The sequence below is a fragment of the Rousettus aegyptiacus genome, unplaced genomic scaffold (assembly GCF_014176215.1).
Source record: "Rousettus aegyptiacus isolate mRouAeg1 unplaced genomic scaffold, mRouAeg1.p scaffold_m13_p_11, whole genome shotgun sequence".
Classification (NCBI taxonomy): Eukaryota; Metazoa; Chordata; class Mammalia; order Chiroptera; family Pteropodidae; genus Rousettus; species Rousettus aegyptiacus.
Genome location: NW_023416286.1, coordinates 69,969,805 through 70,113,983, shown reverse-complemented (window position 1 = coordinate 70,113,983; position 144,179 = coordinate 69,969,805). Strand labels below are relative to the sequence as shown.

General features: G+C 33.1%; 1 long non-coding RNA gene and 1 pseudogene across 5 annotated transcripts; both read left to right on the top strand.

The window, feature by feature from the left end:
- The first annotated feature begins 39,415 nt into the window (after nucleotides 1-39,415).
- Nucleotides 39,416-129,277, top strand: LOC107517876. 5 transcript variants are annotated; one of them, XR_001598680.2, is made up of 7 exons: nucleotides 87,016-87,134; nucleotides 96,712-96,883; nucleotides 103,842-103,957; nucleotides 104,623-104,730; nucleotides 115,615-115,741; nucleotides 117,137-117,431; nucleotides 129,011-129,277. It is a non-coding gene; the product is annotated as an uncharacterized LOC107517876 (long non-coding RNA). The 5 variants fall into 5 exon arrangements; XR_004953393.1 differs by lacking the exon at nucleotides 115,615-115,741 and having other exon boundaries at nucleotides 129,039-129,277; XR_004953392.1 differs by lacking the exon at nucleotides 115,615-115,741.
- Nucleotides 70,918-71,032, top strand: LOC118609756 (annotated as a pseudogene).
- Nucleotides 129,278-144,179: the final 14,902 nt, after the last annotated feature.

The following is a 144,179-nucleotide window of genomic DNA, read 5'->3' as shown; positions in this document are numbered from 1 at the left end:
ATAGAACTATGAAATAAAGAAAAGGGCAGATCATTGAAGGCCTCGGATGTGAAGGTGATTGTGGCGAGGATGAGAAGCTGCAGGTCTGTATTAGGAGAATTTGAAGGTGCGTTAACATCATTACAATATGTGCTCCTCTTAGATGACTGAGGTGTGCCTTTATAGAGAAGGTAGAACTCCAAAGCTGAGGAGAAATTATTTAATTTTTGAGGCAAGGGACTAGATGTTTTGTTTGAGAAAAAGCATGGTAAGTGTTGTGACATAGAGGAAAAAGTGTGTTTTTTTAAAATACCAGGCCCTCCCTGGAAAACATTAGGGGATATGTTAACTACATATATTAAGTGGTTCTAGTGCAAGATTATAATTCTGAAAACATCATCAATTCATTCACTTCAGTTTTTAAGAATTGGAGAACAGGTGTCTTATTTGATATTCCCTTCTCATCACACATACATATCTGACTGAGTCTTGTCTTTTTTTTTTCTTGATTAAGATCCCTCAAATGTATCATCATTCCACCTGCACTGTAATACTTCTTGCTTGAAATATTTAAATATTTTTATCCTTTATGATAAAATTAGTTTTTATTAATTACATTCTAAAAAATAGGTTTTGCTTTGTAAAATCTAGCCACCCATAGAATATACAATATCTGATTTCTTGTAAAGAGCAAAATTTTTTAAATATGTGTCAAAATTATGTTTTATGTAGATGAAAGAAAAAAATCATGATTCCTACCACAAGTAATAAAGCTATAATATGAATTTATTTGTGTGTGAAATAATTAGATTATGAATTCAAATTTGATTTATTAAGTGATTGGATTTTGACTTATAAACTTGAATGAGAAATCATGGATTATACTTTACATACATTATATTTAAATGTTATTCATAGTCTAACTTGAATTTATTAATAGAAATATAGAATAGTTGGGCCTACCAGACTCTTTGGGGTAGCTCATCTCATGGTTCCCCTTGATCATGATTTGATTTCTCTTATCAAATATATTACCCTTTCTAGAAAAATTCGCATTCATCAATGTCTCTCTGAAAGAACAGTCCCCAGAATGAGCATGTATTTCAAGAATTATCTAAGCAGAGTAGAGAGAGAGTCTCAGATTCCTTATTTCAGAAGTCATATTCTATGGATAAAGCTCAAGATTATATTAGCTTCTGCAGAAACAACTATTTGATTTGGTTAAAACAAAATGCTCAAGTCTTTATAAAATCTACTTACATTACCTCAGGGACAAGAAGCAAATTGGATTCCTCTTCAAATCAGTTCAGTTGAAAATGTAATGAAATCCTTTTGAATCTGTTAAAGATTTGCTATAATTATATCCAAACGTGCATTTCCAGAATTTGAGGTGATGTGCAAAGAAACAATAAGGGAGAGGATAGCCTTGCAAACTATTTTTAGGATTTAAAAATACATAAGGAACATTTGGTGTTTGTTGGTAACAAGAGTGGAAAAACTAAAATGTTAAATCAAATGTTTTTACTTTTAGCTGAAATATTATATCAACTCAATCTTATAATGCTGCTCGTTTTATGCAGTTCTGAGGTTGTATTTGGATACAGACATATATATGTGTATCTGAAATATATATATTTGCTTAATAAACACAGGAAAATACATAAATTACTCTTGAATAAATGCAATGTATTTGCTGTATAAAATGTTGGAAACATTTTGGAACTAGTGTCTTCAAAAGCCAGAGAATCTGAATATATTTAAGGACATTTAGTAAAGCTCCCAGTTGTAGATTAAAACCCTGGTTTATAAACTTCAATAGATGTTTCTCATCCATGTGGCTGGCAGAATAGGGGCTGAAAGAACCATCTATACAACTTATTGCTTTTGTGGCTATTTTGTTATGAGTGTGGTCAAGTTTTCCTTTGAGATACTCATTTAGATCAAATCTCTTCTGTATGTATCATCTGTTACAGCCCCTCGGAAGCTCTCTCCCTGGGTTTCTCATGTTCATGCTCATTTATTATAGTCAATGCTATGAAAGAAAAACAATTATCTTTCAGTCATCTTAAAAAATGATTTGCTCTTTTCTCTGAAATCTAGTCAGAAAGACCCCAAATTCTGTAATACCCCATTTAAATCTTAGGTAAAGCAAATAGAGAAAATTCTGAGTTTTCAATTTGGAAGGTTTGTTTTGCCTCCCCTGGCAGTCAGAGTTCTCATCAAGCTTTAGTGTCTCTTGGTTTCAGGATGTGTGTTCAGCGATTCTGGCCACCAGAGAGTTCCCTTGCTAAGAGGTCCAGCCTCTTCTGGTTAGAAGCCACAACATCTGCAGTTCTGTTTTTCTATCGAGCTGGGATGCAGTCATTATTCTTTTTCCTTTTGTATGAGCATGATATACTGAAAAAAAAATGACCCAGTTATTATTCATTTTGTGTACATGCCATTATGCATGCAGAAATCATTTATTGCCACTGGGAATAGAATGAATATTTGAAGAAAATTTTTTTCTGTTATTTATTGATTTTCTACATATGGGCTTTTCGTTGTGTATTTGCGAATATATTTCTGCAATATCGAGCAATGGGTATACTGTTAAAAGCATTAAGAGGTAACTAAAGGAAATCTTATTTTAACAAGTTAGAGTTCTTTTCTAACCCCCCCAAAATTGAGTATGTTAGAGAATATAGCCTCAGAAGTTTTCATCTTGTGACTTATATGTGCCTTCAAGCTACTCCTTTGACAGCAGAGTTTGGCAAAATTTCCTTTTGTTGAGAAGGAGGCACAATACTCAACCATTTCAAGTTGTGGCAGGTGAAGGGACAAGTTAATGACAAAAATCAAGGGCAGGTACACAAAGTGATAACTGCAGAAGTCCATAAGATACCTCAAGATCTGAGTCAGCACTGTGAAGATTTAATCCACTGCCTGCCCCAAATGAAGAACTGAATTGAATCAATTGATTAAAAAATGAACCCTATCTTTTGGGATTTTACACTAAAGCATACTAAAACATGTTTATTAAACAAAGGTATTGCGATTATATTTCAAGACTCTTAAGTCACCTCCAAATACTGGATTCTATTTAAAATATCTGCAAGGTTGTGACATTTGGTATTTATGCCTATCTATGTAATAACGTAGACTGCCAGCATAGTACTTGGCACATGTTAAGGAATTTAGGCTGTTTGTTATGAGAGCAGAGGGGCAAATTGAAAAATATGTGCCACTCATATAAATAATGATTTATTTTTTTATATGAAGAAAGTCAGTTTGTTGATTTTGGATAGATTGAGTTGATCAATGCAGACACAGATTTTACTAACACTTCTAATTCTAATTCTTCTGCATGCTTTGGTTTTAATTTAATTGTTAAAGAAAGAATCTATATTATTAATCTATGTTTTTTATCCCACTTACCTATTGTCCCAGAAATGTTCTTTATTTCTTGTTATAAGACATATCTGATGTCTCTGCATTCAAATGCAGTTTTTGGTGTAGTTAGAGTTAGGGCTTAGCATCAGTCCATCTCTGATATAGCTATGTTAACTTTAAGCTAAAGATATGTTGGAATTTGTAGAGCTTTTAAAGAAAATTCAAAATGCATCATATATAGAGTACTACATTTTGTTCCTTTTTTCCTTTTGGAGAGTTACTATGAATTTTGGTTCTTTGGAGACATTTTTCTTTCCTGTCCTTTGATACTCGAGCTATTTTATACAAATTTAGAGACAATCACACTGGCTGTCTTCATTTCGTTTCTTTGGACCTGATTTCCTCTTGATTGTAAATCTGTCACTGGGGAATCCTTTTCTTCCTTTAGGCCAAACAGCTGTTTTTTATTTTATTTTTCTGCATCTTTTTTTCTTTATTTCCCCACTAAGTAGGTCAAGGTCCTTTGGGGGAAAAACTTCAATTCATTACTTATTGTTTTTGTTTTTGTTTTTTAATATATCAATATGTACAACAAAAAACACAAATTGCTTTTGGGCTGAGAGTTGCCGTAGTAGATTTAGTATTATTCATTTATATACATTTGTATTTTCAAATGGTAGTACCACTTCTAACCTTCAGTTAATGCCCAGTTAGCAGCTTATTATAGATAATTTACTTTCATTTGTAAAATGAAAAATGCATTCTTAGCCATGAATTAGTGGGTTGTTGAAAAGAGTGACATTTGTTTAGCTTTTGTTCCTGTTTTGCTGTGCTTTCACATTTCATTTATGAATACCTAGGACTGCTTAACACAAATCATTAATCAAAAGCCTAATTCAGATGCTGCCAGTGTTTTTGGCACTACGTGTTCCATCTATATAGACTCCAATATCTTTGAATTAAATAACTCATTACATCTCTGGTGTTGAGAACCAATTGGACTCTGTTACTATGAAATTATACAATCAGAATATTGACTGACAAAACAGATACTGTTCGACGCAGAGAACTGTTCATGAAATTAGTCAAATCAATATTAATTTATATTTAACTTGACAAAATAATAATACATAAAATTATAAAATGTATAGAAGATTGTTATATATTTTTTGAAAGTCATAATATCACCCAGGCCCAAATGATCTTACTTTGCTTCTCTTCATGAAAGAACATAGGTCAAATATAATATTCACTAACAATAGGACAATCTATTTACTATTTCTTCTCTCCCTCCCAAGGATTTGATATATGTAGATAAATTTAACTGAGCATATATTATAGAAACACAAATAGTTCAGTTGCACATTGAGTAGGAAAGCACAATTTTGCTTTCTTTATATATAACCTGTTACTTTCTTTAGTGCTTGGGTCATTGAAGTTCAAGACTTTCTCCAAGATGGCAAAGGGGAATATTTCAGCTCCAGTCATCATATATCATCTGCATGATTCCATAAAACAGGAACATCAATCAGTATTGTTGTCATTTCAGTGAAGCACTTGAAATAGTTTCTGCCATTTCCCCTGCCCCTCCACACTCTTCCTCATTAAAAGAAAGCCACAAAAACAGATAAGAGCCTGGCGCCCTTGTGTCCTCCTCTACTGGGTGATAATATACGGAAGGTCATTGCTCACCTGTGATCATGTATCCTGCTGCCTTTTCTCTCTTATAGGTACTTGCCCATAAAAGTGAAATTTGTTCTCTCTGTTTGCTTGGTAACCTAATCAAGGCAGGCCCTGCCCCTCTGGGGGATGGTCTGGTGTCTCTAGCTATTCATCTATAACCAACTGGTTGGATTCATTTTGAGAAGATATAAAATACCAAATGTGAGACTAAGCTGCTATCTCCAATTAAGAAATAACTCGATGTTATATTTCAATGCCCTTTTGGCTCTTGCATCTATTTCAATTAAGTTAAACCAAGGGTGGGCAGAGAGATAGATGACTAATAATACTCTACAAACCCCCCACAAGGACAAATCTTCGTTTTCATCTATTTTTATTAGTTTTGTTTTTCTGGTTCTTAGTGAACTATTTTGTTTTGCAGACATAAAATTTTAGTTGACATTTTTAACAGGCATTTGAGAGAAAGGTGTTGTAAATATGGGTAATTACAGATAAAAAAATATATGTCTTTATTAGCTTAATTTCTCTTTTGTTTTTTATGTGTGTATTTGTTTGTTTAATTTGTGAAGTATTTTGTCAGCTTCTGAACTCTGCACCATCCGTTTTTTTCCTGGTGCAATAATAACACTGTCACATCTAAGATGGGATTTACCTTGTGACGATTTACTGGAACCACTTTCTTGACTATTTCTTTAAAATAGATAGTCTTTTTCTTAAAATAGACATGGGTTATTTTCTATTACAAAACTCAGATCGATAATTTTTTGGGTAGCTACTTGTCAACTTCATAAAATATCCCTCCTGAGATGTAGCATCTAATTAGCATGTTGGCCTCAAGTGCCTTTTTTAAGCCTGATCTTGTATACTCTGAATCTGGCTGAAATTCTTAAAGTGATTGTCAGTTTGATTACTTGCATGAGTTTAATCATAAATGAAAGTTCTCTTTTATTTTATACTTCAGAAGAGAGAAAGAGATGATAAACCACACAAGTTTCCTTACACTCCCATTTTTCCTGACAATTCTTGAATTACAAACTTTGAAAATAGTAAATGTCTAGATCTCTTGAACATTAGAAAAAGAAGCAAAATTAAATAGAAAAAAAAGCAAGGTTTTTTTTACATAGCAAACACACCCATAAGTTTCTCTGCTCATATTTAGATTTGGAGAAATGATTATAATCTTTCTTGCCTGAAAGCAACAAAAACAGGTATTTTTAGATAGAGAAAAGCTCAGGTAGTACACTATATAGTTCCGGTAAAAGAAGAAAATAAAGTTTTTTCTTTTCTTTTTATTTCTTCCTGAAATTACTGAAATGATGAAAAATAATGAAAATTAACCTTAACTATAATCAACTAAGGGATAGTCACCTTGACAAACCACATACCATTTTTTAGAAACAGTGACAACCTGAGCTTAAATAAGATAGGATATCAAGATTTAGTACATATTTCTTCAGAAACAATGCGGATCACACATTTCTTTAAACATAAGTCAGAGCATCCTAAAGGGCTTTGATCAAGAATTCTTTATTTGGGAAGATGAAGACTGAGAATGGGCAAGGTACGATATCAAGTTTCCCATCAGAGGACATCAAGGAAAATAAGACTTAACAAAGGAAGTGCCATTTTTACTTGATTTGAGCTGGAAAAAAATGGTTGAGATCTGTGATAAGGCAAATGTTTTAGGGAAAGCATAAACAGGGAAATCAGCTTCATAGCTACTGGATGACAAGCCTAAGCAAAGATAAGTTAATAGTCAGATATAAAACAGTAACAGAAATGAATGTGTGCCATGTCTTCACGGTGAGTCCTGGGGCTTCTATGGTGACAAGGTTTTCTATCAGAAAGAGCTGCTTGGTAGAGAGCAATGTCTGCAAGCTGAAGATGGATTTAGCAAATTTGACAGAACATATTTGCTTTCATAGAATAATTGAGTCAAGGCTGCTCAGCTATTCTCTAACCCACTGGCCCCATTTGTCCCCAAGTAGCTGAAGAACTGAAAAGATACTTAAAATCAAAAGTTCAGTCTCCAAATTAAGTTCTAAGGAAATAATTAAACTAGTTTAGAAATTAAAATGCAAGACCTGATACAAAGAGAGATCAACCACCATACTACCCTTGCTTGAATGGCAACTTTAAAAAGATCTATGGCAATTTGATGATGAGCTATAGATAGAATAAATCCAACAAGAGATCTATGCATGGATACTTTTTAAAAAAAAAGTTAAAAAAGAGGAGATAGTACAAAACAAACAGAGTGATACCATGGACCAGGAAAAATTTGGATAACACTTTGTTCTTACATAATTAAAAAAGTCAAATAAATTAGCTATCAAAAATTATTTAAAAAATATAAAGAGATGATGTAATAAAATAGAAATAATTTTCTTTTAAAAAGGAGGTAAAATTTTAAAAAAGTAGTAGAAAATAAGAATTTCAATATAGAAAGGAGAATCCATATTAGAGGCAGTTGGATGTAGAAAAAAATGTTTTTGAATTCAGATTCCGTGATATGCAAGACAGTCCTGAGACATATAGACTGTGTAACTATATAAAATAAGAGAAACAAGATAAAGATGATTGGATAGAAAATGATAGATATAGAAGAAGGCACAAAGGGAGTTAAACCATGATGGCATTTCTAGTTACCTATGATGAAGAAATAATTGCATAAATATCTATCCAGAAGAAGCTGGTCACCAAAGTTGGCATTTGTCATTAACATTTCCAGAATTAAATGGAGCAGTGTCTATTGTCTATCAAGAAGAAAAAGTATATACCCCAAATTTTTAAGCAAGCACGAATCATACACATATAAAGGAAATGCAAATATAATTATTTAATAATTTATAATTACTACATTTTTAGATCTTCCTATGAAATTACTTAGAGATAGAATCAATTGCCTGAAACATTAATGCAAAGTGTGGGGAGGATTTGTGAATGAAAAATCTTTATATAAAGGCTGACAGCATTGTACCCAAGAGAAAATGCATTCTCTTTGCAAGTGCTTTTGTAACATTTGCAAGAAGGGTAAACTTAAAATGAGTCAAAAAATAAAAGAATAAATACATTAACAATTGAAATAATAAAAATGAAATAAGGTGAGTAAACTATACTAAAACTAAAATATACTGGTATAATTAGAAGCAAATGAATATCTAACCAATTGGACATATTAAAATGTTTTCTAACTTTTTTTTGGCTCAAAAAAAGGAACAAAACAGATTTCAGAACAACTAGAAAAATAATAATGTGCTACTTATCAAAAATATGTGACACAGATTTAGCTCTACAGAGATAAAATTCATAGCAGTAAACAATCATTGAAATACAAAGAGTGAGATTATATTAATTGAGTACCAAAGGTAGGAGATTTGAAAAAAAGAGCAATAAATAAAGAAAATTTAAGGAGCAGTAAAAGGTATTGTAATAGAAATAAGTTTAGACTGAAGTGTAAGCAGAGATCACAAGAACAGAGAAAGTCCAGCTATGAAAAATTTGCAAAATTGGAGAGTTCTCACTTCTGCATTCCAAATAGTAAAGGAAGACTGAAAAAGGCTTGAACAACAGGCCTTGTAGATATCTCACTTAACTGAATTAGTCATGTGGCAAAGAGAAGATTAAGGATGCTATCTTCTGGCCCACGCCTGTTTTTTCCAGATGGTATCAGGTAGCCACAGTGAAGTTAATTGAGAAGGAGATATTTTGAAAAAAAACTTTGAGTGAGGAAATTAGTGTATCCTGGAAAGCAAACAAACAGAAACATTATATATGCTTGATGGAAGAACATGAACCTGGACAAAATAAAAACAATTTTTCACTGATTAAGCCTTCAAATAATTTTGGGGTCCTCCAAATGTCTGCTCAGGAAAAATCATAATTGCTACAGACTAGCAAACTGCTCTCTTTCCCTCCTAAGTTATTCCAAATGGTGTTTCCTTTTCCCCTGCAGTTATCTTATCTGTGGAGCAAGAAGTAATTGGTCCTTTTAGTTCAGAGGTCACTGGGCCCACAGGAACCTCATTCCAGATCTAACCAAAAGAACTCTCCTCCATTGAGAGATCCTGAACTTTGAGATGGGCATTTGTTTCCCTGGAGCAGGGGGTGGCTGTATTCTTTGCTTCGAAAGAACAAGTACAATTTAGAGCTCCAAGGGGAAGCTATGGTGCTACAACTTAGTTATTCCTCTCATACAGTGTGTATGGCTCAGCTCCCCTTCCAGTCTCCCTGGCAGCTGTGTGAATGAATTCTTGCAATGGAACATGAACAGAAAGTAACACATCATATATGTTACTCCAAGGCCTTTTACCTTCTTTACAGAATGAGACCGGCTTCACTGGCAGCCTTGGATTGTAAACTGCAGAGCCACAAACTGGAAGGTGTGTCCTTGAATCACGAAAGGAAAGCCTTCACTAACCAGAAACACTTGGTTTGTACTTATGCGAAATAGATTCTTTTATATTTGAAGTGTTATATCTGGAGGTTGCTTCTTACAGAAATTAGCGTCCACTTATCAATATAAGGCACAAGACTTTTTAATTCCTTCTATTATTAGAATTTATACTCCCCCCTCCTTTTCCTACATAAATAACTTATTCTATACTGTCCTTGGCCCAAATTTATAATTATTTTCTTAGGGTTTCTAGACAGGAATTTGCTACATAGACATAGAATTTTTAAAGATTTGCTAAAAACTGCCAAAAGTCTCTCTAGAAAGATTAGGCCAATTCTATAATCTCACCAGAAATAAATAAGAGGTCAAATATTTTTGGACTAATATTCTCTTTTTCAACTTATTTGTGATGAAAAACCTTTAATAAATATATTTATACATATATGTATATGTATATATATACATATACATATGTATATATATGCATATACATATATACACACACACATATATACATATATGTGTGTGTATATATATATATTTATCAAAGGTTTTTCATCACAAATAAGTTGAAAAAGAGAATATTAGTCCAAAAATATATATATAAATATATATGTATACATATATATGTATATGTATATATATATATTCCTAATACAATATATTGCTTTAGGGCTATGAATTCTGATTTCTGTGTATGTGAGACACAGTTCCCACTGTTTCAATTATTGGAGTTTTATTATATGTCTTAATATTCGGTTGTATGAACTCTCACTTGTTTCTTTTTGTAAAATGCCTATTTGTTTCTAGCCACATGCTCTTTCGATGAACTTTAGAAACACTTGTTAAGATCCTTAAAAAGTTCCATAGGGAATATTATATGAGATGTATTCATTTAATAAGTATTTTTTTGGAAATTTAATATATTTACAATATTTAGCATTTCCAACCAGAAAGATATTTTTATGTTTGCTTTGTTAACTAGCCTCAGTAAAAATTTTTACTTTTCTTCATGTACTCATGAACACTTGCTATTTAAGTTTAAGTCAAACTATTTTATTATTTTTATTGCAAGTATGAACGGAATGCATTAGATTTAAACTTATAGGAAAAACACATTTTAAAAATCAATTGTACTTGGAATCATTTCTGGGCAAAAAATTTTGCTTTTTTTCATAAATTAATATGAACTAACAATAACTAAAAATATAAAAGACTTGTCTGTTTTATTTTTTAGGATGATTAATATAGCTGCACAATTTAAAACATAGGAATAAATACTTTCCTCACATTTTCACTACATCCAAGCATTATGTGTAGCTAAAGTTGCCGCACTTGAAAAGTTTCAGAAACATAATTTTGTCTAGCAAAGAAAGATAAAGGTCATAAAGATTCTGGAAATCATGCTAAACATGAAAAGTTTTAAAAAATTGGGAACGATTAGCCCACGGAAGAGCTTGGTATATTATAACAAGGGAAGGCTTGGTATAATAGATGTAACAAAACATGTGAAGAGTTTTCTATTCCATCCTGTCAGAGGAATAGATTTTTCAGGATTCCGTTGTATGACAAAACTAGGAACAACAGATAAATGTCCCACGGTAGAAATTTTGAGACAATGTTAAGTGAAACCTTTTGACCATGGGAAATGTCCAAAAGTGAGCAGGATTATTTTCTGAGATACTGAATCCAGCTGGAGCTGGGCAGGCCTTCTGTCAGGGACGCAGGGTAAGACATTCATAAACAGGGCCACAGCTGAGCCTTGATGTCCCTAAGATTCCAGTCAGCTGTGTTTCTCTTATGAGAATGTCATGCAGTGAAGGTGGTCCCTAGAGTTGGTGGAACCTCATTTTAGCCATCTCAGCAGTCAGTGCCAGTGCCAACTATGATTTTGTTCTGCTATCTGTCGTTCTGTGCTGCCAAAAGTTTGTGCAGAACAAGTCCCTGTCCTCTGCACCTGCAGCTGAATATTCAAGTTGCACAATCAGGAGTTTCCTTCTTATATTCAAATGATTCTTCCAACAGCAACACAATTTTCTTTGTCAGTATTAAATTTTTCCCTCCTTTAAAAAAAATCTTACCAAACCTAAAAGCAACAAACGAACAGGACAAACAGAGACTCATGGACATGGACAATAGACTAGTGGTTATCAGAGTTGAGGAGAGGAAGGAGGATAGGGGAGGGTAGATGGCATAAAAAGGGTCAAATATGTGGTGACAGAAATAAATTTAACTGTGGGCAGTAAACACGCAATGCAATATATATATATATGCCATACTGTTAAATTGTATACCTGAGACTTATTGGACTTTGATAACCATAATAACAACTAAAAAAATAAAAATAAATAAATAATAAATTTGTATCACCAGTGCCTAATAAAAAATAAAAATAAAATAAAATAAATCTTACTATATCATGTGGCAACCACTTAAAAATAATCTCAGGTCCTAGGCCCAAAATACAGAATATTTTTAAAAAGTTGTAGAATTCAGAATAAAAATTATTAGAATAATAGCTCTTTATAATTCAGAGTATTTTGATATCTAGTCTCTGACACAATAATGTTTTCTTTACAAAGCGATCTTATGAGACCATCACTTCCATAAGCTAAGCTCATAAATTTAAAAATAAAATATATCTAAGGAATAAAGCATTTTCCAGGGATATTATAACTGCTATAACGTCTTTATGTCCTAATTTTGGGCACTAGTAAATGGAGGTCTGAAGGAATTGGCCTCACAAGACTAGATGTGTCTTTGTTGGAGGGGAGATGATCATTCCATTCGGCACAGGCTAACTCACTCGGCCTGTACGTGCCACACTCAGGACTCATCAAAGTGACGCCATGCTGTGGTTGTTTTTTAATATATATATATATATTTTTTGCAGAAAAACAAAAAAACATCAAAATATATTTTAGGACTTTCTCATTTTTATTTCAGATTTTTTTTTTTTTTAAATCACTCTCTTAAATTTCCTGACAGGTCTGGAAACAGGCAATGATGACATTCTCTCTTTTTGCATCATCTTGGGCTTTCAGGCTGTCCTGGCTCACTGAAGAGCCTGAGAACCTAACAATATCCTCCCTCCTTGGGGATTGCATAGCAAGTTTCTTATTGCCTTCCGGGGATGTCATTCTATCCCCTTTTTAAATCATCCCTGCTCTGGTTTCTGAGACTTACCCACTATTTCTTAGTATAACTTTGTGTTCTTTTCATTGTTTTCCTGAGGAAATTGGGAGTAAATTCAAATGTATATGTTCAATCACTCAACGTGATTAGTTTACTTGATGGAAAGTTTATGCTGGAAGTGCTGTAAGAGTAGGATAAATAATCTACTGTAATAAATTAGTTTCTTTTGATGGGGAGTTCTGAAGGCCTGAATTGGACTAGGATGAAAATGAAGCGATGTACAGTGGTAAAATTTAGAAGAAAACATTAGCAGGTATTGTTGGTGTGTTACATTCAAGGAATAAAGTAAGTGAGATAAATACACAAAAAGATAACTATAAAGGGTGTCTTTAATGCGATGATGTAGACAAGTCAGGACATTATGAGAGTTTAGGGTAAGGAAACTTAATCAAGTTCAGGGATATCAGGGAAGGCCAAGGATGAGGAAGCATAGGATTTAGTGACTTGAAGGTCATTGTTAAGAAACGGGGCCAGATGCTGGATTTTAGGATGTTGAGGTAGAGACAATGAGGAAAGCTTTTTACAGGCTCAATTATTAAAGGAAAGAAAGCTCTGAGGCATAGCTAGAAAGGCTTTACAAGCCATTGAAGAGGCTTTTTGTTTTTTTTTTTTGTTTTTTTAATTTAATGGGAATGACTAGAGAGTATTTATATACTGATATAGAAGAGCCATTAGAAAGTGAGATTAAGTGCATAGGAATCATGAGATAATCTATAGATCAAGGTTCAAGAGGTGATGGGATGTCAGGTTTAGCCCCATGCGTAGCCTGAAAACTGCTTCTTATGTGGCAGGGTAGCACAGTAAGGAGAGGTGCAGCCGTTGGTAAGGAAGCAGGAATGCGGGAGTAGGTTCATAATTACCTCGAACTTCTTCTACGATGATGAAGGTGAAGTAATCTGCTGTGAGGCGAGAGCGTGTTGAGACAGGGCACAGGGTGAAGGTTTGAAATGATCACTGTAGGGACAGTGAGAGGGAGCTTATGCAGAACATACTACTTAGTTGGATGACTAAGTAGTTTGAAAGCATAAATGAAAATGTATAACATAACAGTTTGTTGGAATCATCTAATAGTCTACGTAGTTGCGGGTGGACACTTTTTTTTTTCTTGCTCTTTTTGTCTGTGCCTAGCATCCTAGCAGCAGGTGTTCTTCCAGAGAGACACTCCGGAAGAAGAGCAGGGTAAAAAGGTAGAGAGCAATGAGCCATCAAAGATAGGGTAAGGGAAAATTACAACATAAAATTAATGTCATAGGGAAAAAATTATATTGGCATATCTGTTAGCTGAGTGGAATAGTAGTGTGATAGGTTGAGGATGACAGTGGTTGCAGAAGTTAAGTGAGTCAGGTCGTTCCAGTAAAGGCCATTAAGTTTTAGAAAAGTCATCTACATGATTTAGGGGTGTCCCCAAACGATGGCAGAGAGGAAGAAGATGATGGAGATGTCAGATCTTTGAGGTGGTATGGACCTCAAAGAAACTTTTATTTTGAAAGCTTTTAATTTTCAAAAGATAAAAAGTAATATAACATCTCATGACATAGTATCCCAATACTCTCTCTGCCTGAGATTCTCTTAAATTAACAACAGTGGAAAACAATGGAAAAAAATGAAGTAAAAGAAAGGATAAAGAATAAAAATAAGTAAACAAATGAATGAATAGTGGGTCTATAAGGAGAATGCAAAAAAGAGAAAAGAAAGATGTGAAGGGACTCCCACATTTGTCATACTTTGGTTTCAACCATACTTCTGACAATTCCTCACCAATGAAACTTGGCTAAGCTAGTCAGTTATATTTGTCATCTATAAAATGGAGATGAAAAAGCAACAACACTATATGGTAGTGGGGAGAATCAAATATCACATGTAGGATACTTAAAATAGTACATGGTACCAAGTGCTTAAGAAATGTTAGTATTTATTATTGTTACTGCATTATGATTGTTATTCTTATAAAAAACAGTTTATTATAAAGCTGAATATATATAAGTATTTATAGAAATGTTCCCTTTAATCATCTAAATAATAGTCTTGACAGAGGGTCTCTTTCCTGTGGTTTTCCATAAACGGAAAGGGTTGTTTTTGGGTAGGCTCAGCTCTGGATGCAAGGCATCTTTGGTGACACATTGGTCACCAGCATCAGAATCACCAAGACCCAACCTAGCATTTCAGAGTTAAAACCTTTCTGTTGGAAAAGGGAAGAAAGGGAAAGATGCTGTTTCTAATATCAATTTTAGGCACAGCTCACTCATTTCAAAGAGATCAGTCTCCCTGCTTCCAGAAAAATCTTGGAATTTGGTTTATTTTCCTCTTTCACTATTGTCTCTCTTATAAAACGGATGACTGTGTTTTCATAAATTATTTTCAGTTTAAGTGTAAAGCATTTACTATGATTTGAAAATATATTTTTCAGAAAAAAATTGTTGCAAATTTTTATGAAAATTAAGCCTCAATTTAGATAAATAATAAAGAAAAAATGGACTACTATTAACACTTTTAATAGCCACAAATAAACATACTGCTAAAAAAATTGTTATTATTTTTAATTCAACAGCAAGAAACTGATGAAATATTTTTATCTTTTGTACATCTGGCCTCGTGCTGCATTCACTGCCATGACATGCAGTACCTGTAGAACTACCTGGCTTGGCATGTGTTAATATAACAAATACCCAGAGATACCTTCTTTTCCTAGGAACATTGTAGGGGATTCGCCTTAATGTGGGAGACATTTTTTCCTTTAGCAAATCAATTTATCTACTAGATATAAAAAATATGTTTCTATATCAATCAGTTTTGCTTCATGGAATGCTTACTCTCAGCTCTAGTTAAAATTATAATGTTTCTCTAGCAGAAGATATCTTTTCCATATCTATAGTATATTACTTCTCCAGGCTTAAACTATCCATACACATCAATTAAATGAAGCACTTAATGATATAGAAAAGAATCTGTCAGAAGCAGTGACTCTAATCTCATCTCCCCAATATCTCTTCTCTGTTCTCTGGGTGAGATAATCTTATAGAGTAGATGTGGCTGGTAATGTAGTAACGTTAATAGTGTATCTTGGGCCATAGTTTGATTTCAACAAGGCTACCTTTAATTTGTCCTCCTGACCCAGAGGGGATCAGCCTAGATCTAAAAATGAGTCTCAGTGTGTCATGAGAGAAGGCAGACTAAGAACTTTTGTCGTCTCTCACCCCATCATATTGTTGTCAGAAGGAGAGACCCAAAAAGTTATGGTTCTTCTTCCTCAAGTGGTGCCATTAAAGCAAAAATTTTATTGCCTATTGATGTCTCACCTCTAAGGCCTGTTCTTAATTAAGGACGAGTATGTTCCTATTCGCCCAGAAGCTTCACTTTGCTAAGGGACATAGATGGCTATTACCTTAAAATACTGTGCCGTGCTTTTCCCACCAACTTAGAAGTGTCATCTGTTGTCCAATAAAAGTACTTTTTGTTTATAAACTGACAAGAACCTTATTTTCCCTTTTTCATTTCTTGATACTAGGGAAAAACAAACAGAAAAATTAAGACATTCCATATATAACCCATAATACTAAAAACCATAATTTGATTTTTGTGTATTTCCTTCTATATCAATATATATGCATAAGTCATTTTTAGGCTAATATTTTTTATTCAAATGTAAGTTTTAAGTTCTTTTTTGCAGAGATTATGGCTTTGTTTCTTTGATACTAATTGCTTCAGTATAACATTTTGTATCTAGCAGCACTCATTTTGTTTTTTTTTTTTTGATCCACCGAATTTTAAATTTTGATTTAGTAAATATTTTCTGATGTCACCTTATTGCTGCCAAGGTATACAAAGAATGACATAATAATTGACTGCTAAATTGAGCATAGCGATGAATAATTTCTATTGTTAAGTTTTCTCTTACCCTAAATGTTACAGAAAAACTAGAGCACATTGTATAGTGATTAATGGCTTCTGCTAGATGTGTGTGTGTGTGCGTGTGCGTGTGCGTGTGCGTGTGCGTTTTCAAAAGCAGAGTCTAGTGTGCTACAAGTAAGCAAAACTCTTGAAATAATTTTTTAAATGACACATACTGCTTAAAATGATATGATAAAGTTTACAATGAGGCCAAGATTTGTGGACACTTAGAGTTTGTAATAAAGCTAAAATGAGGTCTCCAAATTCAAGGATAACAAAAGAGAGAATAGTAAAAATAGCACACATGAAAATTATTTCAAGTAATAGTAAGAAATAGAAGAGAAAGAGCACACCTTTTTACTGGAGAATATAGACTCTACTAAATTCAGCAAAGTCCTTGGATCATATCAGATTTATTTTTTTCAAAATCTACATAGCATTTTCTCAGATTTCTCATGTAATCACTCTTTAGAGAACACAAGAAAGACAAAATCTCATTCAGATTAATAATCTGGTGTCTTAAATTCTCCTTTATACTTGATGGCCCAAGACAATTATTAATAGCATCTTTTTCATTATCAAGGTGTCATTAGAATAGATAACAACTTGGATAATAACCTATCCTTGGGCATAAAAAGAAAGTAAATAAAAATAATAGAAATGGAAACATATCTTCCACCATTAACACCCATGTTAAGTACTGATTTGGAGAAAGACTGAATTTTCTACTCAGCAAGAACAGTTTGTACTGAAATAAAGGGCAAGGCAAAGAAAAAGGCAGTGAGAGGAAAAACTACAGCATTTGCTGGAATATGTCCTTCAATGAAGGAATCTTTGTTCAAGGTCTCAGTTCCTGACTCATCAAGTTATTCTCTTAAAGGCTTGGAGCCAGTGATTCTAACTGAAACAGGCAAAATCTGTCTATGTTAGAGGTCAGTGCAAATGGAAAGATATGAGGAAATATACTCCCACACTTTTCTTTCTTTCTTTCTTTTCTTTTTTTTTTTTTGGATGAACATCTGTTCTTGTCTTAGAATCAGGAGAGCTAATATCACAGGAAGTAAAGGCTGTTTCCTACACTGGTATGTTGCCCAATACCACATCCTGAGGTGCCGAGAAGAGAAAGAACAGCTGGGAAGGTACCAGCGCCAGCTGCTAGGAGCTTGTTTCCATGATTTTTTATTATTAAATGTACAAAATTGGGTATGTAAGAGCTGCATGGAGACTTGAACTTCCAAAACCTTTTTTAGAACAATTGAAGAAGTAGAAAAAAAATTGTCATAGAAATATAAAATACAACTTACTTTGTAATGGGAAGAGAAAGTGAAATTATTTTAATTTTATATATGTTTAACAAATAGTGTGTAAACAAGATTTTATGTTGAGTATTTATAATGTGTTTCTTCTCTAATAGTTCTTATAATCTTAGTTAATAAGAACAGTTATTTTTTTTCTTCTACAGTTTACACATAAACCAAAATCTTGGAGTCATCTTTGATACTTTCCTCTGACATATTGATTCTTTATCGCTCTAAGTGTCTTTTGATTTTGTCCTCACAGGTACAACCATTTTTCCTCCTTTATACAATTCTGGACACAATCATTAATTAAGTTTTCTTCAGGCAGCACCCTCTAAACTTTCTGGCCAAAAATCCTTTAATAAATTCTCTTTGATTTCCAAAAATCATATGAACTATTTATTTTAGTGTTTAAGGTCTTTCAAAATTTGATACCAATCAATTTTCCAATGATCTCGTCTAAAATTCATTTACATAAAACTCACATTCCTGGGAAATTCAAATACTTAAGAAAGCAAGAAAGACCCTTCACAAGCCTATCTATCCAATTGTACCACATGTATCCTCTGTTACAACCATGTAAAACCATCTAATCTTCCTCTAATACTTCCAGATGATTCATATGTTTGTGCTTTTGCAAAATGTTGCTCTCTCAAATATCTCCTTTTCTTTATATGCTTTAATTCCAAGTCATCCCTTAAAAACTGATCAGAAACAAACAGAAATGATTATTTCACCCTTTTGGCCATCCTTAAAATTCAATGCATTTCTTAATAAATATGTTTACAGAAATATGTCATGGTAATAGGCTTATTCCTCATTCTCCTCTCCCAGACTAATGAGCTCCTTGTAAGCTAAAATACTCTTTGATTCATCTTTGTAAATCTCATGGTCTTAGCCGAGTTTTTGGAACACAGTAGGTTCTTAGAAATTATTCTCGACTATGTGAATATCTTTTATTTTTTGAATTGCATTTTTCATCTCTGTACCATTTCTGAAGCCATCATTTTGTCTTAATATAATGTGCTTTGACTCCCCTTCCATTTGTGCTTTCAATTCTTCATAGTAATAGTAAGAGAATACACGGGTTTTGAGTTGAAGTGGTGTTTGGGTTGAGGACCACCACTCTACTCCCAGCCTGTGATATGCTTCCAAGGCATCCTATGCATAAATACAACATGTGCTTAACACTTGACATTATAATTTTTTCTTTACATCGCAGTCCTATCTGGCTGATGACTATTATCAATACAGGAACAATATTTTAAAAATATCTTTGTAATTCAGTACTTAGTATATTGCCCTGCATATGGGAGGTGCTTAATAACTGTTACTGACTGTAACCTGGTGGCTTTTTTTCCCATCAGCTTGACATTTTACTACCTAGAACAGCTATATACTGCTGACAATGTCAGAGATTGTGTTGCACCTTCTTTATTAAATGCATAAACTCTAGGGGTTTTCACTGTTTAGTTATTTATATCTTTAAAAAAAAAATCTATCTTTTTCTCCCACCTCAATACCCTTCTAAGTCAATTCTAAATCTAAAAATATTTTCCTTTTATATCTTCTCATTTGAAAATTATCTTTCATATAGAATCATATTATAGATCTTTTGAACATCTATAAACAAGTCATTCTCACTGATTTATTCCCAGTTATATGTTTAGTTGTTTCTGAAAGAATCCACATAGCTTAAGGATATTTTTTCTTTTCTTACAGAAATTATTTGTGTTTTTCATATTTATTATGTTTGTTTCATTTCTTGTCCTTTAATATAACCTACACATGTTTATTAAGAAATCGATATTCATTGGTCTATATTTTTCAACCTAACATTTGTGATCTTTTATTTGGATTCGATTCATATTAGCAGTCTTATAGTCCTAGAGTATAGTAGAAGTGGAATAGTAAATTTTATCTCTCAGCCAAGTGTTACATATTTTCATCTTTGTATTTTTTAACATCTCTCATGAATATAATGCGATTCTAGTAAATTATGCTGATAGATATGGTGAATATGACACTAGGGTATAATTTTACAACCTCAATAAATATTTAAGAATAAACATCTGTCAGACGTTTTCGTTAACAAAGACCGAGGCACGCAGTTCAATGCCAATCTCCTCCACCCACCGTGTTACACATTAGTGTCTGGCATAGTAAGAATTTACTTATTTTTGTTTACTATCTCTGTCATCACTGGAATATAAGGGCCATGTAGTCAGGGATATGACTGTTTTCTTCATTGATCGTTATATTATTATTTTCTAGATCTTAGAATAGTGCTTGATATAGAATAGCTCTACAATAAACATCTGTTGGATAAATAAATTCATTGTGTTTTTGTTATTTTTCTTTGTTCCTGAGCATATCTTCTATATATTGATTATTAAATGCCACTATTGTTTTTCTCCCATTGATGAACTGAATTTTTATATTTGTTTATGCATTTCCCTACTCTTCTTCTAGCTGGTTATTTTCTTTTTTTCTATTGAACATTCTGTAGCTTTTTCAATATTTATGTCACTAGAAAGAAATTTGAAAAGGAACTCAGAACAGAGAAAATAAATTGATATTTTATTCATGTCTTGTGCAGAGAAAGCATCTGATCAGATTCAATAAATCTATGGGCCAAAAAGCCTTGCCTGTTTCAGAAAAGAGCTGGCACGACCTCTGGAGTTAAGTGGAATGGAGTAGAAAATCAGTTGGTACTCGAGCCGTGGAATCACCACTGGGCTTATTAACACAATAGCCATGCTTTCTCCTTAGGAATTACCACTCTTTTTGTAGTTACATTGGTTCAAAACATATTTTTTATTCACTACTGATAGTTTAGAAGTGATTATTTTCAGTTGAAATGTGTCAGATAAGATGATGCAGTATGTCATGGTTCTTATGTCACAGTATATAAAATAGGGTTGACATCTCAAAAATAATTTGTATAAATGCTTATGAATATGAAAAATTCTGACTGTTTAATACTTGATCCTTTTGAATGACACCATTCAAAGCTATGAAAAGAACTCCTTGATACAATCCATTCAAAAATCTTTAAATTTAAATTCAAGGATCCTATCAAATTGGCTTCCTTGAGAATAACTTGAGTTAAGCCACACGAGACTTAGTAGGATTACATTAAACCCTTGATAAGGAAGTATGCTCCCAAAGCATAGCAAAGAGAAATAAAGTTAGACAAATTTACATGCATACCCAGAGTATGGAACATAGGAAATTCCTATTTGTTTCTATGCCAATTTCTTGCTACGTTTCTTCATTCAAGCCATAATTGCATTGCTAAAGATTCCACTGTGGCAAGTGAAAAGATGAATGGGATTTAGGTCTCTTTTGTGTGCTCTAAGAGGAAAGAGAAAGGACACAGTAAAGCTTTTATTGACCCAACTCCAAATCCAGTGTGTCTAACTAGAAAATTGTTCATCCAGATGAAAGGCAAAAAGCATTTCAGCTCAATGTGGCTGAGACAGCAAAATCAATTTTGAGCACAACAACTCTGTTCAGTAAATGTTTTAAAGGAGAAAAAAAGGACAAATAAATAATATTAAGAGTAGAGTTATGTAGCCTTTGTCTCATATCCCTTTTATGATATGCTTTTTTTGTACATATTATCTTGTTGGTGAAATAAAAGTAAATACTTTATTTATCCATTAAAAAGAAAATACTATCTTACTAAAAACAGTGGCTATCCAGTAATAGTTATTTTTAATATCACAGTGAATGTATGACTCTGACCTAACTGTTTTTTCCAAAGACAAGATGGGTTTACTCTCCCTATTAATCATATTTTATCTCACTTCTCTAGCATAGATAATTCTTATGCATATTTAAGGATGGGTCTTCACGTTTGTTTTGATTTTTTTTTAATTTTCTTTTTTTTTTCAAATATAGTAGACATTCAATATTATATCAGTTTCAGGTGTACAGCATTGTGGTTAGACATTTATATAATGTAAGCAAATTTTTTTGCTTAACTGCTAATTAAGAAAAGATAAAGCAATATTTAAATTGATTTCTATGACTCATTCTAGAAAGAATGGATTTTTAAATGACTGATTGTATGATGTTATCAAAGAGACTTGCCAATAAACATATATTTCTTACATTCCTTGAACAATGAATCAGTTTGTTAGTGATTATCTAACTTGCATTATTAAAATTTTGTTGGATCCAGATACATGCAATATAACTTATTTCCATTACATAGCCTTTTGCTGTCTATGTTTTGATAGATAAGATCAAGATTTAGTAATAATCAATATAAGCCTTTGAAAACATCTTTAACAATCACTCCCTCATAATGTACTCCTACTGAAAATGTCATTTTACCTGATTTATGTTTTCATAGTGACATTCTGTGTTCTATATTCTCTAATACCTGTCACTGTATTTATACTAAGAAATGGAGTAATCACTGAAAATCATGTTTTTTCCTGTAATAACATTTCATATTTAGTATGTTCAGCTTGATAAGTAATTTGGCATAAGGTGATTGATACTACTTAAATATTTGTCAAATTATAAGTTTATATTACTTACATTGGAGGGAATCTATAATATAAATGTAAAATTCTTATCCATGTCAATAAATAAAGACTTATAGGCTATACTCTGGGATGTCATACCAATAAAAATAGCACAATATTGATTCAATTGAAATATAGTCTTGTATATCATGCTCATTTGCCTATTTGTATTCAAAGTATAAAAGAATAGATTATCTTGCCAGTGACGTAATCTCATGTTATCTCTAAAATCACCAACAAAATTGGATTGTATCTGGACTATTTTAAAATATCCAATCCTCATATACTGCTGGTGGGACTGCAAATTGGTACAAAAACTAAGAATTGATCTACCATGTGATCCGGCAATCCCTCTATTGGGTATTTACCCTAAAGACTTGAAAACTCATATGCAAAAAGATATTTGCATACCAATGCTCACAGCAGCATTATTCACAATGGCCAGGACATGGTAGCAACCAAAGTGTCCTACAATAGTTGATTAGCTAGAAGCTGTGGTACATATATACAATGGAATATTACTCAGCCATAAGAAGAGATGAAATACAGCCATGTGAGACAACATGGATGAACCTCGAGATAAATATGCTCAGCAAAATAAATAAGCCAGACAGAGAAGTTTAAAACCACATGATATCACTTATATGTGGGATATAAGCCTAAAAGCAACAGATGGACAGGACAAACAGAGACTCATAGACATGGACTATAGGCTAGTGGTTACCAGAGGGAAGGCGGTAGGGGGAGGGGGATGGGGGTAAAGGGGATTAAATATGTGGTGACAGAAAGAAATCTAACTATGGGAGGTGAACACGTAATATGTGTGTGTGTATATATATATATACACATATACATATGTATATATATTTTTACACAAACACACACACACACACACACACACACACACACACACACACCCCTTACTGTTAAAGTGTACAGCCGAGGCTTATTGGATTTTGTTAATCAATGTCACCATAAAATAATAAATAAATAAACTAATTAATTAATTTTAAAAAATCCACCCCATGATCATTATGGTAATCGAAAGAACTGATTTGATTGCTATTAGTTTGTTGAAGATTCTATGGACAGATACAATTGTATTGTGCAGTACTGGGCTATTTGTGTTATTATACATAGAATGGTGATTCTGATCTTGGTTTTTGAGAAACCTCCATACTGTTTTCCATAGTGGCTGTACCAATTAGTGGTATATGATGGTTCCTTCTTCCCCATAACCATTCTAACACTTGTTACTACTTGTCTTTTTGATGATAGCCATTCTAAGAGGTGTGAGGTAGTATCTCATTGTGGTTTTGATTTGCATTTCCCTGATAGCTAGTAAAGTTGGACATCTTTTTATGTGTCTCTTGGCCGTTTGTATATCTTCTTAAGAGAATTGTCTTTTTAGGTCTTCTGGGCAGAGGACTTTAACATCCTTACTATATATATATATGAAACCCTACAAATACATAAAGCCATAAAAATAAATGTGTAGGTCAATGAATTTTTAAAAGTTGGACACACTCGTAACCAGTATCCAGGTTAAAAAAATTAGAAGGATGCCAGCTACCCCAGAATTTCCTCCATTTGCCCTTCTCTTCAAAATTAACAATTATAGTGATCACTTCTGTGATTTTAAAAATATTTTATCACACAGATGCACATTCTTAGAGACTCTATAGTTTACTCTTGCACATTTATTTTTAATTTGATATCTCTTTTAATTTATAGGTTTCATATTTATTTATTTTCCCTATAATTTCTCTTTTCAAGAACCTGTGCTGTTTGACACAAAGTTTCCCACAGTCTAGATTTTTCTGATTTTGAACTTAGAGTGTAGTTGAACAAATTCTTCTGTCTTCTGTTTTATATATCTGGACCTAGAAGCTTGATTAGACTCAGGTTTGATATCTTTGAGATGTTTGTAAGTAACTGTGTGTTCATTCATCAGGGGGAATATAATTTCTAGTTTTTGCACTTTTATTTTTTATATTAGTATTTATTAGTGTTCAATGCCTTAATCTGTTGCATCATGGAATTACAGAATGAGGTTATAATTCTTTCAATTTTGAGTTCGTATACTTCTAAAATAAATGCTTCTTTTCATCTGTGTTACCCAGTGATATAATTCATATAAGAAATGCAAGATAAATGCTCTATTTTGTTATTTAACAGTTTTCTATATATTTGTTTCTTATCCTCCAAAATTGTCCAGTAAGATTTTTTAATAACATTATTAATTCTTCAACTAACTACGTATTTAATGTTTGCCACCAGACAATATATATACTTTTATAAATATAAAAATCATGTTTACAGAATAAAACATTTTTAGATTTTTTGTTTTACAAAGTTGCTCGTGTGAATAAGCAAAGTAAAATGTTTTGTATAGCAATAAGAAGAAAACAAAAACAATAATTATCAATATAACCCGTTTTAGGACTAGAGTGAATGATTTTTTGTTTAAAGAAAACCAAACTATTTGCTTCTAGAGCCATGAATCTTGCCATTGGTTTTATTAGGATCATCTGGAAAAAATTTTCTTCTCTTGTTTTTTCTAGTTTTATTGAGATATAATTGACATATTAGTTTTGTAAGTTTAAGTTGTACAACGTGATGATTTTATAAATGTATTATAAAATTATTACCACAGTACTGTTAGTTAACACCTCTACAACCTCACATAATTACTGTATTTTGTATATAGTGAAAATATTTAAGAATTATTCTCTCAGCAACTTCACTGTTGTTAACTATGGTTACCATGTTGTATTTCAGATCCTCAGAATTTATTTATCATATAAGTGGAAGTTTGTACACTTTGACCAACATCTCCTCTTTTCCTTCACCCACTCAGCCTCTGGCAACTTCCATTCAATGAGTTCAGCTTTTAGAGTCCATATATAAGTAAAATTATACAGTATTTGTCCTGTTCTGACTTATTTTATGTAATATAGCCTCTTCAAAGTCTATCTATGTTGTTACAAAAGGCAGAATTTCTTCCCTCTGTTATGGCTAATAATATTCATATGATAGTTCTGTTTTTAATTTTTTTAAAAAAACTTCCATACTGTTTTTTACAGTGGCTGTACCAATTTGTATTATCATCAACATTTTAAATAATTGATTAAATAATTAATAGACATATAATTGATTTTAGATCAATAAGTATTTTAGATCATTGATTTAAGACATTCTTTTCAAATATAAGCATTTATGTTATAAATCTTTCTCTAAGCAGTTCTCTAGTTTCATCTCACAAATTTTAGCTAGCTGTATTTTCATTTTATAATTCTAAATATTTTTAATTTTCTTTTAAACCTCTTTTTTGAATCATTACTTATTTTTAAGTATTTTTATTAAATTCACAAATATTTGGTGATTTTTCTTTTTTCTTTTTCTTTTCCGATTACAGTTGGCATTCAATATTAGATTAGTTTCAGATGTACAACACAGTAAGTTAGACATTTTATAACTTACAAAGTGACTCCCCCCCACTTAGTCTAGTACCCACCTGACAGCAGACATAGTTACAATGTTACTGACTATATTCCCTATGCTGCACTTTACATCTCCATGACTATTTTGTTCTTCTTGATCCCTTCACCTTTTCCTCCTAGCCTCCATTTGAGAATTTTTCTATTGTTGATTTATACATTAATTCCATTGTGATTAGAGAACATACTTTGTATAATTTAATTTTTTAAATTAGTTGCATTTTTCTTTCTCCCCCCGCCCCCCCCCCCCCCCCCCCCCGGCCCTGGCCAAATTACAGTCTATCTTGATGATTATTTTACATGCACTTGAAATAATGTGGATTTTGCTCTTGGATGGAGTGACCTAATGTCAATTAATGTAATTTATTGTCCACTTATTCTGTTGATTACTGAGAGAGGAGTGTTGAAGTCTCCAAATGTAATGATGCTTCAGCACTGTAATTGTTTGTTTTGTATAATATGAAACTTTCCTGTTAAATGTGTACATGTTTAGCACTGTTATATCTTCTCACTGAATTAACCCCTTTATCATTAGGGTCTTCAGTTTTGCCATTTAGTTTCTCTATTTTATATGAGGATTGAAAAACTGCCACTATCTTTCCAGGATCTCTGGATGGTTTTTAAATGAATAAAATAACCAAGGATATTGTTAGCCCATAGGCTGTCTTTGAATGAAGTAGAGAAAAAATATTCCCTCTCCCTGGGCGCATATCTATGACATATATCTTGGTAGGCAAACAATTTCTTTGTGTGAATTAGAAAAAAAGGTGTCTCTTCCTATAGGTGCATGGAGACCCTTGCCAGACACACAACTTGGTGTGAAGCAACAGGCTGGATTTTAACCCTTGATCACTCTTAAGTAAGGTCCTCCTGAGTTTTAAAGAAACTGTACAACCATATTCAGTGGTCCTGGTAATTATTTCCAGTTGAAGCTATTGCAAATAGTTTATGCTTCGACCTTATATTTTCTGTGACAGACACATAATGATAATACATGAAGTACAGAAAGGAAAACTAAAAAGGCTTAAGTGGGATCAAGCAGAACATAAAAATCTCCATGGTCATAAATGAAATAGAAATACATATGAATAAGATAAATTCATGAGTATGCTGTACTACCAGCATCCTGTGGTAGTCAGGAAGTTATCCCTTAAGGGTCATATGAAGTAAGTGTTCTGTACGAGATGGTGAGCCAAGTTCACTGCATGAATTTAGGGGTTTGGTTGGCACTGTTCCCACCTGCGAGAGAAACCTAAACAATGTTTTTCTAGTTGGTTTCTGTTTCTGTGGATTATAGGAAATGGTGTGTCTAGGGACATGAGAAGAAATAAGACAAGATCACCAGCAGGTTCTAACACTTATTTGTCTTCAGCTCTGTGACTTGTTATCGGAAAAACTTATAATGTCGTTTTATGGCCTAAAAGACTACACTTGCATTTTAAGATCTTGTCCTGAATTTGGGATCTGAAGATAAATTTCTGTGACCTTGTAGGAGTCTACTCCCAGACTTTTCTGTTTTCTTTCAGATATAGAGTACAGCAGACTTAAGACTGTTTACTCTTTTACAGTTTTATTTTGGGGAAAATTAGGAAATCTGAAGGTGGAAAATATATTAAGGATGACACTGACATTGTATATATGTAGGACAATATTCTAGCTCTTAGGAGGTACATGCCGAAATATTTAGTATTCTGAAGGCAATGATATCTGCAAGCTCTCTCTCTCTCTTTCTCATCTATGGAAAGATGAAGAAATATGGTTAAATATTAATATTTGATAAATATAAAGGGAAATGGATGTTTGTTACAGTATCTATATAGATTTGGAAATTTAAAAAATAAACTAAACACAAAACAGGACTTCTGAGATCTCATGACAAGCTTCTTTTTGTTCCTATTTTTGGGCCATAGTCCTAATTTTCAAGGTAATCAGGACTAAGGCCTCAACCAATATAGTAAATTCCTTCTTTTCCTGTTGTTTCAGTGGCATGATGAGTCCAAAATGACCAGATGGCAGTTTCAAATTCTGGTTGAATAACATTATATCCTCTGGTACAAATATTCTCCTTGATATCTTCTCCACCAACAGAAGACAAAGTTCAATGAGAGAAAGAAATGCATAATGAAAGGGTCTTTGGGTTTATCCTATAGAAATCCTTCAAGCAGTGAATCTTGATTATAAGAGGAATAATACTGTATGTTAAATGCTAATTTAAAGTACATATGACATCTCGAAGGACCAAACTCTCAAAATGGTACTACCAGAGTACACCACGACTGAATATTCAATAAACCATTGAACATTTTTTCATGCTATCTATTGGATGAATAATCTCCATATACAAAATGTATTGCCTCACTGCCTTTGATATTAAATGAGATTCTGAGGACCAAATGGCTTTTCCAGTGAATTCTACCAAACATTCAAAGATGCTCAACATTGCTAGCTATTAGAGAAAAGCAAATCAAAACTACAATGAGATACCATATCACATTGTTAGAATAGCTATAATCAGCAGGACAAGTAATAACGAATGCTGAAGAGGATGTGGAGAAATAGAAACCCTCATACACTGCTGGTAGGACTGCAAATTGGTACAGCTACTATGGAAAATAGTATGGAGGTTCCTCAAAAGACTAAAAATTTATCTCCCATATGATCTAGCAATCCCTCTGCTATGTATTTACTCCAAAGACTCGAAAACTCATATGCAAAAAGATATTTGCATACCGATGTTCATAGCAGCATTATTCACAGTGGCCAGGACATGGAAGCAACCAAAGTGTCCTATGATAGATGATTGGGTAAAGAAGTTGTGGTACATATATACAATGGAATATTACTCAGCCATAAGAAGAGATGAAATACTGCCATTTGAGACAACATGAATGGACCTTGAGATAATCATGCTAAGCAAAATAAGCCAGATAGAAAAAATTGAAAACCACATGATATCACTTATATGTAGGATATAAACCTAAAAGCAACAAACGAAAAGGACAAACAAGCAGAGACTCATGGACATAGACAATTGACTAGCAGTTACCAGAGAGTAGAGGGGAGGAGGGGAGTGGGGGGAAGTAGACTGGGTAAAGGGGGTCAAATATGTGGTCACAGAAAGAAATCTAACTATGGGAGGTGAACACACAGTGTAAATGTGTGTATACCTTACTGTTAAAGTGTACAGCTGAAACTTATTGGATTTCGTTAACCAATGTCACCATTAAATGAATAAGTGAATGAATGAATGAATGAGATTCTGTTTCAGAAACCACTAAGACTATAAAAAAGCATTCAGGAAATTCATGGGTGATAGTGTTAGCCAAACCATTGCAAGCTTAAGAGTAAAACACATGTTCTGAGAGTCTGTTATGTGAGGATAAAGGCACTGATATTTCCATGTTGGAAGATGGCAAATGAAAAAAAACTGCCGCTAAGTGGCTGGCTGATAACCTGGGAAATTAGGGCTTGGTGTTGGTGTCTGTAATTTGTCAGGTTGGGCAATCATCACCAGTGGATATTTAAATTGTTTCTACCTTTTGAGTATTGTGAATAAGGTTCTATGGATATTAATACACAAGCTTTTATTTGAAAACTTGTTCTCACATACTTAGGAGTGAAATTGCTGGGTCATCGGGTAATTATTTATTTAATGTTTTAAAAACTGTTTAGCTATTTATTGCAGCAACTGCACCATTTTAGAATCCATGCAGTATCGTATGAGTTTTCCAACTTCTCCACATCCTTATCAACATTGTTTTTTGTTAGTATTTTTAAAATTATAGTTATCCCGTTGAACGTGAAGTAGTATCTCATTGTGATTTTGATTTGCATATGTTTATAATTGTTAAATCTTTTTGATTGATTCTTTTATAAATATACAATGTTTTCTTTATTTCTGATATTAGTATCATCACCCCAATTCTCTTTCAGTTACTATTTACATGGAATATATTTTCCATCTTTTATTCTCTCAACCTATATGTATTACTGTGATTCCCCTAGATAGCATATAGTTGCATCACTTTTAAAAAATTCACTCTTTTAGTCTCTGACTTTTAATTGGGCAATTTAATCTATATACATTTAAAATATTTACAAATAAGGAAGGACATACTTCTACTGTTTTGCTATTTCTTCTCTGCCTTCTTTGGTATTTACTTGATTTACTTCACAGTGAACAGTTTTGTTTCCCTTCTCATTTCCTTTTGTGTATGTTTTTAGTTATTATTTATTTATTTTTTTAGTTATTGTGGACATCAAAATAAACATCCTAAATTATAACGATCAAGTTAGAAGTGATATCAACTTAACTTCAAAAATACACAAAACTCAGCTCCTATACAGCTCTGTACTCCCCCTTTTAGTTGTTGTTGTCTCTATTTACATGTTTATACCTTGTTTTCCCAATGGTATAGTTTACAATTATTTTTATGCATTTGTACTTTAAACCATGTAGGAGATAAAAATGGGTTTACACCATTAACATTGCCTTTTCTATGTGTCTACATAGTCACATTTACTCAGGATCTTTATTTCTTTAAGTAGCTTTGAATTACTGTCTATTGTACTTTCATTTCAACCTTAAGGATTCTCTTTGGTGTTATTTGTAGGGTAAGTATATTGGTAACAGATTCTGTCAGCTTTTGTTTATCTGAGAATGTCCTAATTTCCCCTTCATTTTTAAAGGACAGTTTGCCAGATATAGAATTTTTGGTTAATATTTTTTTAACTTAAAAAAGGTATAAGGTAGGTCTAGTATACCATGGAAAAGGAAGAATTTAGAGGAATGATCCAAGACATATGGAGAACAATGGACAAAGGAACTATGTCTAAGGAGCAGATTGGCTTACCCAAGGAATATCCTCCTTCTTCAGGGTAGGTAGACTTCAGAATGTCTACCTGGTGTATTTCAGAATTTTACATACCTAAATCTGGTGTTTATCCCCTCTCTTTCCTTTCTAGCAAAAAAAAAAAAAAAAAAAAAAAAAAAAAAAAAAAAAAAAAAAAAAAAAAAAAAAAAAAAAAAAAACCATATTGTTTTTATTTTTGAGAACATCTTATTTTTATTTCTCTCTTTTTTAAATTGGGTATGTGTGAGCAAAAGAATATGTCTTTTTGGTTCCTAAGTTTCAGCTCAGAAGGAGTCATTTCTGAATGCAATGTGGACAGCCAATGACCATTTCCTAATGTTGTACCATGAATCATCTAGAGGTTCTACTTTTCAAACTTGTGACTGGATGATCTTGTGACTGGATGAGACTTGAGGGCTGTCTCCAGGGAGTGTGTTTGAAAGCAAGAAGTGTTCCAAAAGGCTAGACTATGGTAATCACTGGAGCTACTCACAATCATATTCCAGTTCTAGTCCTTTAGAGTATGTGTTAGGATTGGACTTCCTTTTCTGTATGAGCAGAAATGACACTTATCTTTTACGAGCCACCATGTCAATTACTATTATCATATCCCCCTACCACAGTGATTATGAAAGCAGGTGCTGAGGTGGAGCCTGTCAGACTGGATCTCTGAATGCTATGCATTAAATCTTTAGTATAAGCAAAATAATAAGATTTGTAATATTAAGACATTGAAAGTTGGCATTTTTCTACTGGATCCTAAACTAGGCTATATTGGTATTTCTACTACCTAAAAGTGAAATCTAGCCTCAAAGAGATACATACACATAAAGCTCTCAGAGACAGAGGTAAGGGGGCTAGCTGGTGGTGAGCACTATATGCATTAAAAAATAGAAGCAAGACAAGACGCTGGTTGCAGTTATGGTTTAAAAGAGGAAAAGTAAACATTTGAAACCTTGATAACTCAAAAACAAAAACATAATTAATAAATTTTATGAGATAAGTGAATAAGAGCATTAATATCTTAATATTTTATAATAGGAAGTGAAATAATGTATAAATTAAAATGCTATTAAAATGATTCTAACTTAATATTTAAGAGGCTATCTTGTGCTTGAAGAACATTCATTTACGGTTTGAAAATTTCTCTGTTTTTATTTGCTGCTCTTCTGTTAATTTAAATACAATTTAAATAAAGTCGAATTTAATTTTTCACTATAATGACAAATATAATACATTCTAAGTTTACAAAATCATGTCCATCCATTCATCCATTCATCTATCCACACATTCATACATCTGCAATCCATTCATCTGTCCTGTTTGCATAGTCTTCGATTTATACATAGTAGTGTGGATATACACCCGCAATGCTACTCATAATAAGATAAATATAGTAATTTATAGATGGTAAAATCTGTAGTCATATTTTTCCAGTTTTGTACTTTTCTTTATTAAATGTGATTTTCTATCATTTTTTCAATATTAAATATTAAATATTAAAAAAATGAAAAAAACAGACAAATTTCTTGCCTCAAGTACTTCAAGTACCTTACTTTGGTAACAAAATCAAAAGTTCTTGTTATGTTTCAGTTCCCATCAAAACTCTTTTCTCTTAACATAATGGACAAAAAAGACTTTGAGGATAAATAGTAGGATCCATTTGTTAGGGTACAGATCCAGGACTTGTTCAGTAGAATAAATGGAAAGAATTTAAGGAGAAGAGATTGGGGGAAGTGGGTGGAAGCACATATTAGCTTGAGGCCACATAATGACTCATCTTTTGAAAATAATTATTCTCTAAGGCTTCACGTCCTCTTCACACCTAATTTATCAATGGATACATTCATATTTTTAATCATTGGATTTGGGAAATCGAATTATTACTAGTCTAGTGGTTAAATTGCTCTATCCATCTGTTAGTATACTGTCATTATTATTTGAGCCTAGCTCTATAATAACAGACATTCTGAATAATTTTCATTAAATTCAGGCACTGATTGTATAAAATATTTTTTTTAAAAAAATGAATGCTTGAACTAGACATTTTTCTGTATTAATATTAAGGTAAAATATGAAATACAATATAATTAAGTTGAAATTGAAGTAAAATTTCAGAAACAGTGTCTAAATAAGGTGGCAGTGCTGTATTATTCAAGTAGCAGTGCTTTTTCTTGGATAATCTTTTGATTGAGATTTAGTCCAGAGAGATTTCTGGTCTAATGGATAGCAAACCACTGGTGATGTTTGTTTAATTAGTGTGGCTTATTCTACTCCCAGAACAATTTTAATGCTTTAAGTGCACTTGTCATAATTTTTTTATTCACTGAGAATCTTTGTTATTTTGTGACTTTGTTACTCCTGAAGTCACAAAAACAACAGTTGTGGTTATTATTGAAAATCGGTTTGATTTCTAAGACATTCGTATGGGCTACTAAGAACAGCCACTGACTGAAATAGAGAAGATATCATATTGTTCTATTAGAACCTCACTATTTGCTTGCTACAACATGGTTAAAAAAGAATGAAAAGCAGCCTAGTTGTACAATCTGTCTTTTTACTTTCTTGTTACTATAAACTGAACAATTGCTTTAAGTATTTGAACCTATTTAGCCATTTAGTAAATATTATTTGAATGCCTCATATGTATGCAAGGTACCCTGGAGGTGCCATAGATATGTGATCTCTTCTCTCAAAGCAATGCTCCGCCACATAAATAACACAAACATGCTTACTACAAGCTTCCATAGTGTTCTATATCTACTTTCACAGAACTTGCTCACTCTTGCCATGTAAAATAATTTGTTACAACTAATTTGATGAAAGTAATAATTTAAAAATAATTTGTTAAAAGTTCTTTTTTTTCCTGCTGGGCGCTAAACTCCATGTAGGTCGGAGCAGAGTCCTTTTGTTATTGGCTGTGTCCCTAGTGTCTAACACGGTGATGGGCACATCACTGACTCATTAGCTATATATTTTCACTGATTTATGCAGATTGTGATAATTATTCAGGATAGGTACAATCTAAAGGAAGGCTGCTAAGGAGGTATAAATTAGTTACTATGTAGAATCTGTGTCAGTTTGGAGAAATGATTCAGATTAAATGCATTGAAACTGGAAGAGAGAGAAGAGGTAAGTTGAAAAGAAATAGCATGTTGAATGTTTTGAGGCAAGTGAGGAAGAGTGGATATTTATAAAATAGTGAATTACTCAGGTCCACTAAGATACCAGTTATATGTCCGAAATCATGCAGGGAGGGCAGTGGACACTGGAAAGGACACCTGGGTCAGATAATTAGAATCCAATGTGCAAGACTAAGGAATTTCAAGGATTTATTTAATAAAATGTTGAGAAATTTTAGGTAGCATTGTATAATTTTGGTTCAATGACTAAAATAAATTACATTTACTTGCATATCCATAATCTCAATTTTCTAATTTTTTTTAAAGAGCAGAAACATTTTTTAAGTGCAGAAACTATGCATTTTTAGCTTTGTAATTACAGTAACTGGCATAGCCACCAGCATATTTTAGGTATTGAGCATATATTTTTGATTAGATGGTCATTAAAGTTTGTTAAGTGAAATAATATCTTAAAAAATGTGAAGTGATTTTTGTTTTGGACTATATGTAGATAAGAGGTAGGTAACTAGGTAGGTAGATAAGACCTAAAAGTTTAAAGGTAGACGGATGGATAAAATACAAATAAACATATGTACACACAGAAACACATATAATCAATAGATACACACAACCGCACACATAAACTCATATATACATAAATGTATCCACTCAAGTATACATAGGGTCATACAAATACATTTACATGTAAACATCCACAAACACAAACACACATACAAACATCCACACACATTCACATATGTGTTTGTAAGAGATAATAGATTAAACCTTAGATTATGTTATAGAAAACACAGACAAAGCTCTCAGTATTATCAGGTAAAATGATATTAGAAGGCATGAAAAATAACAGATGGAAAAGGGTTTGAAAAACAAATTAAAGAATAAAGAGTTTAGTCTCCGTGAAGAAGTCACCCTAAGTAGATTATCACATTGTAGGCAGATTTCCCAAACTCATATTGTGCACTGCCAAATATTTATTTACACATCACATATTATATACACAAGATTCTGAGTCTGAGGATGGGTAACATAACATATTTATCATATTTGACAATGTTTTAATTTTTTTCTTTACAGAATTAAAATGGAAATACAAATCAATGAAATAAATTCCGTTACCACAAATCTCAAATTAAATAGTGCTATTATTTTATGTTTTTTCATTCTGTTTTTTAAATCTATAGCACAGGTGTTTTATCCTGACATTTGAAGACATATTCTTTAAAGTTTAATTGGTTTTATCCACTCTCCATCTCAGAATTTATAATTCGTGATAGATCAAGGGATTCATCTGATCTGGCTAACCATCTGTAACAATAAAGGGAAGGATTATTTAATATTATACTTCATGAACATACTAAAAAGGTTAGCTGAGTAACATTTCAAAAATTTTACTGTTAATTTAAACATAAATGTATATCATCAATTCTATAGTGATACATAAACCCATCTATTGAGTTTTTCTTTTGCTTCAGTCATTATATATTTTCTGTTCTGAAATTTTCATTTCATCTTTTTTGTATCTATTTCTTTGTTGAGACTTCCAATTTCTTCATTGTGCATTTATATTTTTAATTGCTTTTGAAGTGATTATATGATGGTTGCTTTAGAGTCCTTGTCAGAATTTTAACACCTCCATCTTTTCAGTGGTTTCCATTATTGATTGTTGTTTTTTTTTTTCATTATGCGATCTTCCTAGTTCTTGGTATAATGAGTGACTTGTGACAGAACTTGGAAATTTCTGAAACTATATTATGAGACTCTGGATCTTATTTAACCTCTGACTTCTTTTGATATTACTCTGGCAGGGGCAGAGGGAGAGGAAGAATTATGCAGTCTCTCTATTGCCCTGTGAGAATAGAAATCTGGGTTCCCTGCTCAGGCTAATGACACACAAGGAAGGGGTTTCTCTTTATTGCTGGACAGAGGTGAGACTCCCAGTGAGGACTCCACTCCTATCCCTCAGGCTTGAAGAGGTAAGAATGTTCATTACTGCTCCTACATTCCTCTACTAACATCATAAAGAGGGTGGCTTCATCGTCTGTAGGAGTGGGCTAAAGTCCTAGTTCTCCATTAGGCCTCTCTGACACTACCTGAGCAGATAGAGGAAAGGACACCTCATTACTACCAGGTGGAATGGATATTTAGGCTCTCCATTTTGCTTTTGCTGGTATAGACAGGGACTAGGTCACCTTTTTTTTTTTTTTTTTTTCCCTTGTGTCTTCTGACATTTCTGCTTCAGCTCCATGTATGGGATATATGGGGTGGGGGGGGGGGGACCAAAAAACAGGAAACTCATTATCTTGTCATTCCTTGGGTCCTAATACCTTAGCTGTTCTGCTCTCCATTTCTCTGAATATTCTTATGTTTGCTTTACATAATAATGCTAGGATTTTGTTTGTTTGTTTGTTTTTGTATATAGTGGGAGAAGTAAGAAAAAGTATCTCTATCTTCTGATATGATGGATTTTAATAAAATAGATTTTGAGGAAATTATTTGAGATAGATTCATGAAAAATTAGAAGGCTGAAAAGTTACTCAATAATTGTCTTCCAGTCAATTCAAACTCTGTGCATATTAGTAATCATTCACATTCATCTTCATTAAGAATGATTAAAAACAGGTTGAGAGCCATAGACTAGATCATAACAACAACAATCTGACCAGTGTCTTAAGAGGAATTTCTTTAAAAATCTTTCTTGGAGCAATTCTTTAAAACAGAACAGGTTTTCATTGGATTCTACTGAAAGATAGTGTTGTAACTCAAGGGAGCCTTATGAGATATCTTTCAACTCTTTATTTGTATAGATAATAATATGGCTTGTAACATATTATACATGTTAAATAGGCATTTAGTTATTTCACTAAAGGTCTGTGTAGGTAACATTTCCTTTCAAAGTCATAGTTTTAAAGGCAATTTTGAGCTTATTTTATTTCCTTACATTTCTTTTAAAGGATAAATCATTCCAGCCCTACAATACGAATGTTTAATCTCCTGAGACTCCTCTGATGAATAGCCAAAGGGATAATTGCTTGGGTTTCAACATATTTTTTTTAAGCAAAATTATAGATATCCAAATGTAGATTCTGGCAACTTGGGATGTCATGTCAATATGAGGAATTTCCCAAGGGACTCTGGAACTCCCATGGAATTACTAGGTTACAGCAGTAAACAGAGTAGGCATAGTTTTTTAATAGTCAAAACAAAGTATGATCCATGTAACATATTTTGTATAATAAGTAATACAAGCATAATACAAAACAGGTGACTAATACTGCTTAACTATTTAAGCGTACCATATGTGATAAAATATAGCCAAATGGTAATTTAATTATTCTATGATCTAGTCCAACATTTAAAAAGCAGATGATCTACTCTATTGTAAACTTTGAGGCTATACAAGTGATTGTGAATTGAGATAAACTTTTCAGTTAATTATATATAATCAACTATGAAAAAGTAAATGAATATTCAAATATTCTGGAAAGGAATTGTGCTTTTTATGTAAAGAAACTAGTCATCCAAAAAATATTTTCAAGAAAAATGTTCTTCCATGTTGAGTTGAACATCTGTACTATTTAGCTCAGTTATTGAGAACAACAGGCTCATGGGTGAGACCTCACTTTTTGGTGTACCTCAAGCTACTACCTCCTCCATGGTAATGGATGACACCCCATCAGAGACTGTCCCTTGGATAATGCAGCTTATGAAATCCAGATGAGAAAATACATATGGATAACTGGAAAATCTAAAATATTTATCCTGATATTGGATAAGTAACCTTAATTTTCCTAATAGAGAGAAAATTTAAATAATTAAATGGAGTGGCTGAGATATATGTAAATGATAAATACAATGAGAGAATTAATAAAGTTCCTGGTCCTGATCTGTTGTGGGCATCTACTCCATGATGTACCCACTTGTGGGGATACTACTAGCTTAAATCGGTATCCAAAATTGTAATATCATCTTCCTTAAATTCTTCTTCTGATACTAATATGTATATTTTCACTTTGCCCTTAACAATGCATATTGTCAGGTGAATGAAGCCAGTGTGAAACGCTGTACACCGGACTATTTCATTCGCATGACATTATCTAGTTGAAGTGATCCTGTAGAAACAGTAAATAGATCAGTGGTTGGCAGCAGATCAGGTGGCATGGGAAGAGGGATGAATAGGGAGATTTTCAGAGTAACTAAACTTGTCTGAATATTTTAATGGTAGATACATGATGTTATGCATTTGTCAAGCCCATAGAACAGTACAACACAAAGAATGAGACAATGTAAACTATGGCTTAGCTAATAATGAGGTATTGTTGTTGGTTTAGAGATTGTTGGAAATGTATGGCATAAAACAAGATATTAATAAGAAGGGGCGAGGAAATATGTAGGTACTTTGCATTATATGCTAAAGTTTTTGTATACCTAAAACTGTTCTGAAAAATAAAGCTAAGTAATTTAAAAATGCAAACATTAAATTAAATTAAATTAAATTGCAAACTGTAATATATTGTATGTAAACTTACTATTAACTTTCCTACTTTGAGACCTGGGCCACTCCTCCCTCTCAACTTTATCTGTCTGGTATCTTAGTCTTAGGAGTAAAAGTCTGTCCTACACTATCCCCATGCATGGTCAGTGAAAAGAGTTTGAAAACTCTAACTTTTCTTAAAGCAGATTTTTAAACCAGCGTTCTAATTTTCTGTTTTAACACTCTGCCTTCTGTAGGCCTTGAACCTGACTTTATTTGTAATTCTATATAAATATTTCTCACTGTTCTACAGTATCCTTCTATCCAGATAGCTTGATTGAACCTTCCTCCATTCTGTTAATTCTCTTACTATTCTGTTTCCTATTTTCAAAAACTTGTTGTACTATCTTGTCTGCTATTGTCTCTTATTTTTGTCCTTGTTAGTTTATTCATAAATTGCTTCACTTTCATTTTAGTGAAGCTTCAGGGGTGAGAAGAAATAAGCACATATAGCCAAACAACCATGTTTAATGAAAAATGTAAGTGGCTTTCTGGTCCTCTCTCTCTCCGTGCCTTTCATAGTCCCCATCTTTTCTTTCATTGGACACAACCACTCCTATTAAGTAAAGTTAAGCATCATCTTGGACAATGCACTGCATAATAATATAAACTACTTTAAATTGAATAAAGACTCTTTTTGACAATGAATGGATTCAACTGAATCATGAGGTAGTGTTAGATATAATTATTTAATTAATGGAAATTAAGTATTGCAATATTGAGGGGATTGAATACATGTTAAAGGATCCCGTGGATAAGAACTATGGCTCAAAGCCAACTCAGAACAATTCACACTTCGAATAACGAAACGATGAATTTCTTTCTTTTCTTTTCTTTTCTTTTTCTTTTTCTTTCTTTTTTTCTTTTTTTGCTTTTTTCCTTCTCTAAGCTTTGCATCCTTGTTGAAGCAAAGACATCTGTCTTTTCCTCGGATTGCAAGAACTTTGGTTGCTGTGGCAACATGTTGACTGGGGAACTTAAAATAAAGGTGGCTCACTTCCAAATCACTTTTTTTTCTTTTTCTTCACAAAAACAGCAGACATTGGCAAGAAAGCTCTGCTGGAATCTTTATAATCAATAAACCTGTTGTTTGCTGAAGGATTATATCCCAAAATTTGCATGTTAAGCAGGTAAGTGCACATTTGGCTTTCATGTACTTTTAAACTATGAAACACTGTGCTATCTCATTTTAAACATGTTTTTCCTCCCTCCCTCCTTTCCTTCTTTCCTTCCTTCCTTCCTTCCTTCCTTCCTTCCTTCCTTCCTTCCTTCCTTCCTTCCTTCCTTCTTCCTTCCTTTCTTCCATTACTCCTTCCTTTTTCCCTCCTCCCTTTCTCTCCCCCTCCCTCTTATTTTAATTGGGATGGTAGGGACCTGAGTGTGTGTAGGAGGAGGAGCAAAGGCAATGAAAGAAACTCTTCAAAGGCCTTTGCTAAAGCAGAGCCTGGTTGCTAGGGCTTGAAAAGATTGTTATTTGTAGCTAACACAGAGTTATTCCAAAATGCACTCAGCCTTAGAAGCAAACAAGAGAGGCATGGATTAAATATCTCAACATATGAAAATAATATTTTGACACTTTGGGATGCACCTGTATTTGTGCATTAAATTTTATAAAATTCTGAGTGTGGGGAGAGTTTTATTTTTGTTCTTAAAGACATAAATCTTTAAAAACTCATATGTTTAAAAACACTTGAATTTTTATAGTATTTGTTTCTAAAATTTTATATTCTTTTGAGCCCTGTTGTAAAATTAGGTTCATCAACGAATTTGCATGACAGGAAAATAAATGTGTGATTCTACTTTAGTTTTATTTATTGACTTTCTCCCAAACCTACAGCCTTACAATTTGTTTCTTTTCCATTCATTTCATAAAGACACTAATTTTCTCCAGATTAATCTGTACATCAATTCCACTCACATTATTACTTTTTGAAAATAAAATTAGAAGTTGATCCTAAAGTTAATAATTGACTAAAAAGATCAAAAATAAGAAAGATAATTTAGGAGATGAAAACAAGCATTCTGGTTATCTATTGATATATAATAAAGCACCTGCAAGTTTACCGGCTTGAAAGAAAAATTTATCATTATTTTTTCATTATTCTGTGGATTGAATGGGCTTAGGTGGATGGTTTTTGCTTAGGGGTTCTCTCATGTAGTTGCAGTTAAATGTTTCATAGGGATGTAGTCATCTGAAATCTTGCCTATGTGGGACGGTCCATCAGGGCTTGTTGAAATTGTTGCCAATTAATCCTGAATAAAGGCTGGAAGCTCAACTCTGGCTGTCTACTGGTGTGTCCACTCAAGGCCTCTCCTCATGGCTTGGATTTCTCTTATTATGGCAGTGTTCTGAGATGGAGCCATCCACGGGGTAGCATTTCAAGAAACGTAGTCGGAAGCTGCAAGGTTTTTATGTCTAATCTTGAAGTCGCAGAATTGTATTTCATCTGCATTTCATTCAGTCGATTTTCTCTGGCCATCCTAGATTCAAACGAAGTCCTATCTCCCCGTTGGAGGAAAGACATCGCATCTATCTGTAAGCCAGCACAGAGAAGCACTGGATTTCCCAGATTCCAAAACTTGTAAGGTTATGTTAATTTTAAAATGTTGTATAGGTTTAGGGATAGACAAATATAAATAAAACAGAAAACCCAGACAAAGCCTAATGCACATGTGGAATCTCAGTACCTGAGAGAGAAAAACTTTTGAAACTCTGAGTAGACAGATTATTTAAAAAAAAAAAAAATAGTACTGGCGCAATTGCCTGTGTACATGGGAAACAATAAAATTATATTCCTACCAGCTGTGCAAACATTAAAGGTGTCTTTTAGAATATATGATAAAATAAATGTAATAAAAATAGGGAGAAATCAGAGTATTATCATGAAATTCCAAATAAAATACAAGAAAATGAAATGTTAATAAAAGATGAATTAAAGATCAAAAAAATATATATAATTCACATAGCATACATAATACAATTTTCCATGAAGTTCCATAGCCTTGCATTCATATAGAGAAAAAGCCTAAAAATACAAGTTCTTCCAAAATACAGTTGTAGTGAGAAATTTAACATATACCCTTCAGTACTAATGAATTACATAGAAAATGAAACAAGAAATAATATGAAAATGTCACATAATAAAATTAATAAGCACTATTATGTGTATATGATAAAGAAAAATAAATAAGTATTTGATGTAAAGATGTAGAGATAAAACATTTATCTATTTAAAAAATACATTAAATTGGTCATATATTAATTTTCCCTCAATAAATTCCATTAGGTGCAGGCTACATTGCCTCAGCTTGAAGCCATTTGCACTTGAAATTAAGTTAAAAAGTTAAACATGCACATACCAAAACTTAAAATTAAAAAAAAAAAACTTAAAAAAACCCAAAGATCAATGAAAATTTTCAAAATCAGCATTACAAGTTATCTAAAATTTGATGAAAAAATGAACAAGATTTTTTTGTTCAAAAGTTCCCAAGTTTTTCAATGATTATCTAAAGTTAGCAATCATAGCATAATTTGTTAAACAGGAACAAATAAAAATGAATTAATATGCTCACATCAGTTGAAATGGAAATGGGATTTGGTAAAACTCAGAGGCCTTTCTAATTAAAAACAATAAATTATGTAAAAAATAGAATAGAGCATAAATATTATGTAAAGACTACTACAAATCAATAGTAATTTATATAATATTGTCATAAAGCCCGTTCTACAAATTAAATTGTTTTTGAAGTTAAGCCTAATGTAATAATACAAGAAAATGAAATAAAGTTATTGTTGGAAATAAGATTATCTTTAATTTCATAAACATATTGTTATATATCTAGAAAGACCTCCTTCAAAATATTTTTAAATGTTTCAGTAAAAAAGCTACTAGTTCTATTCAGAATTTATGATATTCATATACCATAGCAGAATATATAATAAATACATGCAAATTAATAACCTTCCTTTATGGTAGTATTAATCAGCTAGCAATGAAAAATGACAAAGAAAATCTAAATTATCATAAAAGGGCTAACAGCTACATAGAGTGTGATGTTATTCAATATATTCAGGGCACAGAGGGAAAAGTAACTAATAATTGTCAGAAAAAAATATTTTCTAACCATCCTAAGATAAAAAAACTGTTGTAATTGTTGAAATTTCGTTTAAATTGTTACAATAAAATAAACTCTTCATCAGAATAAATTCACTTTGTATTCTACTTCTTAGGGTTCCTTTTTATAGCTTTAAAAGTAATATCATTTAAACTTTTTTGCGTCCTAGAATTCAGGTGAGGAATAGTGCTGTCTGTTGAACAATATAATAGCACACTGACACTGTTAAGCAATTTTGGGTGGTAGGAAGCACAGCAGAAAAATAAATGCCTTCTTTGGTCTCTGTGAAGAATGAGAGTCTTAAAATATGTTATATTTCGGTGAATTTTTAGTCGAGTTTTATGAGACAGAAAAAGCCTAGATGTTTGTTGTTGATAAAACAGATTGCAATAGTTGGGACGGTTGCCATAATGCCAATTAATTGATAAAGCCAATACATTAAAACTATTAAACATAGATCCTGACTTCTTTTTAGTGTCTGTTTAGGCATTCTTTTAGACAGAAAGATATCCCTATTAAAGATGTAAACTACAGTTCAACTTATACAATGACCAATATTCTTCCTCACTCATCCAAAATATCTGAATGTCCTCAAGTTCCTGAATCAGAAACCAAGAAAAAGTCAGAATTCTAGACCATTGAGTATAGAAAAAAAATATGATTATGGAATGAAAAAGTTCAGATATTCAAAATGAACTCTTAACTGTAAAGTCTCATGGTATAATCTCCAAAAGTGTTTGTTTTTTAACAGAGTGTATCTAATCACTATGTTGTACATCTGAAACTAATGTAATATTGCATGTCAATAGTAATTAATAAAAACAAAATGAACAAATAAACTAAATGATCAGGTATTTCAGAAAAAAAAAAAAAAAGAACTGTAATCCAAAGCCTCTGTGGGATGATATGTTTTCTCCACCAGTAACACTGTCATTTGGATATTTCTCTCATCACCTCCATTAGGACAAAAAAAAAAAAAAAACAAAAAAAAACACAAGGCATGTGACTTAATATTTTGTTACCTAAAGCGTATAGAGACATTTACATTTTCAAAGAATACTCAAATAAGTTGAATTAATTTTATAAAAAAATATTTGCAGTAATAATAAAATAATTATTGATAATTTACTCTGTGCCAGTCACTATGCAACGCACTTTTAAAAATTGTCTCATTTTAGTTCTCTCAGTGACCCCAGATGTTCCATCTCACAAATGAGAATATTGGAGATTATGGAAGTTGTATAAGTGTACACAGCTAGGAAGTGGTGGAAACAAGATTTAAATATAGATTTAATTCAAAAGTTAAGTTCTAAACTGCCATGCAACGTTTCCTTTCACATTGAATACTTTTGACTGTGGGGAGTTTAATTCGAGTAATATCTTTATGAAGTCAAAAGTAAATTTTAGATAAATCAAATTTCTTAGTATAAATGGAATTCACTGTGTAATGGATTAATTGCCTGTCAAGAATTGCTCAACTCAGAATCATTTCTATTAGCTTCTAAACTTAAAGGGAAGTCCATTTTTAAGACCTATTTGTCTTTTAAAATATCACTTAAACATTAGGAGAGTCACTTATGGTTAATTAAAAATAAAACTAAATTCAAAACTATACAGAAATAGTCTGTCAACTTAATACAAGAGCTTCCTGATACTTTACTGAATGTGTGTAACACAACCAAAGTATTTAGCCAATTTAGCATTATCTAAGCAGCATTTATATGATAATTTGGGGGTGAATGTGGAATTCTTGTATTTGGCCCTATGTAAATTAAACTATAAATTTAAAAAATACCTTGTTCACTTTTCACCATGTTTATAAGTGTGATGAGAGGAAAATAATATATGAGTAACTTTTAAAAAATCAGTTCTCTTGATATTTTGTCGTCTTGTGTGTCCAACACAATCAGGAGCACATCCATCTTCCTATACAATGAAAACTGAAAACCAAGGAATGAGTCACAACCCTCAAGCTGTAGCAACTGCAGACTGAATTGGCATTACTAATATACTTCAAAACATTTGATATTTAAAGTAATTCAAACATGTTTTGCATATTAAGAATATATTTGAGAAATCGATTTGGGCAACCCAAAATTCAAACTTCACAGTAAAACTTATAGTTCAAGTATAGTAGCTATTATTTCTTTAAAAAGCTATCACAATAAGAAAAAAACAAATTATGTTTTTGGTACGAGTTTAGTTACTTTGACATCGCAATTCATCTTCATCAACTGACATTTATGGGTGTTTTTTTTTTTTTTCTTTTTTGGTACATGGAATTACACTACACTCAATCAGGATTCAAATTTTGATTTTGTGATTGTTATTTTTCATGAAATAAGTAGATTATTACAAATAGCTCTTTTTAAAGCATAAATGGCATATTAAGAAAAGATAATGGTGTATAGACACATGACATTTTAAGTCTACTTTTGCAGTTGAATACATTAATTTCTCTTTGAATCTATTATGTTTGAAGCTATTTAAAAAGTTTTATGCTTTTTTCTTTCTTCATTGTAATATCTGTACAATGATAATAACCAAATCAAATCCATTTGTAATTCCAGGTATAACTTAAATGAACATATAATTATGAAATAAACTTATTCTTCAGTTTAAGACACATTGACTTGAATAGAGACTTCTAAAAATTTTTAATGCATCTATTATTTTCAAAATTTTAATGTGACCAAATTTCCAGGTTTTATGTGTTTACATTTTCTTTCTTAATATTCTGTTGCTCTTTCTCTCTATAGCTGCACTCTGAATTAATGTGTCAGTTCAGGTTTATAAATCTCATGATGAAAAGAATTTATGTTTTTTTTATTGTTTCCTTTATGACAGTAGTTCTCGATCAGGGAAAACTTTTACTCACGGGGGACATTTGGCAATGTCCTGAGACTCTGTTAGTTCTTACTAAAGTTTGGGGTAGAAATGCTACTGGCATCAAGTGGTTACAGGACTGGGATGCTTCTAAACCTCCTGCAATGCACAGAACTATCTCCTCCATCAAAGAATTATCCAAATCAAATGGTAATAGTGTACATAGAGGAACCTTCTCTATATAATAGCCTCGAGAAACTTGCTCAATGTAATTGCTCTCTGTAGATTTTTAGACAGTTCAGTAAAAAGATGAAGTAAATTTAATATCGTTATTGTGAGTGGCATATTGTAGAATGACCCAAATGTAAAAAGTCAAAGGCCGCTCATGTGGGGATAGAAAATCAATAGGTGGTAATAACAAATAAAGAGTAGTTTTGATTTCAATAAGTTGGGATCAAAACTTTCAGATGCTCTTTAGAACAAAATCTTGGTTGTATTAACACAAATAAAAATTAAATATATTTAATTCCAAATGTTTGAACCTTGTGGTATATGGAGTATATGAGAACAAGCACTGTCCATTTGAGAGGCACATATATTGAACAAGATTTTAACATGTTCTAAGGAAAGCAAGGTTTCAGTTAAGGCAAGGAAGGGATTTGAACATTTTGAAAAGGTTAATCATATAGATGAAAAAACTATTCCATGTGGCAGTAGGCCTGTGAGAACTGAGTGCGTATTGTTGGGAGAGAGGGCCTCATAGATGGAGAATCAGGACACATAGCTTATTTGGGGACAGTGTTCCTGTGCTGCTCAGCCTTGGGCCCCAAGGACATAAGAGGTTTCAATATTTTATAACTCAATAATGCCAGCAAGACAGAGACAAGATATTACTCGGATTTTTAGCCTCATATATGATGTTAATTTTTAAAAATTAGTTGAATTTTCTAATTGATGAGTTCAGAGTGGTAGATGAGAGTAAATACAGGGTATTTGGGCACATGGACAAGCCTGAGAGAGAAAAGGGGTGTAGTTACACTGATTGTGTTTGACACTATGAAAGATTCAATGCCAAAGTGTATTATTTACTCATTCATTTTTACATAGGTTGGCTTCATAAATTTTATGCCATCGATGAATATAAAGAGCTTAAGGATACTGGAAAGCCTCAGCTTTTTGGATATTAATGAAAACTGATGACACTTTTATGGGCTGGAAGAAAATGTTTATTGGGTAGACTGCTCCCTAAATAGTTTAAGAGAATTTTAAGTACTTATCTCTTGCTGGAGTCAATCAAGCCTTTGATAATTGGAATTGGAGATGGAGAGATCTAATTTTAGGAACTGAATCAGAGATAAGGAAGACAAAAGAGCAAGGGGGGAAATTTCAGCATGGAAAACTCCGATTCTCTTACCCCCTCTTGAAAAGGAATGACACAGGGATTCAATTCAGGAAATTCATAGGACACTTGTATCACACACTAAGTACTATATCTTGAATCAGATTACCCAATGAGGAAAGGACAGAACTGAAGTACCTCCTCATACTGCTAGGATGTTGAACTGAAATGAACTTTCAAATGGTGCTCAAAGAGTGAACTCTGCTTTGAGAAGACATAAAGAAAATTAGAGATGTGGAGAAAGGAATTGTCTTTTGAATACCAACTATGTGCTGGACACTATCTTAGGCATTTTTTGCATGCTATTCAATTAATGTAATATATTTAGTTTAGGTACAGTTTACTGATCACAAAACAACCAGCAAATGTCATGGATCACAGGTCCGACTTGTGGTAAGCCTGAGAAGGAAACTCATGTAGCTGGGAAAATGAGATACAGACTGATGAGGTCTATAGCATTTGAAGTTTTATTCAGCTTTAGAATGCTTCTGACAACTTGTTCATTCCTCCCCTTCCACTCTCCCCTCCCCTTCTCCCTCCCCTCCTCTCTCCCTCCCCTTCTTCCTCCTCCTCCTCTTCCCTTTCCTCTCTCCCTACCTCTCCCCTCCTTCTTCTCCTCCTCCTCCTCCTCTTCCTCCTCCTCCTCCTTTTTCCTTTCCCTCATAAGCACTTCTATTCACATACACTACTTATCAGACTAATCATTATCTAAATACCTGCTTCTCTTTTTCTCTTTGTGGTTAATTCTTGGTGTTTCTCTAGAGCACGCTTGATTTATGTACTTTAGTCTTTCTTAGCTAAGGTGACCAAATGGGATGCTCTAACTTCATTTAACTTTATTATTTTGATATGACACTAAACCTGAAAAAAAAGGCATTACTCTTATAACATAAATAGAAATACAAAATGCCTTACTCTTATAATATAAATACAAAATCACTAAGATGAGCTAACAAATAACTTGGAAGAATTTTAAAGAATACTTATTATTTGTCCATTATATTTTGCAAATTGCTAGCATAATAGTCGTTGCAGTAATAAAATCATATTGAAATGTTTGTGGATTCATTTACTCTTGGGAAAATGTACCCTAAGTATGAAGTTCAACATAGAACTAGCACTGGATATTGGTTTTACCCTATAAGGAGCAGACAAATAGTGGAATGTCTAAGGTGGGCTGGGTTTCAGAGATTCTGTAGGGAGAGGCTGGGCTGTGGTGAAATGAAAAGCACAAGTTCTGGGTAAAGATGACATTTATTCAATGCTTACTGACTGTTTTGATCTGTAAATATGGAACCAGTATGACCGATCTGATTTTTAAAACAAGATCAAATTAAGATTTTTAAATGTGAAATTTTTTCATTTTTTTTCAAGTTGGCAATGATTGAAAATATGTACAGATTTTCCATTTTCTTTTATGTAAGGAATGAGCATTTCTAAGGGATAAAATATTATATTAATTATATTATATTATATTATATTATATTATATTATATCATCTTTCCTCTTGTCGAAGAAGACTATACATTGTTTTGAAGTCCATAATGCCTGCTCTTCCCATTTAATTTTATGTTTTTCTTTAAACAAATCATAACCAGTATATGTTTGTGGGTGAAAATTAACCTTAAATATTCCCAAGCCAGAAAATATAGTGTATAAATACTGCAAATGATAAGATTGCCATGATGAAAAAAAATCTTAGAATTCACTTTAAAATTTGTCAATAATGATAGACTAGGATTTTACTCATTTGATATTTCAAAGTACTTCAGTTTACTGGTTAAAAGTATCCTAGAAAATTTCAAATTTTGATAAAAGAGGTGAAAATATATCCACCTTTTTCTTTAAAAATTCACCGTTGAAGAAAGAAGAAATAAAAATCACAAATGATATTTTTGTTATAATTTGTCAAAATTTGTAATCCTTTTCCTCTCAAATTTGTGAAAATGGAAATCAGACCAGGAATCAGCAAGGGATTTGGCAAAATGAAGGAGAGTCAGAATTAATGCTTCCAGAAGAATCATACCAGTTGCTGATTCACTTCAAAACCACAGAAAATGAAATAGTAAATATAATGGGCTTGGAAATATAAAGCTAGAGCAAATACCTGGAAACAGGTGGATTGTTTGGAAGTCTGTATGAAAAGCAATTAGGCCTTCAGGATCGCACCTTTACTATGTGCACTGAGATAGCTACTGACCTTTCCTTAAGAGGGACCATGTATTTTCTTTAGAGAAACTTCATTCACAACACTATAGACTCAGTTTTTCTAGACTCAGAGAAAGATTTGAGAGAAAATAAGGAGTCATATATTAGGATATCCCTGAACCTTAAGATTGGTAGCTGAGCGATACCCCAGGCAGGCAACTAAATGATTCTCCTCTGAAGAAACTTAATGCTCCAGAGAAATGCCTCCAGATTCTGAGATTTAGAAGTTTCCAAAGCAAAGCTGACTCGTAACTTACCGTTCTCTAGCCCATTGAAAACACTTTCATGCATTTAGAACTGTACTCAGATTTAATGCCTAATTCTTATATATAAACTAATAAAAAGGGGCCCAGACATTTGAACAAAGGCTCCACATGAAAGAAGGAACCCTATTCCTTCCCCTTGTACCCGTCACATTGTGATAGAAGGTAGAGGCTCTGCTTCCAGCTGAGGTCAGAGAAGTCCCTGTTGGACAGACCTCCCACTGATGTAATAACTAGACAAAATATTTTTTAAAACTACCTGAAGACATTAGAAAGTGAACAAAAGCAATAAGATACTATAGAAGAGCTCATACTTGGAAGAAAAAATGACATGAAGTGAGTTTCCCATTTTTAAAAGTGTTTCTAGCCTTTTAGACATATCAGGCTGAGTGAAGTCTGCTGTGTGATTACTTAGGACTTTATGTTTTAGACTTTTTTTCTGTTTAAGGATTTTCCTTTTTAAGGATGGGTGGGATACAGCTTGGAAGTCCCATTGTATAAGAATTTGGAAGATAGAAATAAATGTAATGCTCTAGTAAGAAAACATATTTGCTTGCACAAGTATGTAAATGATAGAGAAATAAAAAGGAAGTTAATTCTATGAAAAAAAATATTAATTAATCTTGTTGAGTAAGAATTTGTATGATGCTATGTGCCATACTTTCTCTAAATGGTTCATAAATATCAGCTAACCCAATCAACTCAATAGTCCTATGAAATGGGTACTGTTATATGCAATTTACAGATGAGACTATGCAAGCAGAGAGGTTAAGTAACTTCCCTAAGATCTCACAACTAACATGGCAGAGCCCTCTTTGGCTCCATTAGGAACAGATGATGTAATCAAAAATAGGATTACTCACGGCTTTGAGTAAAGAAAGTTCCTTTACTTTTTGACTGTGAGACCACTCGGCTCAGTTCAGAGGCACCTGACATTTAATAAAAATGCCCAACTGTTTTCTATGATATGTCTTTTTGCCAATGCACTGTGCATTCTTTTCATATACTCTAATCCCCTTTCTCTCAACCACTGACCGGCACCTGGGCAGCAGCCGAGGTTGGATGCAGGGCCGAGGACCAGGTGACCTCCTGGCCACCAGCTGCAAGCGGGAGCTTCACTAATGCTCATGTCAGCAGAACCCTCCTAGCTGCCCCGCCTTCCATGAGTTCCCCTTTTCTCTGGCCTTGAGAATCTCCTTTGTTTGCTAGTCCCTCCCTGAGAATTTCTAGTCCACCTCTTCCTGCCCTTTTCTTTTGGGGGGGGGGTGGGGCGGGGGGGAGGGCGGGAGGGGAGGGGCGGGGAGGGAGGGAGGGGGGGGAGGGGAGGGGAGGGAGGGAGGGGAGGGGGGGGTGGTTCTTTTTTTTCTCTTTTCTATTTACTTTTTTATTTCTTTTCTTCTTTTTCTTTCTTTTCTTCTTTTTTTTCTCTTTCCTCTTTTCTTACTTTTTTCTTTTTTCCTTTCTTTTCCCTCTTTTTCCACTTTTTCTTTCACTTTTTCCTTTTTCCGTTCTGCTTTGTTCTTTTTCTTCTTTGTTCTTTCTTTCTTTCTATTTCTTGTTCTTTTTACTTTCTGTCCTGTCGTTCTTTTCTTCTTTTTCTTTATTTTTCTATTCTCTTTTCTATTCTCTCCCTGTCACGTCTTACCCTTGACCTGCCTTTCCCCTTCCCTTCCCTTCCCTTCCCTTCCCTTCCCTTCCCTTCCTTTTCTCTTCTCTTCTTTCTTTTCTTTTCCCTTCCCCCTTTTCCTCTCTTCCCCAATGCACTTCACCGAAGGGACTCAAAGGTTGCTCAGCATTTGGTCCAGGGCCCACTTTGCTGTTCTCAGCAATGCTCTTCAGTTTTCTCAACTGCTTAGTTCAACTGCTTTACTTTATATACATATTTTTTTGCGAGCACCATCGGTGGTGAGAAAGGTCGAGTTCCTGTTTGGAAAGGGTTGATGTTTTACAAACTTCTTGATAATATGACATTTGTGTACTAGATTTTAACTCACTCAAAATTGTTATGTTTTCTTGGCAGGTAGAAAATAAATAAAATAACAAAAGGGCAGCTTGTCCCTCATAATTAAGGTGACATAAAAGATCATGTACTTAATAGTTGCACACACAGAGAGAAGGAAACTTTAGTGCAATTCTTCATTTAAATTATAGAATATCCTTCAGGAAAATTAACCTGGCTTTTCAAATTTCTATGGTTTAATGAGAAGAAGGTTTGCCACCTTTTAAAAATTTCCATGTGGTCTTACCTTTGATTATTTTTTTCTAGAACTAAATACCTCCAGATAAAAATTTGGAGTCAGGACTTTCTGCATATATATTCTATTTATATAAAGCATTTCTCCCTTTAATCAATTCTTATAATCTGTAATGATAGACAAGTCAGGTATAGTTTTCTCTTGGTTATTGCACTCATTTATTCTTGCAAAAATTGTAAAATATTTTATTTTTTATTTCTTCACTTTACTGAAATTAGTGGCTTACATCATACTGAGAGGCCCACATGAGTATTTGTTTTTAAATTAGGACCATATTCTCAATTCGCTACACAATAAAGGGATTATATATTTAAAAGAACTGTATGCAATCAAGAAGAAATTTTAATTAATCACAAATAGAACTGGCCTAATGGAAATAATCTGACCTGACAGTTTGAGGTTTGATCAGCATAACACAGAGATTAAGAAGACTTTTGACCTGAACAGAGTCGGAATTGGCTCAGCCTGGAACTTTAGAAAGGGAAATCTAATGGGTTCGAATCACACAATATCATTGTTTCCGTGATGCTACCATCCTGTTAGCAACCAGTGAAAAACTTGCTTAGTTTCTGTAGAAACCATCCAATAGCGTATATAGCTATGGTCTATAATGAAGCAGTGGAGATTACACCACAACAAACTATAATCTTTCTCCCCTGTTCTCTATGTGTAAAATACTGAGCCAGCTCCTTTGAAGCACTAATTGACTGTCTGTATCAATTAGTGTCCTGATTGCTTTCTAGTTTACATGTATATCTCCACAGTAACCAACTGGCATTTGAGGGAGGACGGGAGTACTTAAATATGTGCAATATAGAAGAATAACTAAATTTAAAAACATTTTTAGCTAGGCGGAGAAACAGGGCTCAGCAATTCATATATTACAACAGCAACTCTCTGTGGAAAGCTGAAAGTTTTACTGAAATGGAATCTTTTATTAAAGTTGCAACATTCATATAATAAACATGAATTATACAGTGAGAGTATGAAAAATTTCAACAAATAGAAGCACTTGGGAGTGAAAGAGTCTGATGCTGAGTTTAAGAATCATGTCATCAAAATGGATATGGAAACATGAAATACAGTAAAAAGTACAGTGCACAGTAGGAAAAACTTGGCTCTGATGTCAGAGAAACCTAAGTGTGCTTCTTGCTTGAAGTTTCTTGGTCAATTTACTTTCGAAAAGCAATGTAACCTCTCCGAGCCTCAGTTTTCTCATACAGTAAGTGAGGTTAGTAATATCACCTTTGGGCATCTATTGCAAGAATTAAATAAGCTAATGCATGTGAAAACTATGAATTATTCCTGGCCCATGGTAAGTGCTCAGTAAATATCAGATATTATTATCATCATCATCATTTAGGGCCTGGAAAAAAGAAAAAGGATATACAATATGGTAACTAATGCCTAATATTAAAAGCAAACAAAACAAACCAACACTTTGAAAAAACGGTACTTATTCTGGGTTACTGGAAAGGGCCAAACTAAATCCAATGCATTGAAGTTATTATGAGAAAACTTTAACTCCATATAAGCAGGTAGTTTTCTAACAATTTAAATAGAATAGAATCTGAAATCAACCTGATTGTGGATAACCACCTACCAAACTTTTAGAACTAGGATGATGCCTACATTGAGATAACATGGGTCTAGAATGTCTACTACCTAAAATATTTTATAATTTCAATATTATTAAGGAGAAATCTGCAGATAGGCCGACTTCCTAAAACTGTTACGGGATAAATGCCAATAATTATAAAGCTATCAGTCATATAACAATGACAAAAATCTGCACATATAAATATACCAATAAGAAATAAAATTAATGTAAGATTACAATAAATAGAAATTGAAAATAATTTGGATATACAGTATTATGATTTGACATCTGAAATTATACAATGTATGCATTAATTTTAGTAGCAATTAAAAACTATTCAATTATAAAAAATGATGAACAAATAATTCAACCTAGAGATTATATAGATCACCAAAATAGAAAGATTAATTTGTTGCTGAAAACAAATTGTGACTTTTGAACTTCGGTTAATAATGATTTTTACAATTTCATGTTATTAGAGTTTTGAAAAGTATAGTTATTTCAAAAATTTGTAAGTGACTCAACAATTTTCTTAGTGAATAGAAGAAAAATATATAATCATTGCATTCATTCTACAACCATCAAAAACTTTGGAAACATCTCTTTGGTAAACAAAAATGTACACAATCAGACACAGACATTTTTTATCCTGTTGTTAGGAAAGACTTGTAGAATATTAGTGTAGTTTGTTTCTTCATAAATGTCCAGAGTCTGAAATTAAACACACCATTTTTATATAACTAATACACAAGGAAAAATGTGTTGTGAACCATCAGATGGTTTCCTGTAGATATTGATGATTCTGAGACCAAGAGGCAGGGTGAAGCATAAGAGTGAAATGGGAAGAAATTTGGGCTCTAGTCATGATTCTGGCATTAACTAGGTGTGATTTTGGTAAAATCTCTATTCTGATCTCCCCAGGTTATGGCAATGGGGAAAGGAGATTCATTGAGCAAGTCTACACCATGTATGTTTATTTAAGAATACTGGAGATCTAATAAACAGAAAATAAATAGCAATACACGACAATAGTACAGAAAAACTTATAAGTACTTAACAGTTGAATATTTTTTTATCCCCCTAAATTCTAGTTTATCTTTTTCTTGTTTTTTTGCCTATTTCCTTTGGTTTAGAATTATTTGGAACTATACTTCTCTGTATATTCCTTCTATAAGATTCACACAATGAAAAGACTAACACAAGTCTGTTTAGAATATTGTCACATGCCCAAGCATAAAACAAGGTAAAACAATGAACTAATGAAATCGGTTCAAAATAGTCATGGTTCACTCCATGGGACCAGAGATACTCTCATTGCATATGAAGACATTGGCCTTGTCAAAGATGGAGGATAACTGAAGAAAGTTAGAAGCAAAGAATTTGAAAATAGTTGTTGGGAAGCTAACCAACAGGTTCATTTTTCAAATGCGTGAGCCAAGGAAAGAGAGTCTGTGGCCTAATTGGTGTAAAGCAAAGAACATCATTAGCATCAACTTCCAATTCCATAAATAAGATGGAAAAAACTGTATCTAAAAGAAAAAAAAAACTATCTTCTGGAGCTGTTTCTCAAACTTTAAGTGAATATGAATTACATAAGGATCTTTTAGAAATTTAGATTGTGGTTGAAGACATCTGGGAAACAGCCGAAATTTCTACATTTCTAACAACCTTCTAGGTCATGTCTATGCAACTGGTCCAGAGACAGTTGACATCTGAAATTATAGGAAGACATGTGATGTGAATCTAATTTCACTTCCTTACTAATAAACATCACTTGCTCAAAGAAAGTAATCACAGTTCTGGGGTTACCAAAAAAAAAAAAAAAAAAGATGATTCCTTGAAGTTTAGATGAATTCTTTCGATATCATAGGATGTTATGATCCAATTGTGCCATCATTGTTTATATGTCTGTCATTGCATAAGATACTCTTTCAGGAGCTCAATGCATATTATTTTTCAGTAATCAATGTAATTAGAACCAAGAACAAATTTAATCCAATTTCAATAGTTCTTGATTTCTAGAATGTAGTTTATTTTACTCATGTAGAACAAAACATAAAGAATGTAGAGCTTCAAATTTCTGTTTAAGCAAGGAAGGATGTGGTTAACCTGAACAGAAATTAATATACATCACTATTATTTTATGAATGTTATGAAGAGTATTGGGCAATGATTAAATAACAGATTGGCTGACACCACTTGATAAGAATCTAATACAGGCATTTGAACCACTTAATAACACTAACGATAGGATATTCTAGAGCATTTTTTAAACTAAGTTCAGGCCAGATAATTTAAGCAGGCTATGTGTAACTTCTCAACTTCTGCTTGTGCACTTTTACAATGCACCGCAACTGGTTGAACGGGAAATAATTCAGACAATCAATAAAGTGTAGTAAAATTGATTTTTTAAAAGGACTGCATAAATGTTACATTGAATTTACCTGCATTTTAATGTGAAAACATGTTCCTTTATAACATTTCAGGAAGTAAAAGAAAAGATAGAAATGATGGTTTAGTACCTGGTACATAGCCATTAATTATCTGCATAGGCTACCTGAAGACCATTTTTATGAAACTGTAGCAGATGCTTTTGATAACCCATGTCACCTCTGTTGGCTCACCTCTAATTTGAACTGATGCTGTGATGAAAAATTCCATATTAATTTACAGCATTGCTCTTCAAATGTTCACCACATATTTCTCTAATTTTCTTCCTCAGGCTCTTCTCAAAAGTTGAGCCTATAAGAGTCCATTCAACCTAAGTGCAAATGCAGCCTGAAAGTTCAGAGAGATAATTATCTGAAGTATTCTACATGCTTCTTGCAGACTGGTTCTAAAAAATTCAACTTTATGTTGCCCTTTCTTCCAGACCTGTCTCACTATCCCTTCTCCCTCATTTTTAATTCCTGGGATCGCTTCGACATAAACTACCTGCATGTTTCTGGCTCTACTTTTGAGTAAATTCACAGTAATATGGAAATTTTACAAAACTTGTTGTATTTACTCATTAATTCATTAAATATATATTGAACACCTAATATGTTCCAGGCACTATGATAAATCCTGAAAATACGATCCAATAACAAAACGTGAAACCAAGTAAATGAGAGAACATTTTAAGGACATTGACAGACCCTACAAGGCACGATGCGGGCACATAGGATGCAATGGCTTTTTTGATGAGGAAAAAAGAGTATGTAGGTACTGTGGAGACTACACACTGGGAATTGTGGCTTTAATTAGTATAAATTGCTAGAGTGTGGAGTAGGAAAAGGGTAGAAACTCATTCAGAGAAAAGTCAGAATATAAACCAGTCTGACATGCTTGTTCCAAGAACTTCAAAGAATGTTCTAAAGTTAATTAGAGAAACCTAGAAATGTAATTAGGATATAGACCATCAAATATTTTATTTATGAGTTTATTGAATAAATGTAAATAAGCAAATTAATAGATTCTACGATCCTAATGTATTTTAACTAAAGACAAACATTTATGTTGAATTTATGTGCTAAACTTGTTTACTTAGTTTTATTTTGTCATGGAATGAAAGGAAGTAAAGAGCTATTTTTCATTCAGAGTTTATTTTGCATTCTGGAGGGGTTAGAGTAGTCAAATTCAGGACTTCAGAGCAGGCACTTGAATGGGCTTATTTTATACGCATTAATACATCATCTGGGCAATATCTGGAGATAGCTATTAATAGAAAGGGAAAACAAACCTATCCTGAATAATGATGTAAAGTGACTATCGACTTTTTCGTGACACAAAAAATCTCAGCGGCTTGTGTGCCTTCTGGGGAAATTTTGTTTTTATCTCAATTTGATTATAAGATCTTCAAAAATAGTCCCTACAGATGTATGCATGTGTGTGTGTGTGTGTGTGTGTGTGTGTGTGTGTGTGTGTGCGTGTGTGAGTCTAAGAGACTGTGAAGACTTTTTAGGTCACGGGAGATGTGAGATATCTTTAACACACAATGGCGGAGGAACTTGAAGGGAAGGGTACTTGGGAACCACACCCACATATACTATGGCCTTCAAGTGTTATCACTTCAGACTCCAGTACTCATACTTTGGAATTTGTACTGTGGCTTCCTTACATAAGGGGTCCCTACCCTCCCAGGCTGCAGACCAGTACCTGTCCGTGGCCTGTTAGGAACCATGCCACACAGTGGGAAGTGAGCAGTAGGCAAGTGAGTGGAGATTCATCTGCATTTGCAGGTGGTCCCCTGCACTAGTATCACTGCCTCAGCTCCACCTCAGATCATCAAGCATTAGAGTCTCATAGGAGCATCGGTCCCTGGTACCAAAAAGGTTGGAGACTGCTGCTAAAGGTTGTCCATCCTATGTTAAAGCTATTATGTATGGGGTTTTCTGAAGGAGTTGGAAGTTGAAACAATGAAGAATTAAGGGGAGGAAGATTAGAGCAGAGCTCAAGACAAGTAAGCAAGGATAAGGATTGGGCAGAGCATTGTGAGAAAGGATGTAAGGATTCAAGCGGAATGCTTAGTACTGGCATGGACCACTTTTGAAAACAAGAAGAGATAGGCGACTGCCAAGATATATTAAGCTCCTTGATTTGCGGTTACGATTATTGCTTTTATTATCATGTTTCTTTGTCTTAGTTCTCCATGCCAGCTCCTCATTGGCCAATTGCTAGACTAAATAGATATGAAAGATTAGGTGAGAATTATTAGCATATTGTCTGACTTTCAGTAGTTACTCATTATGTTAGGGTATCTGCATATTGGCTAAGTTACTGATAAAAGGGGAGATTTATGATACATATGTGCAACAAACAACCAAAAATGTCTTATGTTCGGTGGATGGACCTCTGTCTTTTTTGTTTCACTCCTTGACTACACAGTCACACTGTAAAGGCTCATGGCTGCTTATGGAGTGCTGGCAGACTTGTACCCAGGAAGACTTTGTCCTTTTGCTCTTAAAAATGAGAAGATAGTATGAAATAGATAAATGGCATGAATTTAAAATAGCACAAATCCAATAAAAGGGAAAGTGTCTTTCCTCTTCTTAAAAGAGAAAACAGCTTTATTGAGATATAATTGATTTACAAAGAACTGCACATAGTTAACCTGTGCAACTTGATGAGTTTGGACATATGCAAACACCATAATCAAGACATTAGACATATCTAACAACTCCCAAACTTTCCTCCTCTCTCTCTCTCTCTCTCTCTCTCTCTCTCTCTCATAAGAACATTTAACATGAGCGCTACCTCTTAATGAATTAAGCGCACAATATTATATTATTAACTATAGGCAATATGTTCTTCAGCAGATCTCCATAACTTATTCATCTAACATAATGGAAACTTGATATTCATTGAATAAAAACTCCTTATTTCTCCAATTCTTCAGCCCTGGCAACTCCCCACTGTTTTTATAAGTTTGGCTATTATAGATTCCTCATATAAGTGGACTCCTACATTATTTGACCTCTTATAACTGGCTTGTGGGTGAGCCTGAAGGACATTATGCTAAAGGAAGTGTTTTCCTCAATGAAGTGTTATTCTTGCAAAATTTCAGGTATAGATTATTCTTCATTGGAACTCATACCATTTTTTTTTTCTCGTTATAGTCCTTCCAAGCATAGATAACTTCTTTCTACTTCTCTAAATGATTAGGAGATGAGATAGTTTATTCTAAGAATATGTAATATAATTCAAAATGGTGAAATTATTCGTGGGGTGTAAATAACTTTTACATGTATTGTCCATATGTAATATTCATTAAATTCTGCAACAAAGCCACTAAGTCATAGTTGGGTAAAAAAGGAAAAATGATTCTTTGAATACTTCCCCAATTCCTTACCATTATAAGGCTTAAATCTTATATATTCTTAAAGCCACTAGTTTAAACTAAAGTTGTTGATCAATTGCCTTCTATTATGCTAAGTATAATATGGATATCAAGATAAGCAAACTTCTTAATATATTTAACAAGACACACTCTTTAGTATTGTTGAAATAATTTCCAATTCATATATTCCTTGACTTATCCAATAGACAACATTATAGCATGGAAATTTATAAATAGGCAAAATAAAGCCAGAACATTAAGATAAAGATGAATATTGTTAGGATAAGCAATAAATTATACAAAATCAGAATTTATGCAAGATAATTCCAGATGACATTGTTTTTGAACAAAAAATAACAAATATTGATGATTTGTCCCATGCTACATTCTAGAATTGCTAATAGAGAAAATTTGGATATACAATTTGTCAAACATTGATTGCATTTCTCGTTTTGGCATTTTATAAATGGAAATCTGTTAAATTGAAAGGGTAATTGAATATAATTTTGGTAATGGATTGATATTTTGCATCAAGACTTGATTGACACCAGCTGATAATTAAACACCTACGTGCAAGATCCTACATTAGAAACTGTGGAGGATATGAAAATTAAGTCTAAAGCATTCTTGAAAATTGAAATTAGCAAAAATAAAGAATAAAGGGAAAAATGCTAGGTTTGTAGAAACACAAGGATAATTGAAACTACATAAGTATTTAGTATAGTTTTTATTTCCACCAATCTGATTTTATTTTGTTTTATATTCCTGGAGATAGGATCCGTTAAGGCCAATATGTAAACTTACTCCAAATGGAGAAATTTATCGGCTTTTAGTTTTCTGAATCAGAGAAGTCACACTTTCAGGTAAAAGATCTAAAATGTTTTTCACTGAATTCCAACATGGAGTGGTAGTGGTTCCCCCACATAAGCAAGCAATTCTCGGATACTAGTAGGGTATCCTATAATTCAAACTCAAACCTGACACAATTTATCAGGATATCATCAGATTTCACAGTTTAAGGGTTCAGTCCTACACGACTGCCCTTCCCTCTCCCCCACTTCAGGTGCCAGTTGCCAGCCCAGGTTGTCACCTATGCTTCTGACTAACTGGCTATAGATTGGAGGTTCCATCGCCCCCCTCTTTGGCTTCGATTAATTTGCTAGAATGGCTCACAGAACTAGGAGGAAGTCTTTAATTTACTAGATTATCAGTTTATTATAAAAGGATATAACTTGGAAATAGCCAGATGGAAAAGATGCATAGGACAAAGCATGAGGAAAGGATGTGGAACTTTGACACCTTCCTCGAGAAAGCCACTTTAACCTTCACGTGTTCACCAACCTGGAAGCTCTCTAAACCAGTCTCTTTGGGTTATGGAGGTTTCATTACACAGGAAAAATTATTAAATCACTGGCCATTGGTGATTGAACTTTCTCTCCAATGCTTCTCTACTTCTCAGAGGGCAGGGGGTGAGACTGAAAGTTCAAATCCTCTAATCACTGGTTGGTTCTCCTGGCAACTAGCCCCTATCCTTAAGCATGGCCCAAAAGTCACCTTATTAACATAATAAAGGAATTTTGTGGCTCTCAATATTTAGGAAATTCCACGAGTTTTAAGAGCTCTGTGCCAGAAAAGAGCTCAAGGCCTAATATATATTTATTATAAATCACAGTATTACAGATCACTTTTCAGAAAGCTCAGAGAAGTTGGAGATAGTGATGTTATTTTGGAAACTACGACAATTACTGTCACAAAAAATGGTCTTAATTTCCACTACACAGTATATCAACACCTTCTTTGAAACATGGCAACTGTTTATACTAGTACATAGCAGCAAAACACAACAAAAAGCAAGGAACTTGATTCAATGTCCATATCTTTCTATCTATTTTAAGAAAGCTGGATTTATGAGTCATTTGTTTGAAATAGTTTTGCAAATGGCCAAAAAAAAGATCAGTACACATTTGCTTAATCTCAGTGGTTGGACCCTAAACTATAATATTTCTTATAGTAGCTTGGTAGTCTCTGTCTCATCTGGATTTACTGTATATATACAGATAAATATTAATCAATTAATTTTTCCTTTTCCTATTCTTTTACTTCTGAATTTCTTATACATTTTACTAGTTTCTAACACATATTTAAAAAGAAAGCAAGAATAAAAACCGCAATAAGAAAAACATGACAGACTACCTTAACTCCTTACTACCAAGCCCCATACATCAGAGTCTGATGGAGTCAATGACTGTTGAGCCAGATCTATAGCTTGTAGGAGACCTTATAGCTGAAGGTGACTTGAGGCCTTCTTGGCAAGGAGAAAACACTGTATCTGGGCTGAAACAGAAAGCTGAATGACTTATGTGACTTGTTTACTCGTGGGCCCTTTCTCAGCTTTCTTGCTTCTTCTGTTTCTTACACATACCTAAAATCAGGTCTTTGATTTGGCCCTGTGAAGACACTACTGCCATCACACGTGAACAAAACTCCCACAGCTTTCATTATAAATCCACTGTCTTTGGATGAACTCTGGACAGTGCTTCCAGAATCACGTGACAGATAGGTCAAGATTCTGACCACACCTGATACTTTGCCACTGCCTTCACAAGATTGCCTTCTGAAAACCCTTGATTTTGTTACTGGACTTACGGGGTTTTGTTTTGCCTGCATGTACCAAAGGTAAAGAGCAAATAGGAGTTCACAGCAAAGAAAGCAGATGTTTATTTAAGGAAATGGCATCAAGCCCAGAGACACAAGTGAGTTAGTACTGGAAGACCTGGCTCCCTGATGGTCTCTAGGGAATAGGTTACATAGGGGAAAAACTCATTAGTTATGGTAGCTAATGGAGTTGGGTCATGGGCTTTACTGATTGCTCAGGACTAGAGTCGAAAGCAGTTGATTATTGCATTATGTCCTTGTATCAGTCATGGCACCATTCAGTATGGTTTTAAGATGATGTCAGCAGGGTCCTTCCATCTTCATGGATTTGGAGCTGCAGATGTTATCTTTAGTTTGACTGAAACTCTGTTTCTGTGATCAACAGACCTGAGGCTTTGTTCTTAAGACTGATGCTGACCTAAGGGCATAATGATTAAGGGAGTGGTCATGCAATACGCAGGAGGATAAAGAAAGAAAAGAAGCAAGTGAGTACAAGGCCAGCTTGAATCCAGGAGAAAGAGAAGAGAAAAAGTCATGTTAAAGATGATTACATTTTTCTTGCCTTACTTTTTCTACTGAGAGTATCCGATTGACTGCTGACTTCATGTATCCATGTCGTAACTGAATAGAAGGTTACAAAAATATCTGACATTTTCAATCTCTATTATGAGAGTTGTTCATTGTCTAAATTAGATGGAGGATTCACTAGACATAGCAAATGCAGACCAAGATGGTAACAAAAGGCCACTGCATATCTTTTATAATAAGTCAAAAGACTTAGACTTTACTCCTGGTTCTGTCACTTTCTTAGTATTTAACTATGAGAAGTTAATTTTATTATTTTAGGCATTGTTTTTTCTTATTATAAAGTGAAGTTAAAAAATATACCTTTTAGTTTCCTATCTGCTATTAATCCCATCTTGATCTGACACTTGCGTACTCTCCTTACCAGTTTCTATGATATTTGCGTAAGTTCCTACCTATACATTGATCCCCCCTGGCCCATTATTAATGTCCTGGTAAATTAATACTATAATTAATATATTTATATCATCTCTATCCATTTTTGCCATGGGTATAAAAAAATTGTCAGAGTACTGATCTTATCAAGTTGAGAAATATAAAAGAATGCTTTTTATTCAGAATATTTACGTAAATTGTTTTATTTCGTAGATATTGACAATACCATCACCAGGAATGAGCCATCAGAATTTAGAACAAAACAAATTACATTAATTTGTATAAAAATTTCTATTTTTTTTTCTCCATTCTATCTCCATTAGCGTGGTGAGGTTGGGTAGGATTTCATCTAAAAATGGCTTTGCCTCCTCTCCTATTGTCTTGTGGGGGATCAAGGGTAGGAAATACATAGAATTTAAGGTAAAGACAGGAAAGGATACTTCATGGTATTTACACGTGGGTCTCAAAACTATTAATATATAGTGATTTTCCTGAATTGTAGACTGTGTCTTTTTTACATATGAATTATTAGGAAATATAGAAGACTTCATGGCTTATAACCTTGACCATCAATCTTTGGTCTGCTTTGATAAGGTGTGTGAAAAAGGCTTACTCTGGCGTCTCAAACCAATAACTTACCCGGGAGAAATTAGGCTCTTGTACAGGAAATAAAATAACCTCAAGGCATCTAAGTTATAAAAATCTTTTTTTTTTTTTTTTTTTTTTTGGTGATAATAGGGGATTTGTTCCTAGGGTCAACACGAATTCACATTAAAATAGTTATAGCTGCGCTGTGTATGTTTTGGGGTTTCAGACTGGTGGTACCAGACAGATCTGAATGGTACAGGACTGGTTACCCTGATTCTACTCTCTATTGTGGTTCTGCTTTTGTTTTATTTCATTTCCCCTCCTAGTCTTCATCACTATCTTCACCAACTTGCAGAAGCAAGGAGGCAGCTTTGGCAAGATCAACTTAGTGTTTGATATGACACTTCTCTGAGAACCAACCCCACAATGTCTTTGCAAATACGTTCTGGTCGATTTATCAGTTCTGAATATTGGGTGAGGAGAGGGTGAGAAGAAGATAAATGAAGAAAAATCATAACTGTAACCATAGTAATTTATTTGGATTGCCTCCAGAACATCCAGAGATGCATTTCGCGCATGTGTGTGTATGCGCGGTTGTCTGTCCTGACTTATGACTGCCAATGGATATTAGGTGAGTAAAAATTAAGATTTAGCTGTAGAGAATGAATAAACCACAGAAAGTGAATGGAATTAATTAATAAACTCAGACTTGTATATAAGGGTCCCCAACCACCAGGCTGCAGACCAATACTGGTCTGTGGCCTGTTAGGAACCTTGCTGCACGGCAGGAGGTGAGTGGCTGGTGAGCAAGTGAAGTGTCATCTGTATTTGCAGCCTCTCCCCAGCACTAGCATCACCGCCTCAGATCCACCTCAGATTGTCAGACATTATATTTTCATAGGAGCACCAGTCCCTGGCGCCAATAAGGTTAGGGACTGCTCACATAGATTTTCCATTCTGGAGGAAAACTTAACCAAATTACCACCAAGAAGGGCTCATCCTCCACGGAATCATCCCAATCTAGAAGTTAGGTTTCAGAAGAGTAAGAAGGAAGACTACAATTAGAAAATAAACTTCACAATTTTGTAATTAAATCAGAAACTATTACTGAGATTGGAAGATAACTAGGATAATAGGATAAATGAGTTATATAAGAGAAAGTGGCGGGGGGACTTTCATGAGGCACATGACCATCGTTATACACAGGATTTAATGTTGTAGTCAAATGACAACCCACATGGAAACCAAACAAAACAACAAAGATCAATTACAAGATGTGTTTGTTCTTTGAGTGAAGGGAAGACTGGACCAACATAAAAACCATGGTGAAGAGGTTAGGAGAATCTCAAAATAAGAACAGTCAAGCTTTCCTAATACAGAATGTATTCTTACATAGAAGAACATTTGCTATTAAAATTACAACAATTACTCAGGACCTAAAATAGAAATAGAAGATTTTAGAGAGAAGCACAATCGATTCATGTTGACCCACACAGGACTTGGACAACAATCTTGGGAAATGCCAATAACACTGAAGGCTGGATAGCACAAATTTCCACTTCAAATATCTGTTCTAGGGGATTCTTCATACAAGCAGATGGATGTAAAGGAGATTAACGCAAAAGAAAAGCCACATGTGTACACACACACACACACACACACACACAAATAGGCACCATGAAGATTCCAAGTCTTGCTCCTTACACCAAATTTACTGATGCTGAGCATTGCAAGTCCCCATGTTGCTCTGAAATTCACCTTAGAAGCACAAGCGTGAGTTTTAATGATTCAAAGTTAAACCTCTTATATATCTCATTTATCCTATCATGTTGGTTATCTTCCTTCAAAAGTCAAATAAAGTAAGCAAGGATAGGTGAAGTACCAAAGGAAATTGAAAGGAAGGGATTCAAAAGCTCACAGAAGAACTGACATCATTTCTCTCTTTTCCAACTGTCATAATATCAAGAGTTCAGGTTAAGGGTGAGAAGGAGGGCAGAATAACATAAAAACTTGGCTTTAATTTACCTTGTCAGAAACACAAATAAATTATTAATAAGGTAATAGTAGGACAGAGGTGAGGAGAGAGCCATACCATATAGGCAATGGTAAGAAGAAATAAGGGAATATTTCCTAATAATTTATTATACATGGGTAAAATTTTAATTAAGCCAAATTATTAGGAACTTTTACTAGATTTACATTTTTATTAAATGTGGCTTTAGTAACCTGTAGAATATTTTGCATATATTGGCATAGATTTTTTTGGTAGGATTTCAAATTTACTGTATATGGCTTTTCATTAGCTAAAGGCTTTTAAAGTTCCAAGTTATATTTGAAAACATAGTAATATTTAAAGGAATTATTGACTTTTTAAACTGATACTTTGATGAAATTCCAGACTTTAGAAAAATTTGTGAAATAAAGACAGAGTAAACATACCTAACAGAGAAAGATTTAGCAAACCTGTGACATTTCTTTCTAAAGCTCCACTTTACCTTCTCTCATTCTCATTTATTAATCTTCATTATTATAAATAATAAATATTGTACCTGTATAAAGTCCAGACTGTTGAAATCAACTCCTTATCCTACTTTCTCCATGTTCTCTAACTCCTTTCATTTTTACTCCTAACCATATCTGCATATCCCCTACATCCATATCATACTTTTATCTGATACATCATTACTCAGTGATTTCTACAGATCTGGTACTATCTTAGATGCTGGAAAATTTACTGAAGAAACTTGTGAAATATAGAGATAGATAGTAATAAAAAAATCCTCACTTATTAAAAGGGGTGAATTAATACTTCATTAACAAGATAACACTGATCGTCATGAAATGGATGGTAGACATAAACTCTGAAACTAGATGCAGATGAGTTTGGGAGTAATATGTGACATGTGAATGGATCCTATTTGAAGATTCCGGTGGTTCTTTTTCATTTTTCATCTTCCTCTACTATTCAGCAGCATTTGATTTATGGGCCGAGCCCTTCTGGGACATGCTCTTTTCTCTTAGCTTCTTGAAGGAAACACTTCAAGTTCTTCTTTGACATTTTGCATCCATTCTTCCTCTCATTTCTATATTTCCTTAAATATATGCATTTCTTAAAATTTTCTTCTCTGTCTTAATTTCTTTCAGTATTAAGGATTTAACTAAAACTTCTATAATTATCATCAAGTCTATTTTACTAGCATCTTTAATGAAATATGTCCTTAGTTAAAAACCTCATTTTCTGAGCCAAGCCAACTCCTTCTATCTTCATTCTCTTATTTAAGTGAGCTCAACGTGAAAGCCTTATTTAACTTATTTCTCTGTTTGACCCTCCATTGTGAATTAGTTCAATTTTTGCCTCGTCCAATATTTTTAAAAAGTTTCTTAAATATTTCTACTCACCTTTAAAATCCAATGCTTTTCAGTCTTATTTGGCCTCTATTTATATTTTGATATTTATATTTCTATTTTAGGACTGGTCTCCCAACATCAGTTTCTCCCAATGTCCATCCTCATTCTTTGTAATTTATCTTGCTTAGGCTTTTAAGTGCTTTTCTTAAAGCCTATGGTCAGAATTTTGATGACTCCCTGTTATCCACAGAGTAAATTCCGATCTGTTGTGCACTGCATTTAAGGTGCTTCATTGTCTAGCCAAAACTTATGAAGTGATATGTTATATCTTAGTATACATTGTGTGTATCTTTTCTCTATTTCCTTAATAGAATAGATTCCTGGAAGGCATATTTCATATTTAATTAATCATTGTTTTCTTTGAGTGACATAATGCCTGCCCTGAAATTGTTTACCGAGTAGGAGGAGCTCTATTCATGCTTGTTAAATAAACAATAGCATTGCTAAGTCTGAGCCAGGTGGATTCCTTTTATCTTCTCTTGTCTTCTCTTCTTCACTTCAGTAGAAAAGTGTCTTAAAGAAGTGCCTTCTCTCTTACAAATGAAATTAGTGATAAAGTCTTTAATTAAAGGCATTTCTTTTCTGGGAGGCGAGTGGAACTGTTTTGCGTGAAGGAAATGTCATCTTAACCTTCAAAATTAGAGTTTAGAATGCAATTTTCAAGTAAGGAAAAATGTATGTATTGGTTAGGTTTAATTAAAATAATGCAATTGAGACTATATTTCTGGTCACATAAAATTAAAGAGACCATTGAGGACTTTAGAAATTTTCAAACTTCAAAAACATGATTTACAATAAGCTTTTAAATGCAACATGTTCATAACTTAGATTCCTAACATGCAGTTGAGATAAATGAAAGGGGAATTATTTTATTACAGTGGATTCTTTATTTATAAAATAAACTCATCAGAGGCTTCTATAACAAAAATTTTATTAAAAAATATTAAAGATTTTATATGATTTCATAAATACTGTTTCTGTAAGGTTTTCCAAATATGTGTTGTATTAAGTGCAATATCCTTACCTCACTTTTAGTTTTGTAAGGTTCTAGCTTAAATATAATTTTTTGATTTTCTATGTTTTAGCTCATATTGAGAAACAGTTCTTTGCCTACAAAAATAGATTAATGAGGTAATTATACCTATTAAATATTTAAACAAGTTTGATCTGACTTTTGTTTAAAAGTGTGGCAAAAGTCGGCACTGGTTACCTTTTGGTACATAGCTCATATCTCCCACTCATTTTTAATTTTTGATTTTTTTGTTTCCTTTGAGAATATCAGAAATATCAGGAATCATTTTTGTGAAAAATTTTCCAGATGTTGCCCCACCAGTTATCGGTATAAATGAGTTTGCAGGAAAGTTTAATTGGTGCTGTTAATTCAACTCAGGATCCTGTTTACTTTCCTAATTGCTGCCAGACATTGAATGGGTGGTTAATATATTAGAAACCTCCTGTTTTCCTGAACCTTTGCCTTACCCACTGGCAATTTTGTTGGGGAGAAAATCTGCTTTTCATTTATATTCCATACCTTGAAAGCACTTGCATAAGCTCTAGCAACATTATTTCTGGAGATAGCACTTGAAAAATCTTTCCTTCTTACATCTCCCTGTATGACAAAACTGCCACAAATATGTGACAACTATTATTATCACATGTATGTTATGTAACGATATTACTCCTGTGACCAAAAAAAAAAAAAAAGAAGGCACTTTTAAGTTTAATAATTTAACATTGTGAGATACTCACTATAAGCTATGCACCATGATAACAGAGATGTTCTGTCAGGGGAAGTGGGTCAGATGTGTGACAGGACGAAATCACAACAGAAGAAGCATTGTAGACACATAACTATTTCTCTTCATTTCAGTGTTTTCAATGTTTTCTAATTTTGAAGTGATACCTTCAAAGATAGAAGTTCTCCTTCTCTCTGCCTCTCTCCCACCTCTGCCAGATATATATTTTTTGCAAGATATTTAGAAATAAAATATTATCCACATTTTACTTCAGCTACTCAACTTAATGTTCTTGTAGTCTTTTTCATTCTGAAAGGGAAGTAAAGCTGTAATGACCTACTTGGCTCCTCGCTTTGTGTCCACTCAACTAAGTATAAGGACAAATTCAGTGATTGCTCAGATTTCAGAAAAGTTTATTTTTTATTAGAGTAACTTTAATAAATGATTCACTAACGTATGATCTCATTTGCTTTTTGATAATTTATTTCAATTTTGTTCACTTTCTTTTTTTGGTTCTTATTTTCTGTGACTCAGTATACTCTCCACACTTTTATTATAAATGAATTATTGCCTCCCCCTGCTCCATGCTAAATTCTTCACCTAGTTCTCTTTCATTCCAGAACTATGACAATATTACACCCCTCTTATCACCTCTTATTGCAGTTCTAAAGAAAGTTCTGGTATTTCTAATATTTCTATGATCTTGGGAGAATCATTTCACTTCGATGACACTTGCGATTTTATTTGTAAAAGCAGGGTGAGAACTGGTCGATGCTTGGAGTCCATTTAAGGTCTAAAGATCAATATTTATCCTACATTTCTTGTATTTTCCTATTTTCCATGAACTCGTTCTATTAGACTATATAATTGATACTGACTTCAAAGATGCTGTCATTTTCAGTAATCCCCAAAGCTGACATTTTATTGCCTAATTTAATCAGTGAGCTCTTTAATATATATGCAGATAATTTATAATCAGCATTTCTTTTAACATATTTTTATTTGATTTTTTTTTTAGCAAATATCCATTTGTTATTTCACATATACCATTTCTAGTTGACGCAAATGAATAATTTATACTTTCTAAGGTTCCACTCCTTCCCTTCGTATTTCTTAGCTCTTGGTAGAATCTTGCCCTTATTTCAGAATATAATTTTTTTATAGGCCTCCTGTTTTTATTCATTGTGCTAATTAGATTTTCAGAGTCCTGTATTTTTGTGTTATGATTTAATAAAAATATACAATCTTTCTCTTAAACACACACATATATTATATAAGCCTTACAGAGACATATTCAGGTTGTGCTTTTATTTTTGCAACAGTAACAATCTTAATATAAAATAAATCACTTCCTTTCCCCTGCATATGTCAGAGCTTACCACTTGTGTCATTTTCTTCACACCCTTTCACTTTAGAAACAGATGTTATATGCCAACTGGAAGAAAAAGTGCTAGCAGGCATTTGCAGACCACCTGGCTACCTGGACAAGGTTTTTGCTCCAATGGCTGTTTTTTCCACCTTTGTGATTCATTTAGCCTCGCTTCTTGTTTAGCTCTATAATAATTTCCAACAGCCCAAACCAATCGACTTCGTGCAGAAGAATTAAAGAGGGATGTGATGGCTTGTGTCACAGGACAATGAGCCATGTTGATCCTTCACTGAACATTTAACCTGAACAATGTTAAAAGTTAAATACTTTTATGTCAGCAAAGTTCTTTAAGGTTAAATATATATTTGCAGATGCAATTGAAAAATATTCTAAAAGAATGATAGCTCTGAAAATGCTTTGTGAAATTTATTCCTAAAACATGCCCAATTACCTAAGGAGTAGAACCTAGAAGATAGTTGATTTATATAGCATGGCTGACTGTGCTTTGTGTATACACAATGAGCTTTCTTCTCTCTGGTGAGAGGAAGTTTGAATGTGCTTGTCTTTTTCCACTCTTCTTTTAATCACCTCTATTTCTACTAAAACATCTTCCCAGTTTCCAAAGCTCAAATCCTTAATAATATTCCAATTTTTCTACTTTATTCTCCATATCCAATTAGTCATCAAATTCTTTGAAATCACTTTCATATCCTTTCTTATATTTATCCATTTTCTGGAATATGGCTGTATTTCTCTAGTTATATTTCTCTGTTTAGTTTTGTTGCTATTCAGGTACATATCACACCTTGGTGTCACAATATCATCTCAAAATGTAGTGCCGATATTGTCTTATTATTTGAGAATTATAGTGTGTAGACCAGAGAGTAGAGCATGGTTGGGTTCTAACTCTATTATGTGTGACTTTAGACAACTTAAATTTTCTTTGTGTCAGCTTACCCAACTGAAAAATAAGAGTTAAAACAGTGCTTCTAACAGACTTTGTTAGGGCTAAATGAATTGATATAGTTAGAGGCTTTAGAAAGGTGCCTCACACACACTAAGCACAAGATATGTATTTTCCAGTATTTAAAAACTATCAATGAGTTCCCTTGCCTATAAGACATTTTCATTGAATAGTCAAGATTCTTTGAGATTGTTCAGATATTGTGATTCAACACACACAAATTGGAATCTATGCAAGAGGAGATACTGACTAAAGGTAAATTGCCTTTAAAGATTACAAATGACCAGATATGGTTCCATAGTGTAGTGGTTAGCACATCTGCTTTACACGCAGAAGGTCCTGGGTTCACACCCCAGTGGAGCCACAGTTCATGGTCTATGGCCATGCCACCCTGAACAAGCCCTCTGTCTGATCTGGAAGCTAAGCAGGGTTGGGCCTGGTTAGTACTTGGATGGGAGACCACCTAGGAAGATCAGGTGCTGTAGGCATAAAACAAACAAACAAAAAAGATAACAAATGACCAGTTTGGACAATTGGTGGAAAGATCTAATGATGGAAATATGTAATGCTAAGAAATACTTCTTTGGGAAATAGATAAGAAAAAGCTTGTTTGCTAGCTTTTTTTTTTGTTCATTATATGTATAGTAGTGTGTTTACTATTGATTTTATTAAGAGCACAGTCCTTAGAATTTCATTGAAATATATTCAAGTGGAACATCACAGTTATTTCAAATGTTTAGTTGTTTGCCTCTCCCACTACACTGTGTAACCTTAAAGGACCTGGCCATCTAATATTTCTGTCACCAGATCTGCTGTGCAGCATAATGCATGGCATAGAGTAAGTGTGCTGAGAATGCCATTGTCAAACATGTAAGGAAGTAGCTAGTTAAATTTTACCTTGCCTATCAGTTTTTGCTTACCTCTTTTATAGAGCGTCTCCATGTATATTTACTTTCAAGATGCAATGGAGTTGATTGTAAAAGGTACTGAGTATGGAACTTATTTTTCTCCTCAGCAGGCATTAAAGCAAGATTTGGGAGTGGGGATAGCATAATGACTATAATTTAAGCTACTGCATTAGTCCTTACGAAGTGTCTGTACATTTAACACTCCATACAGTAATTATGACTTCCCCAGAATGAGTCAGGTTGTTTATGCTTTCATAAATCAAGCAGCTGCAGCCCAGCAGACAGTCTCCATATTAGCACTTCCTCCTGACCATGACTGTGCTTAAAAGAGTTTGCAAATTTCTCTTGAATTCAAGTTGTTTGTTAAAAGCGATAGTTTTATGATAGTTTTATGAGACTGGCACATGGAAAATTTCCTCAGATTTTCCATTTGTGATATAAATCCACATTTAGCACCATTTTTAGAGAGGCATTAAAGTTGATATAATAACCCCCAGCTGAGTTTGATAAAAGGAGAGTTTAATTTACAGGTAAAGTATGGTTATATGAAATGACAGCTAGGGAAGTTATGAGTAAGAGTTGGAAAAAAATACACACTAACTGGTTGATAATTTATTTCCTGCATTCAATCTGACTTTACATGAAAATTCCTTTTATAACAAATGCTAGCCTTCCAAGTACTCTCTTTAACATAATAAATAGACTGTTTTGAAATTACATTGAAATGTAGAGAACTACATCTGTGTTTTAAATATCTTTCATTAAGAATATTAAATACCTTGACATTAATATTTGTAATGATTGATACAGAGAGTGTATAATTATACATATGTGTACTATCATTGATGGGATTTGATCAAGTCATCTTTGGTGAACTGTTTCCTATCTCAGGGCTCAGTTTGATCAGCTATAAAATGAGAGTGTCCAACCGCATCCTATTTTTTTAGACAAAAAACTTGGAGAAGTAGCTATATATATCAAAAAACAAATATCCCCTTCATGAGAAAATGTATGGTTAAAAAATTATATCACTAAGAGTTTACTCTAGTGAACGGGCAATTAAATGATTTGGAAAATGTTAACCAAGTTTTTTGTTCTTTCTTCCTCCTTTTTCCCCCTCCTCCTCTTTCTTTTAACCAGAAAGGATCTAAAACATCAATGAAATGATTTTCCCTTAGTTTATATGTGAAAAACTAAAAAGCATAGAGGTTGAATGAATTTGCTGTAGTTATCTATCTACAAACATTAAAGCTGGCACTTGAAAGCAGTTCTCTTGACTTCAAGGTGATTGACCTTTCTATTACTTCATGTCAAGACCTGAGGTTTAATTTATAGTATACTGGAAATGGGATAAATGAATTCTCTAAAAAAATTAGTAAAATTATGGTCAGAAAAAAAATAACCAAGGCGATAGTTACAAAATGCCAAATCGAATTATATACTTTATTACTTTCCTTTCTATAAAATATAAATGTCTAATCACTGCGTTGTACACCCAAAACTAATATAATATTGTATATCAACTATAATGAAAAAATAAACTTAAAATATGTTTTATTTCTAAGGTATTTTACTAGCTTTCATTTGATTTGTTCTTTCATGTTTTTGTATTTTTAAAATATATTAAAATTACCCAAATGTCCCCACCAAGTACTATAGCAAGTATGATTTATTTTGATTGAACCATGCATAATATTTTGTCATATTTAGGGTGTATGTCCTAATCTGTATTATCACATACAATGTGTGGTGTATTATTTATCTCTTATTTTGAGGAAGGTGGTTATATGTCCCAGTTTGCTCAAGATGGTATAATCCTAGTTTGTACAATAAATTACATCATCACTTTATCTTTTTGCATTATGTTTATTTCTTATTGCCTCTGAAGAATTCCTAAAAGCAGCTTATCAGTCTCATCTTCAAGTTTTCTAAGGTCACTATGATGCAATCCAATTAGGCAAAAGATATGAACTCATTAATTTTAATATAACTTCTCAGAAATATGTTCATCATGTATTTATAACTGACTATTAGGTAGGCAGTTATAAATATGCGAGAGGATATATTTCTTATACTTGTCTACTAAAAAAAATATGGTGTAGATGAATGAATAAAGCGTGGGGATTAGATACAGTGATAACTGGGTTCAGTTCTCAGTTTTGATAATAATTGTGTGAAGTTCAGAACTTACTTTTGAACCACTATTTCTCTATTATTAAAATGGAAAATGCTCCAATAAATGAACTTGATAAGATTGTTGTAAAGGTTAAATTTAGCACTATATAAAACGATTAACATTATGTATGACATAAAGTAGGAATAGCCTTTAATAAATGGTCACTTTATTGCTGTTATTATTTTCTGTCAAGAAATGCCCTTTTATATCAATCAGGTAATGGACGAGTTACATTTGGCTCAAACAGAAAATGAACTTTCTGATTAAAATGAAGACAGAGCACTTTTATTTATTACTTTTTAAGACATAAAAAATTTTTTTAAATCTAAAATAATAGGGTCTACCACTGAAGTAAATAATTAGAAGCAACACATTGGAAATCTCAGAAAAAAGAAGCAAATACTTTATAACTATTTACAAATAAATATTTAACTTTCCACACAGTTTCATGTTTGTTTAAAAACACGTTTTTTTTTTTCTTTTTAAAACTAACCTGCTTTGAAAGATATTTTCTGAATTTTGAAAACATTCTCAATTTGTACATCTCTGTCTCTCATTCGATTCTCAAATTTTCAGATAAATTGAGGTACCTTTATTTCTGTTAGGTTTGTCTTTTTAAAAAAACAACTTTATTGAGGTATAATTTACATACTTTAAATTTGTTCACTTTCAGTATATAATTTAATGACTTTTAGTAAATTTGTCAAGTTGTACAATCATCATCATATTCAGCTTTAGAACATTTTCATCACCCCGATAAGATCCTACATATTATTTTATTATTAATCCCAATTCCCACCTCGGTCCCAGGCAAAAAAATGTTAATTCTTAAATAAGCAGTTATACTGAAACTTTTTCCTCGTTCCAAGGTCATTCAGAATCAGGAGTGACATTAGAAAGAGAGAATATGACTCTCTTTTACCAAAAAATAAATTGAGGTGCGAGAAGATTCACATCTACATTAGATGGCAGAGGAGAACAGAAGTATCGTAGAGAGGGAAAGTTGGGATGTCAGCACTGCATAGAAACCCCATAGAAACTCACCATCACTCAGGGCAGCATAAATCTGAAGATTTTCAGTGGAAGTCTTTGCTCCAGTGATTATAGAAGCCTCACCCTTGTCTCATAACGCTTTTCATATAACATCATGATTTGTAAACTATTTCAAAATTGGTTAAGCCTCTAAATACCATTCAACCTCTGTAATATGCTTTGATTCTGTGTACATATAACTATACTTATTCTTTTCCTGAACTTTTCTTGAAGATAAAATTGTAGTGGGGATCCTCTAAGTTTGGAAGAGAAAAGCTTGAATTCTGAGTTAACATTTACCTTTTAATACTGCAGTTTTTCCATATATCAAAGGAGTTGGTAGTATTTCCCCTATCATCTTCTTTCTCCTCCCGCTCCCCTTTCCCTCCCCCTCCCCCATTCCTCCTCCTCCTCCTCCTCCTCTTCCTTTTTTGATGATATTCAAATGTGAAATGACTTTGACATCTAGAACATTTCTAATCATCTCTTACTTGGATAATTTCCTAACTGGTCTCTCGCCTCTACACTTTCTGACTTAAAACCACTCTGTTCATAGCAACCAAGGTGCTTTCTAAAAACACACATCGTACTTAAAACTCTCCAGGGTCTTCTCATTGAGAACAAAATCCAAAATTCTTTCCGAAGTGTAAGGACCATATATAATCTCATGTGTGTTCACATTTTCTATCTCACCATTTTAACTTTCCTCATTTGCTGCAGCCACTGTGGCCTTTATATTTTTCCTCAATAGCATCTCAGATGTCCCTGTATTTTTATGTTAATTATTATTTATTGTTTATATCCTTTGCTGAGATACAAGGTTCTTGAGAGCAGGAAATATGTTTGTCTTATTCTCTGCTCTACTGTAAGTACCTGAGACAGTGTCTGGCACATAGTAGATACTAAATAAGAATGTAGTAAATGAACCTGCTTTTTGTATACATATTGGCTTCTCTCAAAGATGAAGTGAAAAACAAAGAATAAGCTCAGGTATTTTGAAAATGTGTATATTAATCTCAATTTGACTCAAGTATTTTTTAAAAGCCTCAAATATGTTTAATTGGTGTAATCCTGATATTATACAGGGGTTAATGGTCCTTGCTGTATTGATTTGTATCAGACACTGTGATATATAGATTTGATGTGTGGTTTTTATTCATATGTAAATCATAACCCCCAAATAGCAATAGAATAATACACAAAAGAAACGTCAGAGAAGAGATCTAGTTCATAAATGTAAAGGGAAAATACCGCATCTCAAGGCCTCCATGGGAAAGCTCTACATGTTTGGATGAAGAAAACAAAAAGTTAGCACGAGTGGAACTCTGGGGAACTTTTTATTTGGAGTTTATTCAACTCTACAGAATTATTATATCCTATTAACATTTATTTTCTATTACGTTTTCATAGTTTTAAACTTCTTAAAAACTTAGAGCTATAATTATATTATAAACTTGGATAAGGCTATTTACTTTCTCCTAGGAAAAATCATGACATATCTCGAAGGGCAAGCACTACTCAAATTTCACATTGACTTTTCAGTAAGTGGAGCAGAGCTGAGACAGGGAAAGAGAGCAGTTGTGATAGAAAATAGGTGCCATTTTGCCATATGCTGGAGAAGAACTCTACAATATTTTTATAGTGGAATACTGGATGTTAAGTAACAAAGAAAGAGGTAAAAAAAAAAATGAGTTATGGTTAACCATTGCCAGGAGTAAAGGCATATTCTTAAGAAACAGACACAGATTATCATACTTGCCTTAGATTCACAATCCAAGTGACCCAAATCTTATACCTTTCTTACTCCATCTCCTTTATGCTCCATGAGAATAGCAAAAGCGTATCTCTTTATCTCTGTATGTACACGTGGATGTGTAGATATTCATGTATATTTATATGGGGGGACATACGCATGTATATATACACACATACATATATATATACATACATACATATATGTATATACATATATACACATATATATACATATATATGTGTGTATGTATATATATATATATGAAGAGTCACCTCTAAGCATCTCCTGTAATCACGTTGGGCCATGTGACTAGTCCTGGCCAAGGGGCTGAAGTGAAATTAACATGTATTACTTCTGGATCAAGCAAATAAGAATAGCTTTGAATTCTTTATTCTCTACTTTCCCTTGCTGCAGTGATATAGATGCCATATACTCCAAATGGCATAGTTAGAAATGAAAGCCACCTGGACTCCTGACTTATCACTTGGAAAATGGCTGCTCTGTATCAGTTACAGCGCGACTAAGAAACATGATTTTATGTGTTAAGTTACCGAGATTTGGGAACTTGTTAATTATTGCAGCATAATTTTATCAATCAAGAACTTGCCAGAAAGCAGTTCATACTGTTCAAATTGCATGCATTTAATGCAGGAGATTGGTTGCACAGATGATGTGAAGCAGAAACAGTAAACCAAAGACAGTGAGGCAATCCAGAGATTAGCTATAAGAAGCTGATACCCTTGGAATAGAAGGATAGTGGGAGATGCTATTAACCCAGAAGCTAAGGCCATACAATGAAAACTGGAACTACAGAGAGGCCTGCCTGATAGAAACTGGAACAATAGGGGAGGCAGTATGAACTTTCAAACAAATTGACCATTAATTGGCGCAATAGTCTAGCCTATTCTAGTTAGTGGACTGACTCTATGAAAGAGAACACAAAGCATGTATTCTTCGTGTCTAAAAGATTGATCCTTCTCTTTGTAAAATTGAGAGAGCCAGTGCCAGTACTGTGGCCCAATAAACTCTTCCCTTGATTTTGACAAATTCCTGGAAGAGAAGAGAAAAAGAATGTTAGAATGAGGAGGAGGAAGTGAAATAATATCTTAAAGTCCTCCAAGAGACCAACAATCTTCCTCAGCTTTAGTTTTTCTCTTTTAACCCAATGGGTTTCACAGCAAAGCCTTAGTGAGCTAGGAATGTTAACATTGCTTGTGGGGGAGATTATCAGAGTACTTAAAACCAGGGCTTAACAGAATGTGGGACTGTATTCTGTGGCAGAGACCATTGATTTGAACACAATTTTATTTGGATTGACTTTGCACCCAGTTGGAAGACACATTTTCAGATGACTAGAAGCAAGTTGAGGCTGTGTAAGTACTCACTAGTAATTTTAGGAAAAGTGCTTGAAAGGAATTGGTAACTAGAAGGTGGGCATTTTTATTTTCCCATTCTTCATCTTTCTTGTTATGTGTAAATGCATCTCAAGTATAAGTGTCATATTGTTGAAGATAGATCAGAAAGAGAGAAGAGACTTGGGCACCTAATGGACAAAAAGCCACCAAACCTGCCCTAGGTGATGTTCTTCTGGAGGTCTGTGTGAGCAATACATGTAAATGTTTCAACTATGACTGCTTTGGTTTTGTTTGTTAAATAATCTAAATTAATCATTACTGATTCCAACACCCCCGCCTTGACCTTGAAACAGCTTCAGTTCATACTCCTAGTCCAAGAAGAGAAGCATATTCCAAGCGATGAAATCTTTTATTCGGTGTGGCTGAACCCACAGAAAAGGTATCTGAAATCTGCCACCAACTGAGAGATTATCAAATGTACTGTGTGGATCTCTAACAGAAGAGAATGAAGCAGGATTGGATTTAGATATTCTCTGGTCAGTTAATGCATATTCACACAATGTTTTCTTTTCACGTCTATCTCTAACCTTTCCCTGCAAGTCTTCGGAAATGAAGGTTTATCTGACGGACTGACCAGTGATGGAAATGGATGCTTCAGAGATATTTCAAGCAGGCTACAACAATCCCCCAGTTTAGTTCTACCACAAATCCATCGTTGATCCTAGATGCAGGCTACAGCTGGCAAAGGAAAGGAAATACAGAGTTCAAAGTAAGGTGAGGAGGCTCATGGCCAAAAAATCCCATATGCAGAGACTACTTATGGCCTACCCCAGCCCATATGGAAGTTCACTGCTTTTACCATTTAGAGTTCCCAAGAGAGCCTGTCTGGAAGGAGAAATAAATCCCTATCCCCACTAACACCAGATCCTGCTTGCTGCATGTGGGATATTACTCAGCAGGCGCAGCTGCACTTGCCGTTTTATATAAACATCCGAGGCCTTTCCTAAAGCATGAGTCTCACTCTTGCTTTTGGAGCACTTTCCTCCTAATTTCAAGTTCCCTGCACGTAAACGATCTCCAGAAACTGAGCCAAATGCAAATCATGTTAAAGCGTGAAAAGAGATGGTATTTGGGCCAGGACCCAGGATACCAACCACTTGAATCCCTCCTTCAGCCCACACTGCCCCAAATGCAATATGCCTGAAAGATATGTGCACAGAGGGCAAGGCCAGGCTAAGGCATATTATTCATTATTATGTGGCTTTTGCCCTGAATCCCAATGTAATATCGCCTCCTCAGGCAGTTACCAAATAAAACTGGTCTCACCTGCCAAATGTGTGGGAGCAGATCCCACCACTACTGACTCAGGGTTTAACTTCGCACCAAAAACTCTCCACCCATTAGGACTGAGGCCAAATAACATTTCCTGCCTTTGACAATGACCCATTCTTGATGGAAGCAAGATGAATGAGGAGAAGGCAAGAGCTGGTCTAATTTGGTTGGTAGATGTACAGGGAATAGGACTGGAGCATTAGCTTCCTATAAGAGGCCAAGGCTAAGATGTTATGTTCATGTTATTTCTATTCTCTTGTTAAAAATCTATGCATAGTTCAGCAGAAAAACCTTTTTGCTTGCATAATGTTCATTTTCTTTTTCATTAGTAGCAGTCCTTGTTTTTCCTTACTCTCTCTGATTTCGTTAACCCTGCTTTTTGCATCTAGATAGATGAATATGTTCCAGGCCCAGACAATTGGAGTATTACATCCCTCCAGCCACAACAGTTTAGAAATGGCAACGAGATCTGATGAGAGCCAATGAGTCTCAATTTTGGAACTTTCATTAGAGCCCTTAAGAAAGGTCGTACTTTGAACTAGAGTTTCTGAAACTGCTGGCAGCCATTTTGTAATTGTTAAAATCTGCCTGAGAATGGAGCTAAGGCAGAGGAAAAATATATTATCCCTAGATTTTTCAGTGTAATGAGGGAATCATTTTTTCTCTTTATTTTCCCTCCTCTCCTTCCTCCCTTTCTTTTTTTCCTTCCTTCTCCCCATTTTTATTTTTGCTAAAACACATTTAGGTTACATTTTCATCAGTCTTTTCTCATAGAGATTTGCTACATATCTCGTTTTCCAGATGAGCTGCCTATTCCACTTATATGGTAATTGCATGTATTTGAAAAATGCCTTCACATTTTATTCATATATACTATTTTGGAGGTTCTGTGGTTATGTTGGGCACACAGTTCAGAGTCTAGTCTCAGTAATCAAAGTCACTGTGAAGAGCTGTCATAAATACGTAACAGCGGCTCTAGGATATCATTAGTTGATTTGGGGAAATTTACCCTGGATCCTTTATCCATTTGTCATTTCTGCCATTTCTATAAGAATAATGTTACTTTCGTTAGCTGTTCTGTCCTCTTTGAGGCCTTCCCTTCTATTAGACAGCAGAACTATCTATATGTCAGTTTCACTCATTAACTGACTTTGTTCAGAATGGCCCAGAGGATTGGTTTGTTGCCATTAATGGTAGAGTCTTTAGAAAATGCTCCAGGTTATCATTGCATTCCCAAATGGGCCATTAAATCCCATTATCTGATTGATTACAGTTTGTATTATCCATTTTGTAGGAAGATTGGGATCCAAGCACAGAACATCAAGTACCCTTATTGTTTTCCTCAGGCCATTGAACTTAAGAGTTGGAAGAGCATCTAACTATAACTTAGAATATATGCTACTAAGATGTTGTATATCCATGGTGAAAGAGTAGCCTTAAATATGTGCTCGAAACTTTTCGGGACTTGAAACCAAGAGCTCCAACTTGTCTATGCATTAAGTATTGTTATTTGTCTGTCTTAAGCTGGCAAATCGAAGGATTTCAGACAGGCATTGTTTTCTAAGTAGAATGCTAAACAGGAAGCCTCCATAATAGCTTAAATTGGTTCCTGAGTCACAAGGACAAAGTAATAGTATGAGTGAAGTAGTTATCTTAAGCTCCGAAGGCTTTCTTTCACCTCCAGGACATTCTACGAACTGGGGCGAGGGTTGAGGTGGGGGTTTGCTGCACTCTGCTGTCTTTGTCTGGGCCACCTTCTCTTCCTTGGTACTGGCACTAACTGTCCCTACAGTTCTTCTTACTAGGGATCAGAACCCTCCTTTCATTTTATAAAACAGTTTCCCCTGAAGACTATCCTAAATTTGTAGTAAAAAAATGAATCCAAGCCATATTATTAACTCTGTGGAAACAGTATGGAAACACACTAAGCTTGGGGGTTAGGCTGATGCCCTCACTCTTCAAAGCCCTGAGAGACAGGCTACAATTCTTTCTTAACTCTATACAAATTCTGGATTTATAATAGGCTAAATAATCAAATTCTAATATTTCTGTTCTTCAGATACTCCTTGGCAAATTTTAGACTTCATCAGCTTAGAAAAGCCACATAGAGATTAATAGGATTTTTCCATATTTCCACATATTTATTCATTTTTATACGTAAGGTGTTAATACAGCCTGCAGTAGCCCCTCATCACTGTATAAACGTGCCTAAGGACTTGCTGCCCTTGTGGACATTTGTCATTTGCATTTCCTATGTACAGCAGTCCTCTAACAATTGAGATTCTATGTTGATATATTATGCCCTCTTACCACCCATGTGGAGAACATTAAAGCTGGAATCACACATTAGTTTAGAACTAAAAAGATATGCTTGTCCAATATTATCTTTTGTGAAACAACACAAATATTTGAAACTTCTAGGACAAGTTTTCTCATACCTGTGTAAGTTAGTAACATATATTTTCTTCTTTCTATTTCTCCAGGTAATTTGTATCAGAAACTGTGTAGGATTTGCATATTTCTCTTTTCCAGCAAAATCTGACCTTTGGGACCCATTCTCTTATCTCAGAGTTTTAGTAAGATTACATAGAATCTTTCAGTTTTTCAGTTTGATTCTGGGAAACTCTTTTTTCCCAAGCTACCAAATGTCCAAGCCTATGACTATTTGCTCAGTAGTTTATCATGACTAATGACTAGATGATACACCCAAGGAGATGGGCAAATCTGTCAGGCTGACTTTTTCCAGTTGTCACCGCCTAAATCAACTGCTGTGGTATCACTTCCTAATATTTATTGTCAATTCACTAGAATCCAGCTGCTTCAATCACTGTGGGCTCCCATTGCTTACTCAGATTCTGGAGCTTAACTCAAAATTTCCCTTGGGCGCAAGGGAACTATATCTCACTAGGGTGTATCTTTAAATTTTTATTTTCCCACAAGTCTATTTCTCCTGCCTGCTTTCCTATCCAACAAATTCAGAGACTCTTTCTTTCATAACATTAAAATCAGTGCATGTCCAGGATGTTTCCATTGACAGTTGCGTCTGGAATATTACCCCATTGTTTCCTCTCTATAACTCAGCTAGTACCAAAGAGATTATTATGTAGTGAAAAAATTAATGTCATTAAAAATAATGTGCTTAGTTAGGTTAGCATGAGTTCTAATTCAGTTTATGACTCTGATCTTCACATCTGAATGAAATGAAAAGATAACCTATTTTGCTGAACAGCATCAAATAAGCACATTGAATTATATGTCTAAGATATAAGATATAAGTATTTTTTGAAATAAAATTTACCATTTATTGAGTGTCTATTAAGTGCTTGGAGATTGACATAAATTAGCTAAAGCTGTCTTTACAAGAACTTGGCAAGCAATGCTACTATTTTGTTGATGAAAGAGATTCAGAGAGGTTGATATGTCAACTGCACTATTACACTGCACTGTTTGTCAAATTCTATTGGTTTATCAAATCTGCAGATTTAGAAATAAAATTTTATTCTTTGAGAAAGAGGGTCTCAGACTTTGGTTTTCTTTTAATTTTGCTTTTTTTGATTTATCTTCATTCATTTATTCACCAATTTAAAAATATTCACTGAGTATCTTTTACATGGCAAATTAAACTTGGATGAAGATAATGTCCTTAAACTTTGAAGAAGATGAAAATTCTCTGGATACACGTTGAAATTCAAACACCAGGCTCCAGACTTACAATATTAGATCTTTTGGGGAATGGGATAAATCCAGTGTATTGTAAATGTATTTTTAGCAAGTTAATTATTGATTATTGTTATAGTAATGATATGTTATCATCTCTCAAGTAGGAGATAAATAAGGATTTTATTAACTAACATTCTGAAATCTTATAAGCCAGTTAATTTTACCACAACTCTGTAAGATGGTACAATATTTTAATTTCTTATGATACACAAATTTTTACTATTTTCTCTTCTTGGTGAACTCTTTAGGTGATAGCTTGGATGTGTCAATCAGGCCCTCTAACAATCTAAATGCAGGAAGAGAGAAAAATGTGACCTCAAATTGAATAAGAATCAGAATAGCATTCAACTAAAAAACACTTTAATTCTTGTGTCATCAAAATTTCTTAGGGAAGAATAAATTTCTTAGAGAAAAATATTTTGATCCAAGTTTTATATGAAGCTCAGCTAAACCAATGTTCAAGTTTAAGAGCATATTTCAGATGCATTAAGATACACAAGGCAAGGTATACTTCTATTATCTTATCTGAAAAAATTACTTGTGCAGGTACTACATAAATATTAAAAAGAAATTCTTAAATAAGAAAATATTGCCAAAATGGTGGCCATGCAAAGAAACCCTAAGAAGCTACCTGAGGAGTTTTCCAATATAGTGACTCAAGTCACTTTTCCGCACATCAGAACTACAGAATTGTAGTTTTTCTTTTCTTTGTTTTGCTCATTTGTTTTTATTATATTTGTCAGGATTTATTTTATATATATATATATATTATTTTATACACACACACACACACACGCACACACACACACACACACACACACACACATATATATATATACACACACACACACATTCTTAGGAAGACAATTAGCCACAACCATAAACCCTTGCAGATCAGAAACTGTTTCTTCTGTTTATACTAATTGTTCCCATTTTATCTCTGAAGGTTAAATGCTACTTGTTCCTCCTGCAATCAGTTCTGTGGCAGCATCTCCCATGGTCATCTGCAGCCTGCAGAGCACAGCCTCACAGAGCTTTGCTAGGACGCTGGCACACCCTACTCCAATGTGTTTCCTGCTGTCTTCATTAAGGAAGTCTCCTCTGAGTCCTCTCGATGGATATAGTTGATAGTTGCTCAATATATTGCACATATTTGATCTCCTCTAACATTCCCATCTCCCCGAGCCACTGGATTTCCTCCTTTACAGTATGCCAGGGAAATTCCAGTATCTCAGGCATATTAAATAGAGGCCACTAGTGAGACTAGGCTTCAATTAACCAACCAAGCTGTCACTACTTGCTATTCAAAACTTATACTAAATCTAGAATCACAATGAGCACACATATGGTTTAATTCAAACAAATCTGACCTTATGTTTTATGATTTTTGACTATTATCATCAGAAAGCATTCACATGTCTATTCCCCAGATTTTTATTGTTATATGTAGTAAGGTCTTTTAAGGTCTTTGGCACATTCACTACTTTTTTCTTGGATAGTGTATGTGCCAAATCATTTCTCCTTATGGGACATTCTGGGATCTGAAATTTTTTATGACCCCTGGAGGCAGTGTAATAACCTCAATAAGAAGAAAAGATAAGGGACCTTTCTTGGGGCACAGTTTATGAAAGTTTTTAATGAAAGGGAAGAAGTTTCGTTTGACACGTGAGGAGGTGGTTGCTCTGGCATGGATGGCTTAGACGGTTTTGGAAAAAAGGTTTCTCAGACTTGTTTATGTCTGCCCAAATCTTCCCATCTCAAGTTTAAGGGTCAAATTCTTTGCCAACCAGTGCCCATCCTTGGTAAGGAAGACTTGGTGAGTTAGGCATTTAACTCACCTTGTAATTTTACAATCCATATAATTAGATTTTGGGCTTTATCCTTAGCCTTTGTGATAGGTCTGCAAAGATGTTCATGTCCTAATGCCCTGAACTTCATTACCCTATGTGGCAAAAGGATTTTGCAGTATCAATAAGTTAACAATCCGAATGTAGAGATTATCCTGGGTTATCCAGGTAGACCTATTCTAATCACAAGAGTCCTTATAAATGCAGGAAGGAAGCATGAGAGCCGAGGTCAGAGTCAGAAAGCAAGATTTACGAGGAAAGAAGTAGCCATGAACCAGAGATGTAGGTGGCCTCTAGAAACCAGAAAAGACAAAGAAATGTGTTCTCCCCTAGAATCTCCAGAAAGAACACAGCCCTGCTGACACACCTTTGTTTTAGCACAGTAAGATCCATTTCAGACTTCTGATCTGCAGATCTACACCATAAATTTTTTGTGTTTCAGGCCATTACATTTGTGGCAATCTTTTCCCCACAGGAATTATTTTAAAGCAATCAGAGAAGCTTTTATGCTTTCCCATAAATACCTTGAGTAGATAGGTAAAATCTTTGAGATTTTCTCTTTCATTTTGTCATCTTTACAGTCCAGTAAGGCATGATTGACTCCTGTTCCTCACAGTCTTTGTCATTGCCATTGTTACCATGATGATCACAGGCAGTCACCTGATTGGCCAAAGCATTGCCCTCCATGGGGACTTTTTCTCATGCCAGTATTGAGATTTTTCTAAGCAATCACAATTCCCGCATTCTAGGGATTTCTTGTGACCCATTTCTGCCGGACAATAGGTCACACTTATGTTCATTACGTAACTTTCTTATTCTTTAATCCCATTTTGATTTTCTTTTTTTCCTAGAGCCCTTTCTGGTACCAAATACTATATCATTCCATGGCCTAGATGAAAACAGAATTTTTTCCAGATGTTTCAAATGGGCTGTGTTAAGGGACAAAACACTGAGAGTAGAAATATCAGAAAGCTGTGGATAGATGCATCAAGAGACCAGAGGGAGAAAGTGGTCAATGGAGTTCAATTAAAGCTGGAACTATCAAGCATGGGCTGCCAGTCAGCTACAGATACTGAACTTACGCAGAGAAAGGCGGGGTTAGGATATGCCAGTCCCCTTTTTTTCTTCATTCTCTGATCTCCAGGTCATGCTTCCTACAGAATGAAGCGGGTAATTTAGCCCAGAATTATGCATCCCATAGAAATCAGCCTGCAAGGGCACTGAGAAGTACAATAAAGGGTCAGAGGCATGTGTAAAATAACTAGCATAAAATATAAACATATTATTTAGAATCTTGATAGTAACTAATAAAAGAAACAAAAACAAACACGATAAATATGATTGCACCAAGAGACTGACTCAAAGGGTTATGAGGGCTCGAGAGGAAATGGAGTAGGGGAACATTTTGCTTTATTTAGTAATATTCAATATTATTGAAAACTTTTAAAAATGTTCATGAATACCATTTAAAATTAAGAAAATATAAAATATAAAATCCAGTATTGTAAAAAAAAACTGAAAAACACTAAAAAGTATAAAGTAAATAAAAACTGTATATATATTCCATTACTCAGAGAAAATCGTTAACATTTTTTTGTATTCTTTCATTCTCTTTTTCTTTGCTTGTGTATGTGTAAACATGTATATATATAATGTATATATATATGTATATTTATCTGTTAGTATATAAGGATAGGTGCTGCTTTATAAATTTTTAAATTTAATATACTTTTTCAGAAAATATCTTTAAATAACTATATATTTTTCTGACATATACATACACATAATATATATATACATGTATATAATATGTATTTCATATGCCATATATGTATATAGACACAGATTACTTTAAAATGTTCAATATTAGAAGTGATATTTATGCATAAATGTTCACGTATATTTCATTGTTTTCTTAGGGTAAATCCTCATATTTATTTTTAATCTTCAAGTCTCCAATTCCTTGTGATCATTAATCACTGGTTTAAAAGAACAGGTGTTTTCTTCTCCTGTTCCCCGGCCCCCACTTCACAAAGCGGTCTTTTCTATTTGCTCCTCCCACCATGTCCTCCGAAGACCTCACGGTCGGTGCCTTTTTTGAACATCATCATCTCACTCTTCTTCCTGGCCTTTCCCACAGCACTGAGCAGGATCCACCATCCGGGCTGGTACCAGCTTTGCTTGCACTGACCGTCCTGTCTCTCACATCTCTCAGGAAAATGAATCTCTAGAGCTTTTCATGCAGCCTCTGTCTTTCAAAAGGGGATGAGAAAATTTCTAGGCACAGTGCCAATAAGAAGTGTGTCACATAGACAAACCAAACCTTCCCATCTCCGCCTCCTCCCAACTCTAATTTCTCCCTTCCAAAAACCGTTTCCTGCTTTTCCATAGTTATGAGACAAGGGACAAAACAGTCCTATTTTGTATGCAGGAGCTGGTTCACAATCAGATGGTTGTTTCTCCAGTAAGTACATTTTTTTCACCTCCTTCCCCTCTCCACAAATCATTTAACTCTTTGTTAGCTCTAAGTTCATATACTTATTCATTCATATATTTCTAAACATGTATTTCTAAAAATGACACCGGAGGGTGGGGGAAGCCAGCTATGTAATATTTAAGTATTTAGAGCAGAGCTGATTTTTCAGATAATAAAAGAAATCAAAGATAGTGGCAATTCTGTTATATTCTAGATCTTGAATTTCAACCTTGACATTCAAAGCCCAGTTTTTCAAAATTTCCACTGCTTTCTTTCATATCATCAAGCATGAGGAGATGTAGTTTCTAGGGCCTGGACGATTAATCACCTTGCATGTTCTTTGGATGCTATAGTAGCAGAAAGCTCATTTATATTGATGGATCATCCTCCCTTAGAATCCATGAAGTCACTGTGTGCATGGAGGTCACCCCTGGAGGTGGGAAGACCTGCCCTCAGTTAACCCTGGGGCCTTGCCTAGCAGGTGGTGCAGTGACCTCTGGCGGAGCAAAGGGCCAAAGAGCCATCATGCTCAATAGGAGACAGCTGGGCTGAAACTGTTGAGGATTTTTTTTTACAAATTCCTTAAGGTGCACATCCTGTGATAAAATTTACAAATGCCAAAGAGGAGGTATCTTATTGTATATAGTTATTTCAAATTTATACCAATAACACTGACTTGTTTTTCTTATTGCAACAGCTTTTTTTTTTTTTTTACCCCCCCCCCCATATGTGTGGAGGAATTTGTATGTTTTTGAATTCTGGAAAATGGTAAATTTGTTACCTTTTATATTTCCACTTACAAAGAGATAGAAACTAGCTCTATGAAGGGTACATATTTGTTATGGGTTTAAATGAACAATATCAATATAAGCATGTAAAATAATGAATGATTAATAAACTTTCCAATTCCAGTCACTGTTGAAGCATTTACTAAATATGTGAAATTTGGCTGGTTACACTTTATTTCCTCATTTGTAAAATTGTAATAATAAAGAGTCACTTGCCTCATAGGATTGCTGTAATTATTCAAAAAGCTAATGCTGTAAAAATCTTAATTCAGCACCTGGCACATAGTAATCTTTGATAAATATTACTATTATTATCTCTTCTTTAATATACTTTTACAATTATATTATGACTAGACTTGTGTATATGAATGTATTGATCAATGTCTCTATTCACATCAGGCTGTATAATCTTTTTTCATTTATTTGTTTACTATTTCCTGATTTCCAAGAGTAATTATAACTAATATAGATTATTTTTTAGCTTATAGAGAACTGTCATATTTTACCTCATTCTCGTTACAAGTAAAGAGCCAGATAGTATAAGCTCTGGTTCCTTGCAATAAAAAAGTATATGTGGCTTAAAAAGTTCATTCACTTATCATTTATTTCTAAATGTCTGTTATTATTATCTTTTATCCTATTTTGTGCCCTTGCCAGACATTAAAAGTGAGGACAGTGACAACACTAAAATTTAACTCTGTTCTTCTGGTTCCAAATCGCATACACTCTGCTGTCTGTTGAATAACACTTTGGCCACCCCAGAACTTACCAACCATCCATATCATAGTCATATAAAATAATCTTGACTAATTTACCAACTTCAGGGTAGATTGCTCATAAACTCTCCAGGCAGGTGAGAACCTCACACTTTTGAATAATTTTCCAATATGATATTACAGCTTCCTTAGGTTTTGTTTTATAAAATGCTTCAAAACTCTTTATGACAAAAATTTAATTAGTTTAAACCAAGTCCGTCATGCTTTAGATTCAGTGAACATGTAGTATGCCAGATGTAGAGTCAAAGCCTGTAGGATGGCAAAAGCTGGGATGTGGAAAGAGTATTGCAATTCGGAGCTGAAGAAAGTACCATGGAAAAATTTGAGAAAGGCACACTCCTGGGAGATGGACCAGCAAGTGCTAAAGCTCTGAGAATGTTTGAAGGACATTGAGAAGATTAGTGTGTCAGCAGTGGAATGGGAGGGGAGACTTCTAGGTCAGTTCATAGAGTCAAGGGCAGGAGCAGATTTTGTGGGGTCTTGAGACCATGGGGAGAATTTTGTCTTTTACTTACAGAACTGGAGTCTTAGGAGGTTTTGGGATGAGGAATGATATGATCTGACTTAAGCTTTAAAAGGTGAGAGTGGGAGTAACAAGTGGGAGACCACTGCCTTGAGCAGGTGATTTTCCCCATGCTTTTAACTTTTGTTTAGATCTTATTGTACAACAATTCTACAAAACAATTAAAACAAAATGGTGGCCTGCCAAAAGCTGGTCGTAGTGATGGTTTAGAAACGTTATTAGATTGACTCTATTTTATCTTACAGATCACTTGAATCTCTAAAACAGGACTCATACTACTTCCTAAGTTAATGATTCCCTGACTTAAATATTTTACCCTTTATTGCTCTTTGCTTGATCTACTAAGATCACTTTTAGCAAACAAACACATATGCCTATGTGTGCAAAATATTTATTTTGTACCATAAATATATAATAATCTCATAACAGACAGTGAGTTAATTAGAGAAAATCTCAAGTACTAGCAAATATCCAGTTGTAAGCACTTTGAGAGTAGGAACCATATCTACCTGATCTTTACATTCCTCTATCTGTGGAAAAGTTCTTTGACAAGAGTTCCTTTTAAAATAGTTATAAAAATCCTTTCATTATTGTGCTAATAAAATCTGATAATTATAATAATAATGACTGAACTTTTGTTGGGTACCTTCCCAGTTCACCATGATTTTCCTTTTTCCAAAAACTAGCTCCAATCCAAAGGGACACTCTATTCTATCTTTCACTTTCCTGTTATGTTTAGGCAGAACGTGACATTGGTCTCTCTTTATAAACAGGGCCAAGAGGGAGTACTGGAGGGTCAACAATAGTCTCTTCCTCATATTTAGAATTAAGATGAAGGCTGGATCTAGAATATAGGAGATTATGATCTACATGCCCTTTGAATGAGAGAAGCAAAGGAAGTTAACCTGCTAACAAGAAAATAATGAAGCAACTGCCATCTAGGAGACATACAGGGAAGTGAGGAGGTCAAACCATTTTTAGTTTCTAGAAACTTCGGAGGCATTGACTTATTCCAAGAAAATTTTCGTGTTCATATATTGAATTATCATTTTCTACCTTTCTATTACATATCCTAGTTAGCATAACTTTTCATTCTCCTAATAACTCATTTAAACATTATTGGGCCTAACGATACTGATTTAATGATAGATACAACACACAAAATTAAACTAAAAGCCAAAGAGATTTGATTTATTAATTGCCTTTTATTTAAAAGAGGCAATCTCAAATGTATGAATGGGAAATTAATTATAATAATAGTAGTAATAGTTTACAAAGACATCTTGGTTATTGCCTAACGGTATCTCCTTGTTTTTCTGTAGTATTTTTTAAAATAAATAATCTGATCTGATGAAAAGTATTTCAAATATTATGTATTTCTATACGATAGTTGTCTTATGTAACTGTTAATAAAATCTGTATGTAGGTGAGAAAAATAAAACATGAAAATATCAAAATGTAAATTTATAAAACAGTGTTAGAAGCGAGTGAAAATATAAAATAAAGTAATACTAACAAGGCATTTTTTTATTAGTTTATGAAATCTCCAGTTTAGTGAGCTTTAAATCAAGACCTAAAAATATTCTAATTGTAATTAAGTTACAAATAAATAAATGGCTTACTTCTAGAAATCAAGAATCTAACTGGAATTATTGACTCTCCATGGAGAGTCATTCTGCACACATTCATTCTACAGTTACAGGGTTGCGAGCAGTTTTTGTGTAGGTTTTTGTCTAGACTTATAAAAACTTTCAATAAAGCCATGGAGACATTCAATTGCTTCCTGTCTCATGGAAAAAGTTGTAGAACCCAAGTCATGCTGCCTGCTATAAAGTGATTTCTGAGTTTGTGGTCTTTCTTTTAGTGCTTCATATGAATCAAAGAAAGAAAACCAGGAACTATTACTGTTAATGACACAGTGAAAGAATTGTCTAAAAAACTTGCATTGAGCAAAAGTTTTCTCAACCATGAAAGTGAGAAAAATAATTGTTTTATGATAAGAAGTGTCATTATGGAGCATAGACAGAATGTAGTATTTATTCATTCATTTCATGGCCCTACCTTTATATACATTAGAAGTAAAATTTTTATTGCAATTATGTTGAAAATATGCCAATAATTTTCTCAATAAACTCAAGAAATCTATCTTCTATAATTTAATTATTATAAATTTTTTCTGTGATATATTTTAAATTAATGTATTCTTGAAGTTAAGATATTATTTATAACATTGAAACCTTTAAAGTAAATTACAAATAGAAGAAAATTATTTCTATATCTTAGAAGAGTATTTACTTTACCTGTTGCACATAATGTTTTTCTTTTGTTGGAATAGTTTTAGTACTTATAAAGCACTCAAGTGTTAGTAGTTAGCAGGATGGGTAAATATGTTAATTTTAAAATATGCAGATAGATTAAAATTACAGTTTTAGAACAGTTGGCTCTGCTTTCTTTTTGATCTCTAATCAAAACAATGTTGAGAGTGAGGACATACCAGAGGTTAAACAAAAACTCCTTAAAACTGGCTATATGTAAGGGATGAAAACATAAGGACCTGTTTCAAAAGGAAAAAAAAAAAAATCCCAAACCAGGAGGCTGTAAAGTTTATGAAAATTTTTCAGGTTAACTACAAGGGCAAGTACAGAATCACAAAAAAAATTAAATAGGGAAGGAAACATAGTATAGTATGCAATGTAAAATTAATAAGCTTGATTCGTCATCCAAATAATGGATCAGGGTAAGAATATTTAGATGGGTAGATGTAGAAGTAAGAATTGAAAGAATGTCTTAATCCAGACTCTGTTTCCCAAGCAAGTGCCTAAGGACGTATAAACAGGATAAATTGTAAGAATCTCAACACTACATCTCAGATAGATTACTGTTGCAGTCACAAAGAAGTGTAGGCCAATTCTAATGTCTGAGAATCTGATCGCAGTTGAGTCCTTCTCTCATCTGGTCTGGTGGGTACAAATATATTGGCAGGACAAATCCTGAAAATCAGCTCTGCACCATATAAAAATGACTTCTTTTATTCATTTTGCTCCAAAAGCTATGAGAAAAGATTACACACACACGCGCGCACACACACACACACACACACACACACACTAAAATTAAATGATTTTGGAAAATATTTCTTGAGCGTCTATTACGTTTAAGGCATCGTGTTGGGTATTATGTTAAGCTTCAAGGAAATTCACCATGTTCAATGATGTAGCTGTTAGGGGATAAAACAAATATTTATATAAATAATGTACTTCATTGGTGAAGAGGTAGAGAGAAGGCAATAAAAAAATTGAAGAAGCTATCCTCTCAGTATTCAGTAAGAATATTGGAATTTCATGAAGAGCTCTCGCTTAAAGTGACTGGATGGTGTGGTCCATGTCAGTTCTACCGACAAAGTTTCTGAGTTTGTCATCAGTTGTCATCCTCAGATTACATGCACAAAGTCAATTACGTTTATCTTATTAGCAGATTCAATCAGTTTTTAACTATTAAAGTGTCTGAAATAGGTAGATAATCAATAATTGCTGACCAAATGTCCACTCCTTTATATTGTTTAGACTTAAAAAAAGCCACTACTAGGATTAATCTTAGAAATTCTGACACTTTATGACATCAAAAGACAAAATCCAAGGAGAATATTTTTAACATTTTTATTTCTGTGACTCAGAAAATAATAATCAGAAAAAACTTTTCATATAATATAAATTATTACAAACTTTAATTCAAATTACAATAGTAAAATCATTGCTAAGACCAAAATTATTGATTTTTTCAGCATAGTTCACATGCTACGAAATAGCAATCAGTTTTTATATCATCATCACTTATAGGAATTTTTGTTCTTGTAACATTAAGTAACTAACTCAAATAATGGTTTTTCTATACAATATTTTTCAAATATAAGAAACAACGGAAAGTTTATTATGAAACAATAACACCACCTGATATATTTTTGATAATTATTTTTACTATAGAAAATGTAAGGTTAGGCATAAATTTCTTACACTCATATCATTGATATAACTAAAAATTAAAAACTAAGCAAAGCAAAACTTTAAAAATGAAAAAGTGAAATCGTCAACATTAATTCTGTTTAACTGGTGATGACAGTGACATGCTTTATATTAATTACAGTGTACACCTGAATTAAATGCTGAATGTTTGTACATGAATATTTTGAATTTGACATACCGAAAATAGTATGTAATTGGTAATGAGCAAATTCTCATACTTCTCCCTCTTGAAATTTCATTTGAATTTGTTAAATACACTATAGTGCTCAAATGTCATTTGTGTAAAAAAAAATATGTAATTTGTGTGTTAAATTCTTGTCTATTCTTTTATTGTTAGTACCACTTGTCAACGGCTCAATAATAAACCAAAAAATGCAAATGTGTGCATTAAAATACTATGGAGGTTCAGTTAAGGGGATAGAAAATGTCAGAAAAGGAGACTTGAAGGAGAAGCCAGTGAGGTAGATTAGAATCCCGAGAGTAATAATCCAGAGGCCAATACTATTTCACGAGCGATTATGCCAAACACTGCCAGGAAGTTCTACAAGAAGAGAAATGAGAATTGACTATCGCATTTGTAATGTGGAGATAACACAGAAAACTCACCGAAATCTAGTCAGATCTTTTGACCTAAACAATAACCTTCATGGTTGGCACAGCTCATCTATCTCTTTTAGTGTATCCTCTTAGCTTCTCAAAAGTGTGGAGTCTTTAATCTCAGTTTTCAAAATCATCCTACCTGGCAACCCTTCTCCTCATAGGAAAGAAACCAAACCTCACTTTCTTTTGGACTCTCTCTGTCTCTCTCTCTTTCTGTCTCTAATGTTTAATCATTATGTTTCTTTCCTTTTGGGCTGTTCTGCTTCCACTCCTAACAGCCTCAAGTTGTTAGTCATCCATTACGGATGGTACGATGAGGTGAGGAAGGCCAAGGGGTCCTTCTGGATCATGTTTGGAGCATGTGCAAGGCAAGAAGTCTTATATTCTTCCAAGGTGGACCTCTCCCTGGCATACTTACTTTCACCATATATGCTATGATGAGAGTGTCTCCAGATTTTCCTTAATTTTGAGACATATTACTTAAGTAATCCCTTTTTACATCACTTCTTTAGTTTGTTCAAGCTCCCGGATGAATGGATGTAACAGTAATCTGATGTATTCCAGGAAGACTTGGGAAGGGAAAAACCTCCTCTAGCCACATACATACACCTGTGTATTGTGAAAAATACAAAACACACCAAGTTTAGAATTTAAGAAGTTTTTACACATATTATCTCATTTTATCGTCATTGTAATCCTTCACTGTAGATGTAATGTATACGCATTTTTTAAAATATAAAATAGGAGGCAAGAATTAATTAAGTATAAATTATTTTTCAGACCTTTTAAAGGGAAATACAGTTTAAGGCAGATACAGACAAAAGCTCACACGTTTATCAAAATATGTGCAGGTTCAGTGGCAAAGATATGCACAAATATTTATTACAAATTATAATAGTTGTTAAAGACATGGAGCCTTTAAAAAGTTTTAAAACACAATTGCTGGTTGATTATAAGTGTACAAATAAACAGCCACATGAAGGGGCACGCAGGGCAAGGTCCAGAGGTATTGGAGGCAGGTGCTCCTATCCTTATGGAGTTCGGGTGCAGAACCCTCCAGGCACATGGCTATGTTTGCCTGTCTAAGGTTTAGTTAAGCTGAGGGGAACACGTTAAAGTCAGCGGCTTGGATAAGGCTCCTCCAGCTCCCACTCTAGTGGGCCAATCAATGGCAGGAAAAGATGAGAGCTGAGTTCCAGGACAGATGTGCTTTGCCACAGTAACCTGTGTTGGACAGACCATCTAACTCTACTATTGGTCTCTTCAATTCTTATCCTATATACTTTAGAATTTTCATTCTTCACCAGAGCTTCAGTTTTCATAGTGTACTGACAACATCCAAATGAGCATCTCCAACACAGATTTTCCTTCAAGTTTCAGATAATTATTTCATATTTTCATGGCCTATCAATATCTCATATTCAACATTTTCATGACTTAAATTTATCTTCTCCCATCCACCTATTCTTGCTTCTCTCTTCTGGTTGGCAGTGAATATCAAGACTTGTTGGAGCTACAGGCTCATAAATCATGATTGATAACTCCATCTCTTTCAGCCATAAATCTGATCAATATGCTGATACTCCTGGTTGACCCCTTTCTTTGAGACCTCTGCTGTTCTTACGCATACTGCTTTTGACTGTGGCAAGCTGTATGAAGAAATTTACCAAGAAGAGGCTAATCAAATATGTAATTAAGTAATTTTTAATTAATCTAATAGGTAATAATTGAGTCTCTATCATATGGTAGGCATTGTGCTGTAATCTACTAATTTAAAAGCACATATATGTAAAATTATACTGTTAGTTTCTAATTTATTTAAATAGTTTAATAAATATTATAGAATTTTAATTATGGAATTATAAAATTTAAATAGTCAATATAATGCAAATATTAATCAGTTAATAACTGTTATAATGCTAGCTAGATTTTTTTTTTTTTTTTTTTTTTTTTTTTTTATTAAGACACTGGTAGTAACTCTCAATAGTCACTTAATGAAAGACATTACTGACTCTTTAAAGAGGTTGGCCTTAGCCATCTGTGAGTATCTGTTGATTCTGGTCAGCAAAGAGGAATAAAGAAATTCCAACATATGGCTTATCTTATAAAACGAAACTACTACGTAGGGCTGACTAAACTAGGCAGAATCAGGAATGCTGAAACTATGTTTCAGATATACTATCACAAAGTAGAATGTTTTATCAGCTACCTGATATACATGTACCTAAGAACGTCTCTTGCAAGAGAACAGGCACCCTTCAAAGCTTTTCTAAACATCCTCTCCATCCAGAAGCCTTTCTTGAACCTATTTGGTTTAATCTCTTTCTTCCTAGTGATTTATCCTAACTCTGGTAAGACAATAATTAATTTTTATCATGCCCACCTCCCACACTGGACTTTCTTATTTTTTTAATACTTTCCATAGCACCAAGAAGTATATTTCATGTTATGGAAACATCTAAGTATTCCTTCATAACTGAAAAAAATGCATAGAAAGTTATTAGGTATATATTATTGTTATAAATTAAATGATAAAAATTATTATAAAATGTTTCTTTTTATTTGAAGCACACATTTCGAAGGAATTTTATAAAAATTTTTTCAGCTTTTTTTATAGTAAGTAATAAAATGTTTTATCAATAAATTCTATTTATCATTATGGCCTTAATATATATTTTAGCCAAATACATAATAAGTGGTATTGATATAAAATACTTTCTTATAGATATACAGTGATCAGTGATAACTATGAGTCAAAATAAGGCTAAATCTAGATATAATTATAAAAAACACAAAGCACTTTTATTATTAATGTCTAGATATCCATTGGGAACAATATTCACTGGATTTATTTCCCAGGAGGTCTCACTAGGTGATGTTTGTCTGCTTAACGAAGTTATAGAGGTCCAGGGTATGCTGGCAGCAGAAGGTTCTGACACAGATGAAAGAGATGTTTTTCACCATACCATACTATGATTGAAGTACTCCAGAGTGATACATAAAACAGAATCCCAGTAAATTAATTTTCAAGGTAAGTTGCAACCATGTCAACCTGCTTGGATCGGCCTTCCCAACCTCAATTTCTGTGACTTTTCCTTAAATAAAAAATATGCTCGTTTTTCCATTGTCTAATATTGAACACACAAAGTCAGAGCATATGCTCAAGAGAGATCAAGTTCATCTTTCTTTTATATTATGTAGATTTCTTGGTTTCTTATGAAATCTTTCATGCCAATAAAGATTTTCATTAAAAATAAAACTGCAAAGTGGAGGAAATAATGAGAAGTTGGTAATAGGGTGCAAGCTCTCAGTTTTAAAATGAAAATGTAATATAAAACATGGTGACTGTAGTTGATAATATTGTATTACATATTTGAAATATGCTAAGAGAGTAGAACTTTAATGTATTTATACTTCTCCCTGCCCCTGACAAACAATTATGTGAAGTAATGGATATAACTTCATTTGGGAGTCCTTTTACAATATGTACATATGTCACATCACATTGTATACTTCAAATACCTTACAATTTTGTCAATTTACTTCAATAAGGCTGAACAAAAATCAGAGTGTAATTTTAAAAATATGAAAACAATAAAATGTAAATGGAGAACAGAGTAAATGGAGATTATTTTATTTTTAAAAATAATTACCTTTTATTTTCTCTATTAAGAATAAGAATTAATTCTGGTGTTTATTTAGTAATGGGTTAGATAATTTCCATGATAAAGATATATTTCAATGTTCAAAAATTAACTTATTAGGACTGATATTTAATATTTTTATGTACTTAAAAGCAGGAGTAGGAAAGATTACATTGAAATTTGAGAGTTGATGCTTTTAACAATCTTGCACTAATGTGATATCTTTTTTTTTTATCATTGATAACTGGATGATTGTGTTTATTTGTGCCAAAATAACCATTTTAAATAGTAAAACTTTTTTTGTAAGTGACATAAACAAAATCATAAAAATAGATTATCACACTGAATTTTCCAGATCTTATGTTGTTAAATATCTGTTTCGTAGTTACTTCATTATTTTATCTTTCATATTTGTGGAGTATAATTTAGGCTCTGGAGCTCAGTTGACTCATTTTTACATATTTTGCATTTCATTTATCCTTAGAAAATAAGGTAACAACGAGAATAAGAAAAATTAAGTAGGCTTCTGAATTCGTCTAACCCCAGTCTTCTCTGATTCCAAAATCCATCTTCTTCCCCAAAATACCATACTGCTTTTCAATAGTTTTATTCAGTTCTCTTCCTGAATCTATTTTACATCAGCTTCAATGATGAATTTAACTGCAAGGACACAGAATTCTATTTCTTGTACCAAATAAGTTATTTTAAGAAAAATACCTTAATTTCCTCTTCCTGACATTTCTTACCAATGGTTACAGACATTAAGCCAGGATTATGTCTCAAGCAATTTAAAAATGTTATTATGAACCAAATCCTCTGATTTCTCCACAGTTCTCTATTTCTTATTTGTAAGCTAAAAATAGAAACTGAAATAACCATCCTATTGAAGTATTCTTTGTATAAAGAATAATTTAGGAGGGTTTATCTATTTTTTCTCTCTCAGTGTGGCAAAAATTATTTGTGCATTCTAATAAAAACATTCTTACAATAATTCCACTCATCATTTATTGATTTAAATCATGTCGAACCATATTGAAACAACTACTTGCCATCTCATGCTGACAAATCTAATATTTGAGAATGTAAAGACTTCAGTCATCTTGGTTTTCAAAATTTGTGGCTTTAGGTCTTATTTTAAGCTAATTCTCAATCTATCTTTTGTTAGAACACAGCAAGTAGAGATACAAGACAATTACATACTCCACTGTTGTGGTACCATATTTTTGTTACTCTCCCAGAAGATACTGGTCTTCTCTATTGAATTTTCTGCCCCCTTTAAAAAATTTTCATTAGGTAAAACCATTAGGCAATGGTGAATAAAAATTTTTAAAAACATTCACTTTATTTTGGCAAGCTAAAAATCTTTATAAATGTATTGAATGTCTTTATTGTTTTTCTCATGTTTCAAAGCTAACCCTTAGAGTTGATCTAAAATAACATCTTTTATTTTTGTCAACTTTTATTTAGCTAGCACATCAGCAAAAAGTAATGATGTAGCTGTAGTTAAATCATGGACATATAATAAGAATAGGCACCGTTTATTAATAATTAAATGCTAAGCACTTTACACTGACTCATGAAATTTTCACAACAACTGTATCCATTTTACATCTGAAGAACCTAAGTTCAAGTTTAACTTAAGATCACACAGCCAGAAAGTGACTGAGCAAACAACTGAAGCAGTTAACTCTTAGGGTTCCTTCCCCAATTACTAAACCAGTAAGAAAGGAGTAAAGTCTGATGTCTAGGCAATGGACACAAACCTACCTCATTCTTCAGTGTTAGCTGTATATTTGACTTCTACATATGCATCACTAAGAACCATTGCCAATGTCTAAGGTAAGAGATTAGAACTGCATCATGAATGTAAACCAAATTTTGTTTCAACTTAGTCTAGTTTTCTCTGTGGCAGTTCTCATCCCTCAATCATTAAAAAAAAGAAGAACAAATAAAAAGAAGGTGTGAAGGTTGGAGGCGGTGACTAAAAAATAAAAAAAATTCAAGATTGGTTGAATTTTTGTCATTGTCTCCCTCCGTCCATCTATTTTCAGTAAGATATAACACATATTTATATAATTATTTGGATCGTTGTATTTCTAGGATTTATTTAGTGGAAGATTTATACTGTTTAAATTTTCTCCAGTAAAAGTTGATGATCTATTTCATTAGAATAAAAAAGCTGTTGTAAATTTGTAAGGGCAGGTTGCCCATTTAGAAATGTATGAAATGTGCTATTTCCTGAGGCAAAGAATTCATCCCAGGCATCAGCAGGTGTGAATACAAGAACTGTCACATTTATAGCAATAATCCACGTTAAGTGAATGTAATAGAGGCAGAGTTTGCAATGGTGGTTGCCAGACACTGGGGAAATGGGGAAGTATTTATCAAAGAGTACAACATTTCAGTTATTAAAAATGAATACTTCCTATAGTGAATGAACAATATTATATACTTAAAAATTTGCTAAGAGGGTGAATCTTATATTGTTTTTGGCACCCGAAAATAATAATAATAAATAAAGATGGTAGGAGGATACTTTTGGAGGTGATGGACATGTTTAAGGCATAGATGTGGTTATGATTTCACAGGTGTATACTTATCTCCAAACCCATTGTGCACATGAAATATGTACAGCTCTTTGTATGTCAGTTATACCTCAATAAAGTGGGTAAGTTTTTTTTTTTTTAATATTGGAATAACCCCAAACTCAAATATCTAAGTCTGGAAATAAGTCTGTTTTGGATAAGCAGAGACCCACCAGGGACTACTGTCACTCTGCAGGATGGAAGAATGCTTATAATGAGAACTCAAATGTGAGAGCCATTACTTTGAGGGCCCAGGTGACGTCATGCCTCTCCAGATAGAAAGTGTGTAGAAGGTCTCTCTGCAGTCCTGCAGTCCTTCAGCTGTGTCTGGTACCCTCACCATCCCTTACTCCATTGTCTCTGTCAGTCAGGCTTCTAGTCTCATATCCTCTTCAGCTTCATTTTACAGTCTTGGACATTCACAAGAGAAGATTTAAGCATGGTAGAGAGGTTATAGGTAGGGGAAAGGTTTGAGAAGTCAGAATTTGAGAGTCAGATTTGATAACTTTCAAGACTTAAGTGTTTTAGATTTTATAATCTTATTTATTTATATTTTTTAATCTCAGTACCATTTATCCCTTCTATAAAGACCTCCAGATAACATCTTCTGACAGAGTTGGTGGCCTCTATAAACACAACCAAATTGGTAGAATCTGAAGTCACATTATTTATTAATGACTTAATCTTCAAAAAGGCAGCATAATCTACTAAAGAGGATTTTTGGCGAGAAATGTTATAAATAGAATGCCAAATCAGATGTGACAGAAGCCATTTATTTATTCACATAAATATTGACCCATTTTTATATTTTTATTCATTCCTCAAATTGAGAAGTGGGAAAAGAAAAATAAGACATGTGTATGTTCTAACCTGTTCATATTTGAGTTGGAACTTGCAACATTTAACAACGAATTAACAAAACGATTAAACTTGTTATACTATTTTATATGTACATGTAAAGATTACATAAAATACTATTTTACATATATGTATGTGTGTGAGGGTGGTATCTTTTTTTAAAAAAAAAAAGATTAAAACACAGCCTAGAATTCTGCAAAAGTATAATAGGCTATTGTCTAATGTAAATGAAGATACTTAAATCCAAGTACTTAATGAGTAGATTTATTCAACTTGTATAACTAAATATTGGAGCATATAATCTATGTAATTAAAGTTTATGACTTAAAATATAAAATGTAACTTTCAAGTTTTCATCTATGATACTGAAATGAAGTGGGGTAAAAGATCAGCTAAATATTATTCTATGGCATCTATATATTATAAACATGTAGATACATCTATATTGAAAACCTATTATATTTTATACCAACCTCTATTAAAAATAAAATAGTCATGCTCTGTTACCACCTTGGTTCACATTTACATTATATTTTCTTATTTCTAGTCTTTAGTTCTCCATTCATCAAAACTTTGGGAAACAAAAAAAAGAAAAGGCAAGTTTTTGTTCAACTAGTATATCTCAGATACCCTATTTGGATGCACTGCGTGTATTACCTAAATAAATCCTCACAGGGACCCTTGATAGAAAAGTAATTATTTCTAATTTTTCCAAGTAAGAAAACAGAGGTACGAGAAGAAGAAACATACTTATTCATAACTAACAATTTTGAGATTTGGAAATAGAAATCACCTCTACATGACTCCAACAAGGTGAATTTTTCTTTACTTGTACAATCTTAGTTTTAAAATCTCTAGTCAAAATTTGTTCCCTTGATTAAAAAAATCTGATGCTTCCAACTTCTTATTACAATAAAGTTAAAATTCCTTAGCGTGACATTCAACATCCTCTTTAACAGGTCCCTCCATGTTTTTCTACTTAAGTCTCCCCACTTTTCTTCACTTGTCTTATTATCAGTTCAGTATAGATGACTTGCTATTTCCTTCATAGGCCCTGTTTGTTTCTTTGTTTAATCATTCACACTGTTCACTCCTTGGATTATTTTGCCTCACTATTTATACTTGTTGAAATACTATATATCATTTAAGTCATAGGACGAATGCCACATTTTCTCTGATGACTGTCATCATCTTTCTTAGCCAAGCCCTCAGAAACCATTGCTTACCCTCTGGTTCGGAATCTGGGCAATCTGATCCTATGCTGTAGTTATTTGTGCATCTGTCTAATCTCCTTTATCGAACTCTTAGAGGAAAAAAATTCATCTTTATATTTTCTGTAGTGCCTGGCATAATTCTTAATATGTAATAGAGATTCAGTAATTATCTCGTGAATGAGTGAATTAAAGTGATATGCAACTCAAGAGAATCTTAGCTTTTATGCCTTATTAGTGAAGTCCTTTTGTTGTTGATTCTCTTAGAACTGTTAAAATAAAACTTGTTCACAATAGAATCTCCAAATATTATTCCCAGGATAGGTTCTGGAATAGTAATATGTAAAATCCACTTATAAGCCCATGGAAAGCATTCTAAAATGTCAAAGATTCTGGACTTGAAAACAACGATGATGACATTAATATGGAAAACACATGTGGTAATTAAGGATATATATGTATGTGTGCACACAATATGTTAGTTTTTTTTTTTTTTTTGGATTGATATACCTACTTCCCCCAAAATAGAACCCATTTGTGACAGAATGTTAAGATAATTTGTCAGTAACACATGCATTGTTACAAGTTATAACAGTAAAAAAAAAAAAAAAACAAAAAAAAACTATAAATTAAAGCACCCACGGGTCACTCAATTCAGCTGGCAATACACCTGAATAGAAAAGGAAAGCTGGACTTAATCTCCAAGCCTGTCATTTATTTCTTTCACACAAAAAGTATGGGATACAGGTGGCCAGAAGTCAAAGATCATACACTGCCTGAATGCTTCATAAGGCACGGTACAAATGCATGGGACCTGCTGGGTGAAATCAAAAAGTTGCTAGAATGGAGTACCATTTTAGTGACCCAGGTCAAAGGCCATACTGCTTTTGGTGTTTTACAAATGTTTGACAGATTAAATACCCACCTCCTAGGGATAACGAACAGGTCATGGTGCTAAAAGTATTCAGAAGCGTTAAAGCTTCATTCAGAAATCTCCTTATGAAGGATGCAGGTCACATAAGATTAGTAATATGGTTACAATAATTTTTTCCTGTTGTCAAAAAATTATACGCTGGACTATATTCCTGAGTGTATTGCAGGTCACCTAATGTGAAGACTAGAAAAATAGAAAAGAGCAGAGAAAAAGCAAAAGTTACACCTAACTTGTCTTTCTCTCAAATATAGCATTTTTTAGCATTTTTTTCATGTTTCACTGTATATTTTTCTTTGGACATAGTATTATTTTATTTCTAATCTGTTTATTTTCTGATATTCAGCACATTTTAGAGTTTAATATCTCTAGAAATTAAATTGACCTATTATAAAGATGTATTTTGACAAGTAATTTGGGGAGTGTTATCAGGTCAATAAAATAGGTAATGTGTGGAAAATTACTTTATACATATGGTAAAACAAAAATGCTCTGATATAAGCCCATATTATTATTTGACCCCATCTCTTTTCATTCTTATTGAATGTTTTTTTGGGGGGGAAAATATGACCACAAAATTATTTTGTGTTGTAATATCTCTCCCTTCTTTTTTAGTGTTCTTTTACAATGGGAAAATAATTAGTTTCTTTTGTGGCTTTATGTAAACCAATGATTTAAGTTATTGTGAGTCTCAATCACCTGGGAGGCTTGTTAAAACATAGATTGCTGGGCTCCATCTCAGAATTTTTTTGTTAAGCAGGTCTGGATGGCTGTTTAAGAACTGGCATCTCTAACAAATGCCCAAAGGACAGTGATACTGCTGGTCTGGAGATCACACTTGGAAACCACTGTTTTAAACAATGTGCCATCATAACAGTAAGTAAAGTAAAAGAATTCTCTTAACGATTTGGATGTATCCAAATATGCCAGTATTTTATATCTTGTAAATGTAACAGTAATACGTTCTTTAGTTTTCACTTTCATCTGGGTGTTTTATTAAACTGCAACTCTTAGAAGATCTAAAAACTATTTTAAAGGAATTTTTAATAAATTTCTTGAAACCTGCTAAATTTATCCATATCATTGTTATTGTTCTTCAGCATCAGAGATAATGTTGATCATATTTATACCAGGAAGAATATGACTGAAAACTCAAGATAGTCATTTTCTAAACTAAGTAATGTTTGTATGGGTGTATTCTTACAGATTAATTAATGTTTCCAGGATTTTACTATGTGTAACTTTTTTTTTTTTAATCAGAAGTGTTAAAAGCCACCTCTGCCTCAAATGTCTTCATTTTATATTGGCTAATTTCTGCTTTTTCTTCCCCATAGAGCAATCAATTTGTCACATAGATTTTATATCTCTTTACAATAATCTCGATTACTCTAAGTTTAATGTATAATATGGAAAAGTCTTGGAGAAACTGTGCCCAAATCACTTACCTTTCATACTCACTTTAGCAGAGGTGAGATATATTGAGTCTATTGTCAGTATAAGACTTTCTATGCCAGAACTGACGAATGTTGTTCTATCCAAAGGTATCAGCCGAAAGAAGATGGGGACCTAAGGATTCAGGATACGAATGAATCACCCCAACCTTAGCATCATATCAAAATCCTGCAGTGGATATTGCTGTTGGTTTGCAGGTGCAGTTTTATCATTTATTCCCCCTCTATTATGAAGTTTTCTAAATCTGTTGATATTTTTAGGTCAAAAGATAGAGAAAAGTAAGTAATAGTCTCGATGCCCATATTTTCAAATTTATAGTCATTAATTCTATTTCTCACCATTCGTCAGTGTAGATCAAAAGTTCTAGTTATTAGCTATTATTTCAATAATTATTCATAGGGCACTGATTTGTTAACTTCTTTTAGATTCTACTTATGCACACACAGAAATACCATGCAAAGAATTTTCAGTCTTAAAAAACAATAGGAAAGAATTTGTAGCAGACAAGCAAAGGGATATGGTCAATGTAAAAACACATGCTAATAATATACTGTGTTTAACTTCATTATTTAACAACCATTGGCAACATAGATGTGACATCTGTTTTTAGATTTTTCAAATTGATTTTATTTTTATTTTCAGCTGAATTATTATAAATGTGTATTTAGTATCTTGTGTGTGTATCCCCAATGGGTGGAGAGAAGAGGGACAATACAGAGAAAGCATTATGCAGGGCAAAGATACACGTATGAGAAGTTGTAAAAACAAAGTACAACAAAAAGAAATTGCAGAGGCATCGTACATTTGTTTTTTTCCCCTTTATTTTCTTTTGAAATGTTATAGAAAATGACTACTTTTAGAGAAGGTTATTCTCAGAGTCTAACTTAGTTTGTTCAGTTTCACTTTTCTTCTCTCATTCAGATTCTTACCTATTCTATCGAAAATGGTAGGTAAAATCCTGCTATAATTTATAAAGGAGTGTGAAAAAATAACTGACATTTATTTAAGATTACAAATAATTTTTCCTATAAATCTAAAAATTTCATCTTCACTACTACCGCAACTGCGAATTTATTTCCTTCTCCAAATGGTTTATATTTAAAACTTATCTAGTGTATTGAAAAAAGTTCTCTAAGCGAAGCAATTCAAAACATAAGTGAAGCAATTCAAAACATAAGAGAGGGAAATGGTAGTTATGCACAAAGGAGTGTGTGTGTGTGTGTGTGTGTGTGTGTGTGTGTGTGTACACGCGCGCGCACGGGCGCGGAATTTTCCAGAGAAAGTCAGGAAAGGATATCTTGTGAGAGAATCTCAGTCTTATGGAAAGTTCCGCCCTGAAAACGTTTGATCTTTTTTCATTAATAGTGTTGATAATGTTTTAATGTTATGTATTGATGCTTAACTTGAATGTGCTCCATTGGCTATATTTTGGTTTATTTCCTTCATATTTATTGAGCCTTTTCCTTTCTAAGACTACTTGATTCCTTTTTTTTTTTTTCCTGAAAAATAACATTCTGTATTACACATATGGGATCTACGCAATAAATTTCGACCAACTGAATTGTTTTTCCATTTCAATCTGACAATTATTCTCTAAAAAGGCAGCAAATAGAGTTCAGTATCAACTCTCTAGATGTTCTTGTCCCCCCAAAAATTGACATAAGGAATAATGTTAATAAATGGAATATTTGGCTGTAGTCACACCGTGAAATTTCTCTCTTGCTTCACCCACCTTCTGCTTCCAGACATCTAAGCATGTGGAGACCTTTTTTCAAAATTTGAAAGTTAGAAATTAATTTTAAAAAGCACAGTAATGGTTTCCAAGTTGAATATTTCTAAGATGAAGTAAGGAATCATTGTTATCCAACACACGACTTGATATAGTATTTTCTAATAAGGAAGTTTCCTGTGAATGGGTAAAAGAGATTTGGAATTTAATATCCTCTCATAAATCATCTCTCCAAACACGGGGTTTCACTTTTCAAAATTAAGCTAAGAAAATAAAATCTGCCTAAGTAGGAAGCATATTGATTATTATTGTAATATTCTGAAATATCACTCACTGAAGTTTGAATATCTAACTCTTTAGTTATTTTTTCTTTTTTCTGCTTTGTGGATTGTTGTGAAAGAATGCATGCTTGCACAACTGAGGATAACAGAAAATTACAGTGACACTAAGCAAGGGCCAAGATTTGGTCAAAACTTTGAATTAATCCACCCTGCAGTTGCCTATCTCCAGGTGAATTGTTTCCAAAATGCATTTTAAAAAGCCAGTTCCCTTTTGTTTCTTGTGAGAAAATAAAGATTGAGCTTATTTCAGAAAGATATGAGTTGATAACACTTAGATATTTTTTATCTGCAACCTAAAGCTGAAGACATTGCCTGCTTATGAAAGTAATCTGAAGTTAGATATACTAGACAAGCTGCAGTGAGACATTTAGGCACAGAAGCAGAAACGAGATGAAGGCAGAGAGAACCTGGCAATAGTAGAATAGTCGACATTAGCAAATCTCTGCTCTTGGCAGCAAGTAAAATTCTCCAGCTGGACAAAGACACCTTAAATCCTGATTTAAACCCCGTACACTATTTTCCCCATGAGTCATGGTGCTATAGCCATGGGTTTCTGTGACATCCCACAGAAACACCACCGCCCCTGTTTGTGGTTACTGTTTTCCTTCTACCCATGTGGTTTCTGATGCAAAATCATCCATATGTGAACTAATGTAATGGACACTGTTCCTTGCAACCATAACGATGGTAGTGTTTATTTTGTCGCCAATGGTTGCTGTAAGAAAGGTGTCAGTATTCTGCTTAACTATATATCTTTACCCAAAATGGTGGAATACACTAAGTTAGTGTACCAAAGACACATCCAAATCTTTTTTTTTAATTCTAGTTACGAATATGTTCTAAATTGTTTCCAAATTTAAAATAAAATAATTATTAATCACAACATTGAACCAGACCTGTGAATATTCTCCTATGTGTCTATATGAAATTTTCAGAGCTTGATTGAAATATCTTATTATCAAACATTAAGTTGTTTACACTGATTATGATGAAGTGAATTACTGCAAGCGAGCAACTAACAAACCACAGAGAAAGTAAAAGACCATTAACATTAAAGAGGAAAGATTAAACTAGGTAGTTATTGCATGGGGTGTGTAAACCCAGAATTGAGAGGCTTGAGCCTAGTGAGCTTGTCTGAGCAATTCTAACTAAAAGGTACAGTTTCTTCTCGGTCTCAGTCCCACAGCTTGTTAACAATAAGTCTATCGAGATCCTGAGCACTATAGAAACAAAAAGATCTTACTCTTCGGGTCAAATGAGAGAAAAGGTCCTTCTTGTCCCTTTTCACGAGACTTTAATGTGATTAGATTTAGATTCATACTTCATGCCCTTTCACCCAATGAAAGCTGCGTGGCAGAACAGTTAAGAGGCTTTGGGCCTCTGCTTGAATGGGTTAATCAGATCTACCATACAGAGACTCTGAGTCTGTGTCTCTAACCCCATCTCAAAAAATCAGGTAGCCAGGAAAGAAGCCTACTTTATAGAGATATAAATATAAACATAAAGTGTCTGATACATAGCAAACACTTACTAAATGCTAACATCGTATTATGAGAGAAAAAGATATTCTATCTATCATTTATCATCTATCTATATCAATCTATCATCTATCTATCTTCTATTCTTCATCAATCTATCTTCTTTCTACTTTATTACAAAAGGCATTCAATGTGGACAAAGCCATTCAACCAAAAGAAAACACATGTGTCTTCCTTGGTGTTATTAGGGTGCTCAGGAATTTTAGGCAGCCACCTGAATTTGATATTACCTGTCTTGAAATTTGTCCTGAAAACTGTCTGAACATGCCTTACTTAATGTGAAGGCCATACTGCGATAGAAATACCTCTTCAAGAACTGAGTAGATTACAATTTTCTCTCCCTATGCAAAAGTTGTATTGTTCTTCTCAGTGGGCTGTAGTATGTTTATTGAGCACCATCATCTAGATTTGTAAGATATCAAACACTGTTTCACTGCATCTATACTTCTTCACATTATATTTTTGAGGAAATCTGATATGACATGCAATGTTAAAGGGAGGAAAGTAAAATCAGAAAATAAAAAAGCAGCCACATTAAAGTGTAGCTTAAGAAAGAGATACAAGCCCAATAAACTTTGAAGTTGATGTTAAGTGGGCAGTTGATTCTGCCTGGTGGGAGTTGTGATTAACTGCAATTCCACACAGGCATCGTGCAATTGTATATAGATGGATGACTAGATACTAAGCGAGGACATAAAATACTGAAAGAAGAAACAAAATTCCAAAAGAACTTTCGTTGTTGTAATGTACTCTTTTATCTTTGTGAGCTTTCTCATGGTTTGCAAATTATTAGCAACCCCAGATGGCTAGATTTGCCTCAGAGCCATGCTATAAATCATCATCAAAATTAGTTGTGATAGTCGCTATTAATGCTTGTGTTCCATCCTGAAATGCTTACTTTCTCTTCTTCCTTTGCACTCCACTGATCATCAATCACAAAAGCAGCTTGGCCATTTCTCTCTGTCTTGCCTCAGTGAACTCCGACTTTCCTTGACCGTTATCCCCTCACTGGAATGCACATGGCCTGTACGCCTCTCTGGGCTCCTATTCACCTCTCCCAATGAGCCTCCCTTCCTGGCACTGAGCTGTAAGGCAATATTTTCCATCTGTTGAATGAAGAGCATGACACAGGCAGTTCGATATGATTTCAGAGACCACAGCAAACCAGTGATGCACAACTCACTTTTATTCCACAAGCCTGTGAGAGCCCGAAGAGACAAGGGGCCTTTCTGCTAGGCTGAACACAGAGCCTGACTTTCAGAAACAAATATTCCTTCCTGAAACACTCAATGTGTTTTATATTCAAGCCAGAAACATTGTAGTTGGAATAATCTAAGGATGAATCGAATCGGAAGTTATCTTGAAATGTGTGAGCAAGCTTTTCTTTCATATACCAGCTGTTTTCTTTTCACAGAATGTATACTGGATGGGAGATGAGACTGTGTTTATTATGCAGTAGCAAGGAAGTTGTGTCTTTTCTGAAAGAACCTAGGAAGCCTTTCCAAGGAGGAGAGAGGAAGAATGGTTCATCATGAGCTCAGACAAATTTAGAGGCTCTGATGATATTACATCTTCAAATCAGAGAATATTTTTCTTTATAAGGCATTTAAAGGCTATTTTGTGGCTGCTAGTTCTTATTATCAGAACATTTATGACAAAATTATTAAAATAGCATTATTAAGAGTACAAAAATAATTTTCCACAAGTATTTTATAATATATTATAGGATTTGTAATCAATGTTCATATATATCATTTCTTAATTTACACATTTGAGCAGAAAATTGAGTTGTTAGGTATTTTTAATAGGATCATTAGCTTTAAAAATCAAAATAAGAGAGAAATAACCTTGGTAAAGAAAAAAATGTTGTTTAATAATATTTACTTGTTCAAAACATGTAAATTTCTCTTTAGTAATTCAAGAATCAAATAATATTTCTTGGTGTGGTTTTCAAGACTCTTCATAAATACACCCGAACCCACTCTAAACAATACCACTTACCAATATTGAAATATACAAATATTCTAGCATCTTTTTCTATTTTTATCTCTGTATGAAATCCCCCTTTTTACCAATTTTGCATATTACACTTCTAACCACCTATGAAGGATACTTTTATTAGTTAATTTTTCCAAATCTTTCTTCTTTTATTAATGCTTTATAACCCTCCCCTCCAGAAATAAATAATCACCTTTTAACTATTTTGTGCTCTGGTTAGAATTGGCCTCTCTCTCTCTCTCTCTCTCTCTCTCTCTCTCTTCTTTCTCTTTTCAACTAGCTGCCTTTTCTTGCACACCTACTGTTCTTAGATTCTCTGCTAGATGCAATATATGCATCATTACCTCATTCTACCTCTACAGCATTTTTTTTTAAATATTCTTTTCTTTAACGCTCTAAATTTCGTTAAAAGGAAGGAATGTAAGACTAAAGGCAAGGTTGTTAATAATAGAGTGAGATTATGTAGGAAGAAGACGGTAGTAAAAGATGTAAGTTGAAGAAATTAGAGTGAAAATTCTACGACAGATTTTTGAGGTTAATAGTATTATCTCCGTTTATAAATAGGGAAACAGTTGAAGAAAGGCTAAGAAACTTTTTCGAGGTTACCCAATACTAAGTGGTCAAACTGGAATCAGAACCCGAATGTGCCTGATTAAAAGTTCAATTTTCTTTTTCTCTGCTTTAGTTTTGTGGACATTTTTACGGACACGCACAAACTACAGGGCCTGATCTTAACTTTTCTAGACTCTAATGCTTTTAATTCGGTGCTGACATTGCCAATAAATTTTAATCGATTACATCAAATCTGCAAAATATTGGACAAGTTTATTGAAAAATGAATATAAAACTATCACTGGCATTGTTTGGATATTTGTCTCATATTTCACAATTGTTATATATGAAACAAGAATTTCAATTTATACACAAAACACACTCAGGCATATGAGGTTTATGTGTGCATGTATAAGTATGTAGTATGATCATCCATCAATTTTCAGATAAAAGACAATTTATCATTTTAATACATGTGTCACTCACAGTTTCATTTACAGAATTCTTGATACTAATTTTGGTAATTTAAAATATATCTAAATTTTTACCTTTTTGATGCCTATTATTTTGTTTCTGTTTGGTCAGTAAAATGCTTTTGCTTAAATTTTTTCATCTTTAAGATTTTTCATGAATTATTTAATAGAATTTAGATGAGATTTATTTGCAATAATCATTGAGCCATGTTCCTTATAAATAAAAAAGACTATATTTTTGAGAACCCAAATGTAGTCATGAAAAATATTGGGGGAAAGTAACTTAGAGACAATGTCAGCTATAGCCTTGGAATCGAAATATTACAGAATTTTCTCTACTCAGAGCCCTTTTCAGTATGCGTTACCTTCTTAGCAAAGAACAATTATGATTATGGTTATATAAATACTTAGTACATTTATTTGTCCTTTAAAAGTTTGATTAACAAAAACATGCCTTTGCCAACATTAGTGTTATTAGGCTGTGTGTGTGCGTGTGTGTGCGTGTGTGTGTGTGTGCTTAAGAGGAAAGATTATTGAATTAATTTTTGAAAGGCCTACAACACTTGGGTTCCTCTTTACTTTAAAATGTAATAAAATTTTACATAGGCCATTAAAGTTTAATATTCTTACAATTACAAATTGTTGACTGTCACTTGGTAATAATATCCTTTTGCAGAAGATGCAGTCTATACCATCAAAAAATGATACTTTATTTGGTGCATACATGTAATTTTTGAAAGAGATAAACTATTTTCCCCAACTCTAGTCTTTCTCGCTTCCAATCCACTTTTTCAGTTAGGGGAATTTTTCCAGAGCAAAGATAAGAATACAATATGTTTTTGCCTAAAGTCTTCCATGTACTCTAAGGCTTTCATGATAAAGTCCAAGTTAGTTGGGTTAGCCACCCAAATTGTATTTACGTGGTTCCTGACTATATCTCTAGTCTTAATATCACCCTAAATATCCAAAATATCAGGGCATACATCTTTTTATTTCCTGAATTCACCATGTTATTTAGGAGAATCTGGATTTATTTAATGAAGGAAGTGATGTTTAAAATGACTCTTAAAGGAGAGCCAGATATTGACAAGTAGAGTTAGAGGCAGGTGCTAGCGTGCTGGAGATGAAGGGTTAGGGGCTAGGACTAAAGGATGGTATGAGTAAGGGGGCATGGATTGCAAAGTGAAGAGAAAGAGATTATTTTACTATGAGAATAAATGGGACGATGAACTAGAATCTGGATGAAGAATGCAGGTTGCTGTTCTCTAACTCACAGATCGTTCCTAGATCTTTAGAGTTAGAAAGGGCCTCAGAAATTGAAGAGAGGAGACTAAGAAGAGTAAGAAGGAGAAAGAAGAAGAGAGAGAAAAATAAAAGCAAGCTTATCGTTTTATTAGAGAACTCGTCTTTACAATTTCATTCTATATTAATTGTATTTGAGAAAAACATATTTTTTTGTGAATATTAAACCCATCTAACTTTTTTACATGTTTCACTACTAGGCTATATTCTCAAAGCAAATTGTTTTATATTCAACTTTGTGAAACAATAATTATTTTACACTTAGTACTAAACCATTAATAAGTAGGGACCTAACTTTTCTACTTTTAATTCTTATGGTTAAAACGTCATAACAACAGAAAATCAAACCTATATTATCATTTTTAATTGCTAAACAGTGATACAGGTCATGACTCTCTTTTACTGGTAATTATTTAGTACTGTTGATAGGACATAATGTAAATACTGTTTAAAAATATAGTAATATATTTCTTTTCCAAATGTCATTTCAGTGTTGCAGGATGCTTAAAACTTCCCCAATACATCCACCAAGAGCCTTAAGAGGAAACAGGAGAAGGAAAAGCTGATTCTCATTATTCTTTTGAAGTTGAGACTAAAACAATAGATAAGAGTAGGAAATTACTTATATCCGAGCCAGCTTCCTATCATCATTAATGAAGTTATCTTTATCTCCATGAGTTGTTTATTATTCTGATTTAATATTAAAAAGTCAATGTTTCTTAGAAACATTGTTTTCTTTTGAGGTTAGTAAAAACTAGATAATAAACTACCCATAAACCACAAAAATGAATATATAAATCTACTGTGCAGTTTTTATTATGCTTTGAGGTTTTTATCTTCCTTATGTATTAATCATGAATTATATGTTCAAATTTAAATATTTTTTAGGCTTTGAAATTAAATTAAGATTGTAAAAGAAGCTGATTGTTACTATGTTTAATTTGAAGTAAATCAATTTTATATATTTTTATTGAGAAAGATTTCATTAAATGCATCGATTTACAACAAAAAACTTGAAAATCTACCTTGGTGAAGTTTATTAAAAAGCATAATTTTAATCATTAACTTCATTATTTAGATGGCATGTACAAAATACCCTGCTGTAAAATGTAAATTAAGTGTTCCTATGTGGAGACAAAAGGGTAGCTATCACTCCCCTTTTTTTACATCCTTCAAGGTAATTGGGCTTATGCAGACTCTCCAGAGCTGCTTGTTATTTTTTATTGTGTCTTTTGGAACCATCATACAGCCATACTTACTCTATTCACAGTGTGACTAGGTTCTGTACTCCTTCATTCTAATGTTGTAGACTCAATTTTATTCATTGAATTGAGCAGTAAGTACACAAATGACAACATATTATTCCCATGAATTTAAAAGAATGATTATAAGGCATAGCTAGGAATGACAATCTATATTGTCATATGTTGTATGTTTTTTTCTTAGGCTCTATTCATTTTTATTGTACATATTTGTATAGTTTACAACCATTGTGAAAGACAGGTGCAGAGTATCTTACCCCTGTTTTTAAATAAGATACATCCAATGCCTCCAGTGAAATGGCATGGAAAGAAAGCCTGGGCCCTCATGATCAACTCTTTGTTAAGCATTTTAAGCAGAAAACTCCTCATGTGGTAGAGTGCACTAAAAAGACTGTTTCACCCCAAAACTAGGACTTTGTATTTAAAATATCTCTCACAGTGCTTGTAATTATAAAGACACAGTTGTCCTTTCTGTTTTATAGCTTCATTACAACTTGTTACATGCAATAATTATAGAAAAAGTACAATTCTTTAGAGGAAATTTTCCTTGGAATCATAGAAATTAAACATAGCAAACATTTACCTTTTAATACTCACATTTTGTAATGATATGTGCATATAATACAGTCAATGATCCACATAATTAATATATATTTAAAAAAATAGCAATTAGTATATAGCATTAAAATTACAGGCTACTCATGAAACTCAGAGTGAATCCTTCAACTTATGAATAAAGTTTATTTTTATTTTAGAAATTCTACCCTCATAAATCTAACTAGAAGAATTATTACTGCATATTGAATTTATCAACTAACATTACAATGGTAAACTATAAAGCTAAGATAAAAGCTTAAATCAGTAATCCATGTGTTTAATACTATACTATTTACTCAGAAACATATGAAAAGTTGCAATCTCATTGAGGAATTAAGTTTTACGCAGAGCAAATAAGCAGACAATAATATCTGATAATACATCATTTAATTGTTAAATTTTATGTAATCAGCAGTCAGTCATAAAAGACTTTAGCTGAAAGGAAATGATAAAAACTGATACTTAGGAAATTAATCAGTTATCTAAAATTTCTCAATAAATAACTACTAGAGTTAGAGTCAAATTTTATCAAGTTTCTTCATTTTCAGTCTTACCACTATGCCAGACTACTTGTATTTATGGATTTATATTTATTTTTCAAGAATAGAAATTCAAACTGTAGTATGAATATTACGTAGAGTGAGTATTAATGCAGCAGAGGAAACAATGGAAATGATGTATCTTCTAGTCTATTTAACTTTCCAAACAAGACATAATAAGGTTAATTCTTGTTCATTTACATAGTCTCCTTTGATAGTCAACCAATGCCATAAATAGACTAGATTTATCCATGTTTTAATGTTATTAATCTTAAAGATACACAAAATGACCTACATTATTTCTAAATCAGATTCTATATATGCATATGTGTACTTTTCAAATTATCCTAATCACTGTCTTTTTTCATGTGATTCACTTATGTCTACAGTTTTTGTTTTACAATTGTTTATGCACAGAGTTCTCCTAAGTCATAGATAGCGAGAACGTGACTAATTACTAGAACATAATGTATTATTATTCAGCATTTACCATGTGCATCACATGTAACCACCTCATTTTCTCCCTCCCAACACTGCAAAGCTATGCAATATACTTCCAAGAGTTACAAGGACAGAATGCATTCCATTAGCAAGAATCAGGTTCTACTGGCCTCTGTGACCATTTGTGCCAGCATTTAGATATGCTTCTTTCCTATAGAGGAGATACAATTGAAGTTGTAGTATGTACCTGAGACTGAAGCAAAGTTCAATGATATGCTCAGATGCATTTCTTTCTCTTTCCTGGGTCAGGTGTGAAGCAGAGCAGGAGGATAACATGTCACACCAGAAAACCAAAGCCAGACACCAGGAAGACTTTTCTACTTGTCTAGAGGTAGCACGGATATCTGGCTTTTGAGGGAGCACTGATTATTGAAAAGTAATTACACTGTGTTCTATTTCTGACCCTGAAAAGGGTTAGCAGCTATCTCATATTATGTCATTCAACATCTTTGTGATTTACTTTCTTCCTCTGTTGTGTAAAGATAAGAACACTTGCTCATAAAGGGCAGAAAAATAAACACACAGATATGGAGACAAGTGTGAGGACAAAATATTAAGCTATTCCTATAGGTTGAAACTTTGGATGAATAGTTTTATTACTATCTATATTTATACTAAATTTGTCAAAATCAACACTATCTTAGTTATAGGTGTGAGTTAACATTTCTTCATCCATTGAGTTTAAGTCTTCTACAGTGTAATATCCTGCTGCCAAAGGGAGTGCCTGAAACCATAAACCTGATTGTATCATTTCTACATTACAAATACTTTATGGCTCTCCTTAGCATAAAAGAAAAGTCTAAACTCCCACTCAGGAGGTAAGATCCTTCTCAAATTGGACTCTCACTACATTTATAATTTTATTTTCTACCACACTTCCAAGTACATGCTAGTCTGACCACACTGAAGTGTTCATAGCTTGTAACCCAACACACTTATTTCTTCATTTACGTTTATGAATCCCTTGAGGTCAAAGACTATGTTGTCACCATTTTGTTACCTTCAGCAGCCTAAGCAATACTTGAATATAGAAGACTTGGATACCTTGTGGATTGACTGAGCTCATAACTGACATACCACTTAGAGTTCATAAAGTGATATCATGTATCTCATCTCATTTAATTGTGAATTGACAACTATACATTTATTGTCAGATAAATCTGTATACTTGAGAGAATTTAAGAAGTGAAGTGTTCAAGAGCTGAATCATGGTAGTATTAAAATTCTAAGGTCGGCATATAGGTCATGTTATATACATTACATTTCCAACTTCTTTACAATCCTGACGATCAATGGTTTTTGTTGATATTGATGTTAATATAAAGTGGAAATTCAAGTTGTTTGTTCACTTGCTTCTTCTTCAATGACTTAAAATCCATTCATGCACTTGGGGATTCTCAAAGGGACATAACTTTTGACATGCCAGGTTCTTTTAGTTATTGTTCAAATAACATTCATCATCTCTGTGTATAATACCCCTTAGAGAACTCTTACATCTAAATCTCTCTACTCTTGACTCAGTCTTTTACTGAGAATGTGTTAATGAGAAAGTATCTATCAATGACCGATGAGTGTAAAATAAGATAAGCAAAGAGACGTTTAGCTTACCGAAACCTGTACCAACTGGCATTGCAATTAATAAAACTCTATTATTAAATCTATAATTTTAGTCTTTTCTTACAATTCAAATTCAGAAGGAAAGGATTTCAAGTAAATATTTACTGTTTGTTCCATTGTAGTATTGCCTGTTCATTTGTTTGTTTGTTTTCAGAATTTTTCCCCAAGAATATCTACTTATGACGAAGAAAGGAGGAAAGCACGATACACCAGAGTAAAGCACCTGTGTATGTTTTGGGACTTGGGAGACAAGCACACAAGTGAATGACAGTAGAGAAAGTGGATTGGCGGTCCCACTGTTCTCCTTCCATTGTAACTACCAAAGCCATACTCTGTCACTTCTCCTGACAGCTACATCTCTTCGATGATCTAGATAAAGGGTCTCCAATCCCGGGGCTTCAGACCTGTACCACGTGTGGCCTATCAGGAACAGGGCTGCACAGCACGAGGTGAGTGAGAGCCCAGTGAGCACAGCTTCATCTGTATTTGCAGCCACTCTCCAGCACTAGCAACACCACCCCAGCCCCACCTCGGATCCTCGGGCGTTAGATTCTCATGGGAGCACCGGTCCCTGATAGGGTTGGTGACTGCTGATCTAGATGGTATCTGCTCAGATAAAGGAAAATCATTAAATTTAATGTTTGAGGAAGATCAATTATAAGTTTTGTTTGAAGTTTGAAGTTGAAGAAAAGTTGAAGCATTTGAGAGTAAATGAAGGTGATGGCAATATGAGTATAAACAGGTATTAGTACTATCAGAACGTTTTTAGGGATTAGGAAATATAGATCATCAGCTTAAGAAGGTGCTAAAATTTGGAGATAGATTTGGAAATTATTCACACAGAAATGATCTCTGTCATTCAGGTGATGCATTCATGTCTTATTTACTCCTGGAATGGGAGAAATGCTAAAATTAAAAATGAATTTTAACATAGTCATTGAGAACTAAGTTCTTGGACTCTGATAGTTTGATGTCATATTGTTGCTTCAGATATTTCTGTCATTTTGGGCAAGATATTCACAATGTCTTAGCCTCAGGAATATTGGTAACGTGGAGATAATTATTTCGTAGTTTCACTTGAAGATTAATTAATTAAACGAGATAATGCATGTAAAGTGCTGAAGAGATGCCTGAATTTACTATGTGCTCAAATAATGTTAATTAATATTACTATTAATATCATTATTATTTTGTGTATAAGTTATCAAGCTTGCCTTTCACCAATTGCTGATTTCTTAAACAAGTTTCAATTATGATGCTCTCCATTGTGTACATAGAATACTTGATAAAAACATAAGGGGAATATTTAATATATATATTTTAAATTAACAGAGTCAGGAAAAAATAACTGGTGAATGTTAGTACATTCACAGTCTACAGGAAAGTCAACTAAATGGAAAAAAGGAAATCCAGCATCAGTTTGGAACAACTGTCAGTCTCCAAAATTGATTTTTGTGTGTGGAGTGATAATCTTTACCCAAGTTTCTTAGAGTGAGGGTTTTACAAGGGGATTGTCTGAGAGTTAAGACTATTTTAAAAGATATTTCTGTAAACATGCTAAAGTGCTTCCTGTCTCAGGCTAGTTCTTGCTGAATGACATGGTATTGTACAGTGTGAGTTCCCGGAGTTTAAAATGCAGGAAGCTATAGATCATTCTTAACGAATAAATCATGTGTGTTCCTGCTGTCAATTCTGCTCACTCTTTCGTAGAAGCCAAGGCTAGTGCTGTAGGAAATGATCGATAATTAGGAACAACTAGGTCAGCTATTTAGTATCTTGACATAACAGTAACATCTGTTCCTGTACATCTTTCTTTCCTTTAAAGCACTGAAGCACGGCTCAGAAAAAAATTAGTTCTTAGAATATATCTGGTTCTGTTAGCCAGTGTTTTTTCATGTGAGGCAATAAAACATTCATAAAAGTAAACTATCAAATAAAAATTAAGAGTTTATTTGAGCAAACATTGATTCAAATGGGGCAGTGCCAAACCAGAAGTAGTTAGGAGTACCCCATTGTCAGGAGATAGGAGCAGAGCTTTTGTAGAGAAGATTCAAAGGCAAAACAAGAAAATTATTTAATTGGCTATAGTATTTTATTTTATTACACCTTATTAATTTAACACTTGTTTCTTTTACATGACTCACTTCTAATATTTTTTTTAAGATTCCATCCCTCATCTCCTCCCCTTTGGCAACCTTCAGTTTGTTCTCTGCATCTAGGGGTTTATTTCTCTTTTATTTTGCTTATTCATTTGTTTTGATTTTTAGATTCTGCATATAAATGAAATCATATGATATTTGTCTTTCTCTGTCTGATTCATTTAACTTAGCATAATACCCTGTAGGTCTATCCATGTTGTTGCAAATGGTAAGATTTCATTCTTTTTTATTGCTGAATAATATTCCATTGTGCATATATACCACATCTTTATTCATTCATCTATTAATGGAAATCTAGGTTGCTTCCATATCTTGGCTATTACTCGTAATGCTGTAATGAACATATGAGTATGTATATCTTTTCAAATTAGTGTTTTTGTTTTCTTTGAATAAACTATTTTTTGAAAAATAAAAATAATCCTGTTGTTTGAGACACCGAATTCTCTAATTTATTAAAATGGGATCAAATACCTTATACTTAAAACTTTATTACTTGCTATAGCAATCTTGGAAAAGTATCTACCATATTAGCCAGAAAAGGAGAAACGAGCTGGAAATAACAGAAATTAAAAGGGAAAATATTTTAGGTACTTTATTTTTTCAAAAACATCAAAATTGACAACACCATTTTGGAAGAAAAATATGTTATTACTAAGGAATATGCAAATATATTAGTAATAGTATCCTTTTAAAGTCAGAGATGTAAAATACTAACTAAATACAAAATAAGCATCCTCTCATTTAAAATAATTTTGTATGTTTACTCTTCCTTTTTGTAAAGTCATGAGTTTAACCAGTGTTTGTTTACTTCTTAATTAAAGCAAGCAGTTTTTCTTTATTTGGAGAAATTTGGGCTTTAATGCAAGTTTTTTTTTTTTCATACAAAAACATCCATTCAATTAACATAAATGTGAAGCAAGCACTGCACTTTTCATGAGCATATTTGGTCAAAGATTCATGTGATCCTTATCCTAAGAAAAAAATTTAATAGATTAGATAAAATGGTTAAGTAAAATCATTTTTATATAAAATATAATGTAGTAATAGCAATGATAAAATTATTTACAGGATGCTAATTGAGCAGAGAACAGGAACAGTTACATCCTGTAGACTAGCAATAAAAGTGTCATTAGAATAGTGAGTCCACAATATTAAACTAGAGTGTTAATATTAACACAATATTTAACTAGAGCGTTAAGGAGGGTTCCGATCACCAATGGCCTATATATTAAATTAAAGCTCTTAAAACTTGATTAGAAAGCTGAAGAAGGCAGTGAAGAATTTTAATTAGAAGTAATGTGAAATCGGACATGCACTTTTAGGAAGTTTACTCTCACCTCAGGGCAGAGGGTAGATGTGAGTATCATAAGATTGGGAGACAGGAGGCCAGGTTGCAGGTGGTTGTCATGGGTAAACAAGAAAAGAGAGATTTCTGGATTAATGTGCTAGTTTATACTGTTAGCAGATTTGTATAGAAGATAACATATTTGGGAGATCCTTAAAGTAAAAACTCACATATGTTTGGTAATGTGGGTGGTAAGAAAGAGAAAGAGATATGAGTAAATCCTTATATTTCCCAAATTAATTCTTCCTTAAGAATAAAGAGATACATCATTGGCCAGAATGACTGAATATTTGCTATATGTGCTACATATAAATGGAATTGTAAATCAAATTTAATATTTAAATATGTATATATTTATATGACTTTTAGTGTAAAAATTATAAATGGTTAAGAACACTCTATCAGATTTCTGTGGTTGCTGTAACAAATTACCACAAAGTTTACCACTTAAAACAACTTAAATTTATTTTCTTATTCTCTTCCAAAATTCTGAAATCGATATCACTGGACAGAAATCATACTCTCTTGGCAGGATCTAGGGGAGATACTGTTTTTTACTTCTTATAGTTTCTGGTGGTTGCTGGTATTTTTTGGCTTATGCTCACGTCACTCCAGTTTTCAAAGTCACGATCTCTCTCTCTCTCCCTCTCCCCGTCTCTCTCCTTTCTCTTTCTTCTGCTTTCATATCACTTTCTCCTCTGTGTAGCTATGAAATCTCCTCCTGCCTCTCTCTTGTGATTGCAATTAGGGCCCAACAAATAATCCAGAATAATCTCCTCATCTCAAAATCCCTAAAGATTCCAAGGATTCGAATTTAATACCTTTGGGAGGCCATCCTTCAGCCAACAAATTCCACTGTTATATAGTCAAAACAGTAAAATGTTAAAATTAGCTATTCTTCTTTGCTCAATCACCAAGTAACAAAAAATTTGAAAAGAGAGAGCCTGATTTTTTTTTGAAATAGTGCTAAGAAATGTGTAAGGTTTTTGAGCTAGAAAAGGCTAGAAAGTAAATTCCCTCTTAGAGCCTCCAGAAAGAAACAGCCAAGCCCTTGATTTTAACATAGCGAGGCCAATATCAAACTTCTATTCTACAGACTGTAAGATAATAAGTTTGTGTGGTTTTAAGCCAATAAATTTGTGAAATTTGTTTTTAAAAATATTATTGATATTATATTCAAGTTAGATATAGGACAGAAATGAAATCTTAGTTTAACATTTGAAAATCAATTACTATGATATACTATATTTATAGACTAACGGCAGCAAAATTAGTGGCAAGGACATAATCATTTCAACAGGTACAAAGAAAGTATTTGATGATATCAACATTCACTCAGAACAAAGGTTCTAGCAAACAAGAAATACATCTATTAAAAACCTATAACATTGTTATACTTAATAGTAAAATATTGACTTATTTAACACCAAAATAGGTAAGAAAGAAAGGTTGTTCACTTTCACCACTCTTCCTTAGCATTGCACTGCATCTGAGCCAGTGCAAAAATACAAGGGAAAAACAAACAAATGAAAAAAACCTATACTTTTTTTAGTAGATGACATAATCAATTATATGAAAAATCCAAAATAATATGCTCACAGAACTAATAAGCTAATGTAGCAAGGCCACAGAAAACAAGTTAATATATAAAACTGACTTGAATCACATTATACATTGATGATAAAAAATTGGAAATTAAAACTAAAAAACAAGGAAACAACACTGTAAAAAGGAAAAATATGACTAAATATTAAAGATAGCCAAAATTAGAAATAAAGAAACATAATTACTGAAAGTTTTTGTTTGAAAGATATATTCTGTATTTCTGAAATAAAATAAATATTTCAGCAAAATGAAGATCACTTATATATGATTATTCACCATAAAAGTTTAAAGCAAGAAATGAATTAAAAATATTTTTATGGCAGAGTAATACCTAGAATACATACAGCTGCATGTGTGCAAACACATACACATATACATACACAATTGTATGGAAATCAAGACAACAAAAGCAACAGGAAAACAATATAAAGTTGAGAAAATGATAGCAAAAGAGAATTTGTAAAAAAAATGAAATAAACAAGACCAATAAACATAGGATAAAATATAATACTCATAAACAGGTAAGAGATTAAAACAGTGTGAAACATTAATATAGTCATTAGACAAGGAAAACAAATATAAATTTGGCATGCATGTGAAACAATAGTAACTCTTCTGAATTGTTGATTCAGAGTAATTATCAGCATCTTGTAAACATTGAAGTTATTTACATTATATATTTAGCTTTCTACTTTTAGATAAAACCTAGACCCTAAGGCTGTTGCATATGTGCAAAAAAACCCTGCATGATTATTGATTGAAATTTTGGTTTGCTTTTAACAGTGAAAACTTCTAATAATCTTGATGCCCGGCAACAACAGAAAAGATAACTGATGTGCAAAATATCAATGCAATATATTAGTGCACAGCAATTAAAATGAATGAACTAGCAATCTATATATCAATATGGACAAATCTGAGAAATGTACTTTTTAGTGTCAAAAAACAAGATGAAAAGAATATACATAATAAGACACTATATAAGTTTTAAAATAGTCAAAATAAAACATGATATTGCTTATGGCTATATATATATATATATATATATATATGGTAAAAGTATAAATTTTTTCATCAAAATGAAAGTCACCAAATTTAGTGAATATCTCAGGGAAGAGATGGAGGAAAGTAAGTCAGGGAAGGAAACGATTAAAAGATTGAAAGATCCAAAACAAATAGTGCAAAATGTTAAGGTGTCCTGAAATTGAGCGGATTTATAAAATAAAGTTTATAATATCTTTCTTGACACTTTTCAGTGTGTTTGAACTATTTAATGATAAAATAGACCATATTAAAGAGAAACTGTTATTGCCTTTATCAATAAGGTTAAATGATGATTTTTTTTTAACTTTTCTAATAATGTAATTCATAACAGTTTACAAGTAAATTAGTATTGCATGACAGTTAAACTTATTCTTAGCCAATCTATTACTTTACTTTTATATGAAATAGGTCACCCTGAGAGCTGTCTAATCGTAAAATTATAGCCCTCAAAAACAAAGAACTAAATCTGATCATATTAAATTTAAGTCATGTTTTATGCTTGTAACCTTTAGCTAGCTGCCTATCTTCATTTGTGGGGAATTTAGCATTCTCTCCAGATGGCAGTTCTAAACTTTTCTTTAAATGTTTTTTTTTTTTTTCCTCCTGCCCCATGAGACAAGGAAACTTGTTTACATGTAGATAAATTATTCACGATTATTTTAAAATCTCTTAGAAAATGTCCTCCTTGGATCTGTCTTTATCTGAATCAAACTTTTGTTATATTTTGATAACTCCGATGCTGAAATGGAAGGATGCTGTTATAGGAGCACTTTCGTCTAAATGTTATCCTCATAAAAGTAATTATTAAGAAGCTCCTTTTCCAGAAACTGAAAAATAATGAATCCATGTGGAATTAGTATGTTTATTTGCTTATGAAATGAATTATTAAGGTGAACCAGTTGAGAAATGTAACACTGATTTTTAACAAAATGTAAGACTGTTGTACTTATTTCATTTGATACCTAACCCAGTGATTCTATTATATTCTTTAAAAGTCTGGACACCTGAGTTTGAATAGTGAATATTCTGTTTATTACCTTATCCTGGAACTGTTCATCTCTAAGCTAGGGACAACAATATTTACCTGATTTCAGAAAGTTTTGTATTATTTTTATATCTTTGATTCTAACTCACAATAATAATCTTTCTTTTTAGAAGGAGAAATAAAGCATCAATGTGAAAGTATTGTCCAGGCATTCATTGAAGAATTCAGCTCTCTTGATTTTTCATTTAATATTAATGGATACACTCTAAAATTAGTCTTATTTGAAAACATTTTTAAAAGTTTTAAAACACTAGGTAATATCCTCTGTTCAATGGAGAAAAGATTTTGAAATTTAATGGCAATAGGTTTAGTAATAGAGATTTCTACCCGATATAAATTTTAAAACTTGAAAACCCATGTGCCATGTCATTCACAAGACTTGTTCTTAGAAAAAACAATTTTAATCATCTGGGTCTATATTTAAGGGAGGTGTAAATATTTCAATATAAAACATAGTAACATAAATTTCTATCACTGCAGAGAAAGGGAACTCTAATCTACAGTTTCATAAACAAAAATTTGACTGGTCTCCCATTGTAGAAAGAACTATTTGAGGTAAGGTTTTCAGGGTGGCAGAAACTCAGAACTTGAGCCAGATGTTTCAATAACCTAGATTGATTTTTGGTGTTTTTAGTGAAAAAAATCAGGTAAATTTTTCATGACTTGAAAAATTTGAAAATTACAATTTTCATTGCATCCATCCAATTACTGACAGCTGTTACTCAATCACACATCATGTTATAAATTCATACCTCCTGTTCCAAAATCCAAATCAGTACCACAGGAAAGGAAATGAAAGAGAATCTACTTTACATGTAGGTCTTTTTCAATCAAGGTCTCATGCCATTAAATGCATATTAATTTCCCATCAAGAAAAAATGTTATCCAATGAGTTAACACTAATCGGAAAAGCCATAATTTGGAAATTATAACTGTAACCTTGGAAATGATGAATGATGCCTTTTCCAGTGTCACACAGAAATTAATTTCATTATACTTTTTAAATTGCAAATAATGGGGAAAACAATCAATTATATGTGAATAACACAGACATACACATATTATGCATATATATAGATATATGCCTGTATAATCATGTATATGTATATATAGATATTCTGAAGAGAAAGTATTAATCCACACACTTGAGAAAGTCAATTCCAAAAGAAAAATATTCAGATATTGTAGTTAGAGAAACAGAGGTAGCAAGTATACTTTTCTTACTTGTTACTTTCTTCCTAAGTCATACTTTTGGAGTTCTAGAAATTCCATGGTTATTCTGAAAATGCTGTCGTGGGGATTTGGATTAAATATTGAGAGTCCCTATTTATATTTTAAGACCCCTTGTAATTGTAATATTTCATTTTGTTTTTGTTACTAAAAGTATTTGTACTTTTGAAAAAATTAATATGAGAATTTGATTGCTTTTGTAGCATCAAAAAACAAAACAAAACAAAACAAAAACAAATGAACGAACAAACAAACAAACAAAACATTGGTTACAGTCTACTTTTAAGTGGTAATTCCCAGCATTACATGAACTTCTGTCTGGAAGCAGAAACAGTAATCATGTTAAACAATGAACATTCAAATAAATCATTACATTTCAAAATGATTTATCTGGCAGTTTTACACTTCTTTAGTCTTATCTTGGTGTCAAAGCATAGGAGGCCTTCTACCCAATATTTGCACAAAGCCCCTGACTGTAATCCTAGGTGATAAAACACTGGAGTCGCAAATCTCAAGTCAGATTCTAAGATGTGGGATAAGTGTTGCCTCCATAAGTCTTCAACACAGTAAGGGAACATTTACCCCTGATGAAATATGTCCTTCGTGGAGCTAGACAGAACCTGCTCTCTGGAACCATCAGAGAGGAAAAAAGCTAATATAATAGGAAGGGCCATGCTCTTTTCAAATAAAAATGTCTTCTTTGGTTTAGTCCAGGGATATTGCCAAAGACATAAGCTTTTCTCAGGACCATTGAGGACACTAACTTGTGAGTAGAATTTTTGAACTGCTGTCTGTGTTGCCAGTGAAAGTCTACATGTGGGCCTCATCTGTGTCCTTATCTGCCCACCCGGTTAAAATGTGGACAGTGTCCTCTGGCAGGGAACTGAGCCCTATAGGTAACCCCAAATCTGATCCCTGATGTTGTGAGTAAACCACTGACCATGTCAAAGTGATACAACCTTTTTTAAAAACCTGCAGTTTTAAGAAGAAAGCTGAATAAAGGCATCAATTGCTTCTTAATGTACTGTATCGAGGTTTTCCAGAACATCACTCTGGGTAAATCAAACTTAAAAACATTTTTGTTCTTGTTATTGCAAACTATATATATACTTAGTGTCATTTTTGTGATATGCAATTCTTCCTAATCCACACAAGAAAGTACTAGCAATGTTGTCCATGCCCTTTCTTGAGGAAGCACTCCCTGCCTCCTCCCCTCTTTAAATTTGTAGCTATGCAGGTAGAAATAGAGTATCTATTAAAAAATAAAATTTAAAATGTAACCCACAATTACCAGAGTACAAGTGTGTGAAATAACCCAACACTATCAAAAAGCAGACAGTTTTTGGAATAAGGAATAAGTTTTGGGGCATAAGAAGTGATCATGTAGGAAAGGGCTTATTTGTAAAAGATAACTTACTTTTAGACAAGTGTTTTTATTACTTAACTCCTACTGTGTAGTAAAATTATATTAAAAGATTTTTAAAAATTGGTGAATATGGGTACCATCCCAGACTTAAAATCCCAGAATCAAAATCTCTGAAGTTGAGAGGCAGGAATTTGTATTTTAAAATACTTCTCCAGCAACTCTGATGCATAGCAAAATTTGGAAACCCATTGACCAAACACTAAATGTAGAAGATAATCTTATTTTCATTAAAACCAGGGAAGTAAAAAAAAAAAATTATCATAATCCTAGGATGCATTTTTTAGAAGTCAGTTGCAGACAAGCCTGCATTTTGTGCTAGAATAGTTATACCTCTGGGGTTTCTAAAATAGTCATGGACTTAAGTTAGAATAATTAGAAGATTAATAGCATTTTTATATTTAAAAATATTTTTCTTCAACCACAGGAAAATAAAAATGTATCGGCAATAAATATAGCAGTTTAAATAATAATAAAAAGCATCCAACACTTATAAAGTGCTCATCTTGTGCCAATAGAACACTCAAAGAACCTCAAGAGTCAGAGCTTGACAGACAGGTTTAGAAAAGAGCAAAAGAGAATGTGTATTAGTGCACACAAAAACTATTAACATAGATATTCCTAATTATGCACTTCATTTTTTCTCTAGTCTATTACTGAGATGTCAGTTAACAATAGAACTATATTGTAGAATTCTGTTATATCATTTGTAGTTTCTGTATATTACATTGGTCCTAAGTAACAAATTTCTCATGCTTGATTAGCTTAACTTTCTCATGAATTACCAAAAACACCACGAGGTCATGATTAGAGAGTTATCTAACTATAGTAAACTTCTCTGGCATTTTAATCATGCACAGATATACAGATATAGAAAAGCAGATAAACATATTTCTTACAAAATGGTTTCTGAACAGTGCTCATCACCAATTCAGTGTGCTGAATGTCATATGGGTAAAGGGACCTCAATGTCCCTCCAAAGAGCAGCTGCATTGCTACTTTCCATCCCTCAGAAATCCCAAGTATTTGAAATGATTCTTATTTTCTCTCATGCTTAGTTTTAATAGGATTACTAAAGATCTCAACCTATATGTCTTATGTTTAAAAAGTGTAGGTAAATGCATTTGTTATCATGTCATTTATTTTTACAATTTTGCAAAGAAAAGTAAGACAAAGGGGATGATGACAATGTTGAGAGTGACAGTGATGGCAATGATTGCAAAAGGGGTAAGGAGAGAGATAGGAGGAAGAAAAAGATGACGAAGAAGAAAAAGGAAAGTTGAAAGCAACGTTAGAATTTTTATGTGATTGGTTATTATGAGCCAGGTTAAAAGACAATCATTTTTTGTAATCTATCAAGTAGGAACTACATTTCTCCCATTGCTGTATACAGAACTATTTATGCAATTTGCTCCAAATGCAAAATAGAAAAAGGAATACTATATCACAAACCCAGATCTCTAAAATAAGTTGTTGAGAGTCATATGCTTTTAGAAAACTTCATGAATAGAAACAGAAAGCCTAGTTTGGAAAAAAATTGTATAGCAATAAGTTCAGGTCTCAGAACAAAAATATTCTAGATATTTGCAAATACATTTTTATTCCATGACATTTAATTACAAACTGATGACAATACTCGATAAGTACTCAGTTAACTATATTTTCAGAAAAGTGAGTTTATTGAAATTTTTATCATGTGAGTAAAAAAATATATTTTATATCTTTTCATGATGTAATATCATAAGTTTCAACGGTAAAAACAGTATGATGAGACCAAGATCTCATCATGTTGTATACAAAGGTATTATAATTTAAAGTTAAAAATAAGAGTATTATTAATATTGCAGCCTACTGTGTGATGATCTTGATGAAAAAATAATATGGGTATTTAAATTTTGAAAGTACTATAGAGCAAGTCATTATAAAGTTTTATGTTTGCTTATACCCAAAGAGTTAGATATTAAGTATGCATTTAACATACATACACATATAAAAAGAGATCTGATATCCCATTAAGAAATTTATTTTTCCAAAGAGCGCATCTTTAAGACAGAGAGGCTTTTTTCTCCTTTCAAATAGTTGTAGTATGTTATCATTCAAAAGTAAATGGTTCATATATTCAGACTTTTTATTTCTTGACTTCCATTATAAAACCCATCATGTTGTTCTTCCCTTAGACACACATACTGGATATGCTTCCCTTAGACACACATACTGGATATGCTGTTCTTCCACTGACACACATACTGGATATGCTGCCTGGACATGATGCAAGTGCTGTCAAGATTCCTATTCTGGTTTTTATTTCCTTCAGGATAAGAAGTAGAAGCACAAAATTTGGCACAGAGGAAAAATGATTATTCTGTTGTCTAAGAGGCAAATGTTTTTGTGATGTTCAAAATAAAAAGCACTACAGATTCCAAGTGATATGTGATGCTCTTCTTAGTGTGAGAGGTAAGAAAATTTGGGGAAAAGAAATTGTTTGTGGAAGATGGGTGGGTCTGAATGAGTCGGAGTTTGTTCCAGAAAACTAAGATGAACAGATGGAGTTTGGGTTTGGAACATAACTTAGGCTGGAATGCACATCCAGAAAAATCCACTGTTGCTCTATTTTTTATTTTCTTGATTCACCTCCTAACTTTGTTTTCATTGTGCCTTTTTTTTTTTCTGTATTTCACTCCTGAACTTTTCCTTAAGCTGTTTTTTTTTTTAGAATTATGCCTTTAGATACTTTATTACATTATTTATCTAAAAAAAAAAAACCTAAATACAAGCTGAAGTATCTCTTTTTTACACTTACAGAAGTGTTACTGGACTTTAAAATTCCAAATGTAGAACATTACAGCCTTAACCAGCTGGAATGTCTCATCTTGCTCTGGGCTTTACTCAAAGTAGGCACATTTTAGGATTAACTTGATAAATGAGTTAATTCTGAACAGTATATCCAAAGTATATGTAACCTCTAAAATCTCTAAAAGAGACCTATCTGGGCTGGAGTTTTCAAATACAGTGATTTTTTTCTTCCACCTTGCAATAACTAACCTACATTTATGACTATTAGAATACTAGCAACTTGACAGAGCTGTCAAGCTCCAGGACTTATCTCTTTATTCATAAATATAATTTATAAAGTCTTCCATGATAACTGGAAACCTGGTCACTAGGTCTTATTAGAATATTATTGCCGCAGTGTTTGAAATACATAATTGGTTCTGGGTTCTGTGTTGGTTTTTCAATTTGAGTAAATAGCTGATTAAACTTATAATAACACTCTGAAATATACTAAGAATGATCATAACTTACACCAGCCAATAGGCAATTTAAATGAGTACATAGTAGGAATCCAACCCTTGCATCTTTTAAGGTTTTGACAATGGCACAACTTATTGATTTTTCCAGAAGTATAATATAGCTTTTAGCTTACAGTTTTGAAAGGTAGAGTAAATTCCAGGGACTTTCAATGGTCAAAATTATTCTCAAGTTATGAATTGGAAAGGCAACATGGGGATTGTGCCAGTTTTAAAAATATCCGTTTTAGAGACGTTTTTGTTTCTGGCCATAAGTAACAAAGACTGGATTTATTCTCCTACCTAAGAGAAATAAATAAGTAGACAAAAAATAAAGCAATGCTTTTCAAGATGTTGCACATGAGGCAACAGAGGATATAGACTCTTGAGAGAGAAAAAACAAATGAGGCGAGCACTATAATTGACTAAGTTTACTGACTCAAAAGAGTTTTAAGATCACAGGTAGAACTTGGAAAACTTCCTGAGTTGAGGAGACATTAAGTAATCCAGGGAGAACAAGGTAGCTAGAGTTCACAAGACAGTATTGAGATCACAGAGCTACACAGAGAACTCTAGAGATCCATAGAGGAATCCTTTAAGTGTTCATCAGGGTACTGATTAGTGCATGCATGTGAAAAACTACCTGAGACTTGGAAATAAACCACCTAAAAAGATTAGAATAGAGTAACTTGAGCTCACGTAGGTGTGCAAATAAACCTGATTTCCATGGGCCAGACTGAAAACTTTCATAATTCATTGAAAATTTGGTAGTCTATTAAGAAGAATTTTGCCTCAGTAGTGAGGAATAATTAGCTATACACTGAGTACTGTTCCAGTCTATATATACCTAACAAATCTTAAATGTAAGACTCAAAAGTCTCAAACTATCTTTCAGTAGCATAAATGTGTCCCAGAACAAAGATTGAGAATATAGAATTACAAAAATATCTAGCACCCAACAAGGAAAAATTAAGTGTTTAATATTCAATAAAAAATTATCAGGCATGCAAACAAGCAGAAAAATGCAACCAATTATGAAGAGAAAATTAAATCAATAAAAACCAATTCAGATGTTAGAATTGGCATATGAGGACATTAAAATAGTTATTATAACGGTATTCCATAAGTTCAAAAGGTAGAGGAAAAATTGGATATGTTAAGTAGTAATGGAAAAGATATTAAAATATAGCCAAAATTCTAGAGGTGAAAACTACAATGTCTGAGATGAAAAACACATTGGATGTTATTAACAGCAGACTATACATTGCAGGACAAATTATTAGTGAACTTGAAGACATAGCAACAGAAATTATGCAAAATGAAACATACAGGGAAATATATAATTTAAAAAATAAACAGAACATCAGCGAGCTTTAGGGCACATTTTAAAAATCTAATTATAATTGCAATTGAAAACATGAAGTTTGGCTAAGGCTAGGGAAGGGGAGTGGTAGGGAAAAAATAACATGAAAAATTTCCAAATTGATTAAATTATAAACCTACAGTTCCAAAATTCTCAACTAGCTCTAAATACAAGTGTGTGTGTGTGTGTGTGTGTATACACACATATATATAATCAAGGTAGATCATAATTAAATTGGCCCACACAATTATGTTTAGGAAAGCAAAGATAATTTCTTGCTGGAAGCAAGACAAGCAATAAATAGTTGAACAACATTTTTAAAAAATGGACTTCTCAGTTCAGATTCAATGCAATCCCTATCAAAATTCCATTGGCACTTTTCACAGAAATAGAAAAAAAAGCAGTCTTAAAATTTATATGGAACCACAAAAGACCCGAAATAGCCAAAGCAATCCTGATAAGAACAAAACTAGAAGAATCATACTTTCTGATATTAAACTATAGTGATCAAAATAGAGAGCCAATGAATAAATGCATGCAAATACACAGTTCATTAATATTCAATAAGGGAGCCAAGAATACTCAATGGGAAAAGGATAATCTCTTTAAAAAATAGCGTTGGGAAAGACTGGATACCATATGCAAAAAAATGAAACTGAATCCATATTTTACATTACTCACAACAATTAATTCAAAATGAATTAAAGACTTAAACATAAGACCTAAAACCACAAAACTCAAAGAAGAAAACACGGGAGAAAAGCAGTGATTGGTCTCAGCAATGATTTTTTGGACTTGACACCAAAAGTACAAGCCACAAAGGCAAAAATAAATGAGTGAAACTTTATTAAACCAAAAGGCTTCAGCACAGCAAAAGAGACAATCAACAAAATGAAAGATAAATTTTGAAATGGGGAAATATAATTATAAATCATATATCTGACAAGAGTTTAGTATTAAAAAATATAAAGAACTCATACAACTAAATAACAAGAAAACAAACCAATTAAAAAATGGGCAGAGGTCCTGCATAAATGTTTTCCAAAGAAGAAATACAAATGGCCAACAGATATTTGAAAAGATGCTCAACATCATTAATTATTAAGGAAAGCAAATCGAAACCATAATAAGATATTGAACCATACCTGTTAGAATGGCTATCGACAAAAAGACAAGACAAGAGCTAAGGGCTGGCAAGGATGTGAAGAAAGGGAACCCTTAGTACCATTGGTTAGAATGTAGATTGGTTTGGCCACTATGGAAAACAATATGAGAGATAGTTCATTTTAAAGGTGTTGAATGAGTAAATCAAATGTAATAAAGAAGTATTATAGATGTTAGGTAAAAAGCAGAGGTAAATACATAGTTTCTACAAAAATTAAAATTAAAACTACCATATGATCCAGAAATCCCACTTCTGGGTATACATCCAAAGGAAATAAACAAAATATTGGAGAGATATCTGCACTCTCATGTTTATCGCAGCATTGTTCACATTAGTCAAAATATTAAAACAACCTAAGTGGGTGTCAATGAAAAAATATATAAAGAATGTATTTTATACATATATATACATATATATGTATATATATACACACACATATATGTATATATATATACACACACACACACACATACACACACAGTAGTATATTATCCATCCACAAGAAAGAAGGAAATCCTTACTTTAACTACAGCATGGGTAGACCTTGAGGGCATTATGCTAAATGAAGTAAGTCTGACATAGAAAGACAAATACTATATAATATTACTTATATCAGGAGTCCAAAACATGGAACTCATAGAAATAGTGAGTAGAATAGTGGTTACCAGGGTGGGTAGAGGGTTGGGGGAAAACATCCAATTTTAAGATGGATACATTCCAAGTATTTAAGGCACAGCATGGTCATTACAGTTAATGGTACTCTATTATATACTTAAAGGTTTCTAATAGAGTAGATCTTAAAAGTTTTTACCACTAAAAAGATATGATAATTAAGTGAAGTGAAGGGCGGTAACCATATGTAATACAGATGTATTCAGATCAGCATGTTGCTCACCTTAAACTTCCACAGTTATAGGTGTTATACATGAATTCTATCTCAATAAATCTGGAGAAAGAGAAATAAAACATACAAATGGGGTCTTTTTAGTCCTTCACTTAAAATCTCAATGACTTCCTTTGCCTTTTAGGATAAATTGCCAAAGTTTAACATGGCTTAGAAACTTTATAAGATCATACTCTTGCTCATGTTCTTTTAAACCACTCTACTCAAGCTATTCAGTTCCCCATGCTTATTCTCACCCTGGGGCACTCGTGCATACTCTTCTCTCTGCCTGCATTCTTTATCTTCCTCTGCCTCCCTACTATGCATAACTCTTCTGTTAGGTAACTTTCCGTGACCCCTTTTCATTAGCTCTTTAGACTAATGGTCTCAAAGCTATATAAAGTTTTATTGCATCTTGTACTCTCCCTTTCTGATATTGATAAAAATTGTATTAATTGTTCAATATGTACATTCATATTAGACTGTAGTCTCTAAGAATTCAGGAATCACTGTTTCTTGGTATGTACCAAGATTTATCACAGAGTAGAGACCATTAAATATTTGTTGCTGATTTAATGTCTTTACTATTTTAAGCTTAGGTTTTTTAAACATGAAATAATTATTGAATAGAAATAAAAAACTCAAAAAGCCATTTTTTCCATGAAATTAGATAAATTTTCTTTTTCTCTGCTTAATTTTAATTTAGATAGGACTTTCAGATATAAATATTTAGAGATAATAAGAAATACGAAGCTTAGAAAGTGGAAAACTTAGAAAGTGCCAAACTGAAAATACTTACAAATAGCTTTATACTGGTAAAAAAGAACAAGAAAAAACATTGCAGAGAATACAAAATTGCTTAAGTATAAGCATCCACCTTGAGAATCAAATTATTAAAGCTATAGCAATGGATGAGATTGCTCAGAGAAAATGCAAGAATAAAATCCAGAACTAAACTTTGAAAAATGGTTAAATTTTGATTTTAGAAGAAATAATATTAGCAAGTAAAGAATATAGAGAAAGAAGAAGAGAATGAGCTTTGAATGAAGTTATAGCAACCAAAGAAAGGAGTAGATGAGTCAGAACAAGGGCAACAAGAGAATTTGAGGCCGGAGACTGAGGAAAAGTGTTGGATGAGCATAAATTCTTAAGAAACAGTTTAAATAGTGTGGGGAAGTTATAGTAAAGGGTTTTAAAAACTATTTGGAAAAGATAAAAAGACAGCTATGGTGGAAAATTTTCTCAACAATGCTGACCAAAAAGCTGGGACAATGGGATTTTAGTTTGAAAGGAAGGCAGGCTTTTTATTTTTCTTTTAAAGAGAAAGAAAAACTTGACCATGTATAAGGAAGAAAGAAATATCCAATGAACTGAATTGAGTTAAAGAATTAAGAAAGAAAAGAGATCATTGGGGAAGTAACTAACTAGGAAAGGCATGAAGATTATTGTTTACCTTTATCATCTTCATCACCATCACTATCATCATTATCATCCATATTAGGAGAGACAGGCTCAAGACCACAGGTTAAGAGCTTTGGTTTTGCAAATTTATTAAATGTTTATTATCTAGCGATATCTTTTAATTATCCTTTACCCCTTCATAGGGTGGAAATTATTAATTTTAGAGATGTGATGCTGAGACTGTAAGATTAGAAACCTTGTCAATGTCATACCATGTTAACGCAGAGTATTTACCTTTAACTCTAAACGCAAAACACTCCACCAGAGTGGGATGCTGATTCCCTGCAAAGGAAACCATTTCCTCAAGTCACTGCAAAAGCAAAGACGGAGAGATGCACAGACTTTCGGAGTGGAAGAGGAGGGAAATTGTGTAAACTTAGGTTGGGATGGTTTCAATTTTCTCAGTAGGAGGTGAGGTTATGTGCTACGAGGGGAGGGAGGAGGGCTGGGGTTAGGGACTGGAGCAGAGCGGAAACATTTGGAACAGCTGCAGCAAGGAATGCAATAGGGAGTCAACAAGTGATAAATAAAAGAATTACTGACATACAATGAGAGCCCAGCTAAGGTCACTTGACTCGGTCAACTATTGTTTAGTGACTTGCTTCAGTTTACAATATGGGAAGAGAAATTGGGCAATAGGGGTTATTGAATTGTGGGGTTTGCTAAAGTGGAAATAGAAGGACAAAGAGGAGGAAAGCATAGGCAGGTTGTAAATATGTTATTGACCTGATCGTGTGGGTTTTGGCAGTCTGGAAAGGAAGGGTGTGGCTCACAGCCAAGAAAAAGAGCGAATGAAGAAGCCACTAAGGAGCATGATGAAGATGAAGACAAAAGAAAAGACCTGAGGTGGAGGGACGGGAGTCTGTGGTTTGATAATAACAAAATTATTTTTTATGAAATGAATTCTAACATTTAATGATCGTTCATCTTTGGGCCAGGACCAATATCTGTGTTACTATGTTGAATTCTCACAATTATACCATCAGTTGCATTATTGTCTTTATATATAAGGAAGCCAAAAGTTAGATGAGCTAAGTAACTTGAAGAAGATTTTAATCTTCCTGGTATTGGAAAAAAAGAGGCTCAGGGGCAGGCTGCTGGGCAGCAGAGCCGTGACCTTATCTAATGAGCACCATCTTCGATGAGGGACAAGGAATCCTTTACTAACATATTTACACGGCTTAATATACATGGTTAAATAATTCTAATTCTTTTGAGATCCATTAGTAAAAACAGATATATATTTGCCTATATGTCATTCTTATAAAAGGCAAGTATACTACTTTATACATTTCAAGTCATATGAAAGCTTCCTGGGGAAGGTACACACCTGTTAATTGTTACTAACACCCTCAGACATATTTTATAGGTCAGGCTATGGTGCTCTAGAAGAGTTTTAGTTCTTGCAGCTGGACGAAGCTGCACATTTTGAATGCCTGAAATTTGACCTAAATGGTGTTGACATTACAGTGACTGTGAGTGATGGAAAAGGAAACAAAAAATCCTGGATTCTTTTCCTCTACAGAGACCTCTTCTCCTCAAATTAATAACAACAACAGACTTAGAAAATATCTCTTAAACTACAGATTTCAGCCAGCAGTACAGCTGCATAGTTCTGAGAGGCCCACAGAGATTCCTGCCTTTCAGGCTAAATCCTTCCACTCATAAAAATCCCCTGTTGTTTTGTTAAAATGTCCCTTGTGCTTTTTACTTTTTTATTTTATTTTATTTTATCTTATCTTGTTCTATTATTTTATTAAGTTTAAGTGTCAGTGGAAAACATCTCCAATGCCTGACGTGGATAACTTTAGGAATATACATCTATAGTGCTGCAAATTAAAAGAAACAGAAACATAATTTAATTCAATAAATGTATACTGACAAATGCATTGAGTGAAGTTCTAGGTTCCTAGGGAGAGTCCAAGGTGATTGAAGCATGGTCTCTATGGCTTAGAGAGACAGGCACATAGAGCAATGATTATAATGTGAATCATGAGGTTACTTTATTTTGAAAGGTCTTAGAAGAATGTTTTAGTAATGTAGATGAGAGAGATATTATACATCACTAGTGTATCTGAAAAGTTATTGAGATACCAAAGGTAAGATTTTGATAGGTAGACATAAAAATTAAAACTGATCCACTTAGATAATATCTCAGTATCATAGCCAACAAGGCAAGAAAGTGAAGATAATTTTCATGAAGTAATAGAGACTGCTCTGGGTAGTAGCCTAAACTGTACGCAGAGAAGCATGAATTAAGGGAAAGTTTGTAGAAAACCATAAAATGGTCATTGGGGGCCATTTTTGAGGTTCTTTTAATGTATGGTAAGGAGTAGGAGCGGCATTCTGTCTTCGACAGCAGGCAGTGAAAGATTTATGAACTACTAGGTCATATAATCAGGTATGTTCTTTAGGCAACAAGTTCACTTAAAATATAAATGAAGCAATTACCTCAAATTATACTTAATTGCCTTTATATTGTTTACTTACATATTTTAGTAAAAGTAACATATAAAAGTTAATTCTATTGATATATATGATAAGATAATTAAATAATTATATTTAATGACAGAGACTTTGAGTGAAGGAATGGGAGGACAGATGATCTAGATGTCCTCTGTCACTTCTCTTTTTGGCAGTAAAGTAGACCTGACTGACTTTCTCACTTGAAACGGTGAAAAAGCTGGCGTACATGTGTGTGCGTATGTGTGATGTGTGTTTTAGAAAGACTAAACATGTTTATAGCTGCACTGTTGAGGTGGCAAGACAGAAATAATCCCAGAGAACAAAAATGAGATGAAGAACGCATACAAGATAAACAATCATCAAAGCTTGCTTTACCTTAATCATTAGTGGAAAAAAAAAAAAAAATCCTGGACGCCTTGAATTTCTGCTCTGACAGTTGTATGGGAATGAGAGTGAGGAGATAATGTCTCGCCTAGGGTAGGAGCAGCCCAAATAAAGGACTCCTATAAAGCTGGAAAACCAATTTCAACAGCATTGTGAAGATAAAAGGGAAATAAAACTGCTAAGCAGAATAAGATAGCAAAACAAAACCAACAACGAAACAGCTAAAACCTGTCTTAAACTTGGCATCTGGAGGAGAGGAAAAACAATCAACCCTCACTCCAGTTTGCGTTTGCACGGGCTACCTGTGTGGTCAGAAAAAGTAACTAAAGTGATTTTAGATTCATAGTACATTCGTGAAATAAAGAGACCCAGCTTCAGGGATATATATATATATATATATATATATATATATATATATATATATGAATGAAAGAAGAAAGTAAAAAAAAGGTCTTATTCTCGAATTAATGTTTTGAACCTGGCATAACTTTGATAAAACAGGCTAGGATAGTATAAGAAAAGAAACCTATAGGTCAATTTTTTTTGTGTGTGTGTGAAAAGGTCTTAAACTGAATAGTAGGGAATCAGCACTGTTTAAAAAAATGATGATTCGGCAGGAGCCAACTGCATTTATCCCAGATATGCAAGCTTGAGTTAATGTTAGAAAATTGATTCATATAATTCACCACATGTGTTAGGACTATTTATTGTCCCAATATTTATTTTTTGCCTCTTCAATATAAATACAATTTTTGTCCTAGAAATATGCCTTCCCAGAAATAGTTTTTTTTTAAAATTAAGAAAAAAATTTTAATGTGGGCATGTGCTTTCCAGAACAGCCCACTGATTTCCGAAGCTTCTTTGCAAATGTGTGCTGTCATGAGGCTAAATTCTGGTCAAAGGGATGTGAGATGGTATGATATGTTTAACTTCCAGTTGGTTCTCTTAAATAAAAAGAAGTACACCCTTTTCTGTTTTCTACATGCAGAAACATTGATATCAGTATAATACCTTTCTGAACAATATTAGAGTGGAGGCACAATAAGGCAGAAAAAATCAGGAACAGATTCTATACCAGAGTTGCAATCTATGTGCCTGGTCTATTAAATGAGAAAGAATTAAACTTTTATCTTCTTTAAGCCATTCTTACTTGAGGCTATTTTACAGTTACTAAATCTATATACAAAGTAATACACCACATTAATGTCATAAGAAGGAAAGCCATATGACCATCTCAGTAGATGAGGAAAAGCATTTAAAATATCAACAACAATTCTTTAAAAAATTATCAAATTAGGAATGAAAGAAAAATTCATTAAGCTAGTAAAAGGCACAAAGGCATGTGCAACATCTACAGTTAATATAATGAAGACAAAATGATGTCAGCATTCTCATTGTTTCTCCTCGAATCTCTGGAGGCTCTGTCAAGACCATGGACAAGGTGATGCCGTACCAGGTTTTGAGCTCAGGACTTAAGAAAGCAGCAACTTCCACTTCCTAAATCATGCAACACTCTCTCTGGGAGCCTTAGTCACTCACCGTGTAAAAAGTTGAATTACACTGAGAACAACTTGCCGGGAGGCCATGTGTACACACTCAGATCATCAGCCCCAGATAAGCCCAGCTGCTCGTTCCTTCCTGCCAAGACCCCAGACATGAGAGTGAAGCCATTTTGGACATTCCAGACCAGCCCATCTGTCAGCAGAACATTAATGAGTGGCCACAGTTAAAATAAATGAAGCGAAGAATTGCCCAGTCAAGTCCTTAATATACTCTTAAGAATAATAGAAAAAGTGATTTTACTCCCCAATTAACTTAAAAAAAAAATGCTAGTTTCTAGCAGTTTTAGATTCTCAAAAAAAAAAAAAAAAACTGAATGGATACTATGGTATGGAGAGTTTCCATATACCTCCTTTTCCTATATAGTTTCCATATTATTAACATTATGGTTTAGTGCGGTATATTTGTTAAAATTAATGAATCTGTTATAACTAAAGTTCATAGTTTATATTAAGGCTCATTCTTTGTGTTTTACAGTTATATAGGTTTCGACAAATGCCTAATACCATGTATCATCATTAAAATTTCATACAGGATAGTTTCACCGACCTAAAAATCCTGTTTTTTTTTTTTTTTTTTCTCTATTCATTCCTTCACCACCCAACCACTGGCAACCACTCATTTTTTTCCTGCCTCTATAGTTTTACCTTTTCCAGAATGTCGTATCATTGGAATAATGCAGCATGTGGCATTTTCAGACTGTTTTTTTTTTTTCACTTAGCAATATGCATTTAGGATTTCTTCATGTGTTTTCATGGATTAGTAGTTCATTTTTTCTAATCATTAAATAGTATCCCATTATATGGATGTATCACAGCTTGTGGTTTTTTAATCTACTCACTTACTGAAGGAGATTTTCATTGATTCTAGATTTGGGTCATTATAAATACAGCTGTAAACATTGATTTTTGTGTGGACATAAGTTTTCAACTCAATTGAGTAAACATATGGTAACACCTTGGTTATCTTTGAAAGAAACTGCTAAAGTATCTTGCAAAGACTGAACTATTTTGAATTCTCACCAGCAATAAATGGAAATTCACATTGCTCTGCATCTTCAACAAAATTTGGCATTGTTATTTTTGTATGTGTGTATTTTAGGTGTTGTCAGTGTTTTGTGTTGTAGCTATTCTAATAGATGTGTAATTGTATCTCATTGCTGTTTTAATTTGAAATTTTCTAACAACATATGATGTTGAGCATCTTTTAACATATTCGTTCGCTATCTATTATCTTCTTTGGTAAGGTATTTATACATATTCAAATTGGATCACATGTTTTCTTATTGTTAAATTATAAAACTTATTTGTATTTTTTGGATATATGTCTTTTATTAGATATGTTTTTTTTCAAATATTTTTCTCAGTCTGTAGTTTGTCTTTTTATTCTCTTAATAGTATCTTTTCCCATAAAAACGAATTAATAAAGCCAATTTGTTAATTTACATTTTAATTTAAGGTTTATTTTGAGTTTATTTTTGTGAAAGGTATAAAGTCTGTGTCTATTCTTATGTATTTAATAACATTTTTTAGCCTAAACTTTAAAAAAATTTTAAATTAAATTTATTGGAGTGACATTTGTTAATAAAATTATATACATTTCCAGTGTAAAATTCACTAATATATCATATGTATATTGTATTGTGTGTTCACCACCCAAAGTTAGGTTCCCTTCCATCACCATATATTTGACTCCTTTACCGTTATCTACCTCCTCCCTCTCCCCTTTCTCTCTGGTAACCACTAAACTGTTGTCTGTGTCTATGAGTTTTTGTTTGTTTGTCTGGTTCAGTTTTATATGCTACATATAAGTGAAGTCATATGGTTCTCAGCCTTTTCTGTCTGATTTATTTAATTTAGCATGATAATCTCAAAATCTATTCACGGTGGCCAAGACGTGGAAACAACCAAATTGCCCTTTGCTAGATGATTAGATAAAGGAGATGTGGTAAATATATACAATGGGACATTACTCAGCTATAAGTGAAGATGAAATACTGCCATTTGTGATAACATGGATGGATCTAGATTATTTTTTTAAAGTTTTGCATGTAGCTAATTGTTCCACTACCATTTGTTGAAAAAAAAAATCTTTTTTTCTTAATTGCCTTTATTTGTTTGTCAAAGTCAATTGAATATACTTGTGTGGGTCTATTTCTGGAATCTTATATCCTGTTTCCTGTTACATTGATTCGTTTGTTTCTTTATCAATACTATGCTGCCTTGATTATTGTAGCTTTATAGAAGCCTAGAACTTGAGTAGTAGTGTCAGTCCTCGGACACCATTTCTTCTTCAGTATTGTGCTGGTTATTTTGGGTATTTTGCCTTTCCATGTAAACTTCAGAAACAGCTTGTCAATAGTCACAAAAAACTTCCTGAGATTGTGTTGAATCTATAGATCATTTTGGGAAAAACTGACAACAGTGTTGGATCCTGCTATCTACAAACATGGACTATCTCTCCATTTACATAGATCTTTGATTTCTTTGATCAGAATCTTAGTTTTTTTTTTTTATAAAGATTCTGTACATAATTTTCTGATTTATTCCTAAGTATTTCCTTTCTGTGTGTTAATGAAAATAATATTGTGTTTTTAATTGTAAAATCCAATTGTTCATTGCTGGTATATGAAAGAAATTTTTTTTTACGTAATAACCCTGTACCTGTAACTGCACTATCATTACTTGTTCCAAAAATTATTCGTTGTTAATTTTCTGAAATTTTCTACATAGACAATTATGTCATTTGTGAGCAAAGGCAATTCTATTTCTTCTTTTCAATCTGTATGCCTTTTATTTCCTTTTCTTGTCTTAGTACATTAACTAGGAGTTCTAATATAACATTGAATAAGAGTGTCAATAGGAGATATTCTTTCCTTGACCTCCAACTTCAGGGGAAAGCATCTAGATTTTCACCATCATGTGTAATGCTATGTGTAAGATTTTTTTTTTTTTTTTTTCAGTCATGTTGAGGAAATTCTCTGTTCCTAGTTTACTGAGGGGTTTTTTTTTTTTTTTTTTTCTATCATGACTGGGTATTTGTCAAATGCTTTTTTCTGCAACTATAAATATAATCATATAATATTTCTTTTTTTAGTCTGTTGATATAATGGATTACATGATTTGATTTTCAAATGTCAATCCAAATTCGCACATCTACAATAAATACCATCTGGTTATGATGTATAATATCTTTGTTTTTAAAATTTTTTTGTACATTGTTAAAGTCAATTCGCTAATATTTTCTTGATGATTTCAACATATATATTCATGAAAGATATTGGTTCTTATTTTTTTTCTTTTAACGTTTTGATCTTTTAATGGTATTGAAGCAGTCCTCCTATAGGAAAACTGCTCCTAGTTTCTGATAGTTTGCCAGCAATTTTAGTGTTCATTGGCTTCTAGCTGCATAATTCCAATCTTTGCCTTCATTATTGCATAGCAGTCTCTCTCACCATCTCTGTATTCACTTGGCCATTTTCTTATAAGGACATTAGTCATTTTGGATTAGGAGCCCACTCTCTCTATTATAACCTAATTATCATTATGTAATACCCCTCTTTATCTCTAATAATATTTCTCGTTCTAAAATCTGCTTTCCCTGAAAATAACATAGCTACTCAAGCTTTCTATTAGTGTTAGCATGGAATATCATTCTTAATCCTTTTACTTTTAATTTATCAGTGTCTTTATAGCTATAGTGAATTTCTTGTAGACAATAGATAGTTATATCTTATCCTTCTGACTTCTTTTTTTCAGTTAGAGTTCACATTTAGTATGATTTTATATTAACTTCAAGTGTACAGCATACTGGTTACACATTTATGTAATTTACAAAGTAATCTCCCCAATTACTCTAGTACCCACCTGGCACTATACATAGTTATTACAATATTATTGACTATATTCCCTATGTTGTGCTTCACATCACCGTGACTATTTTGTAGCTATCAATCAGTATTTCTTAATCCCTTCACCTTTTTCACTCAGCTCCCCAACCCCTCTCCCATTTGGCAATTGCCAGTTTGTTCTCTTTATCTGTGTGTCTGTTTTTTTGTTTGTTTATTTTGTTCTTTAGATTCTGCATATAAATGAAATCATATGGTATTTGTCTTTCTCTCCCTGACTTATTTCACTTAGCATAATATCCTCTAGGTTCAACCATGTTCTTGCTAATAGTAAGGTTTCATTTATTTTTTACGGCTGAGTATTCCATTGTGTATTTGTACCATAGTTTCTTTATTCAATAGTCTATTGATGGGCACTAGTTCATATTTTGGCTATTATAAACAGCACTACAGTGAACATGATGGTGCAAATATCTTTTTGAATTAGAGTTTTGGTTTTCTTTGGGTAAATACCCAGAAGTGGAATTGCTAGGTCGTATTTTTAATTTTTTGAGGAAATTCTAAATTGTTTTTCATAGTAGCTGTACTAATTTACAATCTCACCAATAATGCACAAGGGTTCCCTTTTCTTTACATCTTTGCCAACATTTATTATTTTTTGATTTATTGATGATAGTCAATCTGATATGTCTGACATAGAATCCCATTGTGGTTTAAATTTGCATTTCTCTGATGATTAATGATGTCGAATATCTTTTCCTATGTCTATTGGCCAGCTATATGTCCTCTTTGGAGAAATATCTATTCAGGTCTTCTGCCCATTTTTAAATTGGATTGTACATTTTCTTGTTGTTGAGTTGTATCAGATCTCTATAATTTTTTTTTTTATACTAACCCCTTAGGTATATCATTCACAAACATCTTGACCAG